The sequence below is a fragment of the Crinia signifera genome, chromosome 4 (assembly GCF_055691185.1).
Source record: "Crinia signifera chromosome 4, ASM5569118v1, whole genome shotgun sequence".
NCBI classification, from domain to species: domain Eukaryota; kingdom Metazoa; phylum Chordata; class Amphibia; order Anura; family Myobatrachidae; genus Crinia; species Crinia signifera.
In genome coordinates, this window is record NC_139220.1 from 333,845,709 (window position 1) to 333,989,887 (window position 144,179).

A 144,179-nucleotide genomic window follows, 5' to 3' on the forward strand; every position below is an offset into this window, starting at 1 on the left:
GAACTTCGTATATTTCCAGTTCCGTGCAGTTCCTACCTATCCTTTGGAACTGTCCATTAGGTATACTTCGCAACCAATTTATATGGTGGTTGCTATTGTAAATAATAAATGAGTTGCAATCTGTAGTTTTTTCATAATTACGGGTCTTGACCCTGCCATTCTCCACATAAATATAGAGATCAAGGAAATTAATTTGTATGACTTTTATCAAAGGTCAATTTTATGTTTATATCATTACAATTCAGTTCATCACAAAAATTACTTAAAGAAACATCATCCCCATTCCAAATAAACAAAATATCATCATTCTTTTTCAAAAATACAAAATGTTTGCCCATAGGGGTCGTCGCAGTATACATGCAAAGGAAACTTTCCAGAGGGAAAGCAATGATGAAGTAGTTTGCACTACTGATGAGGATTTAGAAACGGCTATGCTTAAATTAGAGAAAGCATTAATACGTGAGGGAAAAGTATGGTGGGAACCTGATGTAAACTGGGAGCTGCCTGTTGCAAGTTCCACCAGAAGTAGGGACATGCTGAATTCCTTGCAAGGAGCATCCCTCCAGCAATTGGTGAGGGAGCCCACTCGTAAGGACGCAATATTAGACTTAATACTTACAAATGGTGACAGAATATCTGACATAAATGTGGGTGAAAATCTGGGATCCAGTGACCATCAAGCAGTATGGTTCAAAATAAAGACAGAGACTGACTCATCGCACACAAAAACAAAGGTGTTAGATTTTAGGAAGGCTGATTTTGTAGAGATGGGAAACTCTGTAAGGGATTCTTTGGCAGAGTGGAAGAACTTGGAAGGAGTGCAGGATAAGTGGGAAAAATTAAAAAGTGCAATTCTAAAAGCAACAGAACTTTGTGTCAAAAGAGTTAGGAAAAACACAAGAAAAAGAAAGCCATTGTGGTTTGCAAAAGAAGTAGCAAGTATTGTGAAAGCAAAAAAGTTGGCCTTTAAGAAATGTAAGCAGACGCAGAAGAATGAGGACAAAGAGGTGTATCTTGTTAGACAGAAGGAGGCTAAGAAGGTTATCAGATGTGCAAAAGCACAGGCTGAAGAGAAAATGGCCCAGTCAGTGGGTAAAGGGGGGAAAACTTTTTTTAGGTATATAAGTGAAAGGAGAAAAACAAAAAGTGGAATAATTAGACTGAAGACAGAGAGTGGAAGTTTTCTTGAGGGGGACAATGTAATAGCAGATAATATTAATAATTATTTCTACTCAGTATTCACTGCTGAAAGAGAGGGGAAGGGGCCACAGTTAAGTTGCAAGTATAGTCAGAAAACTGAGGGAGAGACAAGTACATTTACAGAGGAGAAAGTCCTCACAGAACTCTCAAAACTGAAAGTGGATAAATCAATTGGGCCAGATGGGATACATCCAAGGATACTAAAAGAGCTTAAAGGGGAGCTGGTAAAACCAATAACAGAATTATTCAACCAGTCACTAGCTACTGGAGTAATCCCAGAGGACTGGAAAACAGCGAATGTAGTCCCACTGCACAAAAGTGGAAGCAAGGAAGAGATAAGCAACTATCGACCAGTGAGCCTTACATCAGTAGTAGGGAAATTGATGGAAACACTCTTAAAACAAAGAGTTGTAGAATATCTCAAAACCAGCAATTTACAGGATCCAAAACAGCATGGGTTTACTGGGGGAAGATCATGTCAAACAAATCTTATTGACTTTTTTGACTGGGTGACTAAAGTAATAGATCAAGGTGGGGCTGTAGATGTAGCTTATCTAGACTTTAGTAAAGCTTTTGACACTGTCCCACATCGCAGACTGTTAAATAAACTTGAAAGCTTGGGATTGGATGCTAAGATAGTTGAATGGATAAGAGCGTGGTTGCAGGACAGAAAACAGAGAGTTGTAGTAAACGGAGTACAGTCAAAGGAGGGAAAGGTTACAAGTGGAGTACCCCAGGGATCTGTACTTGGACCAGTGCTTTTTAATATCTTTATTGGTGATATTGCAAATGGAATTGAGGGTAAAATGTGCCTTTTTGCAGATGACACAAAGGTATGCAACAGGGTAGACACACCAGGAGGGGTAAAACAAATGATTGAGGATCTAGGCAGATTAGAGAAATGGTCAAGAGAATGGCAACTACAGTTTAATGCCAAAAAATGCAAAATCATGCACTTGGGTCTCAGAAATCCAAAGACTCAATATAGTATAAATGGCACTATAATGGAAACTACTGAGGAAGAGAGGGATCTAGGTGTCACTATTTCAGGGGACTTAAAAGCAGGTAGGCAATGTAACAAAGCAATGAAGAATGCAAGTCAGATGCTTGGTTGCATAGGGAGAGGTATCAGCAGTAGAAAGAAAGAAGTAATCATGCCACTGTATAGGTCATTGGTACGACCTCACCTAGAGTATTGTGTTCAGTTCTGGAGGCCTATCTCCAGAAGGATATAAATACATTAGAGACTGTACAAAGAAGAGCAACTAAAATGGTGCATGGCCTACATCACAAAACGTACCAGGAAAGACTAAAAGCTCTTAATATGTATACTTTAGAGCAGAGAAGGGAAAGGGGGGACATGATAGAAACTTTCAAATATATCAAGGGCTTTAACAAGGTACAGGTGGGAGACATTCTTCACAGGAAGAGGAGCAACAGAACACGAGGACATGCACTGAAACTAGAGGGAGGAAGATTCAGGGGAAATGCGAGGAAGAATTTTTTCACAGAAAGAGTAGTAGATAAGTGGAATAGCCTCCCAACAGAGGTGGTAGACGCAAATACAGTAGTACAATTTAAACATGCTTGGGATAAGCATATTGATATCCTTACAAAAAAATAAGGATCAAATATGGTTTGAGGTAACATGTTTAAAAAAAGGGGCAGACTAGATGGGCCAAGTGGTTCTTATCTGCCGTCAAATTCTATGTTTCTATGTTTCTATGTAACTCACTACGTTGGAAACCTACTGTGCAGAAAAAATTGTCACTCGTGGTTTAAGACTGGAGAAAATTCCCTCGTTTGGGAATGAGTCTAAAGAATTTATGGATTCTTGGTTCAAAATTCTCGATGACTGCTCAATAAAATTAATGCAATTAATAGTAGCCCAAAAAAAGGAGGAGCTACACAAACTAGAGGGAGAAATAGCCATATATAAATCATTGGTAGAACCCTATGCGAAATCTAAAGATTTAGAAGAAGCAGTAACAATGAAAGTAGAAAGGAATGAGAGGGCCAAAAAAAGGCCAAAAAAAAGAAAAAAATTTGGAGGGATAAGGACGACTATAAAAAGGGGAACCAACACTGTATAACCAATAAGGAAAAATGTCTACCCAAAAATGATACAGCGAAAGGTGAGGAGGAGAATAAATCACCCCCCAAAAATATCCCGAAAAAAATATATAATTATGGATTAAGGAAAAAACCTTTGAATGTTTATGATAATACCCCCAGACCCAGCCAAACTGAGTACCTGCCCCCCAGGGGTAGGGATGGGAGAAATCAGGATAGATGGGAGGAGAATAGGTGGGAAAAACCCAAAGAGAAGCGTTGGAGGAGAAATAACTATAGACAGAACAACAATTGGAGGGAAAATAAACCATCTTGGGAAACCACTAATAGGTTCGATGAAATTAGAAATAATGATCATTTTTTAGACCAGAGACCTACAACCCCCAGATACAGATAGAAAGTTGTAAAATGCACAGGAAGAGGGGAAAAAGAGGGAAGGGATCCCACAGAACGAAACTGAAAAGTCCGATTGAGACCAATATAGAAGGTGATAATGGGGGAAATAATACCATTTCAACGGAGGACCATAAAACAAAAATTGTTAATCTTAGTAGCTATCAGCTTACACAAGATGAAAGTTCCCTGTTAGAAAAGGGTTTAAAATTTGCCCATTCGAATAAAATCGACAAATTTGAGGTATATGTCGACCTCCTAAAATTTGTGAGGAAATTATCACTGAAACGCTTCTTTGACGAAAAAAAGCAAGGAGGAGAAACAGAGGACACTACTGTGGAAATTCCCACATAAACAGTGTCCATCTTTAGGAAAAAGTCAACGTTTTATCCTGCCCATAAAAAGGGACATCTGGTGGAGACGTTTGAAAAATTGGTGAGAGATGAAAAGCTTCACCAAGGAATAACAAGCCTCTGGTTAATACCAAAAAGCCCAACTGGGTGTTTACAATAGGCTCATTAGCCAATATGTCTAACCATGCATGCTACAGCCTAAATATTTAGATTTGTATACCTATGTTTTTATGAGATTTAAGAATTTCTGTGTACACAGTTTTTGATATTGTCCTACCGGCCGGTAGTATTGTGAATTGAATTAATTCTGGTTAAATAATATATATATATTTTTTGATACTTGTGTTATAGTCCATGAGTGCCATTTACTTTTCTGTCTAAGTGTTTGTTCATTCTAAGGGTTGAGTATCCCTTATAAACAGCAGCTGGGACTATAATTAGTGCCCCGTGCTTGGTTATAGAAAATTGAATTTAGTTCTTAGTAATGCCAACTTTATTTAAACTCTCCATAACTGAAGAACATATTGTCTGTGCATCTTGTTTTTCCAATTCAACCAGCTCAACAAAAATTGTTGGAGATGAAACGGAGTCCTCAACTTTTAAGAAAAGTATAATAACTGGTTTGCAAGATATTGTTGAAGCTTCGACAATAATCAAACATATTTTCTGATTATTTTCAGTAATTTTAGTAAATATTTTTTCCTTTGCAATACAATCAACTATTTTCACAGCAGTTTTACGTGAATGCAATCCTATTCCCATATCTAAGCCATTTTTAATTTGCAGTTCAATCTCATCTTCTATGTCTGAAATGGTTTACATCTTTTTGACAGGCTGTACACTGTATTAAATACTCTACAAGTAGTACTTAAATATTTTTTATTCATTGTATCTACTACGTTTGTTATAGAATCCTGCTCACATATTTTGAAGTTGTCTTTACAAATGTTATGAGCAATTTGATGAAAAATGTTCTTTCATTTTTTCCTTAGAGAAGCTTGTTGTACCACTTTTCCCTGATGCCTCAATCTGAAAACCTTTCCACTCTTGACGCATGAACACTTTTCTCTTTTATGAAATCATATTTTGCACAATACTCACAACCTAACTTTTTGTTAGAAATTCCCAGCCCTTCATATTTTGCTTAAAATTTTTTATATTGTTGCCCTGACCAGCATTCAGGAAGACTATTTTCAATATTGGAATTGTTGTGATTTTCTATTTCAATTGACGTGCTGCCATAGGTGCTGATTTATGTTTTTGGTGGTGGGTGCTCAAGCCAAAAATATAGAGAAGTGGCTTCATGGGGAAGGGGTGTGGCCACAAAATAATACCAATTTATATTACAACAACAGAGTTCCACATCCATAAATGCCCCCACAGTGCAGGTACATAAATGCCCCCACAGTGCAGGTACATAAATGCCCCCACAGTGCAGGTACATAAATGCCCCCACAGTGCAGGTACATAAATGCCCCCACAGTGCAGGTACAAAAATGCCCCCACAGTGCAGGTACATAAATGCCCCCACAGTGCAGGTACATAAATGCCCCCACAGTGCAGGTACATAAATGCCCCCACAGTGCAGGTACATAAATGCCCCCACAGTGCAGGTACATAAATGCCCCCACAGTGCAGGTACATAAATGCCCCCACAGTGCAGGTACATGAATGCCCCCACAGTGCAGGTACATAAATGCCCCCACAGTGCAGGTACATAAATGCCCCCACAGTGCAGGTACATAAATGCCCCCACAGTGCAGGTACATAAATGCCCCCACAGTGCAGGTACATAAATGCCCCCACAGTGCAAGTACTCCGCGGACAGAATACACTCTTCCCGGCATACTGTTTCCCAGGTGGCGGGTCCGGCAATGTGGATGCTGCAGCAGCAAATTAGCAAGTTAATATGGTGGCCAAGCAGCGGGACTCGGGCCCGTGGGTGCTCATCAATTTCCGTGGGTGCTCAGGCCCTTGAGCACCCACAGTATCGGCACCTATGCATGCTGCTTTTCCTTGTGACTGTGTTGAACCTTCCAAGACCAATTCTGATAAAACAGTATCTGATTTTGTTTTCTTATTGAAAAAATCTGTCAAACTGTGTTGTCTTTTCATCCTTATGCAGCCCACACACGCACCGATTTCAGCGTGCGTTGTGGGCTGAACTAGCACACACAGCATCGCATCGTATGCCTTGTGCATACGATGTGCATGCGATGCGATTCTGTGCTAGAAAAAGCAGGTACAAAAAGTATGTGCAGCACATACTTTTTGTACTGTACGATGAGGTGCCACCTCATCATACAGCATCGCACCGCCGGCATCGGCGCGTGTGTGGGCTGCACAAGTTTCAAGTGCTACCAAAAAAAAAAAAAACCTCTTTTAAAGTACGGACTCTTACCGTTAATACGCTTTCCTCTACTCCACCATGGCAGCTGTACTATGGGTTTTCCCCCTCATTAGGTAGATCTGGAAAGGAAAAAAAAAGACACAACACTGCCCCTATATAAGGACCGCCCCTACTGAGGCTCAGTGTCTTGATTATCAGCAATTATACGCTTTTTTTTTTTTTTTTTTTGTTAAATCTGTTTATTGAGTCAAGATCACAGTATGACAACAGATGTAAAGTTCACAAATAGTCTGAAGGTGATATTATCTTAGTTACCATACATTAGCAATATGTCAGTTGGTGTAACGCAAAACATTTTTCAATTTTTTACGGAGACAATCTCCGCAATGATCCAGAAATAATAAAACTTACAACTTTACAGCTGGGGCTTCAAGTGAGCCGTCTTCTATAAGAAGGGGGCTGATACACAGACAAAAAGAGAATTGCATATCTTCAAAATGAAACAAGTTAGTTAAACATAGGTTGTGAATTGGGATACGGGGGGGGGGGGCGTCGCAAGGAAGGAGACATGAGGAAAGAGGTGGGGGGGAAGAAAGAAGGGAGGGGGGGGGGGATTTAGGTGTTTATATTAAGGCATATAGCAGACTACGTCAAACCAACATTAATTAGCAATAGGGCCTAAAAGCTGTCTATGTAGGAACCATTCGGTGGTCTCAAACGCAGAGAATATTTGGGATTGTGTAGGTTGGGGCAGAGCATCGATAAATAGCCCCCACTTTCTGTAGAATTTGTTCACGCCTGATTCTGCTGTAATTATAGCGGATTTTCTGTCGAAGTACATTATTTGTAGCGTTTTGGCTTGCACTTCGGAGAGGGTGGGGGAGGAGGGGGATATCCAGTGGGACAATATAATCTTTTTTGCTATAGTAACAATAACAGTTAGGACTGGTGTCAGAATTAGTCTTCTGGGGTCGAGATCCCAGTTGTCGAAATTGGCACATAAGCATGCTAATGGGTCTGGTGACGCCTGGATACGAAATTGGGAAGAAAGGTATGCCAACACTTTGTTCCAAAAGCGTCTGATCTTCCGGCAGCCCCAGAAGCAGTGATAAAAATCTGCCTTGGATACGTGGCATTTAGGACATTCTCCAGATACTGATGGAACAAAATGGGCTAGGCGTGCTGGAGATATATACGCCCTGTAAATGGTCTTAAAATGGACTTCTTGCAGGTAAGATGAGTTAAGTATTTTCATTGTGGCGTTGAATTTAGTGCTTAGGGAGGTGGGAGATGTTAAGGAGGGAACATCAGATTCCCAGGAGATTTTAAGTTTATCCCATTGAGCTTGGCTAGGGAGTTCTGTAAGGAGGTAGTATAGGGGTCTAGTTTTATATGGAGAGGTTTCAGAATTAGTTATGATTCTCTGGATGGGGTCAGCTATCAGCCTATTGGCAATTGACGCTCTGTGGGGTTGCAAACCCAGCAGGTAGTGCCTGGTTTGCAGGTACATGAAGAAGTGTTTTTGGGGGAGCCGGTATTCCTGGCTGAGCTGCAAGAAAGACTTAATATGACCACCAGGGTCGAATATCTGTGATGCGTCTTGAAGGCCTTTTTCTTTCCAGGTATAGAACCAATTGTTGGAGAGTGAAGGCGGGAAGGCAGGGTTGCCCCAAATGGGAACTCTAATTGTGGACAGGGGATTTCTGTGGAGTACACGGTTGACATGGCGCCAAGCATAGTATACATCCTTAAAGAGGATATTTGATTTGACATACCCAGGGATAGATTGTGGTGGGGAATGTAGGAGTCCTGCAGGAGAGAACGGGTGGAATAGGGCACTGTCTATGTTTATATCAGTGTAGGAGGACTGATTAGTCAGCCAATCAGAGACACAGCGGAACAGGGTAGCTAGGTTATAAGCCATGAAATCTGGGATGCCAATGCCCCCAAATTGTCTGGGTTTTGAGATTTTAGCTAGTGCCAGCCTGGGCCTAGAGTTTTTCCATAGAAACTTGTTCAAAATTTTTTTGATAGCGCCCAAGTCAGCAGGGGTTAATTTCAGGGGTAGTTTCTGCATAAAGTAAAATATTTTTGGGAAGATAATGCTTTGTATGACTGCAGTGCGTCCCAATAGTGAGATCGGCAGAAGTAGCCATCCCTCTAGCATAGTTATCACTTTAGCTATAACAGGCTTGAAGTTAATGGTATAGAGAGAAGAGAGGTTTGAGGGTATCAGGACACCTAGGTATTTTATATGTGACTTAGCAATGGATAGAGGGAGGGTGGAGAGATATTCTAAAGTGCATGCATCTGGAGGAGTAAGGAGGAGTAGTTCTGATTTGTCTAGGTTAATGCGATAACCTGATTGGGAACCAAATGAGTCTATAAGTCTCAGTATTTCTGGGATAGATGAGGGTGGGTTGGTTGCAAACAACAACATGTCGTCTGCAAACAGAGACAATTTGATTTCCATTGATCCAATGTTAATCCCAGTGAACAGAGAGGAGGAGCGAAGGGCCACAGCCAAGGGCTCCAGTGCCACCGCAAAGAGGAGTGGGGATAGGGGACATCCCTGGCGCGTACCTTTTTCTATGACAAAGGGACTAGACATTAGGCCATTGCATGCTATTCTAGTTTGTGGAAGGTGGTACAGACAGCGGATGATGCGGAGAAAGCCCCCCCGGGAAGCCGAAGCTTAGAAGGGTGTTATGTAGATGCTGCCAGTCTACCAGATCGAAGGCCTTCTCCGCATCAAGGGCCACCAGCAGTGGGTTAGTGTTCTGGGGTAGAGAGGAGGAGACAGATATTGCGCTTAATGCTTTGCGCACATTTAGCTCTGAGTGCCTACCCCAGATAAATCCTGTCTGGTCCGGGTGGATAATACTAGGGAGAAGTGTCTTAAGTCTATCTGCAATGATTTTTGTGTACAGCTTATAGTCAAGGTTCAGTAGGGATATCGGACGATAGGATGAGGGGAGGGTGAGGTCTCTACCCGGTTTTGGGAGAACCCTGAGTGTGGCCGAGTTGAAGTGGGGTGGGGGTTCCTCAGATGTTTGAATAGATTGGAAGCAGGAAGTAAGAATAGGGGATAATTCAGTAGACAATATTTTGTAATAGTCACCACTCAGGCCATCCGGTCCTGGTGCTTTGTCTCTTTTCAATTGGCCTATCGCTTTCTCTACCTCGAATTGTGTGATAGGGGCCATTAAAGTATTAGCGTCAGCTTCTGATATCTGGGGCAGGGGTAAGGAGCTCCAGAAGGATTGTGGAATTGGTGGAAGAGTCGGTGGGGGTGTATGTTGGGGTAAGGGGCCTGTGTAAAGTTTAGTGTAGAAGAGTCGTAGAAGTTCGGCGATCTCTGCATTGTTTGTAGAAAGTTTACCTAGGTGATTCCTCAGTGGTTGGACTACCGTGGGCTGCCTAGTGCCGTGCAATAAGTTTGTGAGCAACTTCCCTGTTTTGTTTCCCAACTTGTGGAATCTGTAGTTCATGGAGAACAGATGCCTGTCTCCCATCGTTTGTAAGTAGTCCTCATAGTTAAGTTTAGCTGCTTGATAAGCTAATTTATTCGGGCCTGTTGACTGTCCCTTGTATCTCTGAAAGGCCGAGGTCAGTGCCCCCTGGTGTGTCAGATATGTGGAGGTGTATTGTTTGTTTAGATTGGCAACATAGGAAATAATTTCTCCCCTGATTACTGCTTTGGATGTCATCCAAAATAAGGTCGGATTCTGTTCCAGATGTGCCTGGTTGTCCTGTTTAAAAGACTCCCATTTAGAACGTAGGTGTGTCTGGAATTTGCGAGAGTTGGCTAAGTAGGCCGGGAACTTCCAACTGCGGGATTCCGGGGACTTAGGAGAGATACCGATAGTGGCAGAGACCAAAGCGTGATCCGATATCACTATCGGATCTATCGCAACATTGCTAACCATGGGAAGCAAAGAGGGGGATAGTAGGATGTAATCTATTCTTGATAATGTAGAATGGGCCGCTGATAAACACGTGTACTCCCTTTCTGTTGGGTTAAGAGCCCTCCAAATGTCAATCACTTGTAATGCTTCTGAAAGGGCCGGGATGCCATATCGAGGGGGTTTTGAGGGGGTAGATGCGGACTTGGACCTGTCCAGGGTGGGTGAAGAGATCATGTTAAAGTCCCCACATATTATTAAAGGTTCAGAAAGTTTGAGGGAAAGCTTAGCCTGTATGTTTTGTAAAAAAGGTTTTGAGTAAGCATTTGGGGCATATATATTGCATAAGACAAAAGATTTGGTTTGAATGTTTACTGTTAGAATTAGATAACGCCCTTCAGGGTCGGTCAGTGACTCCTTGACCTCATGAGGAATACCGGCTCTAATAAGTGTGACTACACCCCTAGCTTTAGAATTATAGGGACTTGATCCTAATACCTTCCATCCTAGCGTGTTGAGTTTGGAGATTTCAGAGGGGACTAGATGGGATTCCTGCAAGAAGACCAGTTGAATACCTTTCTTATTCAGGTGGAGTAACACTTTGCGTCGTTTAGCCGGCGAGTTGAAGCCACCGATGTTCCACGAAGCTATCTTCAGGTCGAATATGCAAACAGCTTTGGCAATCTCGGGCGGGACATAATCTGCAACAATACATCATTAATCCTGGGGAAGGCAGGGAAGGGAGAGAGGGGGAAGGGAGAGCAAACAGACGTGGGGGGAACCTGAGAACAATTGCGAAGAGGTCGCTTTGTTTGCAGGTCACTTATTTCCATTAGGCTAATATATCTGAAACAGATGATAAGATGGAAAGTGACCAACTTCCGGATGATAATTGGTGGCGGCCAGCGCCAATACAAAGGCATAAAGAATATGAAAAAGGGCATGTTGCAGTGGGCCCGGCTATGGGGCTCCGCCAGAACCCGAATAACAGCCTACTTAATGAGATATATATATAACATTCTCCAACAGCCCTAAATCAAACTGCAATAGGAACATTTAGCTAATTATCTTTGACACTAATATTAGCTTAGCATTAGGATAAACGTAGATAACAACATAAACCAATAGGAACAAAACCCATCCCGTGATGGGAGGCGTGTCAGTTGGGACCAAACGCCACTGATGTCAGTTCAGCTTAGTCAAGATGGAATGATGGCAGAAGGCCGGGTTCATAAGATAGGCGCACTTGTAGTGCTGCATAGGAAAATATGGACGAGGTGTCATTTTTCAAAAAGATTGATGTCAATCGTGGCAGACCTGTGGGACCTATGAGTCTTATGACAATGTCCATATGAGGCACTGCTACAGGTTGCGGACGTTTCTAGAGTGAGGAGGAAATCCAGGTGGGTGTAAGAGAGTGACTGCCCGAGTGCTAAACTTGTAATTTCTGGAGTCGGGAGGTTCCAGATCAAGTGCCCGCTGTGGGTGGTGGAGCCTGGTCACTTATATCTTGATTATTATCAGATCGCATGTTTCGGACATAGGCCTCGGCGTCTCTGGGGACCAGGAAGTCTTTATGGGAGGTACCCTCATAAATGCGTAATCTGGCCGGGTAGAGCAATCCAAATTTGTGGCCCTCGGTAGCGAGTTGGGAGCAAACAGGGGAAAATGCTTTCCGGGCCTTAGTCAGCTCCATAGAAAAGTCCTGAAAAATTAACAGCTTATTTCCTTCCCATTGAATATCTTTAATTCTTCTGGAGGCTGTCCAGATCAGTTGTTTATGTAAATAGTTCATGCACCTGAACAGGGTTACCCGTGGCCTCGGCTTATTGGGGGTTGGGACTGGGCCCACTCTATGTGCTCGCTCTATCACTAGATCTGTGCACTCGGGGGCTATTCCCAGTAGTGTTGGGAGTGTATTTCTCACAAAGTGTGCTAAGGCAGGGCCCTTGATCGATTCAGGGAGTCCAACAAGTCTTATATTATTTCTTCTTGATCTGTTCTCTATCTCATCCAGCTTATTCCAAATGTGATAGTTATCAGAAGTCAGGGATTTTACAGTCTGGGTAATACCAGAGACCTCGTGTGAAACTGCGCCTATCTGGTTTTCAGCTCTGTCCACCCTCTGCGCGAGTGCATGTAATTGTGTGGTGATATCCTGCACTGCCCTGGTTAGCAAAGGCTCCATAGTGCTTTTAATAGCAGATACGATATCGCCATACGTTACCGGGCTCTCAGGCGAACGGAGGTCTTGCAGCGTGGGGTCCCGCATTTCTGCTGCTGATTTCTTGTGTGCCGGAGTAAGGAGGGGGGAGCCGCTGCCAGCCGCCATGCTGGCGTCCGCGCGGCGTTTCTCCTGGCGCGGTGGGAGCGCTGTGCCGGGTGAGGTAGATGGCGCTGAGCGATCCATTCCACTCCCTGGATGTCAGGGGAGTAGATGCGGGCTGCTGTGGAGGCTTAGATAGCCTTTACACGGGTTTGGCTGATCGGGTTCCACGGAGCTCCGGCGCCAGCTTCCTCACTCCATGAACCCGGAACCGGAAGTCATCTGCAATTATACGCTTTTAACATAACATAACATAATAACTTATATTGCTTCATATATCCCAAGGGAGGGAATAATGCTGCCATGGTGGAGTAGAGGAAAGCGTATTAACGGTAAGAATCCGTACTTTCCTCTACCTCCCCATGGCAGCTGTACTATGGGTAATACCATAGCAGTATAAATAATATTCTTTGGGTGGGGCCAATACAGAAAGAAAATAATACCTCTTAGGATGCAGGTTGTCATCACCTACATGTAAGGCTGCTTTAAGAAATTAACGTTCTTCCCTTTTTAAAGGGGGATTTAGTGTAATCCTTAGATTACTGCACTTAGTATCTTCCTGCCCAGTTTTGCATCACTGGAGGACTCGACGTCTAAGCTATAATGTCTGGAGAAGGTGTGTGCTGAGGCCCAACAGGCTGCTTTGCATAATTCTTCAAGGGATGCTGCCCCTTTCCTGGCCCAGGAAGACCCTACTGCTCTAGTGGAGTGAGCCTTTAAGCTTTGTGGAACTTCCTTATTGTTCCTCCTATACGCCTCAGCTATGCATGTCTTGATCCATCTAGCGATGGTTGTTTTTGAGGCTCCGAGACCCTTGTTCTTGCCTTCAGTCACCACGAAGAGCCTTTTTGTCCTCCTCCAGTCCCTTACTCTTTGTAGGTAGATAGTTAGCGCTCTTTTCACATCGAGTTTATGGAGCCTTTGCTCTTTCTCGTTCACTGGTTTTGCGCAAAACGACGGTAGCACTATCTCCTGGTTGATGTGGAAAGAAGTCACCACTTTGGGCAGGAAGTTAGGATTTGTCCTTAGGACGACCTTATTTTCGTAAAAGTTCAGGAATGGCTCTTCTGCCCATAGGGCTTGCAGCTCTGACACTCTCCTTGTGGATGTTACGGCCACCAGGAATGCCACCTTAGTTGTCAGCCACTTGACTGGTACTTCCTCAAGCGGTTCGAAAGGGCTCTCTGTTAGGGCGTTCAGTACCAGATTAAGGTCCCATGGTGTAGTTGGGCTGCGAAACTCTGGTCTTATCCTCTTGGATGCTTGTATGAACCTTTGTACATATTTATCCTCTGCTATTTTCCTGTCTAGTATAGCCCCAAGAGCAGATACTTGGACTTTTAATGTACTGACTGATAGTTTTTTGTCTAAGCCTGATTGCAGGAAGTCCAGCACCGTGGGTATAGCTTTATGACTTTTCCCCTGAGTTTTGCAGAATTGTATATATGTTCTCCAAATTCTGTAATATGTACCTGAGGTTGAACTTTTTCTAGCCTTCAGAAGTGTTCTCACTACTTTCGAAGAGAAACCTTTATTCACCAAAGTTCTGGTTTCAGCAACCATGCCGCTAGGTTCCAGTTCCTGGGCTGTTGTTGCGCATATTTCCCCTGCCCCAGCAGGTCTTCCCGGTCTGGCAGCCTCAAGGGCCCTGCTACTGCCATCCTGACCAGTTTCTGGAACCAGGCTCTTCTTGGCCATGTGGGTACGACGACTATCACCATTGCCTTCTCCCTCTGTATTTTGTTCAACAATCTGGAGATGACCGGGAATGGCGGAAAGGCATACATCAGACCTTGTTCCCATTGGCACGTTAGTGCGTCTGTCCCCCAGGTCTCCTTTTCCCAGTGTCTGGAAATGAACTTCTCCACTTTCCTGTTGTCTCTGGTTGCCATAAGGTCTGTCCTTGGTTTGCCCCACCTCTGGGCTATCTCTTCGAACACTTCTTGGGATAATTCCCACTCCCCTGGTTTTATCGGCCTCCTGCTTAGGGCGTCTGCACACTGTTTTTTTTGTCCCGCAATGAATACTGCTGAGAGACTTTCTGTCCAGGCTTCTGCCCAGTTCAGTACTTGTGCAGCTGCTGCCATCATAGATCTGCTTTTTGTACCTCCCTGCTTGTTGAGGTATGCCACTACCACCAGGTTGTCTGTTCTGATCACTATGTCTCTCTGGTACAGGTGGGATTGAAAATGCAGACACGCTTCCTTCACTGTGTTCATTTCCCTGATATTTGAGTGAAGCAATCCTTCTTGTCTTGTCCATTCTCCTTGGGCTGCTGCTCCCTGGCATACTGCCCCCCAGCCTGACATGCTGGCATCGGTCATCACCAGCACTTGTTCCCCTGTGGTGAAGGACTTTCCTTGTCCTAACCTTCCTTTTGTCACCCACCAGAGCAGGTCTTGTTTGGCTCTTTTTGACAAGAGAATCCTTTGTGTTGTTTTCTTGCTGTCCCCGTCCCATTGAGACCGAAAACAATTCTGTATGCTTCTTGTATGAAGCCTTGCCCACTTTATGGTGTCCGATGCTGCTGACATAAGGCCCAGTAATCTTAGGCAATCTGCTGACCTGACTGCTCTTCTTGATAAGTAGTTTATTTCCTGCCTTATCTTCGTTATTCTCTCCCGTGTCAGCACCGCTTTCATTGTCCTTGAGTCTATGATGACTCCCAGGTACTTTACTGCTGTTGTGGGTTGAAGCTGACTTTTCTTCAGATTTATAATCCAGCCGTGTTCTTGGAGAAACTCCATCACCCTGTGCGTGTGTCTTAGGGCTTGCTCCTTTGACCGTGCCATTACAAGCAAGTCGTCCAGGTAGGGCCAGACTGTAATGCCTTCCTCCCTGAGTTTTGCCACAAGAACTATCAGGACTTTTGTGAACGTCCTTGGCGATGTTGACAGGCCGAACGGCAGTGCCGTGAATTGATAGGTTATGCCTGAGATTCGAAATCTTAAGAATTTTTGGTGCTCCGAATAGATTGGTATGTGTAGGTAGGCATCTTTGAGGTCTATTGTGGTCAAAAAAGCGTTTCTTTTTATGTCTGGGAGTATCGTCCTGAGGGACTCCATCCTGAATTTTCTGGCTGTTACATATACGTTCAGCCTCCTCAGGTCCAGTATGGTTCTGAACCCTCCTGATTGTTTCTTGACTACGAAGAACCTTGATTGCCATCCTGTCATCTCTTGTCCTTTGGGGACCGTCACCACAACTCCTTGCGTTATCATGTCCTGTAGACTTTGTCTTAAAGCCAGTCTTTCTTCTTTGTTCTTTGGTATAGGCAAATCTTCCAGCCATACCCCAGGATCCCTTATGAATTCTATTTTGTATCCTGACGATATGACCTCCGTCACCCATCTGTCCTTTGTAGATCGGCCCCAGACTGAATGGAACTTCTTCAGCCTGCCCCTGACCTTCTCCTTGGCATCATTGTGCTTGTCTATTGTATCCGAACCTTCCGTCTCTGCCTCTTTGGCCACGAAAGGAACTTCTTCCCCCAGACCAGGGCCTCCTGTACCCTCTGCCCGGTCTATATGTCCTTGCCTCCTTGAAATCTTGGGACTGAAATTTTTTAGATCTATTAGGCATTTTCTTAAAGCCTCTGTCCTGGGGGAGCCACACTGACTTTCCCCCCGTGGTTTTGGATATGATCTCATCCAGAACAGGTAATCACCCTGGAACGGGAGTGATACCAGCTTATTTTTAGATTGTGCGTCCGCCGACTGTGGCTTCAGCCACAATGCTCTCCTGGTAACCGCGGTGCTCCCATTTGTTCTGGCCGCCAGTCTAACCGCATCCAGTGATGCATCGCAGATGAACTCAGCGGCAACTTGCACTTTCTGAATTATCTTGAGGAGTTCTGACCTTTTTACCCCGTCCAGTAAGTCGGACTCTAGGTCCTGGCACCAGGACCTCAGTACTCTCGAAGTCACCGCTATTGCCGAGGAAGCTTTATAGAGGCACCGGACGTGATGTGCTGCTTACGCAGGCTCATCTCCATCTTTCTTTCCATTGCATCCTTAAACACATTGGCGTCTTCTAAGGGCAAAGTAGTTTTTCTTGACAGTCTGGCAATGGCTGAGTCGACTTTAGGAGCCACCTCACACTTCTTCACCTGTTCTGTGTCGAATGGGTACATCTTGTTGACTCTGAGAGGTACGGCTATTTTTTTATCTGGATTAGCCCACTCTTCCTCTACTATGGCTCAGAGATCTCAGCAGCGTTTCTGTTCAGCTGCGGCGCCATTTTAAGTCCTGGCGTCCTCCTCTGCTTGTCAGAGGTGGCGCGCCCCGCCTAGCGCCTTCTGATGACGTCAGACGCCATATTCCCGCGCGCCAGTCTGAGACCAGCGCGATGACGTCAGACGCCGCGTCTGACGTCGCCCCCGGCCGCTTGAGGCTGTATCAGCACTTCCTGACCCCGGAGCCCCGCAGGAGGGGGAGAGGTCCGATTAGGATGGGGTGCGACGCCCGGGGCCTAAATGCCAGACACCCATTGCACAGCCGCGTTCCGGTATGGCAAGGTACGACTGGGGAGTTTTTTTTTTTTTTTAAATCCATAGCCCCACAACCGCACTAGGCAGAGGGTTATCGCCAGACAGGTGTCCCTACTACACTAGGTAGCGGGTAACCTCTAATTGCCTAAACCCCTAGCTGCACTAGGCAGTGGGGAAGGCTGCAGCAGTCTCAGGGTAAGCCTCCTCTACCTGGAAAGGAAAAAAAAAAGACACTGAGCCTCAGTAGGGGCGGTCCTTATATAGGGGCAGTGTTGTGTCTTTTTTTCCTTTCCAGATCTACCTAATGAGGGGGAAAACCCATAGTACAGCTGCCATGGGGAGGTAGAGGAAAAAATAATAACAATTATTTATGGACATGCAGAAGCTGATTGATTGGTACAAGCAGCCACTCTCACCACTCTTAGGAATAATACATCTCAGTCTCACCCTAAGTACAGAAATCATGGATCCATGGCGGCATGCAGAATGGTACAGTACATCCATACAAGGATTAACAGTTGGGGACGGCTGGAGCCGGGGGTTAAGAAGAAATGATATCAAAGCAGCCTTTGTTAGCAGAGTAGTAGTAGTAGTAGTAGTACGTTTATTTATAAGGCGCCACAAAGTGTCCGCAGCGCCGTACATAGCAAACAAAAAAAAACAAATTACAAGGTAACGTACAGGGTGTGTAGAAAGATACAGTATAAATAGGGGTATAGCTGGTAGAACTAAAATCAGCATCAGTTCAGAAGTAGGTGTCAAAATAGTCAAGGAGACCGAAGATGAAGTAGAGGAAGGGAAGAACAGGACAGGAGCACAGGTGAGGTAATGAGGTAGGGTGAGTACGTGAGGAAGGAGGGCCCTGCTCATAAGAGTTAACATACTAAAAATAGGTGGGTGGACGAACGAAATACAATAGGATAAGTAGGAACGGAGGGGAACGGAGGCAGGATAGGAGGATCAAAAGAGGTTAGGAGGAGGGATAGGCTAGTCGAAAAAAGTGGGTTTTGAGGGAGCGCTTGAAGGAGGTAAGGAAATCAGATAGCCTGATGGGTGGCGGGAGGTTGTTCCAGTGCAGGGGGGCAGCGCGAGAGAAATCTTGGACACGGGAGTGGGAGGAGGTGATTAGGTGAGAGGTCAGTCGGCGGTCAGCGATGGAGCGAAGAGGACGGGAGGGAGTGTGGATAGAGATCAGTGAAGAGAGGTAGGGAGCTGTGGAGGAGGAGAGAGCCTTGTAGGTGGTGGTGAGGAGTTTAAAGAGAACTCGGAAAGGAATGGGGAGCCAGTGAAGAGATAAACAGAGGGGGGAGGCGGAGGTAGAGCGGCGGGAGAGGAAGATGAGCCTAGCAGCAGCGTTAAGAATGGATTGGAGAGGTGCGAGGCGGGTGAGAGGTAGCCCAGAGAGAAGGATGTTGCAGTAGTCAAGGCGGGAGATGACAAGAGAGTGAATGAGAATTTTGGTCGCGTCAGTGGAGAGGAATGGTCTGATGCGTGAGATGTTGCGTAGGTGAAAGCGGCAAGACTGTGAGAGAGCACGAATGTGGGGGGTGAAAGAGAGGGAGGAGTCAATGATGACACCGAGGCAGCGCGTTTGGTCGGTGGACGTGATCTCGGTTTCACCAATGCTGATGGAGATAGTGGGAGAAGAGGGGATGTTTGGGGGATGGAAGATTAGAAGTTCAGTTTTAGCCATGTTTAGTTTCAGGAAGCGTTGGGTCATCCAGGCTGAGATGGCCGTGAGGCATTCGGAGACCTTGGACAGAAGTGATGGGGATAAGTCGGGGGAGGAGAGATAGATTAGGGTATCATCAGCATAAAGGTGGTAATGAAAACCATAGGAGCTGATGAGGGTGCCCAGAGAGGTGGTGTAGAGGGAGAAGAGGAGAGGGCCAAGGACTGACCCTTGGGGAACACCGACTGGCTGGGGGGTAGTAGGAGAGGAGGAGCTCGGAGTGGAGACGGAGAAGGAGCGATCGGAGAGGTATGAGGTGAACCAGGAGAAGACCGTGCCAGTGATGCCAAAGGAGCGGAGGGTGTTGAGCAGGAGAGGGTGGTCAACAGTGTCAAAGGCAGCCGACAGATCAAGCTGGATGAGGATAGAGAAGAGGCCTTTGGATTTAGCCGATAGTAGATCGTTAGTGACTTTGGTCAGGGCAGTTTCAGTGGAATGTAAAGGGCGGAACCCGGATTGGAGGGGGTCTAGAATGGAGTTAGCAGTAAGGTGGCTTAGGAGACGATTATAGGTCAGACGTTCTAGGAGTTTGGAGGCAAAAGGGAGGAGGGAGATGGGCCTGTAGTTGGATGGAGAGTTGGGGTCCAGATTTGTTTTTTTGAGAATTGGGGAGACAAGAGCGTGTTTGAAGGAGGAAGGGAAGATCCCAGAGGATAGGGAAAGATTAAAGAGGTGAGCCAGGTGAGAGCAGACTGATGGACTGAGACGACGGATAATATTGGAGCAGAGGCGGAACTACCATTGGTGCAGCAGGTGCAGTGCACCAGGGCGCCTAAGGAGGACTGAACTGTCACCCTGTCATGGTCTATAGATTGTAAGCTTGCGAGCAGGGCCCTCCTACCTCTGACTGTCTGTAAATACCCAGTTTGTTGTATAACTGTCTCCTTTGTAAAGCGCAGTGGAATATGCTGCTCTATATAATATATATAAGATAAATAAATAAAATAATGGTCATCCACTGGTTTTCCCCTTTCACACTCAGCCTCCCCCTGCTAAGTACAAAAAACACTCATATCTGTGAAGTGGAATTTCAACTCACCTCTGCTTCTTCTGGGACCTTTCTCTCGTTCCAATCCAAGCCACTCCAGAGATGGTTATCGGTCTGATAGACTGGTCTGGTCTCGATTTCAGTTCAAAAGTAAAGATGGAAATATAAATACTTATTTCTATGCAAAATAAAAGTGTATCAGCATTCCCATTTACCCTCCTAAACCATAGCAGGTTGCACACTGGAGAGAGCAGGAAGGGGGTCTTGAAAAAGGTCCTGCACTGGACCGAAACGTCGACCTGTACCCACTGTAAAGCACTAATATACTGGTGAGAATAAAATAAGCTTCAAGCAAGTCCGGTGAGTGTCTCCATTTTGCTCTACATATACATGGAAGTACCTGAACTTTTGGGACTTTCTGGATGATGGCACCCCAGCAGATGTTGATACATTTGGAGAGTGCTATCCCCAATATATATATATATATATATATATATATATATATATATGGGAAGCAGAGACGGGCGGCACTCAGGTATAGGTGAACAAAAACCACAAGGGTTTATTGGTGCATACAGGCAACGTTTCGGGGCTGCGCCCCTTTCTCAAGCCAAACGACAACAAGACAGTGCAATGTGAAACAACATGAAATAAATACCTGAACCAAAAGCCAAACGCCGCCCTCACCACCTCCTCCCTGGTGCAGCATGCTTCTTTTCCCCCTGTGCGTCTTCCGCCCGCTCTCACCCGGCGGGTGACGTCAGCGGGGCTCAGGAAGTCAGCTGAGCCGCATCATGTGGCTGGAGGTGGGATGGTTGCCTAGGCGACACAACAATAACAAAACATGAAACGCTGCTTGCACAGCCGCTTAAGGGTGCGCATATCTCCCTCCTCACTCGTGTCAAATGTACTGAAGGTGTATGTGTGAATGTGATGACATGTTGTGTGTGTGTGGGGCGTGATTGTGAATGTTATGTGTTGCGATCCCATCAATGGTCAGGTGCCTACAGTGTTGCCGTGCTACATGTCGATCAAGGGGGTGCTGTATTCTGCTAAAGAGTGTTATGTGTCCTTATAGGTGTGTGACCAGAGGGTCATACAATGAATGCTGTGTCTACCGTGAGCTGCTGTTGACATGTGCTTGCGGCATCTGTACTTGTCAGTGGTGTGTCCTCAGTTTATGTGTCGATTATGTCAGCGTGAAATATGTGTGAAGTGCAGTGCATGATGATGGGAGACATGCGCATCCCTCTGCGCGTGTGTGAGGAATAAGCAAACAATGCTAACAAAACTATGCGCATGTGTGAAACATGTATAAACATATGAAAAAATCCATAAAGACCAATTGTGAAAACAATTGTAGAAACAATTGTAAAAACAATTGTGAAAAACATTAAAAAATCACAAAATGTTACATGAAAAAAATAGCATTGATAAAGCTGTAAGGCAATGTCACGTGTGCCCATATATGCAGGCACATGGTGTGAACCGAAAAGTCATTTGGGTGCACCTTTAAGGCTGTGCTGCGAGTACCTGGGAGCCCTATGATCCTCCTTATTACATGACTGCGGACCGCCACTCAAAAAAGTGTCACTGGAGGATGGAAACAATGATCTAAACAAGAGAGGCCGGGGGTTCTAATGCCCCCTTGTGATGGGACAATTTACAAAAAACAGCCCAACCAGAGGGACTCATTCAGTCCTCTGGGGTGTACCGTGTCCAGGCGAAAAATCCATTTGGCCTCAAGCTGCAGTAATGCCTTTCCTCTGTTGCCACCCCTTGGGGACTGGGGAATCTGGTCGATGACTTTGTGCCGCATGGTGGCCACTCCGTGTTGATGTTGTGCGAAGTGGCGGGCCACGGGCTGCTCACTAGTACCGCTGATGAGAGCCGCCCTAATGGCAGACCGGTGCTGGGCCATTCTCTCTTTAAACTGTCGCTCTGTCTTGCCCACGTAGCATAAGCCACATGGGCAGAACAGAGCGTACACCACGAACTTGGACGTACATGTGAGTGTCTTGTTGATGTAGAATTTTTTACCGGTGTGCGGATGTGCTATGGTGTTTCCTATGAGCATGAATCCGCACGTGGTGCAGCCTAAACATTTGCTGCATCCCTTTTTCTTAGACAGAAAGTGTGTTTTAGCTGCTGTGGACCCCATATTGGTCACGTCGGTCTTTACCAGCCAGTCGCGTAGATTTCTACTCCTGCACCAGGGAGGAGGTGGTGAGGGCGGCGTTTGGCTTTTGGTTCAGGTATTTATTTCATGTTGTTTCACATTGCACTGTCTTGTTGTCGTTTGGCTTGAGAAAGGGGCGCAGCCCCGAAACGTTGCCTGTATGCACCAATAAACCCTTGTGGTTTTTGTTCACCTATACCTGAGTGCCGCCCGTCTCTGCTTCCCATATACCAGGGCAGGAGACATCCTGCTCATAGGAGGGCACCAGGGCAGTTTCACCCATCAGCAACAGGGAGTGCCAGATACAATCGTCATTTGTATTTGGAACAGGTACACAGCCTGGATTCTTATCAAGGCACCCGCAGCTTCAAGCATTCGTCCCCTCTCGGCGAAGGACAACTACAAGCATCACGCACTTGCTCACTATAAGCACCAGCACTTTATCTTTGCACGTCATTTGGCACCAGCACTTTAAGCGCCCCGAAGTACCAGTAAGGACACAGGGACAATTTGCACAGCATCTTGCACTTTACTTCTGTTTGCACCTTCAGCTCTTTCTGCACAAACCCAGTTGCGATGGCGGAACAGGGTGCCACAGACCCTCTGTCATACATCCTACAGTGCGACAACAGTGACAATTTCAGCTACTCGGATTTGGAAGCCGAGAACATCCTGCATAAAGAGCCAGCTTTTAATACTATTTTGCACAGCAGCAATGAGGAATTGTTCCGGGAGCTACTCAAACTCAGCAAGAGAGAGGTGGACTTCTTATACCATAGCAGGACCCTCTCCGATTATTATCGGGCCCGTCAAATACCCAGGGGCTTCCGCATCCACAATCTACCAACTATTGGGCGCTACAATGCGCAGTTTTGTAAAACCTGGATCTCCATCCTTAATAAATGCTCCACCGACTTGATGCTCCTGGTGATCCAGGAGTCTACCCAGGAGTTGAACAACACCAGACTCAAACTTAATAAATTTAATACCGAGCACAAGAGTACTTTGGAGGGAGATGGTAATAATAAATGGATGGAACAACTCAAAAAACAGATTGATGATTACACGAGTGAGCTCATCAAGTTTAAAAAACAGAAACTCCTCAAAGTGCAGCAGGATTATGAAACCCACAGGGTGTACCCCTGGTTGGGCACGGCAAGTAACCAAGGCCCACAACGCAGGGTGTTCACCAAACGTCGCCCCAGGATGAGGGAGGAGGAACAGGCTAGCAGTTCAGCCAGCGAAATGGAGGATGCCCCACAGGGATCTAAGCAACAAAATACTGCGGTCCCTTTAGGGGTACTCACAAGAACAGAAACGGGAGCACTCCCAAAAAGAAAGCCACCCGCAGGGGCGGCCAAAACCGGCGACAAAAAGCGCCGTGCAAAGAAACAGTAGAAGCCATCTTTAACTTGTCCTCCACCCCATTAAATGACACAGAGAAAGCCCTACTTGGGAGGGGGTTATCATTCATCCCCACCAATCAGTTCAACAAATTTCAAAACAAAGTGGACAATTACAAATTTCAACGCCATCTCAAATTAAAAGAACATTTTGGGACTCAGGCAAATATTCTGTCCGGTGCACAGAGCAAGATCCGGAAATTGGGTACCCGATCTACATTTGAACCAACCACCACCAATGCCTCCATAAAAAGTTTTTACAGGGCCATTGAGGCGGATCCGTCTCCATTACCATACACACAATTCAACAATTTACCACGTGAGGAATTTGAAGCAATGAAAGCACTAAGCAAAAGAACAGACATCATCATACGAAAAGCCGATAAAGGCGGATCCATCGTGGTTATGGATGTCTCCCAGTACAAGGATGAATGCCAGAGACTGCTGAATGACAGTACTACATACGAGGTATTACCCTGTGATCCCACTAATGTGTACAAACACAAACTTGATGCACTACTGGAAGAAGCAGTTAGGGAGTCTATTATCTCCAGAGACACTTTAAAACGCTTAACCACCGATTATCCGGTGGTGCCAGCTTTTTATATCATACCCAAGGTGCACAAAAGTATCACGCACCCACCAGGCAGGCCCATCGTGTCAGCTAAGGGCTCACTATGCGAATCCATCGCCATATATGTTGACCTGCATCTCCAGCCATGCATTCAAGACACTTTCACCCACCTGAAGGACTCTTCCACGCTATTGAGGAAACTGGACTCAATATCATCAGTTCCACTGGATGTCACACTCGCCACAGGTGACGTATCAAGCCTGTACACCTGCATCCCGCATGGTGCAGGGGTAAGCGCGGTACAACAGTTACTGGTTGGCAATGCCAATTACCAAGGACCTGACATGGAGTTCTTTCTAAGTCTACTCACATTCACGCTGGAACATAATTACTTTTACTATGATGGAAAGTTCTACAGGCAACGCACAGGCTGTGCCATGGGGTCGGCGGCAGCTCCATCGCTGGCCAATGCGTATATGTGGAGTGTCGAGAAGCAGTTATTCTTTGAAGATCCGTTAATATCTACGCATCTATTTCTATATTACAGATATATAGATGATCTACTGTTCTTTTGGACCGGAAACATCAACATCTTACAAGACATCATTGAAAAACAAAATGCCTCCAGCAGTCCCATCAAACTAACGATGACATATGACGCCAATGAAATAAACTTTTTGGACATTAAAATCATTCTCCAAGCTGGCCACATCTCCACGACTTTATACACCAAGGACACAGACAGAAACACTCTGCTGTACCATGCCAGTTTTCACCCTCCATCCACCATCAAAGGACTCCCATATTCGCAATTCATTCGGGTAGTCCGCTGCACCAGTGACCCAGTCGAAAGGGAGAGACAACTGGACATCATGACCCACAAATTTCTAACAAGGGGATATCCCCCTAAGGAAATTGAGCTGGCCAGAAGTAAAGCCAACAGCAAGTCAAGAGGCGAACTTCTACAAGGAACACCAGCACGAAGCAATTCGAAGGTCACCCCATGGGTGCAACAATTCAATTCCCAGAGTGCAGACCTCGTTCGGAGGGGCAAAAGATATTGGCCCTTAGTGACGTCAGATCCTGACCTAAGCTCCTTAAAGGAACACCGGCTCATGCCCAGTTACACCAGGAGTAGAAATCTACGCGACTGGCTGGTAAAGACCGACGTGACCAATATGGGGTCCACAGCAGCTAAAACACACTTTCTGTCTAAGAAAAAGGGATGCAGCAAATGTTTAGGCTGCACCACGTGCGGATTCATGCTCATAGGAAACACCATAGCACATCCGCACACCGGTAAAAAATTCTACATCAACAAGACACTCACATGTACGTCCAAGTTCGTGGTGTACGCTCTGTTCTGCCCATGTGGCTTATGCTACGTGGGCAAGACAGAGCGACAGTTTAAAGAGAGAATGGCCCAGCACCGGTCTGCCATTAGGGCGGCTCTCATCAGCGGTACTAGTGAGCAGCCCGTGGCCCGCCACTTCGCACAACATCAACACGGAGTGGCCACCATGCGGCACAAAGTCATCGACCAGATTCCCCAGTCCCCAAGGGGTGGCAACAGAGGAAAGGCATTACTGCAGCTTGAGGCCAAATGGATTTTTCGCCTGGACACGGTACACCCCAGAGGACTGAATGAGTCCCTCTGGTTGGGCTGTTTTTTGTAAATTGTCCCATCACAAGGGGGCATTAGAACCCCCGGCCTCTCTTGTTTAGATCATTGTTTCCATCCTCCAGTGACACTTTTTTGAGTGGCGGTCCGCAGTCATGTAATAAGGAGGATCATAGGGCTCCCAGGTACTCGCAGCACAGCCTTAAAGGTGCACCCAAATGACTTTTCGGTTCACACCATGTGCCTGCATATATGGGCACACGTGACATTGCCTTACAGCTTTATCAATGCTATTTTTTTCATGTAACATTTTGTGATTTTTTAATGTTTTTCACAATTGTTTTTACAATTGTTTCTACAATTGTTTTCACAATTGGTCTTTATGGATTTTTTCATATGTTTATACATGTTTCACACATGCGCATAGTTTTGTTAGCATTGTTTGCTTATTCCTCACACACGCGCAGAGGGATGCGCATGTCTCCCATCATCATGCACTGCACTTCACACATATTTCACGCTGACATAATCGACACATAAACTGAGGACACACCACTGACAAGTACAGATGCCGCAAGCACATGTCAACAGCAGCTCACGGTAGACACAGCATTCATTGTATGACCCTCTGGTCACACACCTATAAGGACACATAACACTCTTTAGCAGAATACAGCACCCCCTTGATCGACATGTAGCACGGCAACACTGTAGGCACCTGACCATTGATGGGATCGCAACACATAACATTCACAATCACGCCCCACACACACACAACATGTCATCACATTCACACATACACCTTCAGTACATTTGACACGAGTGAGGAGGGAGATATGCGCACCCTTAAGCGGCTGTGCAAGCAGCGTTTCATGTTTTGTTATTGTTGTGTCGCCTAGGCAACCATCCCACCTCCAGCCACATGATGCGGCTCAGCTGACTTCCTGAGCCCCGCTGACGTCACCCGCCGGGTGAGAGCGGGCGGAAGACGCACAGGGGGGAAAGAAGCATGCTGCACCAGGGAGGAGGTGGTGAGGGCGGCGTTTGGCTTTTGGTTCAGGTATTTATTTCATGTTGTTTCACATTGCACTGTCTTGTTGTCGTTTGGCTTGAGAAAGGGGCGCAGCCCCGAAACGTTGCCTGTATGCACCAATAAACCCTTGTGGTTTTTGTTCACCTATACCTGAGTGCCGCCCGTCTCTGCTTCCCATATACCAGGGCAGGAGACATCCTGCTCATAGGAGGGCACCAGGGCAGTTTCACCCATCAGCAACAGGGAGTGCCAGATACAATCGTCATTTATATATATATATATATATATAATAACTTGATAAGTAAATAATAATAGAAATGTGTGCGTTTTCTTATGCAGCTTTACCGGCCTTAGCAGCAGCTGCAGTGAGGCAGCCATTTTGATTCAAAACTCATTGCTGGGCTGCCCAGCTCCTCAGTCCCCCCTCGCTGCCCTAGCATCCAGGGGCCCCTACACACTCTGGCAGCTGAGCTCCCATTACCAAAATGCAGCCTCTCTGACCACTGACTCCCCCCGCCCCCCATCTCCACTCAGCACCACAGTCAGGGCAGGCCAGGCAAGCCTCCTCTCCTTCTTCATACTGCGCCATTTTGATGCCCCCTCCCTCCCCCACCACTGCAGGCTAATAATGGCTCCTCCAGTCCTCTGGCCAGCCCAGCAACAGTGTCCAGCGCCATACAGGCTCCTCCTTTTCTCCCCAACAGTTATCGGCTCAGCACTGGCAGGCAGTTAACAGTTAAGCAAACCAGCTGCTACTCATCCAGCGCCATTCTGATGCGGCCGGCGGGCCAGGCCCAGGCACCTTCATTGGCAAATTAAATTCAGCATTCAGTCACAGTGTCAGTCCAGCAGAGTGACTGTCAGCCATGGCCTTACCCTTGCTGCATTGCAATGCTGCCTCTCCCCTCTGCTCCATCTCCCCACACAGCACAGCAGCAACATATAATAAATAACTCACCCAGACACGACTGAGATGCTGGTCTCCGCTCTGCTCTTCTGGGCGCCCACAGCCACCTCAGGCTCAGACCGTCGCTGATGTCAATCTGCCACAGGGCAGATTCAGTGTAAGAAGCCCAAACTTGTCTTCTGCACATGGCGCACCGTCCGCTCGCGCTCCTCTCCTGCACTGCACAGAAGCTCAGAAGAACACGTGTGCAGGGGGGAAGCAGCCAATCCTTGACAACAACAAGGGAGGCAGGGCAGGGCTTACAGACTGACTGCGAGACCAGCCCTGCTGAGCTAAGAAGAGCAGAGCCAGGCAGCAGCGCAGCCATTATATTATTAATCATGGGCAGGCTGCGGCAGACAAAACAACAGGCGCCATGATTGAATGGGATTTATTGGGATCGCGATTGTAAAATTCAGTGGTGGAATTTAGCAGGCCAGCTAACGGTTCTGCAGAATCGATAGAACATTAGATATTAGTTCTGTAGAACCGGTGCGAACTGGCTGAATCCCACCACTGTAAGTAACCATTCTTGCTGTGATTACCTGGTATGCTGTGTACCTGCTACAAAAATAAAGACCACAACTTCATCGGTTCCAGTGTATGTGCTTCCTTGTCACAATAGGTACACAAAGTGGCCAGAGGTTGTCTGACAGGAAGCCAGCGTGTGGGAGTGGGAACCTGACAATTTCTGAGGCCTTATAATAGAGGATCTTTGATGTCTGCGCTGGCATCGTTCTGCCCATCTCAGTCGCAGATTAGTGGAAGCCTCAGACCTACCTCTCATTGTCACAGACAGCAAAGTCCTTTCAATGCATCAGGAATTGCATATGGATTTGTGAGTGGATAGCGATCTGTGATAGTGTTGCAATACATTCGCTAATGGACACAAGGGGTGACATTTACTGGGATGAAGTAATTGGACTTTGGAAAATTTATGTAAAAAAAAAAATGTGTACGTTTTCCCAAAATCTCCAACTTAATAGGATGCGAATTGCAGTGAAAATTGCACATTCTGACCTGTAGAAATTTTGTCACACTTCAATTCGCATCCAGATGTTTTCCCATTATAAAGTATACTGGGGTGCGAATATCGGAAAACAATACCAAAAATAGCAACAAATAGACCTATTGGAACATGTCGAGTTTGACAGAACCATGCACAGACCAGTGCGATCTGTGCATGGTAATGTAAAACAATGTGTTGGTTCCACCTCCTGAGTATAACTAGCCCAGGGCTCAAAGATCCGGTCCTGGTTTTAGACATTCAGGGGAGCAAAAACATAGGGGAGCTCCAGGATTTCCAAAACCAGCACCAGGCTCAAGGGCCGGTCCTGGTTCCTAAAATACGGGTGACAAAATGACTAGGGGTCCCCCATATTTTGGCAACCAGCACCGGGCCAAAAAAGCCAACAGGGTAATGCCACACACAGGGAAAACTTTTTACATAAGTTCCCCTGGCCAAAGCATTGATCCCTGTGGCAGGGACCTTGGAGGAGTGGGGACCCCCCAATAAAGGAAGGGTGGTGGGCATCAGGCTGATAAATGTTTGTTTACATTTGCAGCTTCTCCCACATGCCAGGGGTTAGTCCCGCCCACCAGCCAATGGCCGCTCCTTATTCACTGGTAGGAGGGACATGTGGAAGGAGCCACGAATGTATTTGGACTGATCTCACAGGGATGCTGCCAGCCGGAGAAGACAGCCCTCCTGTTCCAAGTGACGAGGTTGTAGGTCACAGATTTTTGGTTACCCTCCTTTCCTTTACCCATAGAGTCAAGTTATTTTGGTATTTTAACAGCCTAATCCGTTTCCCATCCACCCTTCCTCCCCTCCCCCCCTCCCCCTACCTGCAAGACCAATCCCCCCCGTGGCTCGCCTTCTCCTGTTCCCTCCCTCCTTCCCTCCCCCCAAAAAACTGAAAAACACGCACAAAATTAACATTTTTACGGGACTATAAATAAATGACCACCAGCTAGGGGGTGCCCTCCCACTCCTTAGATCAATTTCTTTTTTCTTTACCCCTCCCCCCTCCCCACTGCCCTTTATAATGCCTTTTTTAATTGCCCTTTTACTCCACCCAAGGCATTTGACCAATGAAAGAAGCATCCTAGCATGTATGAAAAATACACAAACAAGAAAAAAAAAAAGAAGAAAAAGGATATATATATAACTTTAAAAGTCAAATAGACAGTTGCAGATCTCCCTGCAAAAAAAAAATGACTGGAAATAGTCCAACAGGTATAGAGTAAATAACCAGATACTCAAAATCCAATAATGAGTATACTTCTGAACATGGCTATTATATCCTGCCCGGATCCCTCTTACTGTTCCCAGTCCGGAAAGAGAAGAAAAAAAAAAAAAAAAAGGGGGAAGTAGTGAGGGGGGAGGGAAGGGACAAAAAGTGGGGAATAGTGAGTGAGGAAAGGGGTATGGACGGAAAATTGGGAGGATGGGTGAGGAAGGGGGGTGGGAAAAAAAAAAAATTAAATAACTAAATAAAATTTTTGTATCCGGCGGAGTCAATCCAGTCATGAGTAATATGTCCGTTATGTTACATACTGGCGTGATCCTTATATCATTTATCTAGCCCACTTCCATTCTCTTGTTCCATGCTAGTGTACTCAATAGTACTGCCTCCTCTTTAACCGCATCCCTCTATTCTCGGGGTGACATCATACGATGCGTTGGAAAGTTCCCATCCAGCCATCCTGCTGCCTCTTTCGGAGTAAGAAAAAATTGAGAATTGCCTTGATGTATCACTTTGAGTTTTGCCGGATAAATCATTGTATATTGTAGCTCGAGTTCTCTAAGCCGTTTTTTAATCTGGAAGAATTGAGCTCTTTCTCGCTGAACCCCGCTTGCATAATCGGGGAATACTGAGACCCTTTTCTGGTTCCAAAGTAGGGGGCCCTTTTTTCTCCCCAGTTTGAGGATTACATCTCTGTCTACATAATTAAGCAATTTGATGATAAAAGTACGATCATTGGACCCAGGGGGGGGAGCCCTCATAGGGACTCTATGAGCCCTCTCAACTGAGAAAAATTGTGAAAAGGCCTCCCGACCATATGTTTCTATCAACCACTTCTCCATAAAGGCTTCCGGGGTACTCCCTTCTACCTTCTCAGGCAACCCTACAAACCGTAGGTTGCTTCTGCGTAGGCGACCCTCCATGTCAGTTATTTTTGTGTTGATTGATTTAATCTGTAGGGCCATTTCTTCCATTTTTCCCGCAAGCGGTGAGACTGAATCTTCCAGGGATGAGGTACGGTCCTCTAGCTCTTTTACTCGATCCTGTACCCTGTTTACTGACTGGCGAATTATGTCCAGATCCCCTTGCACTTTTTCTATTTTCTCAGCCAGCCTGCCCTCACTTGCGGCTAATGCGTCCAGGACTTTTTGTATGGACAAGCCTGGTTGTTCTGGTTGTTTATCACCTTCAGAGGGGGTGTCTGGTGGGGAATTTCCTCCTTTTGCACCTTTAGGTGAAGAGATTGGAGTCTCGGGTTCCCTAGCAAATTTGGCTAGCCGATTGGCTGCCATATTCTGGCCTTTTACCATGCTTGCAGTTATTCAATAATGGGAAGTTCTTTTCTTTTAACTGCTTGCTGGAGGGCTATAATTTTGTAGGCCCTGTATTTCCTTCCCCCCACTAGTGCAGAGCTAATGTGTGGGTCTCTATTTGGGGTAACAGTGAGAGAAAAAAAAAAACCTTTTACTAGAAGGAGAACTTTAAGGGACCAGTCCTGTGCTTAGGGTTATCTTGAGTACATACTGTCAAACATGGACTAGAAAAAGTGTCCAAATCCTGTGCGTAATTTACTGTGCAACAGATCCAGTTAAGTCATTTACTGTGCTTAGTGTACTCACAGTTGCCACGAGGGTCTGATATCTCGAGATGCTTCTCCCCATTTACTCCTGGGCTCACGGTCTTTAATTCAGGCTTCCAGTCAGGGCCCTGCTGGTTAATGCCGATTTTACCAACTGACTGTGGCTTTAGCAGAGTTCCTCTATCAAATAACTCAGGCGGTACAGTTTCCCCAGCACTCTCACTGCTGGCCGGCTGTTACTCTATCCCGAGGTGCCTCCTCCTGTGGTCGCCGTGGCTTACTGTATTGCTGCGATGACTCCAGCTCGGTTATGTTTAACGGCTGTCTGGGCTTTACAGAGTTCTTATATAACGGTGGGTCAGGCAGTGTGGCTTCCCCAGCCCTCTCACTGCTGGTAGGCTGCCCCTCTGCCTCACTGTGTCTCCTCCTGTATTTGACCAGTGTGCGTACTCCGTAGCTCCAACTCCGGTGGGGTCTCACAACCGCCCCTCCGGCTTAGCTCACGGCCCGGTTCCAATCTCCCTCCTCCGGTCAGATAGATAGCCACAGGATACGGCCGCGAACAGACCCGGCTGAAGACGCCACAGCCCTGACCCGGCACTGATCTCCGGCTTCTGGCCGCGTCACTTCTCACCCCCGGAGCTCTCCTCCTCCGTCTTCAGCATTCAGATCTTAGTTCATAGACAGCGGCGTCTCTGGGTAATGGCAGTGGGTCGAGGGGAGCGTGTCTAGCAGGGAGGGGAAGAGTTTCCTCGTGGTTTAGCAGCCATCTCGGAGCGGGAGAGCACAGCGTCCTCCGACTTACTCCCTGCTATCCGTGGTCACGCCCCCGGTCTCCCAGCCTACAGTTATTGGTCCCGGTTGAAGTTGTGTCACAACACCCAGCCTACAGTTATTGGTCCCGGTTGAAGTTGTGTCACAACACCCAGCCTACAGTTATTGGTCCTAGTTGAAGTTGTGTCACAACACCCAGCCTACAGTTATTGGTCCTGGTTGAAGTTGTGTCACAACACCCAGCCCACAGTTATTGGTCCCGGTTGAAGTTGTGTCACAACACTCAGCCCACAGTTATCGGACCCAAGTGAAGTTGTGTCACAACACCCAGCCTACAGTTATTGGTCCTAGTTGAAGTTGTGTCACAACACCCAGCCCACAGTTATTGGTCCCGGTTGAAGTTGTGTCACAACACCCAGCCCACAGTTATTGGTCTCGGTTGAAGTTGTGTCACAACACCCAGCTTACAGTTATTGGTCCCAGTTGAAGTTGTGTCACAACACCCAGCCTACAGTTATTGGTCCCGGTTCCATTCAATCAGCCCACCATGTTAAATACCTGTAGACTACAACACATTGACTACCTTAACCCTAGAGCGCCAGCACTGCCCTCTTTTGTATTTCTCCAATATGATTTAACTATCTGTGCTGATCCATGGATATCTCTGAAACCTGGGGTACCTTGTGGACCACGTTTGGGAACCTCTGGTGTATGTGATAAATAAATCACAATAACGGGAGCCAGGTCACTGTGTGTTATGTGACACTTTGAGTGTGTGAGGTATTTATATCATGTGACAAAGGACACCTACAGTAGAAATGATTTGCTGCCAAAGTGCCGGTGGATGTTATACTGCGCGTACTGATATATAAATGACTACAGTTACTAAAGGGTGGGATTGGTGACGGATCGGAGACCACGGCTCGTGGCTTTTTGGTTTTCATCTCACAGTCACAGGATTTATTAGGGTGATAACACTGGTCCGCACTCTTTAGATGTTGTGTACCTGCACAGAGCATCTATTCAGTCTCTCTCAGAGATCCTGCTATGCCTGGCCGGCGGGTAACAGGGAAATAGTAACTATCTATATATCAATGACACGGTCACACAATGGACCTCATTCGCGCCTGGTTGGCCTTGTAATCTGATGCGTATAGCACTGATGTTTGGTACGTTGTTGTGCATGTAAAGGGCCCGTTCTGTGTGACTGGGTTCTGTGACACATCAGTGCGTCTTCTTGTGTCTCTTCATTACCTTCTCTGTGGAAGACTTTGCTAATCGGGCGACGGCCACCTGCCCTAACTGTCCAGCTTCTATTGGCACCGTCTGGCACCTGGTGTGGGAGTGCACCATACCAAGCACTTATTGGGCTAATATTACCAGGGCCATAGCTGGTATGGGAGCTCCGATCTCCATGGTAACGCCCAGGGTCTGTGTCCTTGGTATATTACCTCCTGATGTGCAGGATACATATGTCATATACAGTGTTACTAATCTGTGCACTTTCTCAAAGGTCATCATATCTACAATGAGGATGGTGACAGTGGGATCAGACTTGGTCATGGAAGAGGTTAGGTCCTATGTACTGTGTCCCATTAACGCCATATGTATCATTTACTACAGTCTAGTTTTTATGTTGCATCTTACAGCTCCTGATGGAACTTTTACCAATAGGATTTTTGGTGCTTGTGTATTAGCACGGCGCCCAGTTTAACTACGCACGTTAACGTAGTGAAATCGCATCGCATGCCATACAATTATGACATGCAATTTTACCCTTCCTACTCCGTGATACTCCCGCCCCCTGGCACATCTGGCAGAATTTCACTCTTAGGTGATTTTGTGAGGAGATAAGAGGTGTATTAGAGAGCTGTAGTGATTTTGGGGTGTTTCAGTGTTTTTTGAGAGGATTTTATCGATTTGAAGTTTCCTGAGCGATGGCAGCATCTTCTGTGACTCTTTTCACACTCCTGAGTGAGGAGGACGCGGTTTGCTTCTTACAGGAGCGTCACCTGATGCTAGTGACGGCAACATGCAGCAACGGACACCCCATGAGGTTTTCCCTGAAGGAATGTATGTGGAGGTGCCACATCAAGAACTGTCGGCAAAAGGTGAGCCTGAGAGCGGGGCATGTCTTTCCGGGGTGCCGCTTGCCATTTGTCAAGTTAATTTACTCCTGGTCAGAGGAGATGACCTCTGTGAGGATACGAGTTCTTCAATCACTCAGACACCGAGCAGATCAAACCAAAATATGGTTTATTTTTATCACAGCACACACAAGTAGATAAAGACAGGAACAAGAGGCAAAATGTAGCATAGAAACATCCAGGTAGCAGTTCAAGTGCTTGTAGCATCACAGTTCCAAATCACAAAACTATCACTTATTCCACACAGCAGATAGCCGAAACCTGTGTAAATCCACACAGCACCGGACGCTCCACACCAGAGCTTAGTAGGATGCCCCCCCCCGGGCAAACGATGTGTTCCACAAGATCCAGTGGAGGGTATGACCCCTGAGCCAGGATTGCGACTAACATGAGGAGCCGGCATGTGTACAAGTCATTTTAAAACCTTCTAAATTCCCATGGTACCTAAACTATCAGTGGACTTGCACTGGGTCCGGATTGGTGGATTCAAGAGTCAGGTATATCCCCCCCCCCCTTCAAGCTGCAGCTGTCCCTCTGCTGCTGCCCCCCTGCTGGGTCCAGTTCCAAAGAGTCTACTAGAGTCCAGAAAGGCACAAAGGAGTGTAAATACAAGGAAGGTAATTTGGTTATGTCCTGATTACCCCCTGTGGACATAACCTTCCTGTAAATAGCAGGGGAATTGGATCACCCCCTGTGGACAATTCCTGTCTGATCATATTTGGGCAATATACAGTCTAATACTATGGTTCTGGAAATACACACAGATTTGGGGGATAGAAATATCTACGGAGAGGAAGAGGGTACAGACGGACTAAAAAGTACATGAATCACTACACCTAATAAAATATAATAATTACAGTCTTACAGTGAGTCTGATAACTTCACATTCCTTCCCCTACTATTTTAGTCCCTGTACCAAGTTGTTCAGGAACCAATAACAACCTGTAGTGGGATGCAGAGCAGAGAATCTTAGGTTTGGATGTACCACCGAGTCCCACAGTGTGACATCATACCAAACCCATCTTGTAAAAGGCGGCTGGTTTGCAGAATCAGCAAGGGCAATATCACAAACTAAATTATACATTTGAACTAACAAGGGATTTAGCAATTCCTCTTCTTCAGATGCTGGGTACCCCCTCTCTGCAACATTGTAACCTTTTACACTGGGTACACCTATAGGGTGTACTAATACTTTTGCCTCTGGCATAATGGGGCAGGGAGCACTTTCCACCTCCCCCTCTTGCACAAGGAACAGCTGCCAAACAGCAGGCCAATATAGGGACTCTGGCCCTGGCACTTCCGCCACTCTGTCACATCCTTCCTCCCTCCAACCCAAACTAGGGGCATGGCAAATTTCAGTACAGCATTTGGTCTCAATGCCCAGGGCTGAGGAGGGACCCTCCATCAGGAACAGTTCTGCTGGTGGCTGCAGGACAGGCCGCATCAGCTCTGTCCCCTTAAAAGCCAGTTGCTCACCTGCAGCTACTTCTGCGCACACCTCCTCCTGGATAACCTCCTTCCCCAGCTGAATATGCTGGGCAGCCTGAAAGAAGACGTCATCTGTGACTGGTATTCTTGTGGCCTGGATGTTGGCGAATACTCCTCTAACCACGGTGATCTCCTCTTGGACGCAGTCCTCATAGATCCCCTGGCAGCAGGATAATAGCTCTTCATCTTCCATCTCAGCAAAAGGGAAGCTGTAGTGCAGCTCCTCCTGGGGTGCCTGGCTAACGGGCCCCACTTCCTTCACTTTGGGGATAACCTCCCCCAGTATAGAACACTGAGCAGTTTCTTCCCTAGGCTGTGGGAGAAGCTGTTGCAGGCGGTGCCTTTCATCAGCAACCCTGCGACACTGGTCTCGCCATGCTGGGGTGTCCAGGAGCCCGTGATCAGTCGCCTCTTCCTCTGCCACAATAAAGCACTCCTCCAGACACTCCAATTGTTCCCACACACTCAGCTGTGCACCGAAATGGAGGATCCATGCCCGATAATCGGTAAATGCTTTTGTAGGATCCCCCTGATCTTGAAGGATCTGCTGGATGATTTCCCTGCGCATGCAGGATTGGACGGGTATACCTCGCAGCTGACATTCTGCTATCAGCTCCTCCATACTCATTTCTTCAAGGGCAGTTAGGGGCCCCCCTGACAACGACCCTTCTCTTGTGGTAACAAATAATTCTGTGGCAGACCCCTCGGTTGTCTGCCCAGATTGCAGTAGCCCCTTTCTGGACCTTTCCTCTGGTTCTATCTGGGGCATCAATTTATTCTGGACTTGTCCTTCAGCCTCAGAATATTGTCCTCTTTGTAGCATCTGGGTAACTGTAGCAATCACTTCCTCTGTAAATTTTACAAACTCTGGCTCCCCCAGCAGATTCCACGAGGTGGCCTCACCTTTACAGTGCAGGAATGCATCCCCCAGGTAACACAACTTGTCCTGTATGCTGGATACTCTCCACCCGCTGATCATCTGCTGAGCTTCTTCCCAGTACTCCCAGATATACTGCATTTTTCTGACAATAAATAACAGATCCGGCTTCCCAGCCTGCCGATACACTGAAGAACCTCCATCCCTGAGCTCCTCTGCTCCAGGGGTCTTGAGGCATCGATTTTCTTTCCTTGGGAACATTTTCACTTTTACAGGACTGACACCTGCTCTCTTGCTGAACTTTACCTTACTGCATTTTCCATTTCCTTACATATGGTCTGATCCTCTGTTCCGGTGCTTTCTGTGCTCGATGGTTGGTGTCTGAATGATCCCACTGTCGCTGCCGCCAAATGTGAGGATACGAGTTCTTCAATCACTCAGACACCGAGCAGATCAAACCAAAATACAGTTTATTTTTATCACAGCACACACAAGTAGATAAAGACAGGAACAAGAGGTAAAATGTAGCATAGAAACTTCTAGGTAGCAGAAGTTCAAGTCCTTGTAGCATCTCAGTTCCAAATCACAAAACAATCACTTATTCCACACAGCAGTGATAGCAGAAACCTGTGTAAATCCACACAGCACCGGACGCTCCACACCAGAGCTTAGTAGGATGCCCCCCCCCCGCCCCGGGCAAACGATGTGTTCCACAAGATCCAGTGGAGGGTATGACCCCTGAGCCAGGATTGCGACTAACATGAGGAGCCGGCATGTGTACAAGTCATTTTAAAACCTTCTAAATTCCCACGGTACCTGAACTATCAGTGGACTTGCACTGGGTCCGGATTGGTGGATTCAAGAGTCAGGTATATCCCCCCCTTCAAGCTGCAGCTGTCCCTCTGCTGCTGCCCCCCTGCTGGGTCCGGTTCCAAAGAGTCTACTAGAGTCCAGAAAGGCACAAAGGAGTGTAAATACAAGGAAGGTAATTTGGTTGTGTCCTGATTACCCCCTGTGGACATAACCTTCCTGTAAATAGCAGGGGAATTGGATCACCCCCTGTGGACATTTCCTGTCTGATCATATTTGGGCAATATACAGTCTAATACTATGGTTCTGGAAATACACACAGATTTGGGGGATAGAAATATCTACGGAGAGGAAGAGGTTACAGACGGACTAAAAAGTACATGAATCACTACACCTAATAAAATATAATAATTACAGTCTTACAGTGAGTCTGATAACTTCACAACCTCCATTGAGTTCTGTGACAGGGAGCTCAACGTGTCGAACAAGACTGTTGTCCTTTATAATGCCTGGATGCGGGAGGCATGTCAAATGGATTTGATGGCGCAGCCTCAGCTCCGCATTGGGGGCCCCGGACAAATAGTGGAAGTAGATGAAAGTCTATTTGTAAAAAGGCAAAGCAATGTGGGACACGTTTTACCCCAACAGTGCGAGTTTGGAGGAATCTCACGTGAGACGGGCCAATGCTTCATGACCCCAGTGCCGCAGGGGGACGCCAGCACCCTGATGGCCGCAATAGACGCTAATATTGAGCCTGGAACAACAATTTATAGCGATTGTTGGCGAGGAACTAGAACGGGCCGGATACTACCATGCGCGTGTAAATCACAAGTATAACTTTGTCGATCCTGACACCGGAGTACACACGCAAACAATCGAGCGGCTTTGGGGATGTGCAAAATGGAGGAATAAACGGCATCGTAGTACTGCTCGCCACCACTTGGAATCGTACATGCAAGAGTTTGTTTGGCGGAAATGCCTGGCGGGTGATAACCTATTTGAGCGCATATTACATGCGTTAACTCTGCTACCCAAAGCCGGTTGACTTTTTAATTTATGTTATTTTTACTGTCATTGTTATTGGCCTATCATTGCCACTTTTATTGTTGATTATTGTTCTATCAAATGTAATCATTATATCTTCAGTAAATTAATACAGTTATTCGATAACACATATTGTCATTACTGTGTCAGATGATTGATATTGCTGGTGTAAATGTGTCCCCAAGGTGGCTCGCTGCGCTCGGCACACTATATAAAATCAACTCCGCGCCGACGTGGATAGTGGGGGTATGTAAAGGTCGGGCGGACATGTCTCGCCACCCCTCACGGGGAACGCTGTGCTCACCATGCTTAGGGATGACGTGGATAGTGGGGGTAGGGAGTTGACGTGGATAGTGGGGGGGATGACGTGGATAGTGGAGGGGGCCAAACTAAGGGCCTTATTCTGGTCTGTGCGGACGGAGCCGAATATGCGGCCAGGACCGTGCGTCCTAAACCCCGCCTTTCGTACGGATCGCTCACTCCGTCCGATTGCGGTAAGAAGCTGTCCGAACGGACCGCAATTGTATTTCTCATGAATACACCTCCTCCATCTCAGGGAACCTTCCCCATCATTCGATGGTCACAGACCATCGAATGCAGGACCGAGTGGTCAGGCAGCTCCCGCAACCTCAGACCACACAGGCATTTCTCCGTGCAAAAGCAGGAATCTGGGCGGGCAGCTGACATCCGGCAATGTCATATGTCCGCCCCCTACACGTGCGTCACGACCGCATTACCATACGTACGCCCAGCGTTTGCATGGGAACGCCCATGAAACGTGGGGTGTAAACATATGGTAATGAGCCCAAACAGCCCTTCACGACCCTCTCCACCCCCTGTTCGTAGTGTACACATTTCATGCGGAATATGGACGTGCGTCCCGTTCGCACATGCGCAGACACAAAACATCGGCGGCACGACCGCACGCGGACATTACTGCACCAACCACAATAAGGGCCTAAATGACAATGTGGGCGAAATGTAATAGGGTGCGATTTTTGGACGAGTTCCAAACTCGCCAGAAATCGCACCTTTAAAAATCGCGTTTTTTTACGCTAAATCGCATATGTAAAGAGTTGCGAATTAGCGGCAAAAAATGCGATTTGCCGCGATTTCGGGCGATTTTAAGTCATGAAGAGGGTAGTGGTGCCCCTATAGTCCTTTTTGCTGGTGTGATGTATATGAACAAATGATGACTGGAAACTCTGGTCTATTTTGAAGAATATTGTAACTTTACTCATGAATAAATGTGAACATTGTATGCATTCCAAATGCTTTCACAGATAGGTTTATACAGTGTTAGTATCCACTGATATTGTTACTAATAAATAAAACAATGAAATGGGGATTAGGATAAACGTACAGATTAACAAATGCAAACACATCTATGCAGATTCATAAATGCAATCTGCATAGATGTGTTTGCATTTGAGTAGGATTTCCTTCCTCAGGTATCCCTGTGGACTACTTCGGATCCTGGACCCCGGATTCTTCAGCCCAGGAGCCCTGGAACCCCGGACCAGCCCCGGAACCAGGACCAAGGCCCCGGAACCGGACTCTTCTGCCCTGGAGCCCGGACCCAGGGACCGACCTACGGGCTCAAGGTAGGTAAGTATCAGTGTGTGTGGGCTGTGTATGTATTAAACTTTTATTTTTCAGGGTGTCAGTGTGTTTTATTTAACTATTTCTTGTACTATGGAACTACAAGTACCAGCGGGCCCTTTAATGCCCCGCATGCTGGGACTTGTGGTTCTCCAAGTCCCAGCATGCGGGGTAGGCTTGCTGGGACTCATAGTTCTACAGCATAAGACAAAAGTTTATAATCTTTTTTTTACACTTTACATCAGCCCGATGCCCACCACCCAGGGGCATCGGGGATAGCCCCGGACTTTCAGCATGGGCTGGTAAGTCCTGGAGGGGGGGGGGACCCCTTCTTTGGGGGGGTCCCCACTTCCCCAGGACCCCTGCCCATGCTGACCAGCCAGGGGGTTAATGCTTTGGCAGCGGGACCTTATATAATAAGTGTCCCCCGGCTGTGGCATTAACCTGCTGGCTGGTTGTGTCTGGTGCTGGTTCTTAAAATATGGGGGACCCCTAGTCATTTTGTCCCCCGTATTTTGGGAACCAGCGCTGGACCTTGAGCCTGGTGCTGGTTTTATAAAATCCAGGGAACCCCAACTTGATTGTTCCTTTGATTTTATTATACCAGCACCGGCTTTTTGAGCCCGGGCTGGTTATGCTTAGGGTGGGGGACCGCACGCCGTTTTTTCTTTTTCATTTTTGTTTTAACTATTTTTTTTACAACAGAAGCATGCACAGATCTCAATGATCTGTGCATGTTTCTGTAAAAATCGCCAGCAAGAAGCTGGTCTATTTTTTTTTTGCGCTTTTTTGTAATGTCTCATATGCGACTATAGAACTCGCATCCTATTACATATGCGAGTTCTATAGTTTCCTCTGGGAAAACATCTGGATGCGATTTTCAGTGTGACTGAAAATCGCATCTTTTAAATGTGCGAATTCACGGGAAAAAATTCGATTTTTCCCGCGAATCGCACCCTATTTTATGTGCGATTTTTAGAAAAATTGCGATTTTGGCCGATTTTGACCAAAAATCGCAAAAGTCTAAAAATCGCACCCTATTACATTTCGCCCTGTATGTCATTTAGTGGTATAGACCATTAAAAATATTGGGTGCGATAAAAAATCGCATCCCATCGCATCGCACGCCATACAATTGACTGTGAATACTCAGTGAATACAATCAAAAGATAGGATGCGATAGAAAATCGTAAATTATTGTATGACATGCGATGCGATTTTCTATCGCATCCTATCTTTTGAATGTATTCACTGAGTATTCACAGTCAATACATTAAATACAATAATCTCATCGCATCGCATGCCATTATTGCATACCTCCCAACTGTCACGATTACAGCGGGACAGTCCCGATTTTCGGGTCCTGTCCCGCTGTCCCACCCGCGGCAGGCATTGTCCCGCTGCGGGGGGTGGCAGTTGTGAGACCCCCCGATCTAATAGAATAGACGCTGTGCGCATGCGCACAGCGTCTATTCTCGTATGAAAATTAGGTCACGGCTAATTAGCATAAGCCGTGCCCTCATTTGCATACACCCCGCCCCCTTTCTGGGCGCTCGCGCAGAAGTTGGGAGGTATGTTATTGTATGGCGTGCGATGCGATTTTTTATAGCACCCTGTATTTTTAATGGTCTATACCACTAAATGACATACAATGTCATTTAGTTTGCCCCCCCCCCCCCACTATCAATGCTATGCTGTAACACCTGTATGCTGCAAAGCTGGAACCATTCTTGCTGTGATTACCTGGTATGCTGTGTACCTGCTACAAAAATAAAGACCACAACTTCATCGGTTCCAGAGTATGTGCTTCCTTGTCACAATAGGTACACAAAGTGGCCAGAGGTTGTCTGACAGGAAGCCAGCGTGTAGGAGTGGGAACCTGACAATTTCTGAGGCCTTATAATAGAGGATGTTTGATGTCTGCGCTGGCATCGTTCTGCCCATCTCAGTCGCAGATTAGTGGAAGCCTCAGATTGTCACAGACAGCAAAGTCCTTTCAATGCATCAGGAATTGCATATGGATTTGTGAGTGGATAGCGATCTGTGATAGTGTTGCAATACAATCGCTAATGGACACAAGGGGTGACATTTACTGGGATGAAATATTTGGACTTTTGCGATTCTATCTAAAAAAAAAAAAAAGGACAAAATGTGTACGTTTTCACAAAATCGGCAACTTAATAGGATGCGAATTGCAGTAAAAATTGCACATTCTGACCTGTAGAATTTTTGTCACACTTCAATTCGCATCCAGATGTTTTCCCATTATAAAGTATACTGGGGTGCGAATATCGGAAAACATTACCAAAAATAGCAACAAATAGACCTATTGGAACATGTCGAGTTTGGCAGAACCATGCACAGACCAGTGTGATCTGTGCATGGTAATGTAAAACAATGTGTTGGTTCCACCTCCTGAGTATAACCAGCCCAGGGCTCAAAGATCCGGTCCTGGTTTTAGACATTCAGGGGAGCAAAAACATAGGGGAGCTCCAGGATTTCCAAAACCAGCACCAGGCTCAAGGGCCGGACCTGGTTCCTAAAATACGGGTGACAAAATGACCAGGGGTCACCTCGTATTTTGGCAACCAGCACCGGGCCCAAAAAGCCAACAGGGTAATGCCACAGCCGGGGGAAACTTTTACATAAGTTCCCCTGGCCAAAGCATTGATCCCTGTGGCAGGGACCTTGGAGGAGTGGGGACCTCCTAATAAAGGAAGGGTGGTGGGCATCGGGCTGATAAATGGTTGTTTACATTTGCAGCTTCTCCCACATTCCGGGGGTTAGTCCCGCCTACCAGCCAATGGCCGCTCCTTATTGGCTGGTGGGAGGGACATGTGGAAGGAGCCACGAATGTAAACAAACCTTTGGACTGCTCTCACAGGGGTGCTGCCAGCCGGAGAAGACAGCGACCGAGCAGGGAGGCATCTGGTGAGTATATTTTCCCTCCGCAGGTTCTCCATGGGGATTCTACATGAACAAGCTTACGAGGGAATCCATAGGTGACGTATGTGTAAATGCATGTAGTATGTAATAAAGCTATACTGTTCACGTGTTAGTGTGTTTTATTTCACTATTTGTAATGTTGAAGAACTGCGAGAAGAGAAGGGGTGGGAAGACCCGCACCATAAAATACTTGTAACTGGTGTGTTTTTCTTGTGGAGAAATATGCTTTTACTTGCCAGGAATTTTATACAAATACCTTTCCTGGCAGGTTAGGGTGCTAATCCCCTGATTCAAAAATGTACAGTAACAATAGGAGAGAAAAAGGTGAATCAGTTAAACTGGGATGCACTCCTGTTCCACAATCATAAAATAGAGTTTTACCTACAGATAGGTGTATATTTTATTAAATCTCGTTTTTTTGTGTTTTTGAGTTTTTTATTAAACTTTTTTTAAGCTAGCAGGTCATCATTCTGTATCGGTGCTGTTTAATTCAGTCAATAATGTGAGACCTTACTGGTAAGTAGCGAAAGTATTAAAACAAGATATAGATATAAAGAGAAAAAGAAATATTAAAGATTAAAAAATCACTCTGTGAATTTGTAGCTGAGTGTGATTATCTAGTAGCTGCTTGTATTCCGCACGTATACTAGTTACTGTGTTCGGTGCCTGGATTATTTCCTTTATTTATACCGGTGATATTCTCACTGTCTGTTGACATTTTTTCACCTGTATTTTAGGAACCAGGACCGGCCCTTGAGCCTGGTGCTGGTTTTGGAAATCCTGGGGATCCCCTATGTTTTAACTCCCTGAATGTCTGAAACCAGCACGGGCCTGGTTTTGCTCAGGAGGGGGGAACCTATGCATTTTTTTTACACAAACCACACGTGCATTAATTCGCACATTTTCATGACAAAAAAATTGCATTTTTTGCCGCGAGTTCGCATCTAATTCAAATAGTTGATTTTCTCAAAAAATTCCTGATTTTGGAAAATGCGATAATGTGCGATTTCAGAACCTTACTAAAAATCGCATCCCATTAAATGTTACCCAAGGTGTTTTTGCTTTCTGTCTGAGCGGCAGCTTTCTACTCGCAGTCACCTGCCATTTTCTCAGATTACTGATCATCTCTGAATCAGGCCCAGGGACATAAGATGGCCAAGCTGTTATGTGTCACAGCAACTGATCTAGTCTGAGTGTTCCATCTGGAGGACAGCAGACAAGAAAGGACCATAGCAAGCAGGGAATATAATGCATCTCTCCTTGTACTGAGCAATCCCCGATTGGCAGGTAGAAGTTGTGTTTATATTTCAGCACTATTAATAAAGACATCAATTGTTAGGAGTCATCAGTTATGACTCCTATCTGCCTTGCCTGTCATGGGATTATTTTTCAGCTTGTGTTTGTATTTACTCTCTGGTGGCCTCCAGTGGTAAGTCTGTGCCATAGCAGCTCAGTCCTCTGTGGTAATTATGCACAAGTCTGACCTAATCAGTCATGTTGGCCTGGATGCTGCACAGCTGCCATAATTACCTGAGGCCTTCATAAGTCAGCCTCAGCTGCTCAGCCCTGCCAGTCATAGCCCTCAGTTCCCAGCCGTGTGCAAGTCTCACAGTCTGAGCTTATAGTCCTGTACTGTTTGCATGTTTGTCAAGGTGCCCACACACGCACCGATCCCGGCGTGCGTTGTGGGCTTAACTAGCACACATAGCATTGCATCGTCTGCCTTGTGCATACGATGTGCATACGATGCGATGCTGTGCTAGAAAAAGCTAGTACAAAAAGTATGTGCAGCACATACTTTTTGTACTGTGCGATGGGGTGCCGCGGGAGCGCGCACCCCATCGTACAGCATTGCACCGCCGGGATCGGTGTGTGTGTGGGCACCTTTAGTCTTAGCTCCTGGTTCCTGGATATCCTGCCTGTAAGTCCTGTCTAGTCCTGTGCCCTCAGTTCCTCTCAGTGTGCTCCAGGCTGCTTGCAACTAAGTCTGAGGTTACCCTGTTGTATCCTTTGTTCTTTATTGGTCACCCCTGTGCATTGTTGCACCCACACTTATCCCAGTGTGTCCTATTTCATTTGTGTGTCATCTTTGAGTATTGTTACTCCCCTGGGGCTTCTGGGAGTTCCTTATCTCTTGTGGGGTTTTAGTTAGCTTTCTCCTTTCATCTTCTGGCCTTGACGGACGCGTTGTCCCATCCTAAGACCTGCCTGTAACGGAGTCTGGGCGGACCTAATTCGCCCTTACAGCCGGGATGGGTACAGGCGAAGCCTAGTTCTGCACGCGTCCGTCAACCCCAGTCTGAGACAACGGAGTCAGGGGTTGGCGGAGATACTCCCAGAGCCCTAACATCAATAATCCATTTGCTGAATGATTATTAGTTTATTTAGGTTGTTATTATAGGTTACCAGATGGTCATCATTACAGGACCACCTAACTACAGTAGGAGCAAGTTTCATCTTTGCTCCTTTGGGCAGGGCTAGCCATGGCTAATCTATTGTTCTCAACTGCAATACAATACGTACTTGCTCCTACTGTATCTGTAACATGTAGAAGAATGTACAAAGTATTATAGAGAAACAAAGTCTATAGTTATACAATCAGTAACAGAATCCCATTTATCCAGATCAGCTTTTATTCCCCTGTTCTGGGGACAGCTACTAGTAATATACATGGTTATTACAGATATTGTTAGATCATCGTCCTTCAGTCTACATGCAGATTATATCACTATATACTGTGTCATAGTAACGTGTATACTGTTACTGTGCTGCTATTTATTATGGAGGATGTTAGTATTACCCTGTTACACAATGGGCTCTCCATCAGACCTGGTTAATAACATGTAAGATGCAAGGAGGTGCTGTAACCCATAGCAACTAGAAATCCACTATAAGCAGTCTAGTGTCAGCAACCTAACACATGTAATAATGATTGGTTACTACAGATGTAGCGGGATTCATCTTTGCAGGGGATGGCGATGGCCTCGCCATCGCCATCCCCTGCCCGCCGCCATATGTATGCCGGATGGGGACGCGTGCGCACGAGGTGTGCGCGTGTCCCCTTCCGATGGTGCTGCCCTCGGTCGCCCGGTGCCCACACCGGGCGACCGCACCCCCCCACAGTGGCCAGAGGTCCCCCCAGCCCTGTCCATCAGGAGGCGGACAGTATTGCGTCCGCCTCGCCGCCCGAATACTGAGACGCGTCTCAGTCAGATAGAGGTGCCGTGTTGCTGGCAATCTGCGAGCAAGAATAAGGCCGGCTACATCTGTATGTGATACAGGTAGTACATAGTATTCAGAGAGAGTGCGGTAAGGCAGCAATATAGAGGCATGAGGGAAAGGAGAGAGACCAGAGGAGACCTGTAGGGTGGTACAAGGCCGCATACAGGGTTCCTATAATCAGTGGTGTAACTATAGAGGATGCAGGGGATGCAGCTGCTATGGGACCCAGCTGCTTAGGGGATCCTGAAAGGCAATCCCACTGAATTCTGTAAAAAAATATATATTTTGTATCTGTAGTCACTGCTTCGGAGCCCAGCAGTGTATGTATACACGGAGGGAGGCAGAGCTCAACAGTGTATGTACACAGGAAGGGAGGCAGAGCTCAGCAGTGTATGTACAGGGAGGGAGGTAGAGCCCAGCAGTGTATGTACAGGGAGGTAGGTAGAGCCTAGCAGTGTATGTACAGGGAGGGAGGCAGAGCTCAGCAGTGTACATACAGGGAGGGAGGCAGAGCTCAGCAGTGTACGTACACAGGGAGGGAGGCAGAGCCCAGCAGTGTATGTACAGGGAGGGAGGCAGAGCTCAGCAGTGTACATACAGGGAGGGAGGCAGAGCTCAGAAGTGTACGTACACAGGGAGGGAGGCAGAGCCCAGCAGTGTATGTACAGGGAGGGAGGCAGAGTAGAAGAAAAACATTTGCTGCATTCAGAACATGTATATGGCTTCTCTCCTGTCTGACTCCTCTGATGTAGGACAAGATGTGACTTCTGGGAAAGGATTCAGTATTGAATCCCGGTGGTCGGGATCCCGGCGTTCAGAATCCCGACGCCGGAATCCCGACAGCCGAAATGTCGACAAGCGGGGGACGTGGATCGCCCCCCCTTGTGGGCTCGCTGCGCTCGCCACGCAGTGGGCCCGGTGCCTCGCTACGCTCGGCACACTAATTTATTCTCCCTCCAGGGGTGTCGTGGACACCCCAGGAGGGAGAATGTATCGGCATTTCGGCGGTCGGGATTCCGGCGTCGGGATTCTGAACGCCGGGATCCCGACCGCCGGGATTTTAACTGCATCCCCTGGGAAAAGCATTTGCGGCATTCAGAATAGTTATATGGCTTCTCTCCTGTGTGACTCCTCTGATGTAGGACAAGATGTGACTTCTGGGAAAAACATTTGCTGCATTCAGAACATTTATATGGCTTCTCTCCTGTGTGACTCCTCTGATGTAGGACAAGATGTGACTTCTGGGAAAAACATTTGCTGCATTCAGAACATTTATATGGCCTCTCTCCTGTGTGAATCCTCTGATGTAGGACAAGATGTGACTTCTGGTAAAAACATTTTCTGCATTCAGAACATTTGGTACTTGTGTATTATCATGGTGCCCATCGCATCGTACACCATAACACTAAATATGGTATGCGATGGCACCCAATTTTTAATTGTACAAGCACCCTGATGGGTCCTTACAATGTTAAATGCCCCCCCCCCATTGTGAGCGGACGCGGAATACATGTAAAGTAATCCGCATCCCCTTGCGGGGCTCATCACGCTTCGGGCTCAGTGGCTCGCTACGCTCACCACACTATCTAAACTCAACTCCATGCCGATGTGGATAGTGGGGGTATGAAAAGGTTGGAGGATGCGTACCGCCGCCCCTCGCCACGATTCGGGCTGGCGTTGATACTGGGGGAGGCATTGACAATGGTGGGGCATTTATCATTGTAAGCACCCATTAGGGTTCTTGTACAATTAAAAAACGCATCGCATCGCATGCATCGTATGACGCTATATGGCATGTGATGAGATTAGATGCCTTACGATGTACATCGTGGGCGCCGTGATAATACACAAGTACCGAACATTTATATGGCTTCTCTCCTGTGTGACTCCTATGATGGTAGGACAAGAAGTGACTTATCAGAAAAACATTTGCTGCATTCAGAACATTAATATGGCTTCTCTCCTGTGTGACTCCTCTGATGTAGGACAAGAAGTGACTTCTGGGAAAAACATTTGCTGCATTCAGAACATTTATGTGGCTTCTCTCCTGTGTGACTCCTCTGATGTCGGACAAGATGTGACTTCTGGGAAAAACATTTGCTGCATTCAGAACATTTATATGGCTTCTCTCCTGTGTGACTCCTCTGATGTCGGACAAGCTGTGACTTCTGGGAAAAAAATTTGCTGCATTCAGAACATTTATATGGCTTCTCTCCTGTGTGATTCCTCTGATGTAGGACAAGATGTGACTTAAGGGAAAAACATTTGCTGCATTCAGAACATTTATATGGCTTCTCTCCTGTGTGACTCCTCTGATGTTGGACAAGATCTGACTTCTGGGAAAAACATTTGCTGCATTCAGAACATTTATATGGCTTCTCTCCTGTGTGACTCCTCTGATGTAGGACAAGATGTGACTTAAGGGAAAAACATTTGCTGCATTCAGAACATTTATATGGCTTCTCTCCTGTGTGACTCCTCTGATGTAGGACAAGATGTGACTTAAGGGAAAAACATTTGCTGCATTCAGAACATTTATATGGCTTCTCTCCTGTGTGACTCCTCTGATGTAGGACAAGATGTGACTTCTGGGAAAAACATTTGCTGCATTCAGAACATTTATATGGCTTCTCTCCTGTGTGACTCCTCTGATGTAGGACAAGATGTGACTTCTGGGAAAAACATTTGCTGCATTCAGAACATTTATATGGCTTCTCTCCTGTGTGACACCTCTGATGTTGGACAAGATTTGGCTTGTAGGAAAAACATTTGCTGCATTCAGAACATTTATATGGTTTCTCTCCTGTGTGACTCCTCTGATGTAGGACAAGAAGTGACTTCTGGGAAAAACATTTGCTGCATTCAGAACATTTATATGGCTTCTCTCCTGTGTGACTCCTCTGATGTAGGACAAGCTGTGAGTTATCGGAAAAACATTTGCTGCATTCAGAACATTTATATGGCTTCTCTCCTGTGTGACTCCTCTGATGTAGGACAAGAAGTGACTTCTGGGAAAAACATTTGCTGCATTCAGAACATGTATATGGCTTCTCTCCTGTGTGACTCCTCTGATGTAGGACAAGCTGTGACTTCTGGAAAAAACATTTGCTGCATTCAGAACATTTATATGGCTTCTCTCCTGTGTGACACCTCTGATGTTGGACAAGATTTGGCTTGTAGGAAAAACATTTGCTGCATTCAGAACATTTATATGGTTTCTCTCCTGTGTGACTCCTCTGATGTACCAGAAGCTTAGATTTATATGTAAAGCCTTTGTCACACTCAGAGCAGACATGTGGTTTCTCTCCTGTGTGACTCCTCTGATGTGTCAGAAGCTGTGATTTACATGTAAAGCCTTTGTCACACTCAGAGCACACATGTGGTTTCTCTCCTGTGTGACTCCTCTGATGTCTGAGAAGCTGTGATATATATGTAAAGCCTTTGTCACACTCAGAGCACACATGTGGTTTCTCTCCTGTGAGACTCATCATGTATGAGGTGAGAAACAAATTAGTTGCTGAAGGTTTCTTCTATCCAGCAAATACAATTGTGTTTGTTCCTCCTCCTGAGGTGTAAGGAGATATGATGTATTTAGTTGGCTTGATCGGAGAACAATTTCCCTTTCCACGTCGTCTTAATTTGAATCCTGCTCCTTATATGTCCTGTAAGAAAGTAAATATGTAAAAGCATAATGTTACCAGGATAACGCTACTATTATTGTATAACATGTAAACTAGGCAGGTGGGGGGACATTGTGGAAGAAGCAAGGGGAAGGGAGGAAAAAGGGAACAAGGTGTAAGAAAAGTGTATGAGAGACACACAGCCAAGAACAGATATTGTCCATGATACGGATTTATCATTTCAGGAACCTTCTGCAACTGTAACAGGTACTATGACAAGGGCAAAGGAAAAGCGAAAGCTGAAATGCCTTTATCTGAATGCTAGGAGTTCAACTGGTAAAATGGGGGAACTAGAGACCGTAGTTTTGGAGGAAGATTTTGATCTCATAGGCATTACTGAAACTTGGTGGGATGAATCACATGAGTGGCAGACTAATACCGGGCTGAACCGTCTTTCTCCAGCGCATCTAACAGCCTCTGTAGCGCTACAGAGGCTGAGAGCGTCTTCGGCTTATGAGTCTCCATGGAGACGCATCGGCCAATCACGCTATCAGCCTGTGTAGTGCTGAGACAGAGCTACACAGGCTGTTAGCTGCACCGGAGAAAGCCATGTTACCCTGGTGTCTGGCTGTGGAGCAGGGAGCCAGCACTGGATCCTGGATTGGTAAGTATGTTGGTGTAAAAGTGAGGTGTGTGTATGTGTGTAAAATAAAGTTATACTTTTTGGTGTGTGTGTGTTTTCTTTTAACATTCTTTTTACAGGAGTTCTACAAGTCCCAGCGGGCCCATTAATGCCCCGCATGCTGGGACTTGTGGTTCTCCAAGTCCCAGAAAGTGGGGGAGGTCTGCTGGCACTTGTAGTTCTCCTGCATAAAGCAATGTTACAGATGTGAGATTTAACCCTATCAGGCTGGCGTCCACTGGGCAAGGATGCCGGTGACAGCCCCAGGCTTCACCTGGACGGGTGAAGCCTGGGGGGGACCCCTTTATTGGGGGGTCCCCACTACTCCAGGTACCCCGGGGGGACCCCTTTATTGGGGGGTCCCCACTACTCCAGGTACCCCGTCCAAGGCTAATCAGCCATGGTGCTCATGTTTCGGCCGGGGGACCTTATGTTAAAAGTTTCCCCCAGCTGTGGCATGACACCATGGGCTGTTGGAGTCCGGGGCTGGTTTCAGAAATGTGGGGGACCCCTATGCTTTTTGTCCCCCGTATTTTTGGAACCAGGTGCGGCTCAATGAGCCCGGGGCTGGTTATGCTCAGGAGGGGGGACCCCACGCCATTTTTTTTCTAAAAAAAACACTTTAACACATTTTTTAAGACAGGACCAAACACAGATCTCAATGATCTGTGCAGGGTTCGGGCCAATTCGCATATCAGAACCTGGTCTGATTTTTTTTTTGCCAAGTTTTAGACACATTACCCAAATTCGCATCTCATTAAATATGCGAATTGTATACTTTTCAATGGGAAAACATCTGGATGCGAGTTCCGGCACTAGTAAAGTGCGATTTCGCTGCAAAATCTGTGATTTTTGCAGTTTTTCACATCTCATTAAATATGCGAATTCGGGATTTCGGCCGTTTTGGGCGAAAAAAATCGAAAAAGTCACATTTTCGCATCTCATTGAATGTCACCCTATGATGGAGCTGACACCTAGATACCCCTTTTTATATACACTAACCTGCTGCACAGAGTAATATTTAAGATACTATGATGGAGCTGTCACCTAGATACCCCATTATATACACTAACCTGCTGCACAGAGTAATATGTAAGACACTATGATGGAGCCGACAAATAGATACCCCTTTGTAAACAACAACCTGCTGCACAGAGTAATATGTAAGATACTATGACGGAGCGGTCACCTAGATACCCCTTTATATACACTAACCTGCTGCACAGAGTAATATGTAAGATACTATGAAGGAGCTGTCACCTAGATACCCCTTTATATACACTAACCTGCTGCACAGAGTAATATGTAAGATACTATGATGGAGCTTTAACCTAGATACCCCTTTATATACACTAACCTGCTGCACAGAGTAATATGTAAGATACTATGATGGAGCGGTCACCCAGATACCCCTTTATATACACTAACCTGCTGCACAGAGTAATATGTAAGATACTATGATGGAGCTGTCACCTAGATACCCCTTTATACACACTAACCTGCTGCACAGAGTAATATGTAAGATACTATGATGGAGACGACAACTACAGTAGATACCCCTTTATATACACTAACCTGCTGCACACAGTAATATGTAAGATACTATGATGGAGCTGTCACTTAGATACCCCTTTATATACACTAACCTGATGCAGAGTAATATGTAAGATACTATGATGGAGCTGTCACCTAAATACCCCTTTATATAAACAGACCTGCTGCACAGAGTAATATGTAGGATACTATGATGGAGCTGTCACCTAGATACCCCTTTATATACACTAACCTGATGTACAGAGTAATATGTAGGATACTATGATGGAGCCGTCACCTAGATACCCCTTTATATACACTATCCTGCTGCACAGAGTAATATGTAAGATACTATGATGGAGCTGTCAACTAGATACCCCTTTATATACACTAACCTGCTGCACAGAGTAATATGTAAGATAATATGATGGAGCCGTCACCTAGATACCCCTTTGTATACACTAACATGCTGCACAGAGTAATATGTAAGATAATATGATGGAGCCGTCACCTAGATACCCCTTTGTATACACTAACATGCTGCACAGAGTAATATGTAATATACTATGATGGAGCCGTCACCTAGATACCCCTTTATATACACTAACCTGCTGCACAGAGTAATATGTAAGATACTATGATGGAGCTGTCACCTAGATACCCCTTTATATACACTAACCTGCTGTACAGAGTAATATGTAAGATACTATGATGGAGCTGTCACCTAGATATCCCTTTATACACACTAACCTGCTGCACAGAGTAATATGTAAGATACTATGATGTAGCTGTCCCCTAGATACCCCCTTTATATACACTAACCTGATGCACAGAGTAATATGTAAGATACTATGATGGAGCGGTCACCTAGATATCCCTTTATATACACTAACCTGCTGCACAGAGTAATATGTAAGATACTATGATGGAGCCGTCTCCTAGATACCCCTTTATATACACTAACCTGCTGCACAGAGTAATATGTAAGATACTATGATGGAGCCGTCACCTAGATACCCCTTTTTATATACACTAACCTGCTGCACAGAGTAATATTTAAGATACTATGATGGGGCTGTCACCTAGATACCCCTTTGTAAACAACAACCTGCTGCACAGAGTAATATGTAAGATACTATGACGGAGTGGTCACCTAGATACCCCTTTATATACACTAACCTGCTGCACAGAGTAATATGTAAGATACTATGAAGGAGCTGTCACCTAGATACCCCTTTATATACACTAACCTGCTGCACAGAGTAATATGTAAGATACTATGATGGAGCTTTAACCTAGATACCCCTTTATATACACTAACCTGCTGCACAGAGTAATATGTAAGATACTATGATGGAGCGGTCACCCAGATACCCCTTTATATACACTAACCTGCTGCACAGAGTAATATGTAAGATACTATGATGGAGCTGTCACCTAGATACCCCTTTATACACACTAACCTGCTGCACAGAGTAATATGTAAGATACTATGATGGAGACGACAACTACAGTAGATACCCCTTTATATACACTAACCTGCTGCACACAGTAATATGTAAGATACTATGATGGAGCTGTCACTTAGATACCCCTTTATATACACTAACCTGATGCAGAGTAATATGTAAGATACTATGATGGAGCTGTCACCTAAATACCCCTTTATATAAACAGACCTGCTGCACAGAGTAATATGTAGGATACTATGATGGAGCTGTCACCTAGATACCCCTTTATATACACTAACCTGATGTACAGAGTAATATGTAGGATACTATGATGGAGCCGTCACCTAGATACCCCTTTATATACACTATCCTGCTGCACAGAGTAATATGTAAGATACTATGATGGAGCTGTCAACTAGATACCCCTTTATATACACTAACCTGCTGCACAGAGTAATATGTAAGATAATATGATGGAGCCGTCACCTAGATACCCCTTTGTATACACTAACATGCTGCACAGAGTAATATGTAAGATAATATGATGGAGCCGTCACCTAGATACCCCTTTGTATACACTAACATGCTGCACAGAGTAATATGTAATATACTATGATGGAGCCGTCACCTAGATACCCCTTTATATACACTAACCTGCTGCACAGAGTAATATGTAAGATACTATGATGGAGCTGTCACCTAGATACCCCTTTATATACACTAACCTGCTGTACAGAGTAATATGTAAGATACTATGATGGAGCTGTCACCTAGATATCCCTTTATACACACTAACCTGCTGCACAGAGTAATATGTAAGATACTATGATGTAGCTGTCCCCTAGATACCCCCTTTATATACACTAACCTGATGCACAGAGTAATATGTAAGATACTATGATGGAGCGGTCACCTAGATATCCCTTTATATACACTAACCTGCTGCACAGAGTAATATGTAAGATACTATGATGGAGCTGACACCTAGATACCCCCTTTATATACACTAACCTGCTGCACAGTAATATGTAAGATACTATGATGGAGCTGTCACCTAGATACCCCTTTATATACACTAACCTGCTGCACAGAGTAATATGTAAGATACTATGATGGAGCCGTCTCCTAGATACCCCTTTATATACACTAACCTGCTGCACAGAGTAATATGTAAGATACTATGATGGAGCCGTCACCTAGATACCCCTTTATATACACTAACCTGATGCACAGAGATATATGTAAGATACTATGATGGAGCTGACACCTAGATACCCCTTTATATACACTAACCTGCTGCACAGAGTAATATGTAAGATACTATGATGGAGCCGTCACCTAGATACCCCTGTATATACACTAACCTGATGCACAGAGTAATATGTAATATACTATGATGGAGCTGTCACCTAGATACCCCTTTATATACACTAACCTGCTGCACAGAGTAATATGTAAGATACTATGATGGAGCTGTCACCTAGATACCCCTTTATATACACTAATCTGATGCACAGAGTAATATGTAAGATACTATGATGGAGCTGTCACCTAGATACCCCTTTATATACACTAACCTGCTGCACAGAGTAATATGTAGGATAATGTGATGGAGCTGTCACCTAGATACCCCTTTATATACACTAACCTGCTGCACAGAGTAATATGTAAGATACTATGATGGAGCGGTCACCTAGATACCCCTTTATATACACTAACCTGCTGCACAGAGTAGTATGTGAGATACTATGATGGAGCTGTCACCTAGATACCCCTTTATATACACTAACCTGCTGCACAGAGTAATATGTAAGATACTATGATGGAGCCGTCACCTAGATACCCCTGTATATACACTAACCTGATGCACAGAGTAATATGTAATATACTATGATGGAGCCGTCACCTAGATACCCCTTTATATACACTAACCTGCTGCACAGAGTAATATGTAAGATACTATGATGGAGCTGTCACCTAGATACCCCTTTATATACACTAATCTGATGCACAGAGTAATATGTAAGATACTATGATGGAGCTGTCACCTAGATACCCCTTTATATACACTAACCTGCTGCACAGAGTAATATGTAGGATAATGTGATGGAGCTGTCACCTAGATACCCCTTTATATACACTAACCTGCTGCACAGAGTAATATGTAAGATACTATGATGGAGCGGTCACCTAGATACCCCTTTATATACACTAACCTGATGCACAGAGTAATATGTAATATACTATGATGGAGCTGTCACCTAGATAAACCTTTATATACACTAACCTGCTGTACAGAGTGATATGTAAGATACTATGATGGTGCTGTCACCTAGATACCCTTTATATACACTAACCTGATGCAGAGAGTAATATGTAAGATACTATGATGGAGCTTTAACCTAGATACCCCTTTATATACACTAACCTGCTGCACAGAGTAATATGTAGGATACTATGATGGAGCAGTCACCTAGATACCCCTTTATATACACTAACCTGCTGCACAGAGTAATATGTAGGATACTATGATGGAGCGGTCACCTAGATACCCCTTTATATACACTAACCTGACGCACAGAGTAATATGTAAGATACTATGATGGAGCTGTCACCTAGATACACCTTTATATAAACTAACCTGCTGAACAGAGTACTATATAAAACAAACTATGATGTAGCGGTCACCTAGATATCCCCTTTATATACACTAACCTGCTGCACAGAGTAATATGTAAGATACTATGATGGAGCTGTCACCTAGATACCCCTTTATATCCACAAACCTGCTGCACAGAGTAATATGTAAGATACTATGATGTAGCTGTCACCTAGATACCCCTTTATATACACTAACCTGCTGCACACAGAGTAATATATAGGGTACTATGATGCAGCTGTCACCTAGATACCCCTTTATATACACTAACCTGATGCACAAAGTAATATGTAAGATACTATGATGGAGCCATCACCTAGATACCACTTTATATACACTAACCTGCTGTACAGAGAAATATGTAAGATACTATGATGGAGCTGTCACCTAGACATCCCTTTATATACACTAACCTGATGCACAGAGTAATATGTAAGATACTATGATGGAGCCGTCACCTAGATACCCCTTTATATACACTAACCTGCTGCACAGAGTAATATGTAAGATACTATGATGGAGCTGTCACCTAGATACCCCTTTATATACACTAACCTGCTGCACACAGAGTAATATATAGGAAACTATGATGCAGCTGTCACCTAGATACCCCTTTATATCCACTAACCTGATGCACAGAGTAATATGTAAGATACTATGATGGAGCGGTCACCTAGATACCCCTTTATATACAATAGCCTGCTGCACAGAGTAATATGTAGGATAATGTGATGGAGCTGTCACCTAGATGCCCCTTTATATACACTAACCTGATGCACAGAGTAATATGTAGGATACTATGATGGAGCTGTCACCTAGATACCCCTTTATATACACTTACCTGCTGCACAGAGTAATATGTAAGATACTATGATGGAGCTGTCACCTAGATACCCCTTTATATACACTAACCTGCTGCACACAGAGTAATATATAGGATACTATGATGCAGCTGTCACCTAGATACCCCTTTATATCCACTAACCTGCTGCACAGAGTAATATGTAAGATACTATGATGGAGCTGTCACCTAAATATCCCTTTATATAAACGAACCTGCTGCACAGAGTAATATGTAGGATACTATGTTAGAGCTGTCACCTAGATACCCCTTTTATATACACTAACCTGATGCACAGAGTAATATGTAAGATACTATGATGGAGCGGTCACCTAGATACCCCTTTATATACACTAACCTGCTGCACAGTGTAATATGTAAGATACTATGATGGTGCTGTCACCTTGATACCCCTTTATGTACACTAACCTGCAGCACAGAGTAATATGTAAGATACTATGATGGTGCTGTCACCTAGATACCCCTTTATATACACTAATCTGCTGCACAGAGTAATATGTAAGATACTATGATGGAGCGGTCACCTAGATACCCCTTTATATACAGTAACCTGCTGCCCAGAGTAATATGTAAGATACTGTGATGGAGCTGTCACCTAGATACCCCTTTATATACACTAACCTGCTGCCCAGAGTAATATATAAGATACTATGATGGAGCCGACAACTAAATACCCCTTTATATACACTATCCTGCTGCACAGAGTAATATGTAAGATACTATGATGCAGCTGTCAACTAGATACCCCTTTATATACACTAACCTGCTACACAGAGCAATATGTAGGATATTATGATGGAGCCGTCACCTAGATACCCCTTTATATACACTAACCTGCTGCACAGAGTAATATGTAAGATACTATGATGCAGCGGTCACCTAGATACCCCTTTATATACACCAACCTGCTGCACAGAGTAATATGTAAGATACTATGATGCAGCTGTCACCTAGACACCCATTTATATACACTAACCTGCTGCACAGAGTAATATGTAGGATACTATGATGGAGCTGTCTCCTAGATACTCCTTTATATATACACTAACCTGCTGCACAGAGTAATATGTAGGATACTGTGATGGAGCTGTCACCTAGGTTCCCTCTTTATATCCACTAACCTGCTGCACAGAGTAATATGTAAGATACTATGTTAGAGCTGTCACCTAGATACCCCTTTATATACACTAACCTGCTGCACAGAGTAATATGTAAGATACTATGATGGAGGTGTCCCCTAGATACCCCTTTATATACACTAACCTGCTGCACAGAGTAATATGTAAGATACTATGATAGAGCTGTCACCTAGATACCCCTTTATATACACTAACCTGATGCACAGAGTAATATGTAAGATACTATGATGGAGCTGTCACCTAGATACCCCTTAATATACACTAACCTGCTGAACAGAGTAATATGTAAGATACTATGATGGAGCTGTCACCTAGATACCCCTTTATATACACTAACCTGCTGCACAGAGTAATATGTAAGATACTATGATGGAGCTGTCACCTAGATACCCCTTTATATACACTAACCTGCTGCACAGAGTAATATGTAAGATATACAAAGAGGATTATGTCCAAGAGGGACAAAGAAAGGCAGAACCAAAAAGGTTTTTTTGGGGCACGCTTCAATAAATTATTTTTAAGATAAATGGAATGATAATAAGATTAAAATATAACTTTTATTACACTTGTTTAAGATAAAGGCGTCAAAAGAATTTCTTCGTCACAAAGAATTGAAACTGAAAATGCTGAGTATCCAAGGAATTATTAATAATTCTAGATATAGTAACTACAAAAATACATGTGAAGTCACAAGCATAATAACTCAATGTTTTTTTGCGAAAATGTTTGGTTATCCGTGGGACAACCCCCGCACCCTGGTCAATAAGATTAAATACAGCTATTGACACTTCATGTATTGGGTGCGATTAGAAAAGGCGTCATTAGTTAAGAAAGAGGTGCAAAAGATGCTGGAAGGAATAGAGTAGAGGGGAAATGTCCTCATGCAAACCAGAAGCAGCTGTATCCCAATTAACTATACAGCACCGAATATTCCCTACTGGTCCCCCAGTAGGTACTGATCCGGCCTCTCACTGCTTAGCTGCTGAGATCGGACGGGATCAGGCGGCACTGTGAAGTTTGATCGTATCCGTAATGGGTTCTGAAGCAGGTGGCTGACATGCAGGACTGCAAGGCACTTCTGCTTTCCAGAGGGTCAGAGAGGTCACCTCCCTGTTGACATAAGTGACATTGCAGGGGGGGACTGGTGGCCCAGATGGATGAGAGAGTGACAGATATAGGAGATTGCAGTTCAAGTGGTTTATGCGATACACAGACCCTTCTGCTGTCCTACCATCATGCTGTACATAGGATGGAGGTTGAGAGTGATAATCTGTGTCTGCTCCCCACAGAGAGAGAGTCAAAAGGGAAAAGATAATAATAATAATACAGTGAATGTACCCCGTATTAGTGTCTCACTTGTGTCAGTATAGATGAAAACTGACCAACTGTATAGACAGGGGGTTAGAATGTTGCTTTGAATTGACAAAATGAAACAAAGTTCAATAGGAATCCATGTGACCCTGTCACCTCCCTGGTAGTAATTACCAAACAATGATGTTAGAAAATGTTACAGCATGTGAGGTCAATTATGGCTTAAATGTACACAATAGCAGGACCACATAGGAACAATAAACATGTGTATCTAGCGAAATGGATAGCGGGCTGACACACCTTAAAGTATTAAACTGAGTTCTCTTGCAAGTTGTAAGGTAAACTTACACAGGGCTTGTGATCACAATTATCAGAAGTCTAATAACTTTAGGTTGTTACATTCAGTGAAGCTAGAGATACTTCATGTGAGAAGCCAAATTAGCGCGTCATAAACTATATACAGGTGACAAAATAATTGGTGCTAACTACAGGTACAGCAGATAGGTAGTGATACACACAATACAATCCTGATTCTGGGTGCAGAAATCAAATGACAGCATAAATATCGCATAAATATAGCAGATTTGTCAGTGCATAATCCAGCTGTACAGACGCCCGGTTTTAGATACAGAGGTACCTGCTAGCGCTGTCGGAGCGCTGATGATCAGCGTGTGTGCTCGGCAGGGATTGGGGGTGACGTTGGAGCAAGATCAGTAAGAGACTCTGGCACCAGTGTCCGTGGGACGGAAGCGGGGAGGCCGGCTAACTCCGTGCGGCCAGCTGTGTGTTGTGCCGCTGTGAGGGGGGAATCTATGCGCCGGCACCAGTGTCCTTTAGGCATCGGCCGGGAGACCGGCTTCTCGCCGTGCGGACAGCTGTTAGGTGCCGGTAACTGCAGTAGGGTGAAGAGATGACGTCAGGGGGGTTGTCCCGGATAGGAACACACGTGTTTCGCACTTAGGCTTGTTCACGAGTGACGCACTGGTGTGGGATTCACCTGGGCGTTAAATACGTGTGGTGACCAATGGGAAAGGTATAAGTTAGTGGGCGGGGGTCCCGTACGTATGCGGGAATTGAGCTGAATGCCTGGGCTATTAAATTTAATATGTAAGATACTATGATGGGGCTGTCACCTAGATACCCCTTTATATACACTAACCTGATGCACAGAGTAATATGTAAGATACTATGATGGAGCCGTCACCTAGATACCCCTCTATATATACTAACATGCTGCACAGAGTAATATATAAGATACTATGATGGAGCCGACAACTAAATACCCCTTTATATACACTATGCTGCTGCACAGAGTAATATGTAAGATACTATGATGCAGCTGTAAACTAGATACCCCTTTATATACACTAACCTGCTACACAGAGCAATATGTAGGATACTATGATGCAGCGGACACCTAGATACCCCATTATATACACCAACCTGCTGCACAGAGTAATATATAAGATACTATGATGGAGCTGTCACCTAGATACCCCTTTATATACACTAACCTGCTGCACAGAGTAATATGTAAGATATACAAAGAGGATTATGTCCAAGAGGGACAAAGAAAGGCAGAACCAAAAAGGTTTTTTTGGGGCACGCTTCAATAAATTATTTTTAAGATAAATGGAATGATGATAAGATTAAAATATAACTTTTATTACACTTGTTTAAGATAAAGGCGTCAAAAGAATTTCTTCGTCACAAAGAATTGAAACTGAAAATGCTGAGTATCCAAGGAATTATTAATAATTCTAGATATAGTAACTACAAAAATACATGTGAAGTCACAAGCATAATAACTCAATGTTTTTTTGCGAAAATGTTTGGTTATCCGTGGGACAACCCCCGCACCCTGGTCAATAAGATTAAATACAGCTATTGACACTTCATGTATTGGGTGCGATTAGAAAAGGCGTCATTAGTTAAGAAAGAGGTGCAAAAGATGCTGGAAGGAATAGAGTAGAGGGGAAATGTCCTCATGCAAACCAGAAGCAGCTGTATCCCAATTAACTATACAGCACCGAATATTACCTACTGGTCCCCCAGTAGGTACTGATCCGGCCTCTCACTGCTTAGCTGCTGAGATCGGACGGGATCAGGCGGCACTGTGAAGTTTGATCGTATCCGTAATGGGTTCTGAAGCAGGTGGCTGACATGCAGGACTGCAAGGCACTTCTGCTTTCCAGAGGGTCAGAGAGGTCACCTCCCTGTTGACATAAGTGACATTGCAGGGGGGGACTGGTGGCCCAGATGGATGAGAGAGTGACAGATATAGGAGATTGCAGTTCAAGTGGTTTATGCGATACACAGACCCTTCTGCTGTCCTACCATCATGCTGTACATAGGATGGAGGTTGAGAGTGATAATCTGTGTCTGCTCCCCACAGAGAGAGAGTCAAAAGGGAAAAGATAATAATAATAATACAGTGAATGTACCCCGTATTAGTGTCTCACTTGTGTCAGTATAGATGAAAACTGACCAACTGTATAGACAGGGGGTTAGAATGTTGCTTTGAATTGACAAAAGGAAACAAAGTTCAATAGGAATCCATGTGACCCTGTCACCTCCCTGGTAGTAATTACCAAACAATGATGTTAGAAAATGTTACAGCATGTGAGGTCAATTATGGCTTAAATGTACACAATAGCAGGACCACATAGGAACAATAAACATGTGTATCTAGCGAAATGGATAGCGGGCTGACACACCTTAAAGTATTAAACTGAGTTCTCTTGCAAGTTGTAAGGTAAACTTACACAGGGCTTGTGATCACAATTATCAGAAGTCTAATAACTTTAGGTTGTTACATTCAGTGAAGCTAGAGATACTTCATGTGAGAAGCCAAATTAGCGCGTCATAAACTATATACAGGTGACAAAATAATTGGTGCTAACTACAGGTACAGCAGATAGGTAGTGATACACACAATACAATCCTGATTCTGGGTGCAGAAATCAAATGACAGCATAAATATCGCATAAATATAGCAGATTTGTCAGTGCATAATCCAGCTGTACAGACGCCCGGTTTTAGATACAGAGGTACCTGCTAGCGCTGTCGGAGCGCTGATGATCAGCGTGTGTGCTCGGCAGGGATTGGGGGTGACGTTGGAGCAAGATCAGTAAGAGACTCTGGCACCAGTGTCCGTGGGACGGAAGCGGGGAGGCCGGCTAACTCCGTGCGGCCAGCTGTGTGTTGTGCCGCTGTGAGGGGGGAATCTATGCGCCGGCACCAGTGTCCTTTAGGCATCGGCCGGGAGACCGGCTTCTCGCCGTGCGGACAGCTGTTAGGTGCCGGTAACTGCAGTAGGGTGAAGAGATGACGTCAGGGGGGTTGTCCCGGATAGGAAGACACGTGTTTCGCACTTAGGCTTGTTCACGAGTGACGCACTGGTGTGGGATTCACCTGGGCGTTAAATACGTGTGGTGACCAATGGGAAAGGTATAAGTTAGTGGGCGGGGGTCCCGTACGTATGCGGGAATTGAGCTGAATGCCTGGGCTATTAAATTTAATATGTAAGATACTATGATGGGGCTGTCACCTAGATACCCCTTTATATACACTAACCTGATGCACAGAGTAATATGTAAGATACTATGATGGAGCCGTCACCTAGATACCCCTCTATATATACTAATATGCTGCACAGAGTAATATATAAGATACTATGATGGAGCCGACAACTAAATACCCCTTTATATACACTATGCTGCTGCACAGAGTAATATGTAAGATACTATGATGCAGCTGTAAACTAGATACCCCTTTATATACACTAACCTGCTACACAGAGCAATATGTAGGATACTATGATGCAGCGGACACCTAGATACCCCATTATATACACCAACCTGCTGCACAGAGTAATATATAAGATACTATGATGGAGCTGTCACCTAGATACCCTTTTATATACACTAACCTGATGCACAGAGTAATATGTAAGATACTATGATGGATCTGTCACCTAGATACCCCTTTATATACACCAACCTGATGCACAGAGTAATATGTAAGATACTATAATGGAGCTGTCACCTAGATACCCTTTTATATACACTAACCTGATGCACAGAGTAATATGTAAGATACTATGATGGAGCAGTCACCTAGATACCCCTTTATATACACTAACCTAATGCACAGAGTAATATGTAGGATACTATGATTGAGCTGTCACCTAGATACCCCTTTATATACACCAACCTGCTGCACAGAGTAATATGTAAGATACTATTACGGAGCTGTCACCTAGATTCCCCTTTATATACAGTAACCTGATGCACAGAGTAATATGTAAGATACTATGATGGAGCGGTCACCTAGATACCCCTTTATATACACTAACCTGCTGCCCAGAGTAATATGGGAAACAAAAAGAGAAAGAAACTCGGGTGGGGTGCACTCTTGATACCCCACTCTCAAAGTTGCTCAAAAAATACTCTAAGAATTTTAATAAATTTTTTGTTGTGTTTTTTTATATATTGCTGAGTGTTTATAATAACCAAAACTTAGTTAATAGTATTAACCAGATTTATTCGATTTTTACAGGAATTAATCTGATTGGTATGCGTAAATATACATTGGGTTATAAAAGCTGACCATCATATATCCTTATTGCCTTTAACCAGGAGGCAGTGTCGGTTTAGTCTCAATTAATTTTGAGATAAGGATTATAATCATTGATCAGCATAACTCAAAATTTCTGAAAGAGCAGAAAAATAATAATAATAACTTTCTTAAATACGCATATCAAAAATCATTTACATATGTACAGTTTTAACTTTTAATTTTTTTATTTTTTGTTTTATTTTCTCCCTTGGTCGCTATTTAAGGTACAATTATTAATGCATTTGCTCTGTGGCCTTGAAATGGCAACAAATCAACTATATAGCAGATCTGCTGACATACATTGTAGCAAAGCTTTTATTTTATAAATGGAAAGGTTCACAGGTTAATTGCCACTAGCTGCAATACAAATTCACTGTCCCGGAGTGCTAGTTATACCCCTTTTCCACTAGCAACCTGGGTCGGACCCGGTAATTTGTACCCGGTTCGAACCCAGGTGGGACATGGGTAGGAGACACATTTCCACTACAGTGCTACCCGGTAAATTGCCTGATCATCCCCTTTTACACTTAACCCGGGTAAGGCCTTTTTTTCCCTATAGATAAACATAAGAAAAAGCCTTTTTAAAGGGCTTTACCATGGGAGGTCACAAAATAGGGCCACCATTACACCAAAAGGGCCACCATTAAAAATATTACCATATTAGAAGAAGAGACCACACTCATTTCTTTTTAAATAACTTTTTTTTTTTTACTGGCAAATATTACCACACTCATTTCTTTTAAAATAACTTTTTTTTTTTACTGGCAAATATTACCACACTCATTTCTTTTTAAATAACATTTTTAATATTTTACTGTAAAATATTAAATATTTGGAACTTTTAAAAGTTTCTTCACACAATACAAGAAAAGACATGCCAAAAAAGGGTAACAAACAGAGTCCTGGGTGCTTCTTTCTGGTGTTATGCTGCCTTGCCTTAACCAGTGGTTCCCAACCCTGGTCCTCAAGTACCCCCAACAGTGCATGTTTTGCAGGTCTCCACACAGAATCACAAGTGCTATAATTAGCTCCACCTGTGGATCTTTTCAAATGTGCCTGAATAATGAGTGCACCTGCCGGGTGACCTGGAAAACGTGCACTCTTGGGGGTACTTGAGGACCAGGGTTGGGAACCACTGGTCTAAACCTGAGGGCTATTCCTTCTTCGCCCCAATAGAAGCAATGCAAATAGGTATTTTGGTAAGGAATCTGATGTAGCGCCTTATTCCTTACCAAAAAACCTATTGACAAGAAAAGACATGCCAAAAAAGGGTAACAAATAGAGTCAGGTAAAATGTTTGCCGTACACCTGAGCCTTTGGCATACATAACAATGAAAAAAGTGCACGTAAACATGTTAAAAAACAAGTGCCCATAAGAATTATTAAAAGTGCAAGATGTAGGCTTTAACCAAACTGTGCCCACAAGGCGACTGAATGCTATAAATGTATTCAACATTGTTATTGCAATAATGCAATAAAGAACTTCGAAGAAAAAAAAACAAGTATTTCTTAGGACAAATTACGATATACCGTAAATTCAGGGGAGTCTAGGTTTGGCAGCAGCGTGTTGTCAAGGCTAGTGGTGTTTGCCTCACTATACTCTGGGTTTAGTGGGGCACTGGTAGCAATGCTGGAGGCATAGCTAGTGGAAGTGTTGGGTGCGTGGCTAGCACCAGTGGTGGGGTGGTAGCTAATTGCTGTGCTGGGGGCGTGGCTACTGGGGCCTCTATATGGTAGAGGCTCTCGGTGTGGCTGTTGCTCACACGAAGTGCTAGGGGCGGAGGGAGTTGAGCTGTCACCTAGATACCCCTTTATATACACCAACCTGCTGCACAGAGTAATATGTAAGATACTATTACGGAGCTGTCACCTAGATACCCCTTTATATACACTAACCTGCTGCCCAGAGTAATATGGGAAACAAAAAGAGAAAGAAACTCGGGTGGGGTGCACTCTTGATACCCCACTCTCAAAGTTGCTCAAAAAATACTCTAAGAATTTTAATACATTTTTTGTTGTGTTTTTTTATATATTGCTGAGTGTTTATAATAACCAAAACTTAGTTAATAGTATTAACCAGATTTATTCGATTTTTACAGGAATTAATCTGATTGGTATGCGTAAATATACATTGGGTTATAAAAGCTGACCATCATATATCCTTATTGCCTTTAACCAGGAGGCAGTGTCGGTTTAGTCTCAATTAATTTTGAGATAAGGATTATAATCATTGATCAGCATAACTCAAAATTTCTGAAAAAGCAGAAAAATAATAATAATAACTTTCTTAAATACGCATATCAAAAATCATTTACATATGTACAGTTTTAACTTTTAATTTTTTTATTTTTTGTTTTATTTTCTCCCTTGGTCGCTATTTAAGGTACAATTATTAATGCATTTGCTCTGTGGCTTTGAAATGGCAACAAATCAACTATATAGCAGATCTGCTGACATACATTGTAGCAAAGCTTTTATTTTATAAATGGAAAGGTTCACAGGTTAATTGCCACTAGCTGCAATACAAATTCACTGTCCCGGAGTGCTAGTTATACCCCTTTTCCACTAGCAACCTGGGTCGGACCCGGTAATTTGTACCCGGTTCGAACCCGGGTGGGACATGGGTAGGAGACACATTTCCACTACAGTGCTACCCGGTAAATTGCCTGATCATCCCCTTTTACACTTAACCCGGGTAAGGCCTTTTTTTCCCTATAGATAAACATAAGAAAAAGCCTTTTTAAAGGGCTTTACCATGGGAGGTCACAAAATAGGGCCACCATTACACCAAAAGGGCCACCATTAAAAATATTACCATATTAGAAGAAGAGACCACACTCATTTCTTTTAAAATAACTTTTTTTTTTTACTGGCAAATATTACCACACTCATTTCTTTTAAAATAACTTTTTTTTTTTACTGGCAAATATTACCACACTCATTTCTTTTTAAATAACATTTTTAATATTTTACTGTAAAATATTAAATATTTGGAACTTTTAAAAGTTTCTTCACACAATACAAGAAAAGACATGCCAAAAAAGGGTAACAAACAGAGTCCTGGGTGCTTCTTTCTGGTGTTATGCTGCCTTGCCTTAACCAGTGGTTCCCAACCCTGGTCCTCAAGTACCCCCAACAGTGCATGTTTTGCAGGTCTCCACACAGAATCACAAGTGCTATAATTAGCTCCACCTGTGGATCTTTTCAAATGTGCCTGAATAATGAGTGCACCTGCCGGGTGACCTGGAAAACGTGCACTCTTGGGGGTACTTGAGGACCAGGGTTGGGAACCACTGGTCTAAACCTGAGGGCTATTCCTTCTTCGCCCCAATAGAAGCAATGCAAATAGGTATTTTGGTAAGGAATCTGATGTAGCGCCTTATTCCTTACCAAAAAACCTATTGACAAGAAAAGACATGCCAAAAAAGGGTAACAAATAGAGTCAGGTAAAATGTTTGCCGTACACCTGAGCCTTTGGCATACATAACAATGAAAAAAGTGCACGTAAACATGTTAAAAAACAAGTGCCCATAAGAATTATTAAAAGTGCAAGATGTAGGCTTTAACCAAACTGTGCCCACAAGGCGACTGAATGCTATAAATGTATTCAACATTGTTATTGCAATAATGCAATAAAGAACTTCGAAGAAAAAAAAACAAGTATTTCTTAGGACAAATTACGATATACCGTAAATTCAGGGGAGTCTAGGTTTGGCAGCAGCGTGTTGTCAAGGCTAGTGGTGTTTGCCTCACTATACTCTGGGTTTAGTGGGGCACTGGTAGCAATGCTGGAGGCATAGCTAGTGGAAGTGTTGGGTGCGTGGCTAGCACCAGTGGTGGGGTGGTAGCTAATTGCTGTGCTGGGGGCGTGGCTACTGGGGCCTCTATATGGTAGAGGCTCTCGGTGTGGCTGTTGCTCACACGAAGTGCTAGGGGCGGAGGGAGTTGGCCCTCTACTGTATTGGCCATATGCATACTCATGGTGTGCTGGGTATGCTGGGGCCTGTGAAGCATGTGGCGGATACATTGGATAATAAGGAGGTGGCATATACCCACGATTAAGTATCCGTTCCAAGAAGGACAATTGTCTGTCCTGCATGTCCTTTAATTGATCCAAGAAAGAGTGCTGCATCTGTCTTTCATTTTCTAAAAACGTCTCCATAAGAGCATCCTCATTGGCCTGCATGTCGGAGTCCATTCCACGCAGTTGATCTATTACTACTGAAGAGAAAGCTCTCGCTGCTTGATCGGAACGGTTTGCTTTTTTCTTCTTTGGAGGCACCTTGTAAACTGCAAGTGGGACAAACAAAAATACACTATAAACATTAAATAGCAGAGGTGTTTGCAGCCCTGTGCTTGCGGCCCTATCCCACCTGCACACTTGCGGCACTCTGCAACATATACCGTTGATTACTGGGATAAATGTTTTTTTTACTTACTATTTGAACGCAGTTTTGGTGTTTGATGTTCAGTCGCTTGCTCCGTTGCTGTTTCGGACCAGTCCTCCACCATGGACTGTGCGGTGTCAGACAAAGCAGACCTATCAAGTAGACTGCACTCTTCATCGCCATCTTCCGAAATCAGGAGCGGAGAAGTTGGGCAGCACGGTGACATTGACATGGTGGACTGTGTGTCAGGTGGCTCCTGGCTACTCTCCATTGGTGGCTCCTGGCTACTCTCCATCTGGCTGGCCAACGAGGATGACAGTGCCACAGGATTAATCAGAGCTGTGTTGCCAAATGCCCTGCAGCATAGATCGTAAAGGACCCACTCGACACGTGCGGCACCGCTTTTTTTCCTGTTCTGGTCACAGACCTTGGTGAACTGCCTCTTTAGTGCTTTCAATTTGTTAAGCACTTGCTGGTGAGAGCGGTGTATCCCCCTAGACTCCAGCATCTGGGCAATATTTCTGTACAAGATTGCGTCTTTTACGGTACCAGTCACCTGGCGCTTGATTTCCTCCTCTGCCCTAATGAGCAGCAGCTCCTTCACTTCAGCATCAGACCAATTGCTGGCAGCCATAATGAAGTTGTGCTGCGGGATGATTAGCAGTGTCCGCTGGGGCAGCCTGTGGTGCTGGCAGCAGAGAGGAAGGTGGCTGCTGGAGCAGCCTCTGATACAGCAGGGGAAAGTCAGCAGGACAGACATGCAGCACATGTGCACACAACGCTGTCCTCCGTGCTATGTGCGCAGTCTGCGGGGCTCTGAGTGATGACATCACTCACCAGCGCCCCAGCAGCACCAATCAGTGAAGATTTTTACATGCTCAGTCAAATAACCCGGTTAGGGAGCGTTTCCACTACCCTTGAAGCCGGGTGCGAACCGGGTGCTACCCTGATCATGACCTGGGTAGGATTGCCGGGGAATCCAAACCGGGTTATTTGAAAGGGAGCATTTCCACTAGCAGAAAAACCCGGGTAGAAGCGCGTCCCCGCGGAGATTACCGGGTTATTTCTTCTAGTGGAAAAGGGGTATTAGTCAGAAGCACATATGTTTTTATTATTTTATCATGGAGCATGCACCAATTGTCTATGGTGCGGTTCACACACCAGCGTACACACTTGAATGCAGATGAAGAGCATTCACAAATTGCCTATGGTGCGATTCACACACTAGCATACACACTTGGCTGAAAGTAAAGAACAGAACTGCTCAATGATAGTCCAATAAGTTCAAGCAATCACCCTCAAATATAATCAAATGTAGTTCTCACAATGCTACACCGCCATTCAGAAAGTCAGTCTGCGCATTTGTTAGCGCTCAGACCATCCGTTATGCTGAGTGAAGATGACTGTTACACCTGATTGGGTTGCCTCCAAACAAACAACACAAAGACACACTGCATATCAATAATCAGCGACAAATGCGGGTTAAGATGCACCAGCAAACCGTTATGCTGATGAGTATTGCATCTGATTGGGTAACCCCCAAACACTAAGTTACATTACAAATCAAATGAGCAGCAGTAATGCGGGTTCAGATGCACCAACCACCATAAGTGTCAGCAGCCCTATGTTCCTCTAACACGAAAGAGAGGGAGAGCAAATCACCTGCCAGATATATTACTACACGTATTGCCGCCTTGCTGGTAATGGCGAGAGAGCAAATGCCCTAATTAGTACACAAGGGAAGAAAACAAACTATGATCAAAATAGCCACATAGTAAATGAATAAGTAAAAAGAGAGGGACCGCTGCCCTGTATAAGGAGCCAGGCCAAACGGCCGAGACAGTGAAGCTCCACAGGGAGGGGGACCCTAGTTACCGATCCTGTAAATTGTTGTGAGGTCTCCTGAAGCCGCAATCGGGTAGTTTTAAATTTCGTGCAGGAGAGCGCTCTGCCGGTCACGTGTGCACACGTGGTCGGATCTGTTGTGACGCGCGTTTCGCCGGAGCTTGATCACAAAGGCAGCGTATTGCAGCTGCTCTGTTGTGAATCTTTATGCTGGGGCACAACCAATCAGCGATCACTTCTGATCTAATGCTGTATATTTCTTTTGCTACGTTGCATATTCATGGTGTGCCTCTGCGATATCTATAAATGAATGAATAATTATCAAATTTATTACTGTTGCCGCTTTTTAGTCACTCAGCTGTTTTAAAGGTACATCACTCTTCAGAAAAACGTGAAAAACTTATTTGTTTTGTTTTTTTATTTTTTAAATTTTTATATTATTACTTTTTTATTTATCCTATAATATAGCTTAACACTAATGTTCCTGCCCATATAGTAATCTAAGTTGGTGCAATGCTTTATTATTTTCTATAAATTTTTTATAATTGTTATTTTTAATTTTTTAATGCTTTGTGTTTTATTTTTATTTTATCATGTAGCTGTGTGTGCAGTTGCCCACATCGTCATACACTTATATCATCCTAATTATGCTTGGCACTGCTTCATACAGTTAAAATAATTTTTGGGTTTTAATATATTTTGTATATTTTTCTTTCATTTATTTTACTCTTTTGCTGTCATAAATATCTCTGTTATTATTATTAATTTTATTTATCCAAGATTGTGTCATCCATTATAAGCTCTATCCATAGTGGCGATGCCGCGCCGGCCATTCTAAACCTACAGCCCTTTCTATTCGTGATGTGTCTTATAATAAAGGTGAATATCAGGAGACAACCTCTAGTGTTGTCTTAATATCTATGTGATATAAATTAGGGTGCCTACTGGCACAGAGAGAAGAAAAATGGGAAGGATTTGAGTGTGATAAATAAAGTGAAATAATTATAATATCATAGTGACAAACCAAAGGTGCCGCAATAAAAACAAAAAAACAAAAAAAAGGGGGGAGAAAGAAGGGATATTGGGTAGAATCAATAAATAAAATAAGTAATTACAAATAGTGTATCTTGGGGTCAGCGGGTAAAGGCAGTAAAGGAGGAGAGCTCTGAAGAGGAATGATTTTACATGTAGTGCATCCCTCTATGTGCTATCAAAATTAAAAAAATGCGTTATTAAGGGCAGGTTTCCATGAGACATGTGCTCATTGATGGAGGTAAAGATGTCATATACAGGGGTTATGGCAACCTCTGTTAGATCATCTACAGAATGTTAAGTCATTTTATACTAAATAGAATACTGGTTGTATTTGTATTATGGAGGATCCCAAAGGACATAAAACTGCATGTATTCCTAACCGTATCTGACCAGGAAATATTATTAAGAAAGGAATACACCATAATTGATGTATTCATTCATCCCTGTGGGACTTACTGTGCCCAGCTCAAATGTCCACTGGCTTTCCTTTTTGAGGAGGGCTTGCGTGAGATCGCCACCTCTAATTCCCAGACCAATTTTCTCCAGTCCACAGATCTGGAAGTCTTTAAGTGAACTCCCATGTTTAGTCACAAAATGCCTTGCGACTGATGTTATCTTTTTGTGGTTCCTCAAATCCATTGCCCCGTTCCGAATGGTCCCCACATGTTCTAGGACCCTTTGTTTAAGGGGGCGTGTCATCATGCCGACGTATCTTTGCCCACATGCACACAGTATGCAATATACAACGCCCTCTGTTTTACAATTGATGTAATCGTGTAATTGGATAGATTTGCCTAATCTGTTGGTGATGCTGTCACGTGTCGTCATAAATTTACACGCCTTGCATTGCCCACAGGGATAGGTGCCTATTATGCGATTTCTTGATGGTATAGTTCTTACAAAGTGGCTGTTAACAAGGCAATATTTTAAATTCTTGGCTCTACGCCAGCTCATCGACACTCTGGGACCCAATCTTCGTGCTAGTGTTGGATCCAGCAGAAGAGTGGGCCAATGTCTCTGAATTATGTCCTTGACGGCCCTCCACTCTTGACAGAAATTACAGACGAAGCGTATAGTTTGATCTTTGGCACTTTTGTTCTTTGAATTAAAAATTAAAGCTTATCTATCCAATTTCATGGCATTTCTCATAGCTTTTTTGGTAGAAGTGTGGCTGTAGCCCCTTTCACGAAGGCGATGGATGAGTTCTTGGCTTTGTGTCTTGAATTGTTGTTCCCCTGAGCAATTTCTTCTTAGCCGCAAGAACTCCCCTTTGGGGATGTTCTCAACTGTAGGGGGGAAATGTGCGCTAGTTTGATGCAACAGGGTGTTGGTGGCCGTGTCTTTTCTGTAAAGTCGAGTTGCTATTTTATTATTCTCATCTCTGTATATTTTTAGATCTAAAAATGCCAGTTCTTGTTGGCTGATAGTATGGGTTAATCGAAGATTGAGATTGTTGATGTTGAGATGTTGTATGAAGCTTAGAAGCAGTGTTTCATCTCCTTCCCATATAAGGAAAATGTCGTCGATGTACCTCAGCCACATCGCGACATGTTAGGTATACCGCTCATTCTCCTCACTGAACACTGTCTCGCGCTCCCATTGACCCAGAAAGATGTTGGCATAGGTGGGGGCACAGGCCGCCCCCATAGCCGTGCCCCTCACCTGTAGATAGAACCGGTCGTTAAATGTAAAGATGTTATGGTACAGAATAAACTTTAGCAGTTTAATAAGAAACTGTTGGAACGGTTCCTGTTTAATTGTGTCCATAAAATAACTGACCGCCTCTATACCCTGATCGTGATTTATAGAGGTGTATAGGGCCTCTACATCTAATGATACCAGAAAGTGATTATCATCCAAGTTGATATCATGAAGCCGTCGTAGGACATCTGATGTGTCCTGCATAAAAGAAGGCAGATTGAGAACAAAATGTCTAAGATGAAGGTCGAGGAATGTGCAGGCCTTTTCTGTAAGGCCACCATTGCCCGACACAATCGGCCTTCCAGGAGGGTCTTCAATTCTTTTGTGCACTTTCGGCAACATATAGAAAGTGGGCATGACTGGATTGTTGCATTGTAGATATTGATGTTCTTTAGCTGTAATAGTACCTTCTGACTTGGCCTCATCAAGGATTTTATGATATTGAAGCTTGTAGTTCTCCATAGGGTTGAATAAAGTGGAGCTATAGCAATTTACATCATTTAATTGACGATAGGCCTTTTCCATTTCCAAACTGTATGAAGCAGTGCCAAGCTTAATTAGGATGATATAAGTGTATGATGTGGGCAACTGCACACACAGCTACATGATAAAATAAAAATAAAACACAAAGCATTAAAAAATTAAAAATAACAATTATAAAAAATGTATAGAAAATAATAAAGCATTGCACCAACTTAGATTATTATATGGGCAGGAACATTAGTGTTAAGCTATATTATAGGATAAATAAAAAAGTAATAATATAAAAATTTAAAAAATAAAAAAACAAAAAAACAAAACAAATAAGTTTTTTCACGTTTTTCTGAAGAGTGATGTACCTTTAAAACAGCTTAGTGACTAAAAAGCGGCAACAGTAATAAATTTGATAATTATTCATTCATTTATAGATAGCGCAGAGGCACACCATGAATATGCAACGTAGCAAAAGAAATATACAGCATTAGATCAGAAGTGATCGCTGATTGGTTGTGCCCCAGCATAAAGATTCACAACAGAGCAGCTGCAATACGCTGCCTGTGTGATCAAGCTCCGGCGAAACGCGCGTCACAACAGATCCGACCACGTGTGCACACGTGACCGGCAGAGCGCTCTCCTGCACGAAATTTAAAACTACCCGATTGCGGCTTCAGGAGACCTCACAACAATTTACAGGATCGGTAATGAGGGTCCCCCTCCCTGTGGAGCTTCACTGTCTCGGCCATTTGGCCTGGCTCCTTATACAGGGCAGCGGTCCCTCTCTTTTTACTTATTCATTTACTATGTGGCTATTTTGATCATAGTTTGTTTTCTTCCCTTGTGTACTAATTAGGGCATTTGCTCTCTCGCCATTACCAGCAAGGCGGCAATACGTGTAGTAATATATCTGGCAGGTGATTGCCCCATTATTTGCTCTCCCTCTCTTTCGTGTTAGAGGAACATAGGGCTGCTGACACTTATGGTGGTTGGTGCATCTGAACCCGCATTACTGCTGCTCATTTGATTTGTAATGTAACTTAGTGTTTGGGGGTTACCCAATCAGGTGCAATACTCATCAGCATAACGGTTTGCTGGTGCATCTTAACCCGCATTTGTCGCTGATTATTGATATGCAGTGTGTCTTTGTGTTGTTTGTTTGGAGGCAACCCAATCAGGTGTAACAGTCATCTTCACTCAGCATAACGGATGGTCTGAGCGCTAACAAATGAGCAGACTGACTTTCTGAATGGCGGTGTAGCATTGTGAGAACTACATTTGATTATATTTGAGGGTGATTGCTTGAACTTATTGGACTATCATTGAGCAGTTCTATTCTTTACTTTCATCCAAGTGTGTATGCTAGTGTGTGAATCGCACCATAGGCAATTTGTGAATGCTCTTCATCTGCATCCAAGTGTGTACGCTGGTGTGTGAACCGCACCATAGACAATTGGTGCATGCTCCATGATAAAATAATAAAAACATATGTGCTTCTGACATACTAGCACTCCGAGACAGTGAATTTGTTTTGCAGCTAGTGGCAATTAACCTGTGAACATTTCCATTTATAAAATAAAATCTTTGCTACAATGTATGTCAGCAGAACTGCTATATAGTTGATTTGTTGCAATTTCAAGGCCACAGAGCAAATGCATTAATAATTGTACCTTAAATAGCGACCAAGGGAGAAAATAAAACAAAAAATAAAAAAATTAAAAGTTAAAACTGTACATATGTAAATGATTTTTGATATGCGTATTTAAGAAAGTTATTATTATTATTTTTCTGCTTTTTCTGAAATGCTGATCAATGATTATAATCCTTATCTCAAAATTAATTGAGACTAAACCGACACTGCCTCCTGGTTAAAGGCAATAAGGATATATGATGGTCAGCTTTTATAACCCAATGTATATTTACGCATACCAATCAGATTAATTCCTGTAAAAATCGAATAAATCGCCAGGATAGATTAACATTTATTGATTATCAATTAATAATTAATTATCGATTAACTTTCTGGTTAATACTATTAACTAAGTTTTGGTTATTATAAACACTCAGCAATATATAAAAAAACACAACAAAAAATTTATTAAAATTCTTAGAGTATTTTTTGAGCAACTTTGAGATTGGGGTATAAAGAGTGCACCCCACCCGAGTTTCTTTCTCTTTTTGTTTCCCTTGTTAAACTTATAATAAACTCGGGGGTGCACCACTGACCATTACATAAATCAGGCCTTAGGCCGCAGGTAGAAGCTTGTTTGTAATGCTAATCCTGGAAGGTATTCCCTAATTGCAGTCAGTTATATCCCCAATCCACCATCCGTATCCCTAAATTACTTTAAAATTAATTAACCCCACCTAGTGCAGACTTCCCTCATCAATCCTTCTTCTTAGCCCAGAGTAATATGTAAGATATTATGATGGAGCCGACAACTAGATACCCCTTTATATACACTAACCTGCTGCACAGAGTAATATGTAAGATACTATGATGGAGCTGTCACCTAGATACCCCTTTATATACACTAACCTGATGCACAGAGTAATATGTAAGATGCTATGATGGCGCTGTCACCTAGATACCCCTTTATATACACTAACCTGATGTACAGAGTAATATGTAAGATACTATGATGGAGCTGTCACCTAGATACCCCTTTATATACACTAACCTGCTGCACAGAGTAATATGTAATATACTATGATGGAGCGGTCACCTAGATACCCCTTTATATACACTAACCTGATGTACAGAGTAATATGTAAGATACTATGATGGAGCTGTCACCTAGATACCCCTTTATATACACTAACCTGCTGCACAGAGTAATATGTAATATACTATGATGGAGCGGTCACCTAGATACCCCTTTATATACACTAACCTGATGTACAGAGTAATATGTAAGATACTATGATGGAGCTGTCACCTAGATACCCCTTTATATACACTAACCTGCTGCACAGAGTAATATGTAATATACTATGATGGAGCCGTCACCTAGATACCCCTTTATATACACTAACCTGCTGCACAGAGTAATATGTAAGATACTATGATGCAGCTGTCACCTAGATGCCCCTTTATATACACTAACCTGCTACACAGAGCAATATGTAGGATACTATGATGATGCTGTCACCTAGATACCCCTTTATATACACTAACCTGCTACACAGAGCAATATGTAGGATACTATGATGGAGCCGTTACCTAGATACTCCTTTATATACACTAACCTGCTGCACAGAGTAATATGTGAGATACTATGATGGAGCTGTCACCTAGATACCCCTTTATATACACTAACCTGCTGCACAGAGTAATATGTAGGATACTATGATGGAGCAGTCACCTAGATACCCCTTTATATACACTAACCTGCTGCTCAGAGTAATATGTAAGATACTATGATGGAGCTGTCACCTAGATACCCGTTTATATACACTAACCTGCTGCACAGAGTAATATGTAGGATACTGTGATGGAGCTGTAACCTAGATACCCGTTTATATACACTAACCTGATGCACAGAGTAATATGTAGGATACTATGATTGAGCTGTCACCTAGATACCCGTTTATATACACTAACCTGATGCACAGAGTAATATGTAAGATACTATGATGGAGCCGACAACTAGATACCCCTTTATATACACTAACCTGCTGCACAGAGTAATATGTAAGATACTATGATGCAGCTGTCACCTAGATACCCCTTTATATACAGTAACCTGCTACACAGAGCAATATGTAGGATACTATGATGGAGCTGTCACCTAGATACCCCTTTATATACACTAACCTGCTGCACAGAGCAATATGTAAGATACTATAATGGAGCTGTCACCTAGATACACCTTTATATACACTAACCTGCTCCACAGAGTAATATGTAAGATACTATGATGGAGCTGTCACCTAGATTCCCCTTTATATACACTAACCTGCTGCACAGAGTAATATGTAAGATACTATGATGGAGCCGTCACCTAGATACCCCTTTATATACACTAACCTGCTGCACAGAGTGATATGTAAGGTACTATGATGAAGCTGTCACCTAGATACCCCTTTATATACACTAACCTGCTGCACAGAGTAATATGTAAGATATTATGATGGAGCTGTCATCTAAATATCCCTTTATATAAACGAACCTGCTGCACAGAGTAATATGTAGTATACTATGATAGAGATATCACCTAGATACCCCTTTATATACACTGACCTGCTGCACAGAGTAATATGTAAGATACTATGATGCAGCTGTCACCTAGATACCCCTTTATATACACTAACCTGCTACACAGAGCATTATGTAGGATACTATGATGGAGCTGTCACCTAGATACCCCTTTATATACACTAACCTGCTGCACAGAGCAATATGTAAGATGCTATGATGGAGCTGTCACCTAGATACCCCTTTATATACACTAACCTGCTGCACAGAGTAATATGTAAGATACTGTGATGGATCTGTCACCTAGATACCCCTTTATATACACTGACCTGCTGCACAGAGTAATATGTAAGATACTATGATGGAACTGTCACCTAGATACCCCTTTATATTAACTAACCTGCTGCACAGAGTAATATGTAGGATACTATGATGGAGCTGTCACCTAGATACCCCTTTATATACACTAACCTGATGCACAGAGTAATATGTAAGATACTATGATGGAGCGGTCACCTAGATAACCCTTTATATACACTAACCTGCTGCACATAGTAATATGTAGGATACTATGATGGAGATGTCACCTAGATACCCCTTTATATACACTAACCTGCTGCACAGAGTAATATGTAAGATACTATGATGGAGCTGAAGACTAGATACCCCTTTATATACACTAACAAGCTGCACAGAGTAATATGTAAGCTACTATGATGGAGCTGTCACCTAGATACCCCTTTATATACACTAACCTGATGCACAGAGTAATATGTAATATACTATGATGGAGCTGTCACCTAGATACCCCTTTATATACACTAACCTGCTGCACAGAGTAATATGTAAGATACTATGATGGAGCGGTCTCCTAGATACCCCTTTATATTCACTAACCTGCTGCACAGAGTACTATGTAAGATACTATGATGGAGCTGTCACCTAGATATCACTTTATATACACAAAGCGGCTGCACAGAGTAATATGTAAGATAATATGATGCAGCTGTCACCTAGATACCCCTTTATATACACTAACCTGCTGCACAGAGTAATATGTAAGATACTATGATGGATCTGTCACCTAGATACCCCTTTATATACACTAACCTGCTGCACAGAGTAATATGTAGGATACTATGATGGAGCTGTCACCTAGATACCCCTTTATATACACTAACCCGCTGCACAGAGTAATATGTAAGATACTATGATGGAGCGGTCACCTAGATACCCCTTTATATACACCAACCTGCTGCACAGAGTAATATGTAAGATACTATGATGGAGCTTTCACCTAGATATCCCTTTATATACACTAACCTGCTGCACAGAGTAATATGTAAGATACTATGATGGAGCTGTCACCTAGATATCCCTTTATATACACTAACCTGCTGTACAGTGTAATATGTAGGATACTATGATGGAGCTGTCACCTAGATACCCCTTTATATACACTAACCTGATGCACAGAGTAATATGTAAGATACTATGATGGAGCTGTCACCTAGATACCACTTTATATACACTAACCTGCTGTACAGAGTAATATGTAAGATACTATGATGGAGCCGTCACCTAGATACCCCTTTATATACACTAACCTGCTGCACAGAGTAATATGTAAGATACTATGATGGAGCTGTCACCTAGATACCCCTTTATATACACTAACCTGCTGCATAGAGTAATATGTAAGATACTATGACGCAGCTGTCACCTAGATACCCCTTTATATACACTAACCTGCTGCACAGAGTGATATGTAAGGTACTATGATGGAGCTGACACCTAGATACCCCTTTATATACACTAACCTGCTGCACAGAGTAATATGTAAGATACTATGATGGGGCTGTCACCTAGATACCCCTTAATATACACTAACCTGCTGCACAGAGTAATATGTAAGATACTATGATGGAGCTGTCACCTAGATACCCCTTTATACACACTAACCTGCTGCACAGAGTTATATGTAAGATACTATGATGGAGTTGTCACCTAGATACCCCTTTATATACACTAACCTGCTGCACCGAGTAATATGTAAGATACTATGATGGAGCTGTCACCTAGATACCCCTTTATATACACTAACCTGCTGCACAGAGTAATATGTAAGATACTATGATGGAGCTGTCACCTAGATACCCCTTTATATATACTAACCTGCTGCACCGAGTAATATGTAAGATACTATAATGGAGCCGTCACCTAGATACCCCTTTATATACACTAACCTGCTGCATAGAGTAATATGTAAGATACTATGATGGAGCGGTCACCTAGATACCCCTTTATATACACTAACCTGATGCACAGAGTAATATGTAAGATACTATGATGGAGCTGTCACCTAGATACCCCTTTATATACACTAACCTGCTGCACAGAGTAATATGTAAAAATATGATGGAGATTTCACCTAGATACCCCTTTATATACACTAACCTGCTGAACAGAGTAATATATAGGATGCTATGATGACGCTGTCACCTAGATACCCCTTTATCAGTGGCGTAACTATAGCTCCGCAGCCCCCGCGGTGGCGGGGAGGCGCAGAGCAAGTTTGGGCGCCGGGGGTCTGCGGGGCTATAGTTACCCGCTGCTGTCTGCGGTACCTGCCTGCCTGCCTGCCGTGCTGTGACTGCTCTGTCACAGTCCCGTCTCTCCTAGCGCTGGCTCCTGCTTCTATAATGAAAACGGACACATAGAAAATGGCTGCCCCCATACTGCAGACAGTTTTCTGTCTGCAGTATGGGGGCAGCCATTTTCTAAGAGTCACGTTTCATTATTAGCAGCAGGAGCCAGCGCTACGGGACCGGACAGGCAGGTACCGCAGACAGCAGCGGGTGGTCAGGTATAGGAATGGGGGGGGGGGAGGGGGAGTGGGGGCGAATTTTTTTTAGCGGCGGGGGGGCGCATAAAAAGTAGCTACGCCACTGCCCTTTATATACACTAACCTGCTGCACAGTAATATGTAAGATACTATGATGGAGCTATCACCTAAAAACCTCTTTATGTAAATGAACCTGCTGCACAGAGTAATATATAGGATACTATGATGGAGCTGTCACCTAGATACCCCTTTATATACACTAACCTGATGCACAGAGTAATATGTAAGATTCTATGATGGATCCGTCACCTAGATACCCCTTTATATACACTAACCTGCTACACAGAGTAGTATGCAAGATACTATGATGGAGCTGTGACCTAGATACCCCTTTATATACACTAACCTGATGCACAGAGTAATATTTAAGATACTATGATGGAGCTGTCACCTAGATTCCCCTTTATATACACTAACCTGATGCACAGAGTAATATGTAGGATACTATGTTGGTGCTGTCACCTAGATACCCCTTTATATACACTAACCTGCTGCCCAGTGTAATATGTAAGATACTATGATGGAGCCGACAACTAGATACCCCTTTATATACACTAACCTGATGCACAGTGTAATATGTAAGATACTATGATGGAGCTGACGACAAGATATACCTTTATATACACCAACCTGATGCAAAGAGTAATATGTAAGATACTATGATGGAGCTGTCACCTAGATACCCCTTTATATACACTAACCTGCTGTACAGAGTAATATGTAAGATGCTGTGATGGAGCGGTCACCTAGATACCCCTTTATATACACTAACCTGCTGTACAGTGTAATATGTAAGGTACTATGATGGAGCTGACACCTAGATACCCCTTTATATACACTAACCTGCTGCACAGAGTAATATGTAAGATACTATGATGAAGCTGTCACCTAGGTACCCCTTTATATACACTAACCTGCTGCACAGAGTAATATGTAAGATACAATGATGGAGCGGTCACCTAGATACCCCTTTATATACACTAACCTGCTGCACAGAGTAATATGTAGGATACTATGATGGAGCTGTCATCTAGATACCCCTTTATATACACTAACCTGCTGCACCGAGTAATATGTAAGATACTATGATGGAGCTGTCACCTAGATACCCCTTTATATACACTATCCTGCTGCACAGAGTAATATGTAAGATACTATGATGGAGCTGTCACCTAGATACCACTTTATATACACTAACCTGATGCACAGAGTAATATGTATGATACTATGATGGAGCTGTCACCTAGATACCCCTTTATAAACACTAACCTGCTGCACAGTAATATGTAAGATACTATGATGGAGCTATCACCTAGATACCCCTTTATATACACTATCCTGCTGCACAGAGTAATATGTAAGATACTATGATGGTGCTGTCACCTAGATACCCCTTTATATAAACTAACCTGCTGCACAGAGTAATATGTAAGATACTATGATGGAGCCGTCACCCAGATACCCCTTTTTATACACTAACCTGCTGCTCAGAGTAATATGTAAGATACTATGATGGAGCTGTCACCTAGATACCCCTTTATATACACTAACCTGCTGCACAGAGTAATATGTAAGATACTATGATGGAGCTGTCACCTAGATACCCCTTTATATACACTAACCTGCTGCACAGAGTAATATGTAAAAATATGATGGAGATTTCACCTAGATACCCCTTTATATACACTAACCTGCTGAACAGAGTAATATATAGGATGCTATGATGACGCTGTCACCTAGATACCCCTTTATATACACTAACCTGCTGCACAGTAATATGTAAGATACTATGATGGAGCTATCACCTAAAAACCTCTTTATGTAAATGAACCTGCTGCACAGAGTAATATATAGGATACTATGATGGAGCTGTCACCTAGATACCCCTTTATATACACCAACCTGATGCACAGAGTAATATGTAAGATTCTATGATGGAGCCGTCACCTAGATACCCCTTTATATACACTAACCTGCTACACAGAGTAGTATGCAATATACTATGATGGAGCTGTGACCTAGATACCCCTTTATATACACTAACCTGATGCACAGAGTAATATTTAAGATACTATGATGGAGCTGTCACCTAGATTCCCCTTTATATACACTAACCTGATGCACAGAGTAATATGTAGGATACTATGTTGGTGCTGTCACCTAGATACCCCTTTATATACACTAACCTGCTGCCCAGTGTAATATGTAAGATACTATGATGGAGCCGACAACTAGATACCCCTTTATATACACTAACCTGATGCACAGTGTAATATGTAAGATACTATGATGGAGCTGACGGCAAGATATACCTTTATATAAACCAACCTGATGCAAAGAGTAATATGTAAGATACTATGATGGAGCTGTCACCTAGATACCCCTTTATATACACTAACCTGCTGTACAGAGTAATATGTAAGATGCTGTGATGGAGCGGTCACCTAGATACCCCTTTATATACACTAACCTGCTGTACAGTGTAATATGTAAGGTACTATGATGGAGCTGACACCTAGATACCCCTTTATATACACTAACCTGCTGCACAGAGTAATATGTAAGATACTATGATGGAGCTGTCACCTAGATACCCCTTTATATACACTAACCTGCTGCACAGAGTAATATGTAAGATACAATGATGGAGCGGTCACCTAGATACCCCTTTATATACACTAACCTGCTGCACAGAGTAATATGTAGGATACTATGATGGAGCTGTCATCTAGATACCCCTTTATATACACTAACCTGCTGCACCGAGTAATATGTAAGATACTATGATGGAGCTGTCACCTAGATACCCCTTTATATACACTATCCTGCTGCACAGAGTAATATGTAAGATACTATGATGGAGCTGTCACCTAGATACCACTTTATATACACTAACCTGATGCACAGAGTAATATGTAAGATACTATGATGGAGCTGTCACCTAGATACCCCTTTATAAACACTAACCTGCTGCACAGTAATATGTAAGATACTATGATGGAGCTGTCACCTAGATACCCCTTTATATACACTATCCTGCTGCACAGAGTAATATGTAAGATACTATGATGGTGCTGTCACCTAGATACCCCTTTATATAAACTAACCTGCTGCACAGAGTAATATGTAAGATACTATGATGGAGCCGTCACCCAGATACCCCTTTTTGTACACTAACCTGCTGCTCAGAGTAATATGTAAGATACTATGATGGAGCTGTCACCTAGATACCCCTTTATATACACTAACCTGCTACACAGAGTAGTATGCAATATACTATGATGGAGCTGTGACCTAGATACCCCTTTATATACACTAACCTGATGCACAGAGTAATATTTAAGATACTATGATGGAGCTGTCACCTAGATTCCCCTTTATATACACTAACCTGATGCACAGAGTAATATGTAGGATACTATGTTGGTGCTGTCACCTAGATACCCCTTTATATACACTAACCTGCTGCCCAGTGTAATATGTAAGATACTATGATGGAGCCGACAACTAGATACCCCTTTATATACACTAACCTGATGCACAGTGTAATATGTAAGATACTATGATGGAGCTGACGGCAAGATATACCTTTATATAAACCAACCTGATGCAAAGAGTAATATGTAAGATACTATGATGGAGCTGTCACCTAGATACCCCTTTATATACACTAACCTGCTGTACAGAGTAATATGTAAGATGCTGTGATGGAGCGGTCACCTAGATACCCCTTTATATACACTAACCTGCTGTACAGTGTAATATGTAAGGTACTATGATGGAGCTGACACCTAGATACCCCTTTATATACACTAACCTGCTGCACAGAGTAATATGTAAGATACTATGATGGAGCTGTCACCTAGATACCCCTTTATATACACTAACCTGCTGCACAGAGTAATATGTAAGATACAATGATGGAGCGGTCACCTAGATACCCCTTTATATACACTAACCTGCTGCACAGAGTAATATGTAGGATACTATGATGGAGCTGTCATCTAGATACCCCTTTATATACACTAACCTGCTGCACCGAGTAATATGTAAGATACTATGATGGAGCTGTCACCTAGATACCCCTTTATATACACTATCCTGCTGCACAGAGTAATATGTAAGATACTATGATGGAGCTGTCACCTAGATACCACTTTATATACACTAACCTGATGCACAGAGTAATATGTAAGATACTATGATGGAGCTGTCACCTAGATACCCCTTTATAAACACTAACCTGCTGCACAGTAATATGTAAGATACTATGATGGAGCTGTCACCTAGATACCCCTTTATATACACTATCCTGCTGCACAGAGTAATATGTAAGATACTATGATGGTGCTGTCACCTAGATACCCCTTTATATAAACTAACCTGCTGCACAGAGTAATATGTAAGATACTATGATGGAGCCGTCACCCAGATACCCCTTTTTGTACACTAACCTGCTGCTCAGAGTAATATGTAAGATACTATGATGGAGCTGTCACCTAGATACCCCTTTATATACACTAACCTGCTGCACAGAGTAATATGTAAGATACTATGATGGAGCTGTCACCTAGATACCCCTTTATATACACTAACCTGCTGCCCAGAGTAATATGTAAGATACTATGATGGAGCTGTCACCTAGATACCCCTTTATATACACTAACCTGCTGCACAGAGTAATATTTAAGATACTATGATGGAGATGTCACCTAGATACCCCTTTATATACACTAACCTGCTGCACAGAGTAATATGTAAGATACTATGATGGAGCTGTCACCTAAATATCCCTTTATATACACTAACCTGATGTACAGAGTAATATGTAAGATGCTGTGATGGAGCGGTCATCTAGATACCCCTTTATATACACTAACCTGCTGTACAGTGTAATATGTAAGATACTATGATGGAGGTGTGACCTAGATACCACTTTATATATACTAACCTGATGCACAGAGTAATATGTAAGATACTATGATTGAGCTGTCACCCAGATACCCCTTTTTATACACTAACCTGCTGCTCAGAGTAATATGTAAGATACTATGATGGAGCTGTCACCTAGATACCCCTTTATATACACTAACCTGCTGCACAGAGTAATATGTAAGATACTATGATGGAGCTGTCACCTAGATACCCCTTTATATACACTAACCTGCTGCCCAGAGTAATATGTAAGATACTATGATGGAGCTGTCACCTAGATACCCCTTTATATACACTAACCTGCTGCACAGAGTAATATTTAAGATACTATGATGGAGATGTCACCTAGATACCCCTTTATATACACTAACCTGCTGCACAGAGTAATATGTAAGATACTATGATGGAGCTGTCACCTAGATAACCCTTTATATACACTAACCTGCTGCACAGAGTAATATGTAAGATACTATGATGGAGCTGTCACCTAAATATCCCTTTATATACACTAACCTGATGTACAGAGTAATATGTAAGATGCTGTGATGGAGCGGTCATCTAGATACCCCTTTATATACACTAACCTGATGCACAGAGTAATATGTAAGATACTATGATGGAGGTGTGACCTAGATACCACTTTATATATACTAACCTGATGCACAGAGTAATATGTAAGATACTATGATTGAGCTGTCACCTAGATACCCCTTTATATACACTAACCTGATGCACAGAGTGATATGTAAGATACTATGATGGAGCTGTCACCTAGATACCCCTTAATATACACTAACCTGCTGCACAGAGTAATATGTAAGATACTATGATGGAGCGGTCACCTAGATACCCCTTTATATACACTAACCTGCTGCACAGAGTGATATGTAAGGTACTATGATGGAGCTGAAACCTAGATACCCCTTTATATACACTAACCTGCTGCACAGAGTAATATGTAAGATACTATGATGGGGCTGTCACCTAGATACCCCTTAATATACACTAGCCTGCTGCACAGAGTGATATGTAAGGTACTATGATGGAGCTGACACCTAGATACCCCTTTATATACACTAACCTGCTGCACAGAGTAATATGTAAGATACTATGATGGAGCCGTCACCTAGATACCCCTTAATATACACTAACCTGCTGCACAGAGTAATATGTAAGATACTATGATGGAGCTGTCACCTAGATACCCCTTTATATACACTAACCTGCTGCACAGAGTAATATGTAAGATACTATGATGGAGCTGTCACCTAGATACCCCTTTATATACACTAACCTGCTGCACCGAGTAATATGTAAGATACTATGATGGAGCTGTCACCTAGATACCCCTTTATATACACTAACCTGCTGCACAGAGTAATATGTAAGATACTATGATGGAGCTGTCACCTAGATACCCCTTTATATATACTAACCTGCTGCACCGAGTAATATGTAAGATACTATAATGGAGCCGTCACCTAGATACCCCTTTATATACACTAACCTGCTGCACAGAGTAATATGTAAGATACTATGATGGAGCGGTCACCTAGATACCCCTTTATATACACTAACCTGATGCACAGAGTAATATGTAAGATACTATGATGGAGCTGTCACCTAGATACCCCTTTATATACACTAACCTGCTGCACAGAGTAATATGTAAAAATATGATGGAGATTTCACCTAGATACCCCTTTATATACACTAACCTGCTGAACAGAGTAATATATAGGATGCTATGATGACACTGTCACCTAGATACCCCTTTATATACACTAACCTGCTGCACAATAATATGTAAGATACTATGATGGAGCTATCACCTAAAAACCTCTTTATGTAAATGAACCTGCTGCACAGAGTAATATATAGGATACTATGATGGAGCTGTCACCTAGATACCCCTTTATATACACCAACCTGATGCACAGAGTAATATGTAAGATTCTATGATGGAGCCGTCACCTAGATACCCCTTTATATACACTAACCTGCTACACAGAGTAGTATGCAAGATACTATGATGGAGCTGTGACCTAGATACCCCTTTATATACACTAACCTGATGCACAGAGTAATATTTAAGATACTATGATGGAGCTGTCACCTAGATTTCCCTTTATATACACTAACCTGATGCACAGAGTAATATGTAGGATACTATGTTGGTGCTGTCACCTAGATACCCCTTTATATACACTAACCTGCTGCCCAGTGTAATATGTAAGATACTATGATGGAGCCGACAACTAGATACCCCTTTATATACACTAACCTGATGCACAGTGTAATATGTAAGATACTATGATGGAGCTGACGGCAAGATATACCTTTATATACACCAACCTGATGCAAAGAGTAATATGTAAGATACTATGATGGAGCTGTCACCTAGATACCCCTTTATATATACTAACCTGCTGCACAGAGTAATATATAAGATACTATGATGGAGCTGTCACCTAGATACCCCTTTATATACACTAACCTGATGTAAAGAGTAATATGTAAGATGCTGTGATGGAGCTGTCACCTAGATACCCCTTTATATACACTAACCTGCAGCACAGAGTAATATGTAAGATACTATGATGGAGCTGTCACCTAGATACCCCTTTATATACACTAACCTGATGCACAGAATAATATGTAATATACTATGATGGAGATGTCACCTAGATACCCCTTTTTATACACTAACCTGCTGCACAGAGTAATATGTAAGATACTATGATGGAGCTGTCACCTAGATACCCCTTTATATACACTAACCTGCTGCACAGAGTAATATGTAAGATACTGTGATGGAGCTGTCACCTAGATACCCCTTTATATACACTAACCTGCTGCACAGAGTAATATGTAAGATACTATGATGGAGCTGTCACCTAGATACCCCTTTATATACACTAACCTGCTGCACAGAGTAATATGTAAGATACTATGATGGAGCTGTCACCTATATACCCCTTTATATACACTAACCTGATGCACAGAGTAATATGTAAGATACTATGATGGAGATTTCACCTAGATACCCCTTTATATACACTAACCTGCTGCACAGTAATATGTAAGATACTATGATGGAGCTGTCACCTAGATACCCCTTTATATACACTAACCTGCTACACAGAGTAATATGTAAGATACTATGATGGAGCTGTCACCTAGATACCCCTTTATATACACTAACCTGCTGCACAGAGTAATATGTAAGATACTATGATGGTGCTGTGACCTAAATATCTCTTTATATAAATGAACCTGCTGCACAGAGTAATATATAGGATACTATGATGGAGCTGTCACCTAGATACCCCTTTATATACACTAACCTGCTGCACAGAGTAATATGTAAGATGCTATGATGGAGCCGTCACCTAGATACCCCTTTATATACACTAACCTGCTACACAGAGTAGTATGTGATAGAGACCCCCCTGGGGTCTGCATATTCATATGGGTAATAGATAAGAATTATTACAAAGCACATATGAGCTAATAAATTTTACAATAAGTTAAACAATGTGATTTGTAAGCTGATATTTGGCTTTTGCAGCGTTTGCTGAAACATTAGAAGTTACACCCAGGTTTGAGGAAGTACTGTATTTCCAGACAGTGGTCAACTGTCTGTAAATGACCACATGAGGCAGCTAGAACCAGATTTCTGCCTATGTAAGGCATTAGGTACTTTCCAGACAAACAGCATTAGGGGGCAGGAATATGGGAGGTCTAGGGTAATCCAGTTTACTGGAAGTTCACTCCTTTGTTACAAAATGGAAGTGCACGTTTGCTACGCAGATCATGTTTGAACCAATATTCTGGTTGAAGCCCAACCCCATTGAGGAGGGTCATAATGAATATGTATGAATTTCCTGTAAGACCCTACCCCTGAAGGGAGGGACATGCTTTTGTTACTGTGTACAAATATATGTGTCCGTGCAAATAAACGATAGAATACTTGCAATTATGATCCAACTGTGTGGTATCTTATTCTTGTATTCTCCTGATCAGATCAGTAAAGGTAAGGTAAACCAGAGGTGACTGAATATATCGAAGGTAATTATTCACGCTATTAATATGGGGGCTCCACGTCCGGAATGGCAAACAAAAGGGGGACATCTAATGGTCTCAGTTCTATGCTGGATATCGCAGGGAGACTCTGACAACCCCGGGTAAGCAAACAGAAGATTGGTTGATTTACGATCACTGTTGCTTAGTCAGACCCTCTCTGTGCATCAGTCTAGCCACGTTTATATAGAACAAATTATACATTTATGTCACCCTTTTACGCCATTTTTAGTAACCCGAAATATTCAGATCACACATTTTTAACAATGCATTGTATTTTGAAATAGTTTTTTGTGACAGTAGAAATGTTTCTTATACTGTTCTGTCTAAAGTAAATGTTGAATGAATGATGGACCACAACGGTTACCTTCACGGAACCAGCATGAAGGATAACACCCTGCAGTATCACTTCAGGTTAACGCTGTAGAAGGATATCCGTAAAAGTGTTTTGTGTTGTCTGACTGTCTGATAAATATTAAGGTGAATAAGGTTCAGTGTCATCTAAAATTTCATGCTAAATTGTGCTGTGTGTACACAGTGTTATATTGAACCAATTAGGACACAGCTCTTATGGAATAATGGTCTCTATGACCTATGTCACCACATGGAACCTTTGCAGAGTGTAAGAGCAGTGTAGTCTTATGGTATGGTATAAAAAAAAGATTATCATAGGGAACCAAGATTAATTGAAAACGACAAGGTACAAAATGATGTGATCAGACAAACTGTCCTACTATTGAGTTGTCATATTTGAAACAGAGGTTTTTGAAATGAATATTATGAGGTTTTTTTAATAGTGAATAAAGAAAGGAGACTTGCAAACTCACATTGTCACATTGTTCCATGTCACACCTTGTTCAGATTGTAAATGTAGTATTGTATTTTGTTTTTTGACAATTTTAGTGGGCATTATTTTAGGACAAAAATAACGGCTGGCATTAAAGAACCAGTATAAATTCAGTCAACTGTTCAGGTCACTGATGAACACAAAGTAGTAGATTTTGTTATTATGGTTGGTTGCCATTTAGAGACAGAAATTGTGCAAAATAATAGCACTTTCACACGGACAACAGATACAGAAGTCAAGGTCTCATTCATAGAAATAGATTGAGATGGTGGGAGAGGTTTGTTGTTTTTCATACAGCAGCCTTAGACAGATCCATAACAAATCCTAGCTAGCAATACACAGTTTTACTTCCTTGCACACAGACATATCCCGTCTCACCACAGGTGTATAAGGCCACGCCCTTGAACGAATGGTTCGGCGTCAGGTGACGGGAGTGAGAATATGGAACGTTCCCTTTTAGAAATTGTTGCATCGAAGGTCGGGAGAAAAAAAAAATCAGGAATGTCAATGTAATCTTAAGGAAAAGGGCCAATTTTTCCCGAACAAGGGACCTTGGATTCTCAGGCTTGGCAGAAATTCCTAATTACAGATGGTTGCTAGTCACAGTTACAGGATTATATGGATATTTGAGACTTACAATATCACAACAAGTATAAGATGTACTTACAGTATTGTGATAAATGAAACCCACCAAAAACAGCACAATATTACTCAGTTTTTACTAAGACAGAGATATATTTCATAGATGTTTCCTGTTACACAATCAAAAAGAGGAACTTCCTGACGTTTCGAGACAACTTGAAATGTTAAAAATATGAATATATTTTTTTTAAGTCCTCTAGAATTTAGTTAGAATAAGCTGTTATTATGTGTATGTATATATATATATATATATATATATATATGTAGATTTTTGTTGAATAGATTGTTAGATGTTTTGTGCCAGGGCTTTTTGAATCACGGCACCCTAAAGCATTAAAATGTTTTTAAGGCACCCCTAGGCCAAATGTTTCTTATTCAGAAAATATATAAAATTATGTACATTGTGTTTGTGTCACAGTTATCTGGTGAGGGACAGGATTTGCTTCTGTTTGTCCACATATATTATAATTAGCAGCCACCAGCACTGTTTTGCCTGTTAAATTGCACATAACTAATATGTAGCGTTATGAGTATTGTAAGTGTAATTACAGATTTTTAAAAATATATAGAAAAGATGAAATATGTATATATATTAGAACAAAGCACCCGTATAAATTGTTGAGGACAGACCTTATAGTCTAAGCATCAAATAAACCCAAAAGGTAATGTTTTAGCACAGATAGATATTCAAGGAGAAGAACATCTTGACTAACCTCGTGGGAAGGTATGAAGACGCAGTACTCCATGTTGATGGAGCAGGTGTGTTATTTCCACAAGGTATGATCTTCACACAGGGCAGAAACTACAGTCTCTTAGTAATACATGTGTAATGTCTGTGTGTGAATAGAAATATCAAATGAACTAAAATGAGGAAGTACATTACTAGGTACTTGGGTGGGCGGACAGACACTCCTACTCCAGAAGAGTAAGCCAACCCCTTTACCTATCAATGATAAATGAACGCCCATACAAAGTATAATTCCTCACATCATCAACATGTTGTGTTAACCTATTAGGAGCTGATATTCTGCAATTTTTGCAAGCATCAAAGACAGGCATGAAATAAAAGTCAAATAGTATATAAAAAAAAAAAAACTATATGCCAGAAATAGAAGTTGCTGTATTTTGTGCTCTTTTAGTTTTTTTTTCCTGCAGACTTTGCTGATACCATGCTGCCCGATTTGGAAGGAAAGAAAAAAAATGAATATTGGATGTCAGCATGCAACTGCAATGTCCACTCACCACAGAACAAACAGCAGCCAGCAGCCATCAGCAAATAAGTCCAAGCCTTCCTGTGGTCTGGTGTCCTTGTGCAGTGAAGATCTCCACAGCAATACACCTGTTCTGTCCAGAAATATGATGTCACCGGTTCTGGTGAAGTTCAATACAGACTGGTACAAGAGAAGTCATTGAAAGACTGCTAATAAACTGTCCCATTGTGCCTAAAATCGACACACCTTGCTGGATCAGATCCCACCATCAGGGGCCTGGTTAACGGTGAATGATTGGCCAATGCACTCTGCTCTATGCTTATCATCAAAGACTCACAAGAACTGTTAGCAAACAATACTGTTGTACATGATTAACTAAAGTGACTACACTGAGGCCATGTCACTGGTTCTCCAGGCTTGGAGACCCCTCTACACAGAAGACACCCAGCTTGTGATGATAACCTCCTGTTAAGCACAACAACTCAAGCCAAAATGCAATAAGGAAACAGTGTCCCTACTCAAGTTCCTGGAAGAGCAAGACTGCAGGGCATCGAAAGACAAAATTACAGCTCTGCAAACACAAAGTCATATTCTTGGGCCACTGCATTTCTCAAGGCATCAGATACCTGACAGAAGAGAGGAATAAGCTCATTTTGCAAGCCAAGGTACCAAAGACTGTTAAACAAATAAGGTCATTCCTAGGCCTGGTTGGCTACTGCAGGGACTGGATTCCTCTTGCATCCGTTTATATGCAAACCTTGTATGATGCCACAAAAAAAGAAGTCCATGCCCATCAGATGAAGAAATGTCAAGCGGTTCAGCAACTAAAGGCAGCCATAGCTTCTTCACTGGCTCTAGGCTTTACAGACTATTCAAAATCCTTTTCCCTCTACTGTCATGAGGAAAAGGAACACGCACTGGGAGTCCTTACACAGCTACATGGGACAAAACAAAGATCTCTTGCTCACTACTCCACAAGCCTGAAAATATTATCCAAGAAGCACCTGCGGCTGTATTAAAAGACATTGTTCTCAATCATGAACTGACTATACAAGTACCACATGTGGTAACTGAAATTCTGCAATAAGCCAGAACTAAGCACCTATCAGCAGCCAGACTCACCAAGTATGAAGTTCCATATTGAGTGCAACCAATGCGACAATAAAGAGATGCATCTTAATCCGCCAACAATTCTCGTGTGAACATCAAATGTTCAAAATGGGGGAGAATATTGGAACAAGCACCTTCTACAAGCACACCTTTATCTACAGCAGCCCAGAGAATGGAAGTAGATTCGGAAGAAGGTGGAGGTGAGAAGCGAATATTCATGTCATAAATTTTTCCCATGATTGACTTGCTTTGATGAAACAAGAGACTCAGACATTCCCATACGTCCATGACACCCCCATTCCCAATGCTCATTATGAACTGTATATTGATGGGTCCAGATATTATGAAGATGGCACACCCTACACTGACTATGATGTCACCACAGAAAGTGAGGTGGTGATTTCTAGAGCCTTACCAGTACAGCTGTCAGCATAAGCAGCAGAACTTGTGGCCCTCACTAAAGCATTGAAACATGCGAAGAACACAACAGCAAACCTTTATACAGATTCCAGATACAAAAGACTGTGTGTGTTAGGATTGACAACGTGCGCAATTAGCAGCCAGGAAAATCCGTAAACTCAGAAATAAGGCTCTCCTCAAAAACCTTCACCAAAGACACCAACATACAAAATAGAGTTACAGACTTATCCAGCGCTTAGTAGCGTGATTCCTCTGCTGAAATTCCTTCAGCATACATTCCACATATAGGGATAAAAAACAAAATCTCTTATGGTGTAGTACCACATGCAACAAATTTATTACATAAGAGACAGTTTCAACAACAAGAAACAATTAAAACACAGATCGTTACAAATGTATCCAATCAAACATTCATGTGAATCCTCCGTTTGTCAGCATAAAGGGGGGTAATTACCAGATCAGTTCTGGGCGCCTCCTACTGTGCTGCTGTACAAACTGGATGTAAGGTGTTAGCCCGCACCTTACATCCAGTTTGTACAGCAGCACAGTAGGAGGCGCCCAGAACCATTGGTGAACAGGACGGCGTTACAGAGGGGAAAGGAGAGCCGGTATCCTGACTCCAGGGAATTATTACAACATGCCCTTTTGAACTGTACGTCTACAGTTCCCATTGATCTGGTAATTACCCCCCTTTATGCTGACAAACGGAGGATTCACATGAATGTTTGATTGGATACATTTGTAACGATCTGTGTTTTAATTGTTTCTTGTTGTTGAAACTGTCTCTTATGTAATAAATTTGTTGCATGTGGTACTACACCATAAGAGATTTTGTTTTTTATCCCTATATGTGGAATGTATGCTGAAGGAATTTCAGCAGAGGAATCACGCTACTAAGCGCTGGATAAGTCTGTAACTCTATTTTGTATGTTGGTGAGATTACAGATACAGCACGCTGACCTCATAAAAAACCTTTTCCAAGCATTGATGAAGTCATACAAAGTAACTATCATAAAGATACAAGCACACATAAGGAACCAGACCAAAGAAAGCAATCTAGCAGATGCTGAAGCAAAGCAAGCTGCAATGACAAGTCCACAGAAAGAAAGAAGCAGTTACAGTACCAAAGAGCACAGAACTGCAGTATATGCCTGAACTACAAGTCCAAACTGACTACTCCAACATCTGCAAAGCTCAAAAGCTGAAAGTTAAGTTCAACGATGCAGTTTGCTAAAATGTTATTAAGGCCCAAACCTGATAAGGGTCTGAGGCTGTATTTTGTGCCTAGCAGCTACGATAAGTGACAGTGATATGGTTTATGGTAATGATAATGAAGATACCTGATTACGTTTCTGATAAAGCAGAGAAGCCTCAGACATGGGCTGACTCAAATAGTACAGGCCCATTACCAAGTAGCAAAAATTAAAATTAAGAAATTGATAGGTCTGTTCGCTTTCCCCTTTTAATTCAAGATCCATGCATTACCACAGAAAAGGACCTTGGTATGTTTCTGAGTGCTGAAACTCTAAATCAAATGGTCTTTCGGGTCCAAACTGTCCTCCCACATGGGGTACCAAAAAAGGAAACTAATTATACCCAACAATAGTGATATACTGTTTAAACGATAATTATTATCAGTTAAAAGGAATGTTGTCAGAACCCGTACCGGTAAAGTTGTCTACATAAAGCAGACAAATAGCGCATAGGGAGGGACAGTGAAGTCACCATAGGCACTCCGGATCCTCAGTATGAGGTCCAAATTCACTTTCCAAATGTATTATTATTATGCATAAGAAAAGACAAATAGGATGGTCTACAAAGAATTGCAGACAAAAATAGCATGGGTGGTTAAACAAAACAGGCCCTGATAAGTTCTCCTTCCCTTTGGATGGAATCCACTGCGCTGGTCCCCTTCTGGCCAACCGGTTCCGATAGACTAGCTATCTTTTTCAAGGCATGGGATCCAAGCGTTGGTTAGGAATCCCATTGACCACTATAGAGTTGATAAATATTAGCAGCACTGGGTATCTTTGTAACTCCTCACTAGCTAATAGACTAGGTAGACATTCTGATAAGCAGAATGACCAAAAAGGATTATTTTTATGTCAGTGCCACAGATCAAAATTATTTGTAAATATTTAGATTTGTACCGTGCAGCTAAAAAACAGATATGTGTTTGGCTGTACCAAGAGCATGTTATAATTACCAGTCTGATGTAAATTGAAGATACTATAGAGCAGCGGTTCTAAAAAAAAATGGGTCCCGACTTTCTCAGCATGGGGTCATAACTCCCTATTGCTGCCCATCAGGGTGATTATTTTTCTAATCTCAGTCAGTGATTCAGGGAGTCTGGAACATCTGTTGAATTGTCTGTTATTCTAGACTCCTCCAATCACTCTGTGCCTCCACAAATGCTGCCATGCATGTGCTGTCTGCTGACTACACATGTGATGTTATGACCTTCTGCAGTAACTTGCTGGGGTCCAGTCATTATTTTTATTTCCTGATGGGATCCCAGAGAAAGATAGTTTGAGGAGCCCTGCTATAGAGGAACACGGCTAGAGTCAAGGATTTGAAGAAGCAGATTATTAAAGGGAATTCAGGATGGTTAATTTAGCTTAATCCAGCAACATGAATTACAGGAATTATGGGACATATAGTAGGTATAGCGATGTTTGCTTTAAATATTATAGAAATATTGTTACTTGCTTACAGTATGTCACTTTCAATATACTCATGTGTATGTTCTCTGTTTGCCAGAAGAAATGCAAATCAGCAATGACCAGATCGGTTTGGGAAACTCAGGAATGGTGGAGCACAGAAAGCAGAGAATCAGTCTGGCCTGATGGATGTGAGAGAATGGTCATTAGCCCTCTGAGACACAAGCAACAAGTGCAACATGTTTCAGAGAAATATCCACTATCACTATTAAGTTAGACTGTTTCTTCTGCAGTTAGGAAGATTTTACTGTATGATGTTCTCACCTATTCTGAGTATTCCTGGTCTAGGTAGTCCAGCTAAAACCATGTATGCAATATGTAGTTTGCGAATGAACATGACATCATGTTTAATTATTGTACAAAATGAGGGAATGATAGAGACCCCCCTGGGGTCTGCATATTCATATGGGTAATAGATAAGAATTATTACAAAGCACATATGAGCTAATACATTTTACAATAAGTTAAACAATGTGATTTGTAAGCTGATATTTGGCTTTTGCAGCGTTTGCTGAAACATTAGAAGTTACACCCAGGTTTGAGGAAGTACTGTATTTTCAGACAGTGGTCAACTGTCTGTAAATGACCACATGAGGCAGCTAGAACCAGATTTCTGCCTATGTAAGGCATTAGGTACTTTCCAGACAAACAGCATTAGGGGGCAGGAATATGGGAGGTCTAGGGTAATCCAGTTTACTGGAAGTTCACTCCTTTGTTACAAAATGGAAGTGCACGTTTGCTACGCAGATCATGTTTGAACCAATATTCTGGTTGAAGCCCAACCCCATTGAGGAGGGTCATAATGAATATGTATGAATTTCCTGTAAGACCCTACCCCTGAAGGGAGGTTCCATGCTTTTGTTACTATGTACAAATATGTGTCCGTGCAAATAAACGATAGAATACTTGCAATTATGATCCAACTGTGTGGTATCTTATTCTTGTATTCTCCTGATCAGATCAGTAAAGGTAAGGTAAACCAGAGGTGACTGAATATATCGAAGGTAATTATTCACGCTATTATATGCAAGATACTATGATGGAGCTGTGACCTAGATACCCCGATGCACAGAGTAATATTTAAGATACTATGATGGAGCTGTCACCTAGATACCCCTTTATATACACTAACCTGCTGCACAGAGTAATATGTAAGATACTATGATGGTGCTGTCACCTAGATACCCCTTTATATAAACTAACCTGATGCACAGAGTAATATGTAATATACTATAATGGAGCTGTCACCTAGATACCCCTTTATATACACTAACCTGATGTACAGAGTAATATGTAAGATACTATGATGGAGCTGTCACCTAGATACCCCTTTATATACACTAATCTGATGTACAGAGTAATATGTAGGATACTATGATGGAGCTGTCACCTAGATACCCCTTTATATACACTAACCTGCTGCCCAGAGTAATATGTAAGATACTATGATGGAGCCGACAACTAGATACCCCTTTATATACACTAACCTGATGCACAGTGTAATATGTAAGATCCTATGATGGAGCTGACGGCAAGATATACCTTTATATACACCAACCTGATGCAAAGAGTAATATGTAAGATACTATGATGGAACTGTCACCTAGATACCCCTTTTATATACACTAACCTGATGCACAGAGTAATATGTAAGATGCTATGATGGAGCTGTCACCTAGATACCGCTTTATACACACTAACCTTCTGCACAGAATAATATGTAAGATACTATGATGGAGCTGTCACCTAGATACCCCTTTATATACACTAACCTGCAGCACAGAGTAATATGTAAGATACTATGATGGAGCTGTCACCTAGATACCGCTTTATACACACTAACCTTCTGCACAGAATAATATGTAAGATACTATGATGGAGCTGTCACCTAGATACCCCTTTATATACACTAACCTGCTGCACAGAGTAATATGTAAGATACTATGATGGTGCTGTCACCTAGATACCCCTTTATATACACTAACCTGCTGCACAGAGCAATATGTAAGATACTATGATGGAGCTGTCACCTAGATACCGCTTTATACACACTAACCTTCTGCACAGAGTAATATGTAAGATACTATGATGGAGGTGTGACCTAGATACCGCTTTATACACACTAACCTTCTGCACAGATTAATATGTAAGATACTATGATGGAGCTGTCACCTAGATACCCCTTTATATACAGTAACCTGCTGCACAGTAATATGTAAGATACTATGATGGAGCTGTCACCTAGATACCGCTTTATACACACTAACCTTCTGCACAGAATAATATGTAAGATACTATGATGGAGCCATCACCTAGATACCCCTTCATATACACTAACCTGATGTACAGAGTAATATGTAAGATGCTATGATGGAGCCATCACCTAGATACCCCTTTATATACAGTAACCTGCTGCACAGAGTAATATGTAAGATACTATGATGGAGACGTCGCCTAGATACCCCTTTATATACAGTAACCTGCTGCACAGAGTAACATGTAAGATACTATGATGGAGCTGTCACCTAGATACCCCTTTATATACACTAACCTGCTGCACAGAGTAATATGTAAGATACTATGATGGCGCTGTCACCTAGATACCCCTTAATATACACTAACCTGCTGCACAGAGTAATATGTAAGATACTATGATGGAGCCGTCACCGGCTGCGCCTTCAGCGCGGCAGGTCGCAGTTTCAAGCAAACAAAAAGTTGTGAAGTCAGCTATACTTGTCACCTGCCATGCAGAACACACCCCTGAGTGTCAGTAAATGGGTGGAGCTAGACACGCCTTTGGCATGGAGCAAGATGTCCCTCCCCCTCTCCCTGAAACTAGGTTTCAAAAGTAGGCAAGTATGAGTCAAAGTGCTCATTAAAGCTCTCATATATTTATAGCAAAGACACACAGGCATCCCCTCGCTTCAGAGGAGGGGATATTAGGAACATACCTAGTCACATATAATCCTCCCTTTAGGAGGGATCACAAAGAAAATGGATCAATGTGCTTTGTGTGAATCTGAATGACGTTATATTCCTCTGTAACTACCACTGATTCTTACATTACACTCTGTTCCCCTATATGCGGTTGGTCTTCAGTGCATGTTCTCTGTTCAGCTGCATACGATATAAGTTACATGGAATGTGGTCAGCGGTTTCCTGTAGCTCGGGGGCCTCTTACCATCTGTTCTGTGTTATTTCTGGGGAAATCTATACATTGGTACTTCCTTTAGTTTGTTAACTGCTTCAGGCTCAGACAGAAACAGACGTCATACACTGTCACGTATTCTGTAACTATACTTTCTATGATACCTTGTAATAGCAGGAATCTCTTATTATATAACTAATATAGGGGGACATTTACTAAGAATACAAATAGGAAAATTCCTGATTATAATCTTAATACGCCTGAATACAAATGCATACCGCTGTTATAGCCGTATGCATATTCGTATTCCGGAGGAAAATTTACTAATCAGTCATATTTGACTGATTAGTATTTTCCGATGTCGTATCTACTTGTATTTTTAATTACCAATTCGTATTTAAAAATACATATTTGTATCGGCTGCAGCGGCTGCAGTGTTAAAGAAGAAAAAGATTTTTTTTAAACGGCGTGGGGGTAAAACACCCCCCCCCCCCCCATGGATGTACTCAGCACCAGGCTCAAAGAGCCACTCCTGGTTTTAAACATCAGGGAACATATTAAGTTTAGGTTTCCCGTATTTTTTAAAACCAGCACAAGGCTCCAGGGTCGGTCCTGGTTCCTAAAATATGGGGGACAAAACTAGCAGGGGTCCTCCGTATTTTTAGAACCTAGGCACTGTATATATATATATATATATATATATATATTTAGCCATATCTGTCACTCATCCCCTGTGTAGCTAACGTTCCCGCCCAGCGGCATACACAATTGTTTTCTGTGTATAACATTTTCATGTGTATAATGTTCCACCCCCTTGACATCACCTCCCCCCGCCCAGCCAGGGCTACAGTACACGCCCACCATCCACCATTACTCCACAGCCACCATCCACCATTAAGGTGCCCATACACTAGTAAGATTTATCTTCAGATCTGGCTGGTTGGAACAAAAACATGGTTATGGATGAGTGACAGTTTGGCAGTTTTCCAGCATTTCCAAGCAATGGTCAACTGTCATTTACTCTCATCCGTAACCATGTTTTTGTTCTATCCAGACAGATCTGCAGATAAATCTGCTTGTGTATAGCCACCTTAACTCCCGCACCCCCTACCCTCTGCCAGCACCCCCTCCCGCGATTCGCGGGACCACCGCGACCCCCCCTCCCGCGATTTGCAGGACCCCCCTTGCGCGATTTGCGGGCCCCCCACGACCACCCCCTCCCGCGATTTGTGGGCCCCCGCGACCCCCCCTTCCGTGATTCGCGGGACCTCCGCGACCCGCACCTTCCGCGATTCGAGGGACCCCCGCGACCCCCCCTCGCTCCATACGCGTGCCCTCAGCGACCCCCCTTCCGTGATTCGCGGGCCCCCCGTGACCCCCCTCCCATGATTTGCGGGACCCCTGCGACCCCCCCTCCCGCAATTCGCAGGCCCCCCGCGACACCCCCTTCCGTGATTTGCGGACCACCGCCCCCTCCCGCGATTCACTGCACCCCCCTCATGCGATTTGCGACCCCCCCTCCGCGATTCACAGAACCCCCCATAGCGCCCCCCTCCCGCAATTTGCGGACACCCCCTCTACCTCCTGTCCCCCTCCCGCGATTCTTGCCCCCCGTGATTCACACCCCCCTCCAGCGCCCCCTCCCGCAATTTGCAGACCCCCTCCCGCGAATTCACGCCCCCTCTCACGGCACCACCCACACCCCCTCCTGCGATTCGCAGCCCCACACGACCCCCCCTCCTGTGATTCATGCCCCCTCCCGCGATTCACGGACCCCCGCACCACCCCCCTGCGCCCCCCCTCCCTTGATTCACGGCACCCCTGTGCCCCTCCCGCAATTCATGGACCTCCACAACCCCCCCCCCCCGCAATTCACTGACCCCGACAACCCCCCTCCTGCAATTTTAAGGTGCCGGGACACGGAGCATAGATCCGCCCCCCACACCCGGAAGTCTCGCCACCAAGTTCTGATTGACCCACGGCCTATTCAGTCAGCTATAATGGATGACTATTGATAGCTACAACAATTGATGGTTATCCAAGTAATATGTTACTACTATCGATGGCAGGGTGCAAAATCGCCATCAATGACAACCATCGATGGCGTCTGCACCAATGCCCATCCCTACTCAGCAACAGCCAAAAACCTTTACTACCCCTCATGCCCACACACTTCTATCACTGCCCTGCCTCCTGTTCTCCTGTCCCATAAATTCCGCCAGTGGGGACCCGCTCACCCTGTGTCTACCACATTCCCCTATCATACCCAGCCTCCTGCTCTCATGCACCCTAACTCTAATCCAATCCAACTCCAATCCAATAGGAGGAGACACTGACTCAGGGGCACCATACTGTACTCCTGTGCTGCCACACTGGACCCTCACCCACTGGCAGAAGCTGCACAGTTTCCCCCACCCTCCTCTTTAGTCCCCCGTATCAGGGGCAAACGCAGGATTTTCAGAAGGGGGTTTCCAGACGGGCGGAGCAAAGCACGGAGATGGACACTTTTGTGACTGAGTATATGCCGGATCAGTTAAAGTATTATAGATAGACCAAATGTATATAAATAATAATAATAATAACAACAATTAAAAAAATATATATATACATATATAAATATATACATACATACATACATACATACAGGGGCGTAAACAGCAGTGTAGATCCCTGGGCATAGCAATGTATTGGGGCCCCTACCGATCCTCCAGCGGTAGGGGTTGGGAAGCTTTTATGTCCCTCGGGCGGTAGGGGGTATTATATCAACTGCTCAGCATTTAGGGCCTGGATTAGTAATTTCCACTAATTACCCCTTTACTGCACAGATGGTGGGAGAAGGGGCATTGTGCTGAATGAAGGGGCCCTGATACATAACTTCCAGGGTAGTAGAGGATGTTTAATACGCAGAGGACTGTATAGTGGAATGGGCTTATTATTCTTAATTATCTGGTGGGAGGACAGCTTGCTTGACTGCAGATATCTCCAGATCCCGGAAATAGATTTCTTAGATTTTAATGGAATTAAAAACTAGAGAATCCCACCTACCAAATGGTATTGGGGATCAGAGTTCAGGAGGCAGAGCAATCTGCCAACGAGAATATAAAACTACATACCAGGTGTGTGGAGCTGGAGCAGTAACCAGCTGCTGGAAGGCTGATATCTCTGGTTCTGGGAACAGTAGAGACAAGCTACTAGTGTCCATCAAAGGGGGAGAGTCCCAGCTTTTGGAATATACCCTCAGAAAAACTATAAGTCAGACTGAACCTGAAATATCTGACTGGGAAGAGCAATTAACAGGCTTGGATGGGACCACTGCTTTGAAGTCAGATATCTCCGGTTCCCAAGGGCCGATTTTTAAAATTCTTGTACCCATGGAAAGAGGGGACCCTCAGCTTTCAGCCTAGGGTGGTTTCTGGGTACTCAGAAACCCCCCCTGCGTGCGCTACTGCGTATGCCCAGACACTCCTATCACTACCCAGCTTCCTGCTCTCCTGAACCGTAACTTACACCACTGGGGAGTCGCTGATGCTGTGTTGCCCACATACCCCTATCATGCCTCATAGCCCAGCCTCCTGCTCTCATGCACCCTAACTCCCACCCAGTAGGATTAGACACTGACTCAGGGCCACAGTTCTTTACTCCTGTGCTGCCACGCTGGACCCTCATCCACTGGCAGAAGCTGCACAGTGTCCCCCACCCTCCTCTTTAGTCCCCCTTATGCCCACACACCCCTATCACTACCCAGCTTCCTGCTCTCCTGCCCTGTAACTTCCACCACTGGGGAGTCGCTCACCCTGTGTTGCCCAAATACCACTATCATGCCTCACAGCCCAGCCTCCTGCTCTCATGCACCCTAACTCCCACCCAGTAGGAGGAGACACTGACTCAGGGCCACCGTCCTGTGCTGCCACGCTGGACCCTCACCCACTGGCAGAAGCTGCACAGTGTCCCCCACCCTCCTCTTTAGTCCCCCTTATGCCCACACACCCCTATCACTACCCAGCCTCCTGTTTCCTGTGTCGTGACCTCCGCCAGTGGGGAACCGCTAACTCAAAAACACCCTACTATACTATTGAACACACACACACACACCTCAACAACATGCACCCCCCCACACCCACACCCACAAATGTCACTGTACCATCCACACTATCAATGTACATCTTACTCTGTAACCGCTTTTTAATTAAACAAAACAATACACACCCCCTTCCAAATCATATGCTCTCTATTTAACACATTTCACCTATAACTCAAGTTGCAATACAGGCATCTTTCATACAATTCTAACCATATTTCTCACAGTACAAACGTTCACAATTAAATAAATAATGGGGTTTTAGTTCATGAATTGATCAATGCATTTAAGCTTGCAGCCCATCGCCAAGGGACCCCATTTCACTGCAAGTCCTACACTAGCAACTGGTTTTCTTGGGAACCTGGCAACTGCTTACACATCATAGCTAAAATGAACATGTGTTTTTTTATTGGGTTAAAGCTCAACTGCCAAGTAACTAATGGCTTTTAAAGGTGAGACCATCCCAAACACAGCACCTGAATTAATAGTAAAGGGGCAGCTGTCACAGGTTTCAGGTAAATGAGCTTATCTAGGGTGCATGAGAAAGCTATGATCACAGTAAAGCCCCGTACACACGTGGGGATATATCGCTCAGTGTTCCGTTTGCATCAGCGACCAGAGATGGTCGCTGATGAAAAAGAAACTGCCGGGGGAGCTGGTCGCAGGAGCATGTTCCTGCGACAAGTGATCATTACGGGGGTAAAAACAGGAGCGCGCACCCGGCGATATATCGCCAGTGCACACTCCCATCGTGGCCAATATGGTCGCTCAGCGACCATATTTCCCGCGATATTAGACAAAATCGCCCCCGTGTGTACACAGCCTAACAGAGGTTAATTATATATATATATATAACACATATATTACACAGTCCTGCAGACTTGGCACTCAATGGTATAAATGATTTAATTTATGCACCAGGTGCCATCCCATGACTTAGTCGGTAGGTAGTTGTGTGTGGCGGCACTCTCAGTATTTGTAGAAATAATACCCTTACAATGGTAAAAGCAGCTTCAAATGCTTCATCAGGAATCACCAGCAAACAGTGGCCCTTATTCTGATCTGTGCGGCCAGATCAGAATATGCGGGCAGGACCGTGCAGGCGAATCCCCGCCTTCCATACGGATCGCCACCTCTGCCCGTACGCGGATATGTGGCGGTCCGCATGAAAGTGGACGGGGATACGCCTCCTCCATCTTGGGAGCAGCCCCTGCATTCGATGGTCGCCGACCATCGAATGCAGGGCCGCACGCTCCACCAGCTCCCGCCACCCTAGACCACACGGACACTTGTCCGTATGAAATCATGTATGGGGGCGGGCAGCTGACATCCGGCCCCCGCCCCCGCCCCCTACACATGCGTCACGGCTTTATTACCATGCATACGCCCAGCGTTTGCATGGGAACGCCCATGAAACGCAGGGTGTATGCATAGGGTAATGAGGCTAAGTAGCCCCTCACGCCCCTCTCCGCCCCCTGTGCGGCGTCTAAAAAAAACGTACGGCGAAACCACTTGCACATGCGCAGAGTGACCTCTGCACATGCGCAGACAAAAAACATCGGCGGTACGACCGCAAGCGGCAAACACCGCACCAACCAGAATAAGGGCCATTGTAACAGAGTGTGCTATGTACCAGTATACAGACATGTGCAAGAGAACTCACAGACAACCCCGCCCAGGTGAACGTATGACATCATCAGTATCAGACTGATGTACCAACTGTGGTCCCATAGTGATGATCAAACATCAATAATAACATCAAGAGTACAGAAAAAAGGACGTTTGTGAATGGAACAGGGAAATACGTATATCCATAAATTTGGGAGACATACTGTAACAAGGATCAGATTCAGTATTTTATATGACCAACATGCTACTACTATTCTGCTGGAAATGGACTAGAGACAATTGGTACCGAGTCAATCAACATTAAACAGGGGAGTGCCTGAGTGACACTCATATTAATTGACTAGTGCCCATGTAATCAGGGTTAATAGGAAAACAGCAGCATACCTTACAGTATTCACAGATAAAGCATACGGTGCAGTATAGTAAGAAGTTGTAAATAAAGATCCCTCAACATGATTCAGACAGTAGCTCAAAAGAAGTAAAGTAACATGTATATAAATGTAACAATATTAATATGTTACAAACTTGTATCCCAAGTGAGAGATTGTACTAGTTGCTGTTCATGTAAAATGAGTAAACACGATCTAGACGCAGCAGGTGAAGGACAGATATTCATGGAGACCATGCGGTGATACGGTTGTCGGGAAATAAACCCACTGGGCGTCTTTGCGGAGAATCGCTTTACCCACTTTACCCGCTTTTCTGTCGCCACCCCTCCTGTTCATTGGTACATGGTCAATTATTTTATATCTCAAAGATGATACATTATGTTTAAACTGGCAACAATGTTTCATTGGTTTCCCCTGACGTTGCCTGTTTACTCGCGCTACGGTGTAGGGCCATGCGTCCCATATACTGAAGAATGGTTTTACCCACGTACATCAATCCACATGGACAGCGTATGTAGTAAGTTATAGTGTTCCCACTAGGCTGTTTTAGTGGAGCGCTGCGCACTGCCCGATTTTTAAAGGGCAAAATGCGCCCTGCCCGTCTCGCAGCGCCCCGCTAAAACAGCCTCACGGGGAAGCCCAGCGTCGCCATTGACGGCGATGCCTGGCGCTTTCCCGGCAGCACAGTGTATTCGGAGGGTCCGGGCCCGCCCCCTTTGATGACTGTGGCGGCAGGGCCCGCCCCCTTTAATGACAATGGCGGCCCAAGCACGCCTCTTTCATTACGGCGGCCCGGGCACGCCCCTACCATGACGTCAGCGCCCTGCCTGGTGTCACTCCTAGAGTGAACTTAGTGTTCACATGTTAGTGTTAGTCAGTTACATGATTTCCTTATAGAGGGCAGTTAGTGCTGTTATCCCCAGCACTGCCCGGTGTTAGTAGAACAGACATATATAAAACACAATTCTCGGCAATGGTCAGACTAATCACATACCTTGCTGGGTATTACAGACCCCTCAGGACCACAGTAATCCGGGTCTCCCAGCTGCTGGTACCAATGTGTAAGTACAGGAGGAGTCAGTGCTATATATACTTAATATTATTTATATATTATATTTATATATTATATTATATATATATTTAATATATACTTATATACTATATAAAGCTATTAACCATACTGCACCAGCATATATCTCTGCACTTATCACACAATATGTCCCATCTCGACCACTCCGCTCTGCACAAGATTTGCGTCTCTCATCTGAGCGGATCACTAGCTCCCATTCACTATTACAGGACTTTCATCGGGCTGCACCCATCCTATGGAATGTCCTTCCATGCACAATTAGACTCTCCGCTAGCCTCCAAACTTTCAAGCGTTCCCTGAAAACTCACCTCTTCAGGCAAGCCTATCATATTTAAGTTCTACACGCATAACCCTCTGAGGCACTTATGTATTATATAGCTTCCCTTCTGGACTTGTAACTTGGTGGGACTGCTATGCTATTACTGATGCCTGTCCTTGTGTTTCCCTCCTACATCCCTATAGATTGTAAGCTTGCAGCAGGGCCCTCTAACCCCCAAGTCTGTCTGTTGTTACCCAGTTTGTTTTATCACTGTCTACTATTGTAAAGCGCAATGGAATCTGCTGCGCTATATAAGACACTGTAATGGAATCTGCTGCGCTATATAAGACACTGTAACGGAATCTGCTGCGCTATATAAGACACTGTAACGGAATCTGCTGCGCTATATAAGACACTGTAACGGAATCTGCTGCGCTATATAAGACACTGTAACGGAATCTGCTGCGCTATATAAGACACTGTAACAGAATCTGCTGCGCTATATAAGACACTGTAACGGAATCTGCTGCTCTATATAAGACACTGTAACGGAATCTGCCGCACTATATAAGACACTGTAACAGAATCTGCTGCGCTATATAAGACACTGTAACGGAATCTGCTGCTCTATATAAGACACTGTAACGGAATCTGCCGCACTATATAAGACACTGTAACGGAATCTGCTGCACTATATAAGAAACTGTAACGGAATCTGCTGCACTATATAAGACACTGTAACAGAATCTGCTGCACTATATAAGACGCTGTAACGGAATCTGCTGCGCTATATAAGACACTGTAACGGAATCTGCCGCACTATATAAGACACTGTAACGGGATCTGCCGCGCTATATAAGACACTGTAACAGAATCTGCTGCTCTATATAAGACACTGTAACGGAATCTGCTGCGCTATATAAGACACTGTAACGGAATCTGCTGCGCTATATAAGACACTGTAACGGGACCCGCTGCACTATATAAGACGCTGTAACAGAATCTGCTGCACTATATAAGACGCTGTAACGGAATCTGCTGCGCTATATAAGACACTGTAACGGAATCTGCTGCACTATATAAGACGCTGTAACGGAATCTGCTGCGCTATATAAGACACTGTAACGGAATCTGCTGCGCTATATAAGACACTGTAATGGAATCTGCTGCGCTATATAAGACACTGTAACAGAATCTGCTGCGCTATATAAGACACTGTAACGGAATGTGCTGCACTATATAAGACGCTGTAACGGAATCTGCTGCGCTATATAAGACACTGTAACGGAATCTGCTGCACTATATAAGACGCTGTAACGGAATCTGCTGCGCTATATAAGACACTGTAATGGAATCTGCTGCACTATATAAGACGCTGTAACGGAATCTGCTGCGCTATATAAGACACTGTAACGGAATCTGCTGCGCTATATAAGACACTGTAATGGAATCTGCTGCGCTATATAAGACACTGTAACAGAATCTGCTGCGCTATTTAAGACACTGTAACGGAATCTGCTGCGCTATATAAGACACTGTAACGGAATCTGCTGCGCTATATAAGACACTGTAACGGGACCCGCTGCGCTATATAAGACACTGTAACGGAATCTGCTGTGCTATATAAGACACTGTAACGGAATCTGCTGCGCTATATAAGACTCTGTAACGGAATCTGCTGCGCTATATAAGACGCTGTAACGGAATCTGCTGCGCTATATAAGACGCTGTAACTGAATCTGCTGCGCTATATAAGACACTGTAACGGAATCTGCTGCGCTATATAAGACACTGTAACGGAATCTGCTGCGCTATATAAGACACTGTAACGGAATCTGCTGCACTATATAAGACACTGTAACGGAATCTGCTGCACTATATAAGACACTGTAACGGAATCTGCTGCGCTATATAAGACACTGTAACAGAATCTGCTGCGCTATATAAGACACTGTAACGGAATCTGCTGCGCTATATAAGACGCTGTAACGGTATCTGCTGCGCTATATAAGACACTGTAACGGAATCTGCTGCACTATATAAGAAACTGCAAATAGATAATAAATAAATAAATAAATATACTGGTTGCCTTATAGAGGGCAGTCAGTGTGGTTAGTGCAATGCTATATATATATATATATATATATATATATATATATATATATATATACATACATACTGGTTCCCATACAGAGAGCAGTCAGTGTGGTTAGTGCAATGCTATATATATATATATATATATATATATATATACTGGTTCCCTTATAGAGAGCAGTCAGTGTCGTTAGTGCAGTGCTATATATATATATATATATATATATATATATACACACTGGTTCCCATATAGAGAGCAGTCAGTGTGGTTAGTGCAATGAGATATATATATATATATATATATATATATATACACACACACACACACACACACTGGTTCCCTTACAGAGAGCAGTCAGTGTGGTTAGTGCTGTTATCCCCAGCACTGCCCGGTGTTAGTAGAACAGACATATATAACACAATACTCGGCATGGTCAGACTGATCACATACCTTGCTGGGTATTACAGACCCCTCAGGACCACAGTAATCCGGGTCTCCCAGCTGCTGGTACCAATGTACAGGAGGAGTCAGTGCTGCTTCTGTCTCCGACGACCCCCTACTTCCTCATCAGCTCTGTCTCTCCTCAGTCCTCAGTCCCCCGTCCTCCCCCTCCCTGCTGCTGAGGAATGTACAGCAGCACACAGAGCACGGCCAGAGCAGCCCGGCTTCCATATGAGCTACATAGCTATAAGGAAGCCCTGGGAATGTGGAGGCTGCTGCAGCACACATACACATACCCAGTGGTGTAGCTTGGTGCCACAGTGCCGGAGTACCCATTTGTAGTAGGTGGGGTTCTTGCACGGCAAAAAGGGGGTGCAGACTAACATTATACCACACAGTATAATGCCCATTGCACATTTTAGCAAACTTTGTAATACCCATTACACATAAAGCCACATGCCATAATGCCAATTACATACTATATAACAAACCGTAATGCCCATTACATACTATCTAACAAATGGTAATGCCCATTGCACATAAAGCCACATGCCATAATGCCCATTACACATTGGGCCTTATTCTGGTTAATGCGGCCCGTTCCGAATTCTTTTGGAAATGAACGAACGCCATGCACGGCGGACATTCCAAGAACACACGCCCACAGGTCGTCCGCATCCGTTTGCACGGACTCTCTAAGAAGAGGGAGTGTCTTCAGACTGCACCCAAATGTGCGTGTGCGGTGCGAACTCTAAGATTCTGCACGGTCTTACTGCGTGCGAACGGACGGGAAGCTGGCCGTACGCACCGAGTTGGTGTATGTGCGCAAACCTCAGTAATCTATTCGGGCAAGTTACATGGTGAAATAATGTTATAATGTGTTATTATGTAATAAATATATCCCCCCCCCCACATGTGTGCTGTTTCCGATGAATGTAATAGTCATATGTGCATTTATCTTTGGTCCATTGCTTGTAGTGTAAATGTGGGTCAGATAGCAACAATCCAGTCGTGTTTGCAGCATATATTCTAGTATTTTGTAATGGGCCATTTAGCCAGCAATGCTTTCAATTGAACCTGTGAAAAGAGTGTAATTAATCACTAATGAGTAGAGGAGTGGATTGTATTGTGTTCAGCTGAGAGTGCTTCAGGTGCGGCCGTACTAATTGGGCGATCCGAATGCATAGCGCATGAACCAGTGCTCTCCGCAAACTGAAACTTGCTTATGGACTCCGCAGATTTCTGCCGTGTTGGTTCGCTTGCACTCGGTGTCCAGTCCGTATGTATGCCTACCACTGTTCGTGCACTCCCACGTGAACGCCCAGATTTACGCCCAGTTTTGGCCACTTTGAAACTGCGCCCTTGTGCACGCCCACATGACGCCCATATTACGCCCATATGTCACGAGGGAGTTCGGTGCACATTTGTAGACGTATTGGTGAGAACCAGTGCGAAGACACTGTGTTGCACATGCACATTGCATTGCCTACGCATGCGCAGATACTGTAGCTAAAAATCTCCCTCCGAAAGAATTCGGAAAGGACCGCATCAACCAGAATAAGGCCCATTATGCCAGAGCTTGACAATATTTTTTTAAATAGGGAAAGCAGGGACAGTGGGAGCTGAAAATTTATACCATAATGCCTATTACATGTCACACAACCATTACACAGTAAACCACATGCCAAAATGACCATTACACATTATGCCACACACCATAATGCCCATTACATGTAATCCCTAACACCATAATGCCCATTACACATTACACCACACACTATAATGCCCATTTTATATTATGCCACATAAGTGCCGCTTACCTACATGCTTGTTGCTATGGGTTTTATGCTCGTTGCTATGGGTTTCATGCTAGATGCCAGGGGTTGCATGCACTTAGTCTATGGTAGTTGTGCTGTGCGGTGTTCTGTGAGGGTGGCAGTGGCTCCTCCGTGATCTATGGCCGGGCAGGCTGGGCAACGATGGCCTGTGATGGGCAGGCCTGCCAGGCCTGCTGGTGCTGGCTCCCAGCTGGGCGAAGTAACATCAGACCCAGTCAAACACCAAAAAATAAATGACAGTCTCTTTTTGACTGTGTGACTGTCCCTTTTTAATTTTTTCCTAAACTGCTCCTGCTGATTGCCTTGCTCTCTGCATCCTGGGGCTGGGCCAGTCGGCTTGGGTCTGGAGGCCACCCAGGTGCGGTGCAAGCAGCGGGAGAATGGAGACTGTGTCCATATGGTGCACACCTCCCTGCACCACCACTGACCAGACAGCAAAACTTAGCGGTGTGCCTGAGTGCGGGTGTCTTATCACGCAGCGCCGCTGGAGCAGGAGGGCACATCAGACACACACTGTCCCTTCTCGTCCCAGCACGCGCCACAGCAGTGTGTGAGACGAGTCACAGACAGTTTGGGGGGAGTGTCAGCAATTGAAAATTGGCAGGCTGGCTGGCCGGGCTGCGGGCGGGTGGTAGCTGTGACTGTTGGGAGGTGCTGCAATCATGTGGGGGCCAATTAGGAGGTGCATGTGCACCCCCGGCACCCCTCGTGCGCACGCCTATGCGGCCGGGTGCCTCTGACAGCTGCTGTATCCCGGCAGCATCCTCCAAACTGTAAGTGCCGCATCCATCCTCCACACTGGGTGGCCTCCAGACCGCAGCCGGGTGGGGGGGGGAGGAGTGGGGGAGGGAGCTGGGGAGCAGCAGGGCCGTATTCATGGGTCAGGCTACTAATATTTTTTCCTGTACCCAGTTCAACCTGTACTCGCATGGGTCCTCTGAGGGTGGATGATGGATCCTCTGCCTGCGGCAGGAAACTAGGACCCACGATTACATTGGGTACTTGTGAGTTATCCGGGCTGCCGATTTCTAAATCGGGTCGGATCGGGCACATCGCATCGCATGCGACCATCGGATGCGATGCGATGCGATGACCCGATTTTTCCATAGGAATCAATGTTAAAATGGACTGAGTCCATTTTAACATGGAATTCAATGGGAAAAAGGGGTCCTTTTCATACCCCTACTATCCAAGTGGGCATGGAGTTGGATATAAACCCGTGGCGAGCGTAGCGAGCCCCGCGAGGGGACACAGAATACCGTCCCCTCGCGGGGCTCGCTTCGCTCGCCACAGGGCTCGGGCTCGGTGGCTCGCTACGCTCGCCACAGGTTTATATCCAACTCCATGCCCACTTGGATAGTAGGGGTATGAAAAGGACCCCTTTTTCCCATTGAATTCCATGTTAAAATGGACTCAGTCAATTTTAACATTGATTCCTATGGAAAAATCGGGTCATCGCATCTGATTGTATGCCTTAACTTAAGGCATACAATCAAAAAATCGGCAGCCCGGATAACTCACAAGTACCTTACATTGTTATAATTCCCACCTGCAAGTCCACAGCAAGAGGAGAGGAACTGAAGGAGGCGGAGCAAGTCACATCAAAAGCTCCGCCCACTCACCGCATCTACTTTCGGCAGCTCACAGCAGGACACCTGGCAGCGATAGGGACGGTCACTAATACATCAGACCTATAGTGTGACCGGGCATAATCAGCCATAGAGAACACTGCAGTGCCAAGTGTCCTTATCAGGCAGCGGCAGCTGCTTATTCCGATGTAGTGGGTGCCGGGCGGGTCTCCTAAACGGTGATGCACTGCCCCTGCTGGGACTCCTCATCGGCAGAGGCCGCTGACGGGGAGGGGGTTACAGGGGGGACGCGCTGCTGACAGCAGGCCGCTGGTGGAGGGACAGGGGGACGCACTGCTCATCACTCGCCGCTGCATGCTGCTGCTCCACTCAGCCATGGTTACAGGCAGCCTGCTGCCCATATTAGGTGCCGCCCCTGCAAATTCGACCCTAGGCAGCAGGCAAGCAGGGAGTGGGACCTGGCTGCACACTGCTCCGGCGCCCTTTGATCTCCCGGTGGCTGGAGCTTATGCTCCGCCCTCCCTATGCCCCTGCACATACCTGCTTCTATCCACCACCTGGGTCCCTGAAGATAACAGGCAACACACCATAAAGCAGCTACAGGGAGCAGTCAGCACTTCCCCGCAAGCAGAATTATAAGTGGAATTGGCACCATGGTGCACGTCCCTGCTATCATTGCACTTCCTGTTTGTATCAGTCCCCACTCCCTTTCTATTTCTTCACTCACAGTCACATCATTTGAGGTAAACTCTATTAGGATTTTATTCCCCTTCACTCTGCGTGTTTCTGCTATCTATCGCCCACCTGGGCTTCCCAAATCTCAGTTTCTGGAAGATTTCTCGGTACTTGTATAGATTCATGACGGCAGTTATGAATAGTCAGCGTAGTGTCCCTGTCAGAATCAGTGTAGTGTTCCCCAAGCGAGCATAGTCAGCGTAGTCAGCGTCCCTGTCAGTATCAGCGTTGTGTTCCCGCAGCCAGCGTAGTCAGCGTCCCTGTCAGTATCAGCGTCGTGTTCCCGCAACCAGCGTAGTCAGCGTAGTCAGTGTCCCTGTCAGTATCAGCGTCGTGTTCCTGAAGCCAGCGTAGTCAGCGTCCCTGTCAGTATCAGCGTAGTGTTCCCGCAGCCAGCGTAGTCAGCATCCCTGTCAGTATCAGCGTTGTGTTCCCGCAACCAGCGTAGTCAGCGTAGTCAGCGTCCTTGTCAGTATCAGCAATGTGTTCCCGCAGCCAGCGTAGTCAGCATCCCTGTCAGTATCAGCATTGTGTTCCTGCAGCCAGCGTAGTCAGTATCCCTGTCAGTATCAGCATTGTGTTCCCGCAGCCAGCGTAGTCAGCCTAGTCAGTACATTCGCCGCTAGCCGGAGCTTACATAGTTAGCGCAGTCAGTGTCCCTGTCAGTGTCAGCGTTGTGTTCCCGCAGCCAGCGTAGTCAGCCTAGTCAGTATGTTTGCGGCTAGCCAGAGCTTACGTAGTTAGCTTAGTCAGCGTCCCTGTCAGTATCAGCGTCATGTTCCCGCAGTTAGCGTAGTCAGCATCCCTGTCAGTATTAGCGTTGTGTTCCCGCAGTTAGCGTAGTCATCGTAGTCAGTGTCCCTGTCAGTGTCAGCATTGTGTTCCCGCAGTCAGTGTAGTCAGCATCCCTGTCAGTATCAGCGCCGTGTTCCCGCAGCCAGCGTAGTCAGCCTAGTCAGTATGTTTGCGGCTAGCCAGAGCTTACGTAGTTAGCGTAGTCAGCGTCCCTGTCAGTCTCAGCATTGTGTTCCCGCAGCTAGCATAGTCAGCATCCCTGTCAGTATCAGCATTGTGTTCCCGCAGCCAGCGTAGTCAGCGTCCCTGTCAGTATCAGCATTGTGTTCCCGCAGCCAGCGTAGTCAGCGTCCCTGTCATTATCAGCATTGTGTTCCTGCAGCCAGCGTAGTCAGCGTCCCTGTCAGTATCAGCGTCGTGTTCCCGCAACCAGCGTAGTCAGCGTAGTCAGTGTCCCTGTCAGTATCAGCGTCGTGTTCCTGAAGCCAGCGTAGTCAGCGTCCCTGTCAGTATCAGCGTAGTGTTCCCGCAGCCTGCCTAGTCAGCATCCCTGTCAGTATCAGCGTTGTGTTCCCGCAACCAGCGTAGTCAGCGTAGTCAGCGTCCGTGTCAGTATCAGCAATGTGTTCCCGCAGCCAGCGTAGTCAGCATCCCTGTCAGTATCAGCATTGTGTTCCCGCAGCCAGCGTAGTCAGCATCCCTGTCAGTATCAGCATTGTGTTCCCGCAGCCAGCGTAGTCAGCCTAGTCAGTACATTCGCCGCTAGCCGGAGCTTACATAGTTAGCGCAGTCAGTGTCCCTGTCAGTGTCAGCGTTGTGTTCCCGCAGCCAGCGTAGTCAGCCTAGTCAGTATGTTTGCGGCTAGCCAGAGCTTACGTAGTTAGCTTAGTCAGCGTCCCTGTCAGTATCAGCGTCATGTTCCCGCAGTTAGCGTAGTCAGCATCCCTGTCAGTATTAGCGTTGTGTTCCCGCAGTTAGCGTAGTCATCGTAGTCAGTGTCCCTGTCAGTGTCAGCATTGTGTTCCCGCAGTCAGTGTAGTCAGCATCCCTGTCAGTATCAGCGCCGTGTTCCCGCAGCCAGCGTAGTCAGCCTAGTCAGTATGTTTGCGGCTAGCCAGAGCTTACGTAGTTAGCGTAGTCAGCGTCCCTGTCAGTCTCAGCATTATGTTCCCGCAGCTAGCATAGTCAGCATCCATGTCAGTATCAGCATTGTGTTCCCGCAGCCAGCGTAGTCAGCGTCCTTGTCAGTATCAGCATTGTGTTCCCGCAGCCAGCGTAGTCAGCGTCCCTGTCATTATCAGCATTGTGTTCCTGCAGCCAGCGTAGTCAGCCTGGTCAGTATGTTTGCGGCTAGCCAGAGTTTACGTAGTTAGCGTAGTCAGCGTCCCTGTCAGTATCAGCATTGTGTTCCCACAGCCAGCGTAGTCAGCATCCGTGTCAGTATCAGAGTTGTGTTCCCGCAGTTAGCGTAGTCAGCGTCCCTGTCAGTGTCACCATTGTGTTCCCACGGTCATCGTAGTCAGTGTCCCTGTCAGTGTCACCATTGTATTCCCGCAGCCAGCGTAGTGAGCATCCCTGTCAGTATCAGCATTGTGTTCCCGCAGACAGCGTAGTCAGCCTAGTCAGTATGTTTGCGGCTACCCAGAGCTTATGTAGTTAGCGTAGTCAGTGTCCCTGTCAGTATCAGCATTGTGTTCCCGCAGCCAGTGTAGTCAGCATCCCTGTCAGTATCAGCATTGTGTTCCCGCAGCCAGCGTAGTCAGTGTCCCTGTCAGTATCAGCATTGTGTTCCTGCAGCCAGCGTAGTCAGCCTAGTCAGTATGTTTGCTGCTAGCAGAGCTTACGTAGTTAGCGTAGTCAGTGTCCCTGTCAGTTTCAGCGTTGTGTTCCCGCAGCCAGCGTAGTCAGCGTCCCTGTCAGTACCAGCATTGTGTTCCCGCAGCCACCGTAGTCAGCATCTCTGTCAGTATCAGCGTTGTGTTCCCACAGTTAGCGTAGTCATCGTAATCAGTGTCCCTGTCAGTGTCACCATTGTGTTCCCGCAGCCAGCGCAGTCAGCGTCCCTGTCAGTATCAGCATTGTGTTCCTGCAGCCAGCGTAGTCAGCATCCCTGTCAGTGTCAGCATTGTGTTCCCGCAGTTAGTGTAGTCATCGTAGTCAGCATCCCTGTCAGTATCAGCATTGTGTTCCCGCAGCCAGCGTAGTCAGCATCCCTGTCAGTGTCAGCATTGTGTTCCCGCAGTTAGTGTAGTCATCGTAGTCAGCATCCCTGTCAGTATCAGCATTGTGTTCACGCAGCCAGCGCTGTCAGCGTCCCTGTCAGTATCAGCATTGTGTTCCTGCAGCCAGCGTAGTCAGCCTAGTCAGTATGTTTGCGGCTAGCCAGAGCTTACGTAGTTAGCATAGTCAGCGTTCCTGTCAGTATCAGCATTGTGTTCCCGCAGCCAGCGTAGTCAGCATCGATGTCAGTATCAGCGTTGTGTTCCCGCAGTTAGCGTAGTCAGCGTCCCTGTCAGTATCAGCATTGTGTTCCCACAGCCAGCGTAGTCAGCGTCCTTGTCAGTATCAGCATTGTGTTCCCACAGCCAGCGTAGTCAGCGTCCCTGTCAGTATCAGCATTGTGTTCCCGCAGCCAGCGTAGTCAGCGTCCCTGTCAGTATCAGCATTGTGTTCCCGCAGCCAGCGTAGTCAGCGTCCCTGTCAGTATCAGCATTGTGTTCCCGCAGCCAGCGTAGTCAGCGTCCTTGTCAGTATCAGCGTCATGTTCCCGCAGTTAGCGTAGTCATCGTAGTCAGTGTCCCTGTCAGTGTCACCATTGTGTTCCCGCAGCCAGCGTAGTCAGCATCCCTGTCAGTATCAGCATTGTGTTCCCGCAGCCAGCGTAGTCAGCGTCCTTGTCAGTATCAGCGTTGTGTTCCCGCAGTTAGCGTGGTCATCGTAGTCAGTGTCCCTGTCAGTGTCACCATTGTGTTCCCGCAGCCAGCGTAGTCAGCGTCCCTGTCAGTATCAGCGTTGTGTTCCCGCAGCCAGCGTAGTCAGCATCCCTGTCAGTATCAGCATTGTGTTCCCGCAGCCAGCGTAGTCAGCATCCCTGTCAGTATCAGCGTTGTGTTTCCGCAGTTAGCGTGGTCATCGTAGTCAGTGTCCCTGTCAGTGTCACCATTGTGTTCCCGCTGCCAGCGTAGTCAGCGTCCCTGTCAGTATCAGTGTTCTGTTCCCACAGCCAGCGTAGTCAGCATCCCTGTCAGTATCAGCATTGTGTTCCCGCAGCCAGCGTAGTCAGCGTCCTTGTCAGTATCAGCGTCATGTTCCCGCAGTTAGCGTAGTCATCGTAGTCAGTGTCCCTGTCAGTGTCACCATTGTGTTCCCACAGCCAGCGTAGTCAGCATCCCTGTCAGTATCAGCATTGTGTTCCCGCAGCCAGCGTAGTCAGCATCCCTGTCAGTATCAGCATTGTGTTCCCGCAGCAGCGTAGTCAGCATCCCTGTCAGTATCAGCGTTGTGTTCCTGCAGTTAGCGTAGTCATCGTAGTCAGTGTCCTTGTCAGTGTCACCATTGTGTTCCCACGGTCATCGTAGTCAGTGTCCCTGTCAGTGTCACCATTGTGTTCCCGCAGCCAGCGTAGTCAGCGTCCCTGTCAGTATCAGCATTGTGTTCCTGCAGCCAGCGTAGTCAGCCTAGTCAGTATGTTTGCGGCTAGCCAGAGCTTACGTAGTTAGCGTAGTCAGCATCCCTGTCAGTATCAGCATTGTGTTCCTGCAGCCAGCGTAGTCAGCATCCCTGTCAGTATCAGCGTTGTGTTCCCGCAGTTAGCGTAGTCAGCGTCCCTGTCAGTATCAGCATTGTGTTCCTGCAGCCAGCGTAGTCAGCCTAGTCAGTCTGTTTGCGGCTAGCCAGAGCTTACGTAGTTAGCGTAGTCAGCGTCCCTGTCAGTATCAGCATTGTGTTCCCGCAGCCAGTGTAGTCAGCGTCCCTGTCAGTATCAGCATTGTGTTCCCGCAGCCAGCGTAGTCAGCATCCCTGTCAGTATCAGCGTTGTGTTCCTGCAGTTAGCGTAGTCATCGTAGTCAGTGTCCCTGTCAGTGTCACCATTGTGTTCCCGCAGCCAGCGTAGTCAGCGTCCCTGTCAGTATCAGCATTGTGTTCCTGCAGCCAGCGTAGTCAGCCTAGTCAGTATGTTTGCGGCTAGCCAGAGCTTACGTAGTTAGCGTAGTCAGCGTCCCTGTCAGTATCAGCATTGTGTTCCTGCAGCCAGCGTAGTCAGCATCCCTGTCAGTATCAGCGTTGTGTTCCCGCAGTTAGCGTAGTCAGCGTCCCTGTCAGTATCAGCATTGTGTTCCTGCAGCCAGCGTAGTCAGCCTAGTCAGTCTGTTTGCGGCTAGCCAGAGCTTACGTAGTTAGCGTAGTCAGCGTCCCTGTCAGTATCAGCATTGTGTTCCCGCAGCCAGTGTAGTCAGCGTCCCTGTCAGTATCAGCATTGTGTTCCCGCAGCCAGCGTAGTCAGCATCCCTGTCAGTATCAGCGTTGTGTTCCTGCAGTTAGCGTAGTCATCGTAGTCAGTGTCCCTGTCAGTGTCACCATTGTGTTCCCGCAGCCAGCGTAGTCAGTGTCCCTGTCAGTATCAGCATTGTGTTCCCGCAGCCAGCGTAGTCAGCATCCCTGTCAGTATCAGCGTTGTGTTCCCACAGTTAGCGTAGTCATCGTAGTCAGTGTCCCTGTCAGTGTCACCATTGTGTTCCCGCAGCCAGCGTAGTCAGTATGTTTGCGGCTAGCCAGAGCTTACGTAGTTAGCGTAGTCAGCGTCCCTGTCAGTATTAGCGTCGTGTTCCCACAGTTAGCATAGTTATCATAGTCAGCATCCCTGTCAGTGTCAGCATTGTGTTCCTGCAGCCAGCGTAGTCAGCATCCCTGTCAGTATCAGCGTTGTGTTCCCACAGTTAGCGTAGTCATCGTAGTCAGTGTCCCTGTCAGTGTCACCATTGTGTTCCCGCAGCCAGCGTAGTCAGTATGTTTGCGGCTAGCCAGAGCTTACGTAGTTAGCGTAGTCAGCGTCCCTGTCAGTATTAGCGTCGTGTTCCCACAGTTAGCATAGTTATCATAGTCAGCATCCCTGTCAGTGTCAGCATTGTGTTCCTGCAGCCAGCGTAGTCAGCATCCCTGTCAGTGTCAGCATTGTATTCCCGCAGCCAGCGTAGTCAGCATCCCTGTCTGTTTGTCCAGCATAAGAGCCACGTTGGATGTGTCCTACCACAGCAGTGGCTCTTCAGTGGGAGACCGGTTAAATGCTTTATCGCACCAGTGGTCATCCATGACGCCAGGACCCCAATGTCTGCAATCAAAGCACACATAAAGCCAGGTACACCAATCTACTCACACTGTTGGCGTGCGTACAAAACGCAAGAATTGCAGCAGACGGGGTACCACCACATGCGCGTCAACCACCATCATAACTTTGTGGACCCAGACACTGGGGTCCATACCCAGAATATTGAGAGGCTCTGTGGCTCCTGTAAGTGGAGGAATAAGAGGCAGAGGGCCACTGCACGCCGGTACCTGGACTCAAACTTGCAGGAATTCATATGGTGCAAAACCCTAGGGGCGGAGGACGCTTTCCTGCGCATATTACATGCACTGACTCTTGTCCCAACTGCAGACAAAGCAGCCGACGCCGAAGATGATGCAGCTAAGTCGACATCAGCTGCTGTGTCGGAGAAATAAGGCCCTTATTCTGGTTGGTGCGGTAATGTCCGCGTGCGTTCGTCCCGCCGAATTTTTGTGTCTGCGCATGTGCAGAGGCGTCTCTGCGCATGTGCGAGCGGGGCGTACGGCCAAATCCCGCATGAAATGTGAACACTCCGAACAGGGGGTGGAGAGGGGCGTGAAGGGCTATTTTGGCTCATTACCATATGCGTACGCCCCGCGTTTCATGGGCGTTCCCATGCAAACGCTGGGCGTACGTATGGTAATGCGGTTGTGACGCACGTGTAGGGGGCGGACATATGACATCGCCGGATGTCAGCTGCCCGCCCAGATCCCTGCTTTTGCACGGAGAAATGTCCGTGTGGTCTGAGGTTGCGGGAGCTGGTGGAGCACTCGGTCCTGCATTCGATGGTCTGCGACCATCGAATGTTGGGGGAGGTTCCCTGAGATGGAGGAGGCGTAGTCCGTGAAAAATACACGTGCGGTCCGTTCGGCCAGCTTCTTACCGCGTACGGACGGAGTTGGCGATCCGTATGGAAGGCTGGGTTTCGCACGAACGGTCCTGGCCACATATTCGGATCCGGCCGCACCGATCAGAATAAGGGCCTAAGTGTTTTCGTCCTTTATGGGACTTGTTGTTCTACGGTATTTAACATTGCTCATTGTTTATCTTATTTATTCTTTATGTCAGTAAAATCCATTGGACAGTTAAAACATGTCATCATTATTGTTTCAGATGGATGACCTGACAGGTGTGAATGTGTTCCTGAAACACCCCCTCTAACCACGCCAGCCCGAAGTGTGGCAAGCTGATGCCGTGGTACGCGTCCTCCCGACCTGTTCATACCCCCACTATCCACATCGGTGTCGAGTTGATTTTATAAAGTGTGGCGAGCGCAGCGAGCCACCGAGCCCGAAGCGTGGCGAGCGGATGTGGAATACACGTCAAGTAATATGCGTCATCTTGCATGGCTCATTCTATGCTACCGCTCGCCACACTTTATAAAATCAACTCCACACCGCCACGCTCGCCACGCTTTGGGCTGGCGTGGATAGTGGGGATTTGCAATGGAGGCATTTGTCAGTATGTAACATGGAGCACTGGCAAATGAGTCCTTTATTGTGCATGAGACACCCTTGCGTAATGCACCCCCAATTTCTGCATGAGATGCACGCATGACTGAACCCCTAACCTTGTCTGTCTCCCTGAAGCGGACACGGGCAAGGTTGCTGTACCCTGCTGCAAGATTTACTGAGATGCACAAGTGTATGAGGCACTTATGCGTCTCAGCCAGATGAAGCGCCTCTCCGCCAGTGCCCGCATGTTCACCTCTCTGCCGCCATCTGCCAGCGCAGGGGATCTGGTGGTTTTCCGGATTGCCAGGGACAGAGCTGCAGCTTGCGGGGGCAGTATGGTGACTACGCTGTCTGTTGGGGACACTACACTGACTGTGCAGGGCTGCCGTGGGGACAATATGCTGACAGCGTAGCGTAAGGTGCCGCTGTGAAACTACACAAGTATCGATTTCTCTGCCTGGCTCCCCAACTTCTTATCCTCTGACATCTCCACCATTATCCTGGGTGACTTCAATATTGCTATTGACAGTCCACAATCCCTGCAGGCTTCCAAGCTCCTCTCTTGGCCTCTCCCAGTTGTCTGATGCCTCTACTCATGAGGAAGGCCACTGCCTGGATCCTTGTTTTCACCAGGCTGTGCACAGTCTCTGATTTTACTAACACTGCCTTCCCTCTCTCTGATCACAATCTCATTACCCTCTTGCTCTCCTCCATTACCCCAGGCTCACTGACACACTGCAATCATGCAATCCTACTCTAACTCATAGAAATACTAATGCTATTAATTTTCCACAACTTTCCACCTCTCTGCAACAACAGTTCTCTCTAATTCATACACTTACCTCTCCTGACTCTGCTGTTTCCCACCTGTACCAGACTCTTGAAACAGCCCTTGATGAAGTGGCTTCAGCCTCCCATTTCACCCCCTGCAGGCTTAGATGCAAACCGTGGCACACCAAAATAACAAGCTACGAAATCAGTCACGTAAAGCTATGAAATCAGTCACGTAAAGTAGAACACCATTGGCATAAATCTCATAATCTGACTGATTTCCTCACATATAAGACTGTCTACCACTTCTACTGCAATGCTTTGGACACTGCCAAACAAACGTACTTCCAATCTCTCATCTCTTTTCATGCCACCAACCCTAAATTACATTGTAACACATTTAACTCTCTTCTGTACCCACCCTCTCCTCCCCCCACCAGCTACGATCAGTGAACAAGAACTTGCCTTCTACTTTAAGGACAAGATTGGTAACATCCAAGATGAAATGATATGCTCTTCCACAACCTCTAACCCTCTTTCTTCCCCACCTGAACCCTCTGGCACTTTCTCTTCATTTGAGCCCACAAATGAAAAGGAAATTTCCACACTCTTCTTATCCTCCTGCTCTACTACCTCTCCTCTTGATTCTATACCTGCACAAGTCATTAAAACTCTGTCTCTTGTGCTTATCCCAACCGTAACTAAAATCTGCAATCTCTCTTATTACTCCCATTCTGAAAAAACACAATTCTGACCCTAACTCTCTAACTACTGTCCTATATCTCAGCTCCCATGCCTTTCCAAACTACTGGAGAGACTTGTCTACTCTCCCCTCACACACTTTCTTAACTCTCCCCTCACACACTTTTTTAACTCTCACACCCTATTACAACCACTTCAGTCAGGCTTTCATTGCCAACACTCCACCGAGACAGCACTGACTAAAGTGGTGAATGATCTGGTAACTGCCATTTCTAAAGGCCATAACTCACTACTTATCTCCCATCTGGACCTCTTCGCTGTGCACAAGATCTGCATCTCTCTTCTGCACGGATCACCAGCTCCCATTCACTATTACAGGACTTTCATCGGGCTGCTCCCATCCTATGGAATGCCCTTCCACGCACAATAAGACTCTCCGCTTTCCTCCAAACTTTCAAGTGTTCCCTGAAAACTCACCTCTTCAGGCAAGCCTATCATATTTAAGTTCCATACTCATAACCCTCTGAGACACTAATGTATTATATAGCTTCCCTTCTGGACCTACAAGCTATGCTATTACTGGTGCCTGTCCTTGTGTTTCCCTCCTATGTCCCTATAGATTGTAAGCTTGCAGCAGGGCCTTCCTGCCTCCAAGTCTGTCTGTTGTTACCCAGTTTGTTTTATCACTGTCCACAATTGTAAAGCGCAATGGAATCTACTGCGCTATATAAGAAACTGTTAATAAAACTTCATCTGAAGGGAAAGACAGGTTGAATTTTTGCAGAACCTATACAGTTGTGTCTAAATTCATCAAAAGCAAGATCAGTTAACACTGGCATCTAATTGCCAGTGATCCGATAATGGCACCTATTCTGTCTTCGCCACCAAGGTTTACCTACTGTACTGAAGGGGCCCCAATTTAAAATACATTTTCGTAGTGACAGATCTCTCTTGTAAACAATTACCTACTTCAAACTGGCTGGGCCAAAAAAATTGAGTATACAAGTGCTTAAGGTGTTCAAAGTGTAAATTCCCAATGATGGACAGAAATGTAAAATTTGCCATAAGCTGGACATCAATAGCAAGTTTGTTATTTATGCACTGACACGTCCCAGCAACCTTATTTAGTGGGCAAGACAACACGGATGATCAAGGAACGCTCAAGTCAGCACAAATCATCCATCAACAAGAGCTTGATCTCTATTGACTTGGACTTAAAATCTCTACCAGTCGCTAGAAAATAAATGGAAAAATGGCACAACATTCGCCAACTTAATTGCTTTCTGATTGACCACATTCCCCTACCCACGATGGGTTAGGATCCTGATAAACTTTTGCTTCAGAGAGAACGGCAGGACTCAATAAGGACTTTAAAATAGGCTGTTTTATTTAAACAACCCAAACACTACACGTACAATGCCTGAGTGTACTAATCCTATATAGTATACCGCTGTGTATACCACTTGCCCTTTGCATCACCGTGTGCGCCAATGTAATTGATTAATCTATGCGTTATGTGCTGCCACAGCTGCCGACCCCTATACTGCTCCTCCCTACTTTATTAACATACAGATAGTACCTTATTCTGGTCTGTTTGCAAGCTCCCCTTCATTCTCACAGGGCCGATGTTGGGCATATGCCCAGATGCATTTCTACTCATGTGCAGAGGCAGCGTGCGTGCAGCCATTGCGAACAGACTGTTCGCTGGGTGCACACACCCAACATTGCGGGAGTAGGCGGGGGGTGACATGCCGTGGTACTGATGGACTTGCAAGGGTGCAAACTCCCATCTAAGCGCGTCAACCAGAATAACCCCCATGGTGTAATCTTTTCTGGTACATAGCACACCATTATCTGGGACCCGTCCTGCTATGCTGTCTCATCTTACTCGGCTGCAATCCCATTTTTTATTTGCACTTCAGACACCAGCATATTGTTCTGCTACAGATGGAGTAGCTCTCATTGATTCTATCGCCAATTGCCACACAGGCCATCCGCCATCCTCTGACAGAAGGGGGATGCTCACACGAGACGCTCAGGCCCTCCATCCGTCTCCCCACTCCCTGCCCATCAGCAGTCAGCCTGCCCATCTCCCTTAAGTGGAGATGGGCAGGGAAGCCGATGATCACCGCTGCCCGCCGTTTTGCTGACGTGGACGCTCGAACGAGTGAGACACTAGCGTATCCCAGTCAGCCAGTCTGCCATCTACCAGCCTGCACCAGCACATGCAATCTGGCGATCGCGCAGGCTGGCTGACAACAGCTCCATCTGTACATGTTGTACTTTGTAGCTTTCCAGTACTTTCAGCATTCAAGTCAACTGGCTTATATTGGAACTGGCTTGGCCATAAAATATCTCATCTCAAATGCTAGGAGGTTTGAGCTATATATTTGTATTTTATTGGCATGAGTGTGAGTAATAACGCTCTAGCAGGAACACTATTTTTTGAATAAGGGATAGCTACAGTGATTATAATGCACTGCCTGCATAACAATCCGTTTCACCTGCTGGTTCCTCAGGCTGTATATCAGTGGGTTCAGCATTGGAATCACCATTGTAAAAAGGACAGAGGCAACTTTGTCTAGTTTCTCAAAGTCACTGGAAGGAGAGCGCAGGTAAGATAACATAACTGCCCCAAACAAGATGCTGACGCACATGAGATGTGAGGAGCAGGTGCTGAATGCTTTCTGACGGCCCTCAGCAGATTTAATACGTAGAATGGAAGAAATAATAAGCACATAGGAGACCAGGATAATCATCAAACAACCTGCGCCAAGAGCACCAACTAAATACACAGTTACCATGTCACAGGTGAAAGTGTCAGAGCAGGACAGTCTGAGTAGTGAAGGCGTGTGACAATAGAAATGGTCTATAAGGTTTGACCTGCAGAAATTGAGACTGAACACACAACTGGTTTCCACTAAAGACTGAAGAAAGCCACCGGAGGTGACAAGGAGGACAAGAGATAGACATTTGTTCTTAGTCATTATGGACACATAGTGGAGCGGGTGGCAGATAGCAGCATATCGGTCATAGGCCATGTTGGAGAGAAGAAATCCCTCAGTAGATCCTAAGGCAGAAAGAAAATAAAACTGTAGGACACAGCCATTGAATGAGATGGTCTTACTTACAGAAATGAGGTCCTTCATCATCTTAGGAGTTATAACTGATGAAAAACATATGTCCAACAGAGAGAGGTAGCTCAGGAAGAAGTACATCGGGGTATGGAGGGTTGTGCTGCTATAGATAATTACCAGCATGCCAACATTTGCCAGAAGGGTCACCATATAAATGTGTGAGAAGAGTATGAAGAGGAACAGGGCAAGTTTATCATTATCAGTGAGTCCAGAAAATACAAAGGACTTTACATGAGTCTTGTTCATGACGTCCATATCACTCTCTTTCTCTCTCTCTCTCTCTCTTTCTCTTTCTCTCTCTCTCTCTCTCTCTCTCTCTCTCTCTCTCTCTACTGTAGATTGGAGAAATATGCAACTTTTTAAGAATAAGAAACTTCTCAAGATCCTCTCAAAATAATACTAAATGCAACATGAAACCATTATACAAACTGTGTCATATTGTGGATACCTTTTAAGTCCATCTTAAAAACTTTAGTGAATTTATACATGTGTTACTGTAGCTCATATCTGAAAAATCTTATTAAAGTTAAATTAGATAAAATATTGAAATTCTCACAGGCCACATAGTGTTGATAGCAGTCTATACAATGAAATATATATAGTCTTATGCACAATGGCAAATCAAATACAGATATGAAAGAAAAAAAATACTGACCAATGGTTTGCTAAGTAATTAATTTAACAAAATATATCTTCAGAATTACAATTTGTTTACTATTGCCCTAGTCTTGGTAATTGCATCTTACAGAGTGATAGAGGTGAACTTACATTAAATGTGTATATGAGGAGGATAAGTGGACACATTTTTCAAGAAAAAAGCATTTTTAAAAATAAATAAATTATAAACAATAAATGAAATTTCATACAAATATAAAAAAAAAAAAAAAAAAATGAAACTAGGAAAATTAGTGATTAAAATAATAACCCCATTATTGTCCTGACTCCAATATGGTATTGGACAAATTCAAACTAGATGACTGGCTGGACAAAATAATTGTGTCCATGATGCGTAATCCATAGATCTTTGAAGGGAAAGTCTATAACAGGGGTGGCCAAACCGGTCCTCGAGATCTACCAACGGTCCATGTTTTCAAGATCCCCTAGCTGGTGCTCAGCTGCAGTCATTACCAACTGTCATATTATTTTCAAACCTGCTGCATTCATTCCACAGGTTGCCTGAAAAACATGAACTGTTGGTAGATCTCGAGGACAGGTTTGGCTACCCCTGGTCTATAAAGCTGGTTTCCCATAGCAAAAACCTGCTTTCAACCCGTTTTTGTAAACGTGTTTCATATTGCATGTTGTAAATGGTATATTGCAGTTTCAATACCGTTTTTGTACCTTCAGATTCAACCCGTTTCACCCATAGAAAGCCTTACAATGTCATTTTAAATATGGGCGGGGATCATGCAGGGGGATAACCTATCACCCTTGTGTGGTTATCATTTGTAGCAAATACCGTTTCTGAGCTGTTCAGACTGCAGGGAAAACGGCTCTGGAACGTGTAGGATCCTGCTTTTAACACGTTTCAAAATACTGGTATTCTGTAACCGGTAAATTGATTGTGGAGCTTTCATATTGCAGCTGGTACCGTTGTAAAGCAGTTAAAAATCGGCAATATGCCATGTTAAAACTGCAATGTGAAAGGGGCTTTAGATTCAGTAGGAGTGAAGTCACATATTCTGAAACATGATTACAGCATCTTCAGACCATAATTTAGTAATATATTATTTAATGAAAATAAGTTTTTTTTTTCAGAAATACTTGACTTTAAGATTATCGAATTAGCTAAGATTATCAATGAAAAATAAACTTCAACTATGGAACATTCAACACGGACAGGATTCTTCTTAAATGATCTCATTTTTAAATCATTTTTTTTAAAATGGTTTATGAAGAGAATGTAGAAAAGTATAAAGACGTAATAACTATGAAACTATCATTAAAAAATGTGATTAGAGCATTTAATCTAAAAACACATTTTAGTGAGCAAAAATAACAAACCAGAACCAAATACCTGTCATCAGAAATAAATGATTTTTTTCCTTATATATTTGTATAGAATTACAAATGCAAGTCTCGTGCAAAAGTTTGCAAGATATAGTATGTCAGTAACCTCCTCTGTAACACAGGAGCAATATTCATATACAAGACATAACTACATGCCCATCACTATCAAGACGTACTTTAGGGGTTTCAAAAAGAAATAAATTGTTGATATAAGTGGGTAACAGTTTACGAAAATCACTTGTGCTTTGCTTAAATTTAAATATAAAATCAAATCAAATAATCATTAAAAATAATAATAGTAAAATGTGTCCTTTTTTCTGAGCTTCTTGTCGGTTTTGTGGAGATACAGAATTTATAAAGCATCTCCTCTATGTGATTCCTGTTCCTTATTTATAATACATTCAATTACCCTGGAGTATAATTATCCTCTGCCACAAAGCACATAACGCTCATTATTATACATAAGAAATGAATCAGTTAGTGACCTGTTTATCTGTAACTGTGAGCAAGATTAATCCTCAAATATAAGGATTGCATTTTATATGAATTAAATAATTGTCTCATACTATACTGTAACTTTATGAACTATATAAATATATTTCCCCAACTATTATTTTTCCTCTGTGTGTGTGTATATCTATCTATCTATCTATCTATCTATCTATCTATCTATCTATCTATCTATCTATCTATCTATCTATCTCATATCTATCTATCTATCTATCTATCTATCTATCTCATATCTATCTATCTATCTATCTATCTATCTATCTCATATCTATCTATCTATCTATCTATCTCAAATACAAAATCTCTAGAATTTGTGCTAAATACTAATATGGTCACTAATAACACTAGGTCCCCTGCTAGAGAGACCACCACAATCGAAATATCCACACAATAGTGATATACAGCGCCCGTATACAAATACTAGGTACCGTATATACTCAAGTATAAGCCGAGTTCTTCAGCCCTTTTTTGGGGGGCTGAAAAGGCCCTACTCGGCTTATATTCGAGTGTGGGTCTGGGGCAGTAGTGTGTTACCTGTTAGCACCCCATCGCTGCACAGTGATATCCTCTGTGCCCAGCGGGAGGCTCAGCGCATATGAACTCTAAGACCTGACACTGCCCAGCATGTGATGACCGTCACTTCCCTGGCTGCCAGAAGCTCAGCGCCCGAAGAGTTAACATCCCCTGCAGTTGGTTGGCTGGCTGTCTCCATGTTACTGAGCCACACTAGGTAACAGACAGCCGCGGGACCCGGCGCCAGGGGAGGGAGGCGCTGAGCCTCCCATTGGGTCTTGCGGCTGTCTGTTACCTAGCGCGGCTCAGGTCACTATACTGGCGTCTCCCCTCCCCTGGATCCCATTGGATCTTGTGTGGCTCAGGTCATTAGGCTGCCTCCTCCCCTCCCCTGGCTCCCATTGGATCTCTTGCGGCTGTCTGTAATATCTAGCCTGCCCGGAGAGTGACAGGCAGCCAGCATGTCCGAGGAGGGGGCAGGCAAAGCGCTGGGGAAGCCAGCTCACCAGGGGAGGAGGAGGGACAATATTAGCTTCTAGTAGGTGGCTCACCACACCACAGCAGCAGCTCAGTGTAAGGGGGAGGAGACACATGCCTGCTAACATACAGCAGCAGCTCAGTGTAAGGGGGAGGAGACACATGCCTGCTAACATACAGCAGCAGCTCAGTGTAAGGGGGGAGGAGACACATGCCTGCTAACATACAGCAGCAGCTCAGTGTAAGGGGGAAGAGACACAGGCCTGCTAACATACAGCAGCAGCTCAGTGTAAGGGGGAGGAGACACATGCCTGCTAACATACAGCAGCAGCTCAGTGTAAGGGGGAAGAGACATAGGCCTGCTAACATACAGCAGCAGCTCAGTGTAAGGGGGAGGAGACACGGGCCTGCTAACATACAGCAGCAGCTCAGTGTAAGGGGGAGGAGACACGGGCCTGCTAACATACAGCAGCAGCTCAGTGTAAGGGGGAAGAGACATAGGCCTGCTAACATACAGCAGCAGCTCAGTGTAAGGGGGAAGAGACATAGGCCTGCTAACATACAGCAGCAGCTCAGTGTAAGGGGGAGGAGACACGGGCCTGCTAACATACAGCAGCAGCTCAGTGTAAGGGGGAGGAGACACGGGCCTGCTAACATACAGCAGCAGCTCAGTGTAAGGGGGAAGAGACACAGGCCTGCTAACATACAGCAGCAGCTCAGTGTAAGGGGGAGGAGACACATGCCTGCTAACATACAGCAGCAGCTCAGTGTAAGGGGGAAGAGACATAGGCCTGCTAACATACAGCAGCAGCTCAGTGTAAGGGGGAAGAGACATAGGCCTGCTAACATACAGCAGCAGCTCAGTGTAAGGGGGAGGAGACACGGGCCTGCTAACATACAGCAGCAGCTCAGTGTAAGGGGGAAGAGACACGGGCCTGCTAACATACAGCAGCAGCTCAGTGTAAGGGGGAAGAGATATAGGCCTGCTAACATACAGCAGCAGCTCAGTGTAAGGGGGAAGAGACACATGCCTGCTAACATACAGCAGCAGCTCAGTTTAAGGGGGAGGAGACACATGCCTGCTAACATACAGCAGCAGCTCAGTGTAAGGGGGAAGAGACACATGCCTGCTAACATACAGCAGCAGCTCAGTGTAAGTGGGAGGAGACACGGGCCTGCTAACATACAGCAGCAGCTCAGTGTAAGGCGGAAGAAACATAGGCCTGCTAACATACAGCAGCAGCTCAGTGTAAGGGGGAAGAGACACATGCCTGCTAACATACAGCAGCAGCTCAGTGTAAGGGGGAAGAGACACATGCCTGCTAACATACAGCAGCAGCTCAGTGAAAGGGGGAAGAGACATAGGCCTGCTAACATACAGCAGCAGCTCAGTGTAAGGGGGAAGAGACACATGCCTGCTAACATACAGCAGCAAAGTACATCAGAGATATTTTTTCACATAAAAAAAGATTTGTCTGGTTATGAGCACATTAATTAAATAAATCATGTAACATGCAGGGGATGCACAGAGCAGCCTGTGTTAGGGCTCATAATCAGGTGCGTAACTATAGCACCGCAGCCCCTGCAGTCACGGGGGGGGGCGATGTGCATGTGGGGGTGCCGGGGGGGCTGCGGTGCTATAGTAATGCCCCCGCCCCCATCCCCCGCAGGCTTACCTGTCTGCACGTCCCGGCTCCCCTCCTGGCTTCAATCAATTCTATGGAGACGGACCATGATAAAATGGCCGCCCCATAAAGCAGACAGTTCTCTGAAACTGTCTGCGGTATGGGGGTGACCATTTTATCGTGGTCCGTCTGCATAGAATTATTAATTGAAGCCAGGAGGGGAGCCGGGACACGCAGACAGGTAAGCCTGCGGCGATGGGGGGGGGGTAGGGACCGGCGGCTGGGGGGGGAGGCCGGCAGGGAGGGGTGGAGGCGGGGGGGCATCCCAAACCAAGCTACGCCACTGCTCATAATATAAATGCTGCGTGTACGCACTGTTATTGAAAGTGTTGCATTAGCATTTCCCATACATATGTGGTAATGCTGCGTATGCGGTTTACCAGTTACCAGTAGCTGCTGCATTTCCCACCCTAGGCTTATACTCGAGTCAATAAGTTTTCCCAGTTTTTTGTGTTAAAATTAGCTGCCTCGGCTTATATTCGGGTCGACATATACTCGAGTATATAAGGTAATTTCTGTCTTTCCTTCTTAATACAGGGGTGTCCAAACTTTTTGCGATGAGGGCCAGATTTGGTGAAGTGTAAATATGTGGGGGCCGACCATTCAGCCTGACATTTTTTGAATCATTAATCACATCAGAATGGTCCCCCACTCTGCCCCCATTCACTGTTTGTCCCCCAGCCTGCCCCTCCTTTACTGTATGTCCCCCATTCACTGTATGTTCCCCACTCTGCACCCATTCACTCTGTCCCACAGCCTGCCCCCCTTCCCTTAATGTCCATCAGTGCCTCCATTCATTGTATGTCCCCAAGCCTGACCCTCCTTCACTGTATGACTCCAATTCACTATGCCCCCATTCACTGTATCTCCCCAGTCTGCCCCTGCTCCCCCTTCTCTGAATGGCCATCAATGCCTCAATTCACTGTATGTCCCCCAGCCCGACCCTCCTTCACTGTATGTCCCCCACTCTGACACCTCCCTTCTCTTTATGTTTCCCAGCCCCTTGTGTGAGCCAGAGGAAGGAGAGGCAAAGCAGGCACTGCAAGGACAGGAGATGCTTGGGCTCCTGCTGACACCCTCCTCCACTCTGCATGTTACGGGAGCAAGCTTCCCCCTTGCTGCCCCCGTTCCCAAACACTGCTGTCACTGTGATTGTGGAGTAGGGTGATATATATATGATTGCAGCAGCAGGGGTAGGACGCCAAACACATCTGACTGTGGCGGCCAGCACCTCCGCAATGCAGCAGACAGCAAGGTAAAGGCGCGCTCACCGGGACCCCACCTTTATTGTCCTGTGCTCTGTATCCCACATCTGATGCTCTGCCCACCAGTTGGAGGCTGCGGGCCACTTGAAATGACAGCACGGGCCGCATTTGACCCCCGGGCCTGACTTTGGACATGCCTGCTTTAATGTAATCCAAAAGGACTCCAGGAGACCCGCACCAGTCATCGAGAAATCCACAACTTTTAAATATTGCACATTTATTGGCCCAAGCTCACATCATAAATAGAGCACATGAGGCAAATTTTCAGACACCCAACAGGCAGATACATGTTAGATACATTACTCGTCTCCTCGACGGCCGTTTCGGTGCTGACAGCACCTTCATCAAGAGGGGTCATCAAGACAATGATGGCTAGACCTGAAATATAAGGGATGTGCATGACCTACTCATCTGTGTGCAATCTTCCACTTTACAGGACACACCACACTCCAGACCTGGACCCATCCGCTCATCACCACTTTCAGCCCACAGCGCCGTCCGGTACCGGAAGTACCCCCGGCGTTGCAGAACTAATCTGCAAGGCGTGTAGGCAAGGGACCTACCTGAGGTTCCTATGTCCCCGAAAGTGCCAGAGCACACACGATGTTACCATGGACACCTAATAAACAACAACAAACCAAATAGCGTCTCTTACAAATACACGCAGTCAGCTTCTCGAACACAGCTGAATGTATATAAAAGACAAAAAAACACAAAAAGACAAAAAAGTGAATTAACTATATGCATGAGCAGGGTACATCTTCACTCAGTGCATTAACTTGCTAAATATAAATACAGATGAATCAATTACCCTCTGGCATATAGAGCGGTGCAAAAAGCCTAAACGTATTATGTAATTAACCATATATATGTTTATTTAATAAATGGAGAAAAAGAGAATTCCTCATTCAAACCTACTAGATATATGCTATTTAACTCATGTATCCAATAGCATTCCTTTCTCATGAGTAGTCCATGCCTATCCCCTCTCCTCAGGGGGGGGGGGGGGGCACATGTTCCAATGGCAATCGCATAAACGCAAAGTCTGTAATAGAATGTCCACAACAAAATGTCTAGCCACCGGTGGTGTACTGGTATCCATTTTCAAACCTTGTTTATAGACAATATATGCGCACCAATCCTTTCTTTTAGCATACGCATTGTTTTGCCCACATATAGTTTGTTACATGGGCACTTTATGATATACACGACATATTTCGTTTCACAGTCCATGGAGTGTTTAAACATGTATCTCTTGCCTGTATCTGGGCACTTTAAGCCTTAGAGGATCTTAGACTGGAATCCAGCACAGACAAGGAGAGCCAATGGGAAGTATCTAAATGCCCACAGATCAAGAAAAAATCATCCTTTTCCCCCCAGTGGACATCTCAGCCCTGAAACCCAAGTTTTCATGAGAGCAGTATCCAGGGAACTGGACCTAATACACCTACAAGCAGCCTCAGACAGAAAAAGCAGTGGAAATCTGACCCACAAAGAAATGTCTTCCCTAAGAGAAATGAACAGCTGGACGGATAAGCAGCCTACATCAAAGAGGCACACCGCCAATTACACAATATTCAGTGCTATAAGCCACTTATGCTTAACCCCTTACAAATTTACAAAAGCACATATGATGGAATCATCTACAAAGCCCTACAGGAGGGAACAATTACCAAAAAAGAATATCAATATCTTCACAAAGAAATTTCAAAAATTCCCACCTTCTACTTACACGTTTCTGGACCTCCACCTGAGACACCATGTACTGCAACTACCATAGTTTGTACAGGACACAGCGGATGTGCTATGCCGACTAAATTACATCAGATTGGAACCCAACCAATACATGGTGTCCCTGGATGTGGAGGCTTTGTACACATCAATAACCACCAACAAGGGATCAAAGCTGTTGAGTACTTCATGAAGCTGGAAGGTATGGAAGACTTCCACACTCTCTTTAGCAAACTTCTCCAATTTGTATTGGAGCATAATTTTTTCACATTTAACGACAGATTTTTTCTACAAACCCGCAGGACGGCAATGCGGGCAGCTTGTGCCCCAACATATGCCAACATCTTCCTAGGCTGGTGGGAAGAAACCCAAGTATTCAGTGACCAAAATGAACATCTAACCTCAAATGTCATGATGTGGCTTAGATACATTGATGACATCTTCCTAATCTGGGAGAGCGAGAGAGAAGAACTCCTGAACTTCATCCAACTTCTCAATAACAACCATTTGAACATCCGATTGACCCATGTGATCAGTCAAGATGAATTGCCATTCCTTGATTTGATGATCTACAGAAACAACGACAACATGATCTCATCGAAATTATACAGGAAAGAAACAGCCACCAACACTCTTTTACACCAAACAAGTTCCCATTTCCCATCTACGGTAGAAAACATACCCAAAGGGGAATTTCTTCACCTTAGAAGAAACTGCTCGGATGAAGAGGAATTCAAAACACTTAACAAAGATCTAACCTTAAGACTCCAAGACCGTGGGTACAGCAAAACATCAATCAAAAAAGCGGCTCAGAATTATTTTGCTATCAAAAGAGATGACCTTATCTTCAAGACAAAAAAGAAAAAGGAAGACAAAACGATCAGATTCGTGGGAAATTTCTGTAAAGAATGGCTACAGATTCAGAGTGCCATAAAAAAACACTGGCCAATCCTGCATCTTGACCCAACACTTTCCAAAAGCCTTGAACCTCAAGCAACGATGAGTTGGAGAAGATCAAGGAACCTAAGAGACCATCTAGTCTCGTCATTTCCAACGGTCACAGAAAAAGAACAAAAGCATGACTGGGACCTACCCCTGTGGAACCTGCAAAATATGCCCACACATCCACAAGACCAAGACCATCACAGACAGATATGGAAAAGAGATCAAAAGGGATGAATGAAAACATCAGTTACGGTGCCTTTTTATAAAATCACCACCTGTCACTGGTAAAACTCTCATTTTATACCTTAGCACCCTCTGTCACTCGACACACTCCAATTAATTATCACCTTATTTATTTTAATTAATTTTATTTCCACCACTGTGATGACACCTTTTAGTAATCACCCTCTTGCCACACTCACATTTGAGAGACCTAGTATGCCAGAACCAAACTATTTACTACGACCAAACCTATGCTGGACCTGACCAAAATTGGAAGCTAAGCAGCATAGGGCCTGGTGAGTAATAGGATGGGAGACCTCCTATGAACACTTGGTGTCGTATAAATATCTGTTATCAGGCTAACATCACCAATAAAATATTTCTCACAACATCATAATGGTGTCCTTCTTTCCTCCAACTTTACTGGTATACTAATATCACGTTACATATCACTAAATATTAATATCACATATACATGTTCCCTTATCACTCACTGCAGCACCTGTCCAAAACTTTCAGCATCCAACCGCTTAAAATTCTTTCCAAAATTCCTTCGAAAGATGACGGCCCCCCTTGGACCTGACAACTATTAATGACTCTTTTGAGTCCTCTGACTTTCTTCAGAAACAGAGGACAGACCTGGCGATAAGTATCTCCGGATACAAATCTGAACTACAGAAATGAACATTTTTTTGCCTGACTTTTTAACCCTACCAAACTTGAACTCCCCTCTCTGAATTGCAAAGACTTCTATTTAGACTATCAGAGGTGTTCCGCTCTTGATCAACCATATTGACCTTTAACCCTACCTTGTTGGACAACCAGAGGTGATCCTCTTTTGATAACCTCTTTTTTACACATTTTACTTGATTTTGTACCCTCATATTACTTTATACAATCTGTATGAAAGACTGCCTGCTCAAATGGAGCCACACATAGCCATAGGGAACCTTATACATCCTAAATGTACCTATACAGAGCATTACAATGCCAGCGCTGCTAATCCTAAACAGGGTGACACGACATTGCGCAATATGCAAATCGTATGCGCTCACCCTATATAGAAATTTGGCACAGATATAACTAAACATCAGCCAAAAGTCTCAATCAGCCTGCCCTGATATGCGCTCACCCAGGACATAAACGAGGTGAAGGTACTATTAGAAATAAGCCGCAAGTTACAACTACCCGGCTATGACAGCTATACACACAGTTCCCAATCTAACTAACCATTGGCACTTGAGCACGAGCCCTCACTGCCCCATTGGACAAGGGACAGACACATATAATAGGATCACAAGCTTGTCTATCATATACCCAGGCTCCCGATTGGCTTAGCATTACAACAAATATCCAGACCAGCAGCAGATGGTCACACACACCCCCCTGTGACCAAGCGCAGAAGTGAAACGTACGTCAGGGATTGACGGATCACGTGGTGCACTCATGTGAATGGCCAGGCAGGAGCTTACACAGGAGGCAGCAAACAGGAGACACAGCGGCGGACCTTGCATCAGTACTTCCAGACAAGAATGAGCTGGTCCAAAGGTAACCACTGGCACAGTCCAGTGGATCTTTCCTTTATTGCCTTTATTATTGCGCATTTGCGGCGCTTTACATATTCTGTCATTTGTAGTCAAAATCAAGGAAAACTTATTTTAAGATATACTGAATAAAATTATTAAAATTATTTTATTTTATTTCGTATCATGAACATTTTCCACAAACTGTGATATAAGGGTGCCCCCACTCAGAGATGACAGAGCTTAGTGACCTAAGGATGAATGTAGGGGTGGATCTAGACTTTACATTTAGGGAAAGCGGTGGTAGGGACACGTATTGTGGAAAAGGTGTCAGACTCTCAGCATTATGGAGAAACCGTCGCTTACATAAACTGGGTGGCCTGGGTGCCTGGATTGTATTCCTCAGAAGTCATTGGTCACTGGCTGCTCTGAGTTGGAAAGAAATTTAAACTGCACCATCAGTCCTGGTCACGACCATCACATGATGCCACCCGCGCCTGCGGCTTGAGCAGGAGGGGCTGTCAATATGACACACTGCTGTCCCTTCACCTTCTCCCAGCATGTGCCGCGGCGGCTGGCGGAGGAGGAACAGTGTTTCAGCCATGTCACCCCTTGTCACATGGGGTCGCACAATTATAGGCTGGCGGCTGGTGACTGCAGTGCCAGGACCCCAGGGGAAGTTGGGAACAAAACTCAGGATGCTGGTAAATCTGCCGCCCCTAGGCATAGGCTGCTGCCCTCAGCAATTGCCTAGTATGCCTATGCCTAGGGATGGCCCTGCACATTTATTAATCCAGGGTGTAGTCTAGTCTGACTGGTATATTCAAGTGTAAGCTGATAGAGAGGATGATAAACTGCAATATATTCATTATTACTCTTATTGGAAATTTGGTTCCCTCATGATTAGATTGAGGAACCGGTAGTCTATTCCACGTATGGAGCGATAGAGAGGATGTTGACCTGCAATTATTTACATAAAGCATAATTATTATTGAGCATTTGGTTCACTCATGATGGTGAGTAAGATATAGATTGGAGATGGTTGCGAAGATATAGGAAGAGAATATAATATTGGTCAGGACATAATAAACTTGGATTTGGAATGTGATGCTGCCCCATGTGGTATGTTAAAATAGAGCTGCAGATCAGGGGCGTGGCTTTGTAGCCATTAGTGGCGGACGTGATTTCTCGGGGCTCCCGCTATACCGGGCTCTGTGACTCCACCAGCGGGCGACTGCTGGCCTAGAAGTCTCCTTACAGTCCCCGGAGTTGGTCTGCTGGCCGCACCGCGGGCTCCGGGACGTGCACCTCATACAAATCAACAGGCAAGGACCCCGGCGTACAGCTCTTCCTGCGGACCCCTTCCTGGACGTCGCCCAGCACTTCACATAAGGTCTGTGCTCCCCTCTACTTGTGTAAGGCCTCACTTGGTGCCCCTATACCTTACCTTTGATGTGGCAGCCATCTTGAAGGTGGCAGAGACCCACAATACTACAGTGTCTCCCCAGTACATTGCGTGAATTCCCGGAGGCTAGGTCGAGTTCCGGGCCTTGGATTGCAACATTGCATACAGCTTCGGAGTGGGGAGGCCCCCCTCCTGATTGGAGATCACTTGGGCTCATTCATTTTTACCTTTGGCTTGCTTGCTCCAACTGGGGTTTGTAGTTATACCGTCTCCCTGCAGGCTGGTCCGTGGGAGTCTGGGGGATTTCCCTTTAGCTGAGGTGCTTATACCCAGAGAACAACGGTGACCTCTTCTGCGTGGGAAAACAAATAATTATTACAACTGATCCTACCACGGATCCCCCCCATAATCCGTTCCAGATGTAATCTCACTATGAAGTGACTTGACTTCTCATGACTGCCGCTTTTCTTCTCCTAATAAAACTCGTAACTGGGACCTCATTTACTATATCAAGCAAGTTACTCCATTTTATGAGAAGGGACTCTTATCTCTCTACAATGCCGGCAAAACGACAAAAAGATGCTCCAGGCTCCTCCCAAGTGAGCTTTTTTTAAGATCCACTAATAAGCCGGCCACACCTAGTCAGACTACTCCTAAGCAACTGTCTGCCCTGTCAGCCTCCTTTGATCCCAGAGTTAACCCACGACCTTCTGACATGAATGTGGGTGATAATGCACCCCTTACAGTGGTACCAGAAACAAGAACCAGTAGGCGCCTCCTGTGTATCAGTATAAATTTATTACACAATTAACAATCACTAAATAACACACATAGAATAAAATAAATGATAAAAGGTATTGGATAAATTGCATGCATGCATGCACTATTCAATTAAAAGAAGGGCATATCAATGCGTTAGCATAAATGTGTAACAAATAGTTACCAAGTCCTGGATTGGACCAAATGGGACAGTAGTAGCAGTCACTCCATGGGGGGTAATCCCAAATACAGTCTGTGTTGGTCGAATATTTTTTGTAATCCTCCCGGCAAGGGTAAATGCTGGAAAAAATGGAGTGGATCCCTCACAGCTGTAGGTGACTGTTTGGGGATGGTGCCTTACAGGGAGAGTAAACTTAAAGGGATAGAGAAAGAAATTAAGGATACACAGGATGTCTTATCCAAATTTAAGGATGAACCATACTATAAGGAAAAAGAATTGAGTGTAAATAAGCGACTAGAGACATATGAGAGAGAGATTGTAGAGAGGAAGGAAAATAAATTTAAAAGGGACTTAAATGATTATAGTTCAAACCAAGTGAGAAGTTACAATAAAAAGAATATAAAAGATGGGTCCACCAGTTATCGACAGAATCAGACGAGATATTACAAACCTCGCGACCAATCATACAATGAGGTACGCGACAGACAGTCTAAAAATGAGGTATATGAAAACCCAAGAAATAATATAGACTCAACGAGAGAACAAAGGAACAGTCGCTACCAAGATCAAGCCTCTGCTGCCCCCTCCCGGAGGTGGAGACGGGTACCGTTTAAAAAGAGCAGGAATAACTATTCCAACAGTAGGCATGAAGAGTATAACTATCTATGCATGCAATTTATCCAATACCTTTTATCATTTATTTTATTCTATGTGTGTTATTTAGTGATTGTTAATTGTGTAATAAATTTATACTGATACACAGGAGGCGCCTACTGGTTCTTGTTTCTGGTATCTCTTGTATTGAGGGCGGGAACCCTCTCCCAGAAGGCAGCCACCTGTGTATAAGCACAATACACCATCCCTAGCGCTCAAGTTTTGCTCTATTTTCTACCCCTTACAGTGGGCCTGATGAAACAACTTTTGTCATCCTTTAAAATGGACATTACATCTGAATTCAAAGAAGCTCTGCAGACTTGCAAACAATCGATTGATAACATTGGCCAAAGGACAGACCAAATTTGAGGAAGTAATACATTCCCACAACACCCTCATTAATTTACATGATGAGTTGCTTTCGGAAGTTGAATCTCTAAGACTAAAGATGGGGGACCTTGAAGATCATTTGAGACGTAATAACGTGAAGATCCGGGGAATCCCAGAATCTATGACTCTCTCAGAACTGGAGCAGTATGTGATGAAGTTATTCCAGCTTACTTCTCCCGGAAGCTAGCGACCAAGATCTGCTATTAGATCGCATTCACAGACTTCCTAAACCTAGGTCTGCCCCACCAGATGCGGTTAGAGACACCATCTTACGTTTCCACTATTACCACGTTAAGGAGAAAGTCCTTTGGATGGCCCGATCAGGAGAAGCAACATCAACAATACTAGGCCCGCTCCAGATATTTTGAGATCTCTCCGCAACTACTATCAATCACCGCAGAACATTCCTTCCGGTTGTTAAGGAACTCCAAAAGGCCGAGATTCAATATCGATGCTAGCGACAAAGATCTGCTATTAGATCGCATTCACAGACTTCCTAAACCTAGGTCTGCCCCACCAGATGCGGTTAGAGACACCATCTTACGTTTCCACTATTACCACGTTAAGGAGAAAGTCCTTTGGATGGCCCGATCAGGAGAAGCAACATCAACAATACTAGGCCCGCTCCAGATATTTTGAGATCTCTCCGCAACTACTATCAATCACCGCAGAACATTCCTTCCGGTTGTTAAGGAACTCCAAAAGGCCGAGATTCAATATCGATGGGGATTCCCTACTAAATTAATCATCAGAAGACATGCGACCACCCACGGGGTAAATCACCTGAAGAGGGACTTAAACTACTAAACAGCTGGGAATTAAATAGTTCTTCATCCCCCTCTCATAAGATGGCGACAATATCTAACGACTGGACCACAGTTAAATAACTAAGACATATACATGTATCCTTTTTGGTTGTCACTCCATTAGGCATACTTATTCAATATGGACCTTTGATACATGCATGGTTAATATATGTTTGATTATTAAGAAGCTGTTGGGGACTAACCCCGCCTTTAACAACGTTCCTAGAATTTAAAAGTTATGATTTGTTTATGCATGTTTCAGACGTGTGTAACACTGAGATGCACAACTTGTCCGACATAATTACCATACTGTTCTGCAAACTGTTATAATGCGGCTATTTACCCCCGCACCTGTGTTTCTTTACAGTGGGAAAAGCGGCGGAGTCATAAACTCCTCCCACGCCTCCAAAATGTGCCACCTTCTATGGTGGCCTCACCTAGCAGTGCCTGATAGGCACTCTCATTCCCCTTCCCTCAGCTCTAACCCATTTCCCTCTCCCAACCCCTGAGTATGAACTTCATACCCTGTTTGCCATCTGGGTCCATCAAAAAGGACTCAAGTACTACGTATCGCAGCCATACAGGCTCACCATATAACGCAAAAAATGCCAACTTCTTATACATCCGATCACCACCCCTCACTAGATGATGGTTAATGTTCTCTCGATAAACGCCAAGGGCCTAAACTCTCCAAATAAACGGAGGATTGCTCTGCATCACTGTGCAAAACTGAAAGCACAGGTACAGTAGTAGCCTTCCAAAAGACCCATTTCATGGCTTCCTCCCCTCCCCAACTCTCAAACTAACTCCCTTTATGTTTTACATCCAATGGTCCAAAGAAAAAAGCAGGGGCAGCGGTCCTGTTTGCCTCGTCGGTTAAATTTGTACTAAATAAACAGACCCATGACTCAGAAGGTTGCTACTTGATATTGAATGGCACTCTGGATGATAAGCTAGTTACAGTAGCAGTGGTGTATGTGCCTAACTCTAAACAGCTACCTTTTCTACTACGGTTTTGCAAGACATTACAGGCAACATGCTCTGGTTCCCTACTCATTCTGGGGGATTTCAATTTGGTCTTAGATGCCCATATGGATAGATCGTCCCCTCTAAGGCAAGTGCGAGGCCCTTCCCATAATGACCAATCCCCCAAGTTTAGAAGACTCTTAGAGGAATATGGCCTTTACGATGTATGGAGGGCGAAAAACCCTTCCTGTAAAGACTACACCTTTTTTTCCCATGTTCATAAATCTCACTCTAGAATAGACTTGCCCCTATCGGATAAATGGACCCTTCAACAAATTAAAAAAATCTACTATAATCCCCATACCTTGGACAGATCACTCTGCCTTATCCCTTAGATGGAACTTAGAATATCAGCATCCATCTTCACGTTGAGGGAATACTTGTTAGACAACCCTGAAACTAGGTCTTCGATAGCACGGGACCTTCAGATGTTTATTGAGACCAATGACCCTAAAGACACAAATACCTTCAATTACTGGTGTGCCATAAAAGCGGTGATTAGAGGTTCACTTATCCAAGCAGGGGCCAGACGCCGTATCAAAATTAATAACCGAATAAAAGAAGTTGAATCCCGTCTGATAGATTTAGAAACCAAACTTAAAGCATCCCCGATGAATAGAGCGATCTACAGAGTGCTACTCCAAACCAGGGAAGAGTGGAACATGATAACTTTACAGGATGTTTATAGGAATCTCTTTAATTTGAAACAGAAATTCTACACCCAGGGAGATAGGGCGGGCAGGCTATTAGCAAGGAAACTCAGAAGCAAAATAGCACAAGAAAGAGTAAGGGGAGTGATGAACTTAAAGGCCAAAGAGTAACTGACCCATATGATATAGCAAATGCATTTGCTGAGTATTATTCCTCTTTGTACAATCTAAAAGATGACCCAGATACCCCCCAACCCACGAACGAAACTATTGCCAATTTCCTGGAAAAAATCTCTCTGCCCAACATAAGCACACAGGCTCTTATCGACCTAAACAGCCCATGGACGACTGAAGAAATAAACAAAGCCATAACAGCCCTCCCACTATACAAAGCGCCAGGCCCTGATGGCTATTCCAATAAATTCTATAAAACTTTTAAGGACACTCTAACACCCCCCCTCCAACGGATATACGAGGAAGCATCGTCTAAGGGCACTTTCCCCCTTGAAATGCTAGAAGCTCGCATTGTAGCGTTCCCCAAACCAGGAAAAAAATCCCTTAGTGTTAGCAAACTACCACCCTATCGCTTTACTTAATACAGATATTAAATTATATGCGAAACTCATAGCTAACAGAATGACGACATTCCTTCCCTCGTTAATAAACTGGGATCAAGTGGGCTTTGTAGGAGGTAGACAAGTATTGAATAATACCAGAAGAGTAATTAATGTCTTGGATGCCTTCTCCGCCTACCGTAGACCCCTTTTGCTACTCTCGTTGGACGCGGAGAAGGCATTCGACAGATTGCCATGGGGTATATCTTCAAGCGGTCCTAATAAAATTTGGATTTGCGGGGAGGGCCTTGACATCGATAGCCGCCTTATATTCTAACCCCTCAGCTAGAGTTTTTATAAATGGGATGCTCTCAACCCCTTTTTCTATTACTAACGGTACCCGCCAGGGATGTCCACTATCCCCGTTGGTTTTTGTCCTAGCAATAGAACCATTAGCTGAAATGATTAGGACTACACCTGAAATTACAGGCCCCTACCTTTGTGGTCTCTCACATAAAATCAGTCTCTTACAAATCCGGCTACCTCCCTTCAGGCTGTTCACTCAGTCCTGCAGGAATATTCGGTAGCCTCATATTACAAACAAAACTGTTCCATAACTGAAGCTTTGCCGGTTAACCTTCCTTCTGACTTACTAAACTCCTTGAAATCGCAATACGCATATGCGTGGCAGCCCAATAGTATTAAA

At 44.6% G+C, this 144,179-nt stretch overlaps 2 protein-coding genes across 2 annotated transcripts; both read right to left on the reverse strand.

Moving 5' to 3' along the window:
* Window positions 1-46,204: 46,204 nt before the first annotated feature.
* LOC146072884 (uncharacterized) lies at window positions 46,205-106,990 on the reverse strand. Its single transcript, XM_083180065.1, has 2 exons — window positions 106,933-106,990; window positions 46,205-49,965 (listed from the first exon to the last, which is right to left on the reverse strand). The coding sequence occupies exon 2, from the start codon at window positions 49,792-49,794 to the stop codon at window positions 48,250-48,252; it is 1,545 nt and encodes a 514-aa protein (XP_083036191.1). The 5' UTR covers window positions 49,795-49,965; window positions 106,933-106,990; the 3' UTR covers window positions 46,205-48,249.
* Window positions 106,991-125,468: 18,478 nt separating this feature from the next.
* LOC146073491 (olfactory receptor 5J3-like) lies at window positions 125,469-126,422 on the reverse strand. The gene has a single exon (XM_083180671.1). It carries the CDS (start codon window positions 126,420-126,422, stop codon window positions 125,469-125,471), a length of 954 nt encoding a protein of 317 aa, XP_083036797.1.
* Window positions 126,423-144,179: the final 17,757 nt, after the last annotated feature.

Excerpts from the sequence above, each read along its gene's own strand:
- LOC146072884 (XM_083180065.1), bottom strand. The coding sequence starts at position 49,794 with ATGATGAGTCTCACAGGAGAGAAACCACATGTGTGCTCTGAGTGTGAC.
- LOC146073491 (XM_083180671.1), bottom strand. The coding sequence starts at position 126,422 with ATGGACGTCATGAACAAGACTCATGTAAAGTCCTTTGTATTTTCTGGA.